Genomic DNA, 144,179 nt, shown 5'->3' on the forward strand with positions numbered 1-144,179 from the left:
ATGGAAGTAATAAGAAAATTCAAAGGAAATCTCATATTACAACTACGTGACGTAATGTCCCCTAAGCTCAGAATCTCACGGAACTTTGAGGTGTCCATTGTGGACAGAACCCACTGGGAATCCTTTTGATGACCCTGACTTAGTTGTCAGGTTCACGGATAGATGGAAATTCGATGACAGAGGAACGGGGGTGGCATCTATGGGCGGGCTTCAAGAAATCAATACCAATGGGATGCTACACCACCATTTTTCAGGCAAAAATCCATGCAATAGAAGTTTGTGGTAGAGAATGTCTACGGAGAGGCTCATCCTCGAAAAGCATCTCCATTATGTCGGGCAGCCAGGCGGTCCTGCGCGCCTCGCAATCCTACACAATTACATCGAATCTAGTGGATGACTGCATTGAAATCCTTTATGGTCTGGGAGCCAAAAACAAGGTTTTGCAAGGATGGGTTCTCGAACATTGGGGACATGAAAGTAATGAACATGCAGATTATCTAGCCAAGCAAGGTGCTACAGCAGCATTCTAGGTCCAGACCCCTTCTGTGAACTCACAAAAGCACACACTATTGAAACCATAAGTAACTGGGAAACAAAACAATTCAGGTGTCACTTGATTTACTGCCCAGGGCAAAGACGGGCCAAACTGTTTATATTCCCGGCAACGAAAATATCAGCCAAACTCATTCATCTGCTGGGTATTATACGGGACACTGTAATCTACGATATCACCTAAGTAAATTAAACCTATCCGATACACAAATTTATCGTTTCTGTGAGCTGTAGTATGAAACGCCGGTTCACATTCTCTGCGAATGGGTCGTTCTGGCAAAGCAGGAACTCAGGTGGTATGACTTTTAATCCTCTTGTGATATCGAGCCTGAAGAGGTAATTAGATACATTAAAAGCCTCCGGATACAAAACTGCGCTGAAAGGTCATGCACAGTAGATCAAGAGCTTAGTCTTTCGTCGACGAGAATGCTTCATTTCTCAATTTCCCTCACAGCCAAAACTACCACTTGTTAAGTAGAGTGTTTCTCCGTTAAATTTCTGAAGGTAATGATTACCAGAAAGAAGTGTTTGAAAGTGATAATGATGAGCTTAAGTCGAAGGCGAAGGTGAAAGAAACGAAATTCGCACTTTGAAAACCGGCAGTACATAGAAATCTGTAATGCGCAAGAAAGCAAAATTTGGAAAAACTACAACCTGTTGAGCAAATCCGGGTACTCTTTCTTTCTCCCACAAATCACATTTTGTTGTATGTATGTATTTATGTATGCAAGTTAAGGTAACAGCTGAGTAATATTTGTAAACAAATTATTTGAACTGGCGAAGTAAGCCGACAGCTGTTCACTGATAAGGCGCACACCAACAAACAGCAATGTAAATATTTACGAAAACAAACACTTATGACTTCACATGTTTGTATGTAAAAGCCAATGTAAATATAAACAAACAAAGCGGTCAGAGCCAAAGCGCATGTCCTGATACAAGCAGCTGCTCTCGAAGGGTGAAATGTACGCGAACTCCCGTACTACGAATATACATACGGTGATAACCGCTAAAACAAGTCTGAGGTAGTATCGATAGTCTGAGCACAGTCAGTAGCTTATTGAGTGAAATATTTCACCTACGATATCTAGTGCATTGAGACGTGAACTTGGACGTCCGTTGGGCAAATCCCTGTTAAACCAACTAACGTGAACCCAAATAATGCGTCTAAGTACTTGGGGTCAATGCTAGCATATAAGGAGCTATTCAGCCTATAAGAGCAGATATTTTTTTGAATTTGGAGCCTCAACTTTTATATCCAGAAAAGGCACATGCATTAAAGAAAAATTACTGCTCCACTTCCCACTTTACTTCTGGTCCCAGGCCATGTAGATTGAAATCTTCAAAGGCAAGTCGAAGTCGAAGACTATAGGAGTGCTTGTCTTCGCATGTATATAGACAACAATAATTCTGTTCGAAAGGCACTTTGATTCGTACGGGGTCGGGTCTGCTGTTTACTGTGTCGATCCAGAAATAAGTTGATCCTACAGGCTGTGGCTGGTGTCTTTCAGGCGGACATTGTTGGAGGGTGTAGCACTCGATGAACCGACAGTGACGTCCCAATCCGTTTTGGGAGAAATAGAAAGGAGACAGAAGCTACATATGACTCATCAAGCAGGAAAGGCGTGGAGAGAAGTGCAGGGCTGCAAAATTTCTGTGATTATGCGCAAATCCTCAACGTTAGACTCACAAAGTTGCTCATATATCTAAAGGGACAAGATTGAGGCTCAAGATGGGCATGGTTCCCAATTGACTCCAATTAACGATTAATTGATACCACAAACACGTTAGTAAACCAATGAAAGGGTGTTGTAAGAATACTAATGACAATTTTCACGTGCCTCAGGCAAAAACCCGTCCCCCTATGTCCATCCCGTGAAGTTTATGAATTTGAGAAGCTCTCCCGCTCTAACATCCTTGAGTTCCGGGAGGCTTTCGAAAAAGGGCTTTCCAAGAAACTTTATTCTGCTTCGACAGTGTGCTGGGCATTCGCACAGCAGATGCTCAACCGTTTCCTCCACCTCCGGACGCTTGCAGCTGCGACAGGAGGTATTGTGTTCCAGTCCCATCCCTGCCGCATGTACCCCAATTGTCCAATGCCCCGTGAGGACCGCAACTACTCTGGATATATCCCTTCTGTTCATCTTAAGGAGAGCTCCCGATCGCTTTTCGTTATATAGTAGCCACATGCTCTTGGAAAATCTACAGGTCCGCAGCCGATTCCACCTATTGTTGGCCTCCCCCAACCAGTGCTGGGAGATGCGACCCTTGATGAGAGCCAGGGGTGCAAGGACCTCCTTCGCTCCTGAGAAATCAAGAGCTGTTCCACGCCGTGCCAGCCTATCCGCGATCTCGTTACCCTGTATGTTTCGATGCCCCGGCACCCATATCAGGGTAACGATCTGCCGGCTCGCCTGAATCATGGCGCTCTCCCTACACTGCCCAACCAGGTCTGATGATATCGTCTCTGACCCGAGTGCCACAAGTGCCGCCTGGCTATCGGAGAAAATGGCTACCCTGTTACCGTTACCTTTGATTTCCATTAACGCTCTGCACGCCTCTCGGATAGCGAAAATCTCAGCTCGAAACACACTTGCCGAGTCGGTAAGCCGCATACATAAGGACGTGGGCGGGCCAGTCGCAAATACTCCCGCTCCCACTCCGCAAGCCATTTTGGATCCGTCCGTGAAAACCGAGATGTCGAATCTCTGAGTGATCCCCCCATCCTTCCAATCTTTCCTTGTGGGGAAGAGAATTGTGTAGTTTGTGTCGAAGACTTTCTTTAGACATATGTAGTCCGTTTTTGCCAAGATTCGGGAGTCGTTAATATTGAGCAGGATACGGCCGTGCCCGTATGTACACTCCCTCCAAAGGCCCAACTCCCGAAGCCTTAGGGCCCCTTTTGATGCCGTTTCCTTGAAAAATAGATCTAACGGTGGAACATTGCAAATCACGTTGAAAGCTTCCGAGGGACACGACCAATTGCCCACGTGATCGCTCCGCAGGCAGATCGTTAAACTTTCCCTAGCATGTTAGTTATGTATTTCACCTCTACCGCCTTCCACCAAACAAGTGCGCCTTATGTCAGAATTGGTCGAATAACTGCCTTATACATCCAGGCCATGAGGTCTGGCCTCAGACCCCACTTTTTACCTAGCATTCCTTTGCAGGCATACATATCCCCGTAGGCTCGTTTGACTCTGTGCTCTGTGTTAAGCCTCCAGTTCAGATTTGGTGTTAAAAACACTCCTAGATATTTGGCCCTATCAGAAAGACTTAACTCCTGGCCATCAAGAGTGGGAAGGTTAAAACTTGGGATTTTCGTCCTAGTGGGGAAGAGCACTAGTTCCGTCTTTGAGGGGTTAACGCTTAGTCCGGCGGTCTCCGCCCAACTGCTCAGCTTCCTCAGTTATCGGCATACTAGCTGAACGCTGCCTTCTGGTGTCACATCCTTGTAAGTTAGGCCTCGTGAGTAATAACAGATGTAGGAAGCGCGAGTTGCAGAAAGAAATGTTTCAGCACCGTCTGTGTTCGTGTGCTGCTCTCGTAAGGTTAAAGGTACAGAGGTACCAGATCTCGAGGCCGCAATTAAACTATTTCCTAGAAAACTTCTAGTATTTTCCAAAAGGACGGAGATATTCAAACAAACTCTGGTAATACTACCCAGCAAACACAGTTTCTAACGTTAGAGAAATATTGTAATTTTACATTAGAATTCTAATGTAGTTCTCTAATGCAATTCGAATCGAAAACTAGGTTAGAGAACTAGGTTAGAATTCGACAGTGAAACGATTCGAATACCACTAGAAATGCGATGTTATGATTATTGTCACAGTTATCGATTATTTGCACGACATGATCACTCATTCTTAGTGTTATACAAACAAAATAAAAATAGCGGAAATATTACAAGTTGCGAAATAAGTTTTTTTATTTACAATAATAAATACTAGTAAGGGAAAATGATTCAAAAAAGGTTAAAAAAGGAAAGCGAGCAGATTATTGAAGTGCTATTTGAATGGCATGAAGAAAACGCTTCCTCGTCCGTACCTCAATCTTTAGGTACGGGTTTAATTTATTATAATAGAAAAAGCCTTTGAAATATGTTCATTCTTAATACATAAGATTATAACCAAATAAACGTATTTGATATAATGAAACAATGAAAATTTTGCTGATTTTAAATAATTGAACTTAATTGCGCATCACTTCAAAATTCTCATTAGAAACTCATTAGAATTTGACGTTAGAATTCGATTAGAATTCTAACCCTTTTCTCGATATCGAGAACGAAGTCCCCTTTTTGTCGAGAATGCTATAATTCGCGACAGTTTCGCAAATCGTCCTCTAACCTTCTACCTTAGAGAAATACATTAGAATTCGATTCGTCTTCTAATCGTTTTCTAACCTAAATGTTTGTTGGGTATGGACATATACAGTCTATGTGAGGTCTTTACTGACCGGCCCTCTTATTCGAACCAGGGAAGTGCATTGCACTGAGTCTATATAGTGTACCTAAACATTCTGGACAATCTCAGTTGCATGAAAGATTGTGATACAGACTTACCAACTTAGTTTATACACATCTTGTGATGTTTTTTAAGGATAAGGCGGAACTGGAACGATTTAAATGGAATTCAATTCTTCACGTAATAAGCCCCCAAAGAGTGTTTTTCATGTATGTAGGTCTTTCCCTTTAAGGTGTCAGACAACCCGTTCCGAATGTCCTGAGGGGATTGGTTAAATAGCCCGGCCGAAAACGAATTGCAATGAACACCGGGCTGCCTTCGATGCTAAGTAGCCTTACGTTTTTTCGTAGCGTTAAACATTTTTATTTAGCTTTTCTTAGCTTTTGATTTTTGTCAATCTAGCCTTTTTAAAACGGTTTTGTTTAGCTTGATCCTGTGTAGCGGCCGGTCGGCCGGTGTTTACGAATTTTGTAATTAAAATTTAAGTTGCTGATAAGCTACAAGCTTGAAACTTGGAATAAAGTTCAGAACCGTATGACAATACAATAATAAGAAAAAAACGTCGATAGGTGGCGCATGGATCGAAATATTCACAAAATCGTATTTGTGGTCTGATTTGGTTCATATTTGAAACACATAATACATACATGAATAGAAAGCGGTCTATTAAAAATATCGCCGCTAGGTGGCGCAAGGATCGAGATATTAAAAATACTGGTATTTGTGGTCCGATTTGGCTTATGTTTGGGACAAATATTACATACAGTCCGGTAGAAGTGACACCAAAATCCTTTGGAGTTCGAGGAGGGACAAGCATACGTGGCGCCGAGTCAAGTAAAGTCCTTGAGGACTTAGCTTGTAAAAAAATTTCAGGAAAGAGTCCTTGTAATAATCAATCACTAAATGAACTAAATAGAAAGAGAAATAATAGGCAATTAAATAAAGACTAAAAACTTGAAAATAAAATTATTAAAAAAAATGTTAAGTTAAACGGTTTTATTCAAAAGAACACTTACTACTTAATGTATATATAATAACAATACTAAAAGCTAGAAAATCATTAGGTAGGTCCTAGGTACTAGTCATCACGCTCGTCATCAATTATTTTTAATTATTTTATTTCTGAAAAAGGTCTGGCAACACTGCACATCAAGGCTGGTTTGGTTTTTCAACGAAAAAGAGCTCAAAAATATGCTTCCCACCCTGAATAAGTCGAAGATATCATCCATATCTAATAACTACTGTATTAACGAACAAAATAGATTTCATGAACGTTTATTTTTACTGGTTCTATTACATTGCACATGGCTGTATGATATAAACTGCGCTGTGCAAAGGCATTTATTGATTTTACGAATATGCCAAAAATTCTTATCAGTGGCACGAAGAGCAGTGCGTGGCGGATAAGGATTAAGTTGGAAAAATTTATAAATATTTTAATAAATTGCGAGTGTGACTGAGGACTCAAAATAAAAATATTTATAAAAAAAATGTGTCGTAGCAATTTTTATAAACATAAACATTTGCGTATCCTCATTAAATAAAATAAAAAAATCTCCATATATTTTCCTAAAAGAAAACCGAATATAAAATTGTCCACCCTCCACCGCGCAGGCTGTTTGTTACCCTAGCTCTATACATTGAGCACTTTCACAGGACAGATAGATAGATAGATGACTACGTTGAATGGGTACATACACGCGAAAATTTTCACTTGCCAACATTTGAGGTGGACATTTTGATAGCTGCAGTGCGTGTGTACGAATATCTTTTGAAAAATTGCAAATTTATTAAAAAAATTAACAAATTTCGAGGTGAGTTTTAGATAAGCGCTATATAAAAGCTTTGATCTTCAAAGTGTTGTACTTATTTTTCAAATTTTTCTAAGAGTAATCTGAAATTTTCACAAGAGGCTACGCAGCATCCGCAAGGTTTGGGGCGTAGCTCACATAAAGTGTTATGTAATTTTGTGAAAATTTTTGCTTAAATTAGTAAAAACATCTAAGAATGAATAGAAAATTATTAAAATAAATTGCTATACAACGACAATACATGCTAGTAAATTTATTTAATAGCAATTTAATTAAATTTTTATTTTTTCTTATTTTACAGAATGCCAACTGCTTTGGGAGCGGCTTTGGCGATGGGAAGGATTTGCCTGATATAATGTCTGATACCTTCAAAAATCAACTTGTAAACATGGGTACTCGCGCGGCTGCTTGTAAGTTGAAATATTAATATATGTATTTATTTTTGTAACTTTTTGACCGTAACCGTAACCATAGCCGTAACCGCAACTATTGATATAACGAAAAACATGAATGTAAACGTAGACAACTAAAATCCTAATAGTCGCCGCAACCGTAATGTTATCCGTTAGGTGACCACAGCCATGGCACCCGATGGTGAACACTATGTTATCTAGACTACAGTATACCGGCTGCCAGAGCATTGCATAAGCTGTTGACATAGCCCTGACGGCTACTGGCAAACAACTTTCCCTGCTTACAGAACTCTTGCACAATGCACTAAATCTAACAAGACTTAGTTTACGGAATCTGGACTCAGCATCAGCAGTAAAAAAACTGAGATGGTGCTTTTCACTCGCAGACGCAATATATCAGATTTTACCCTCCCCCATCGCTAATTGAGAGGGCAACCAAACTCTCCACCGAGTTGAAATATCTCAGCGTTATTCTACACAAGAAGCTAGACTGGAGGCGAAATGCGACAGAACGCTCCAGAAAAGCCACTCTCGCGCTCTACGCCTGTTGGTCGGCTATTGCAAAAAGGTTTGGTTTTCAGCCTCACATTGTACATTGGATCAACTCGACATTCGTGCGACCCATACTCTTCTACGCAGTCACCGAAGAAGAGCAAAGCAGCAAAGGTGCAGCGGATGAGGGCCATACTTACTTGCGGTGCTCTCCCGTCCACTCCCACCAAAGCTCTTGAGATCATACTATTTCTTCTCCCTACTGATCTTTATGGGAAATAATCTGCCACCTGTAACGCGGCTAGGCTCAACGGAATCGAACCTTGTAGGGACTGCGGTTTTGGGCGTACCCAGATCCTGCAGCAAATCCGCCATATATTCTTAAAAGCTAGACCACACAATACCGTCCCCTTGCTGAGACAACAAATTTTTCACAAGGATCGCAGAGAGGAGCGAGTGGGCAAATTGCATGGAACCGGGAAGCTAAAAAATATGTGTCTTCACGGACAGCTCTAAGCTGAATAGCACATTTGGCAGTGGAATATTTTTAAGGAAACTGAATATAAATAAGAGTGTATGCTTACCAGTGAGCTGCAGTTATTCATGTTTTAAGGTTATTAGTGGACTAACCAAAAAATTAGTATTAGTGCGTACACAAACAAAGAATATCAAGCACTTATATCCACTAAAACACATTTACATAGTCATGCTTCGTAAAATGAACAACCGCTCATAAGCCGACGCAGTTCAGTACTCAATTGTCTTATTGAGCAAGAAAGACAACTGTGTTATACGAAAACACTAATTTGAATCAGTATGACTAACAGTACAATAAAATGAATATAGTCATATCAGTCTTCTGACGCTAGCAACACAACGATGTACACGAAACTAAACTGAATACAGCGCTAAAGAAAAACCGATAATAAATGAAGTATTCAGTGTATTACACACGAAACCAACATGCTACTGAGTTAAAGTGACTATGATTTCAGTTTATACTCAGCCTGCAAAAATCGCGAGTACTCCATGCATGCATGTATGGAGTACTTGAACCAAGCGAGTGCTCCAAAATTGATGATTTCAGTTTATACTCACCCTGCAAAAATCGCGAGTACTCCATGCATGCATGTATGGAGTACTCGCTATGAACCAAGCGAGTGCTTCAAAATTAACCACAATTCATACAAACAATATGGTCCAATTAACATTGATATGTCCTAGGACTGGACCATGTCCAATAAACACCGTGTATTGATTACAATCGTTAAAAACGAGCAATGATCGGCTTACAATATGTTCGTTTAGAAACATGAATTGGTCCATTGCTGCATTACAGTGTAGTATAATGCTAAGTACTCCAGTGGACCACATGATCCAACGCTTTTTGCAGGGCAACAATGTCATATATGTATGGGGCATATGTGTTGCGGGGCACTCGTATGTATTTTCTATTTTATGTGCTAGTCACTCATAGTATTTGTCTGTACTTGACTAAGTACACATTTAGACACAATTTTTTGGCTCATGACTAAGTCCCTGCAAAAATTGTTAGATTACGTGTTCCATTTTTTCATGTTGGAGTACTCTAACACTACTCTTTTGCAATGTGTTTGCAGACCACCATCAGCCGATCATTGCTCATGTTTTAACGACCGTGATCACGACACGATGGCGATCGAACAGAGTTTCCAAAAGTAAAATATTGCATACAAATAACTGATAATAAAATTTACTATGGTAACTCTGGTAAAATGAAATCGCGGAACTAGTTTTATGTATACATACAATAGTATAGAGAAATATTCCATTTGAAAACCAAATTGTTTTAATTCCAATTTTACACGGTTGCTATTAAACATATATACGACACTTAATTCAAAAATATAATACATACTATAACATAATATTTACTTATATCTACCAAATAAAATACAAATACATACTACCTACACCCGAAGACAGACATACATATAGTTAAAAAACCAACCACCAAAATTGCAGATATTTAAAGCTCGCGTAGGAGTACTTTGGCATATGATCCTCTGTGGGTGCTCCATGGAGTACTACAGTGAAAGTACTTTGGAAAGTACTCTCACATATGTACTCTATGGAATACTCACAAACAAAGCGAGAGTGGGATCACCTACTCCTCTCCTAGGACATCGCAATGTTAATTGGAGCACATTTTTTGTATGAATACAGATTAGTTTTGGAACACTCCTATACTCCTAAAGGAGTATTCCTTACACTATTTATGGAGTACTCGCGTTTTTTGAAGGGGTGCACTAATTTTATTAGTACTCAAAGCAGACCTCTGATGCTTACCAGACCACTGCAGTGTTTTTCAAGCTGAGCTTATAGCTATCTGGGAAGCTGCTCTCTATCTAATTAACCTGCCGTTGAATAACTGTGTTTCCTTTTTTTTCCGACAGCCAAGGTGCCATAAAATCCCTGCAATGTAGTGATACAGGGTCAGTAGTGACATTAAAGAACCCAGGCCACAGTTGGGTCTGGGAATGAGCCAGCAAGGGAAGGCACCAGCTCGCAAACAATCACAACTGTTGGCTAGATGGATCCTCCTCTGAATACATGCAAGCACTGGCTGCGATCTCGGTTCGCAGAACAAGCTAACGTGATATAGGCCATGAAACCAACACGTAGGCTGTTCAGGAAAATCGATGTCTCCAACGGCATCTGCAAGGTAGATGAGTTATCACTGAAAAGCTTTTCATGACAGAAATGCACTCGGAGCGCTTGCCAAATCACTGCCGAGGTGCAACCTTTTTTCTAATTGAAAAACTTGTTTCTAAAACTTTGATGTTGGTTTGCCCAGGGCGTGAATCCCGGATCTTCGGTGCGATAGGCGCAGCACGCTACCACCACAGCACGGCGGCCGCCTTTAACTTCGCCGTCTTATAACTTAACCGCAGTTATCCCTGAATATATTTGCACAAACTATTGACTAACGAAGGGGTGTTGACGAGTAAAGTATATTACACTGTGGATGATATTATTGGCATTAAGACAGCATATCTTAAATTTCCCAATAAACAGCGATTGATTATCCTCATTCTTGTTAATTTACTATCATTTTAAAATTTGCAATTCTTTCTATATCTTACAGTTCAAGCAAAATTGCGTTGCCTTCATGATTCACATGTACGCCTGCTACAAAATACCCAACCCGCGCCCTCTGGCGTAGATATTGCTAACAATATCAAATACTTTTCTCAAACCCTACTAAGTAAGTTAATAAGGGAAGAAATCTGGAAATTTTTGTTTATATTCATCCTATTTTTCAGCTGTCCTTAAAGATGTACGCACCTCACCACACGAACTTATACGCGATCCTACCGAGGATCCTACACGCATGTCAGCCTATCCAAATCTCGAATATGGTAATCTCTATAATGCCCTAACAATGCTTATAGATGTTGCGCCATGTATACAATATGGTCAAATCGGTAAGTGAGGAGATACAATCTAATCTTAATATTTTTAGATTGATTTGCGACTTATGTATGATTTCTTTCATTACAGTGTTTGGAAAGGCTCTACTGCAGTGTCTATGCTGCATACTACCTTTTCTTGATAAAGACTTAATTGATAATTTACCCTATCTAGTTAGCTCTACTATGTCTGTATTACCACCAGCTCTACATCAAGACATCGTCAATGCACTCTGCTATTATATTTTACCATTTACTATAAGTAAGTATGTGAGTTTTAGATACTAACAACAGACGTCAGAGATGCGGCCTTTATTAAAAATGTCCCCTTCCCATTTAGAGTCAGTCTCCCTCACTCCCTCTCTCTATCTCTATACTCCATCAAAAACGAACGAATCAAAGAAGTTGAGCACATTCAGTTCTAAGCAACAGCTTTCTGCTCGTTCAAATACACTACTCAGACGTCAGCCTGGCCAGCAATCTATGCAAAAACTTTAGACCCCCTGGGGGTAAAGTGCATATAAAGTGCAAAACCGCCAATTTTTTGAAATGTTTGTATGGTGAACCCCCAGGGGGTTCCAGGGGGTGTGCCACTGGCATCGGTTGGTCGGTCCTCCAAAGTTAGTGGGTGTCGGCATACATTTGGACTCGATTGGAGCACTCTAAATGGGTCAAAGTGGGATTTTTCAAAATATACCCCTATCTTGGGGGGGGGGGGGGGGGGGACATCAGAATTCGTTTTAGAGTTATGGTTTCTTCGGCAAAGTTTCTTATTTTGATCCCTAGAATATGATTTTCACAGAGTAATGGGCGATTTTTTTGCCTCCCCACAAATCGACCCGCCCTAATCTAGACGTTTCACAAACATGTCATCTAGAACAATTGTATATCATTCTTGGTTATTTAGCTATATACATGTATATCTGTAGTTTATGTTTTTCTTCTAGCCATATACGTTTGCATGTGTGAGTAACAACTTCTGCTCTTAGTTGCCGGTATGTATGTGAAATAATCTGTCTGCTTCAAGCTGCTGGTTATGTGTATGTAATATTCTTTGTTACCTTTTACATAAGTATGGTTGCTTGCTTTAATGTGTACATGTACGTAAGTGTGGCTGCTTGCTGTTTTTGTTGCTGTGATTATTTATTAACAGCATAGTGATGCTAACATTTGCCACAATACCAATATCTACAACACAAGTACGCATTGGATGTTTGGTTATTTGAAGAGGCCGGTCTTTACTTCATCCAATGAACGCTGATGCGTCGTTTCGATATGGATTATGCAATGATATAAAAAGAAAGACAAATAATATAAAGCCTGTATGGAAACTCAGTTCGACTATATCTTTCCGTTGAGTTTTTATATTTGAAAAGCTCCTCAAGTTTAATAACGTTCAATTCCAATAGGCTCTCCAAAGATGGGTTTAAAAGCAGTTGCACAGTAAGTTTCTGTAAAAACCAAAAAACTCGCAGCCTTGCCATTTGCTCTCGTTTTATCTTATTCAGTTACTCCCGCTTTCTCCTTAATATTCTGCTAACTACTCTATATACTATTCCTTACCGGCACTTGCGACACCTATTGGTTAGAATTAATCATATAGCGAAGCCACCCATGCAAGAACCAGCTAAAAATTGTATGGCAAATACGAACTAAACTTGCTTTTTAAAAGTTTGCTAGATGTCTATCTTGTAAAAAAAATAAGTAAAGACGGGACTTTTTTCGGCTATGCCAAATACCTCACACCTTTCATGAATAGAGCTGAACAATAATCTGAGCATTGCATAGCTATCCTATACTAACGGGAAGAGGATGCAATACAGCTGTTCGAGTTTATCGAATTCTTAATGTTTTGTTTATTTGTAGGAACACCACTAATTATAAGAACATAAGCTTTGGATTCCGCTTCTAGATTTGGATTTTGCTACACCATTTGCTGAAATAATCCGTAACTACTGATATATATTTGTTCCTGTGTTTGTTAGTGGGCAATCGAACAGTAGTTCGCCTGAGTTGTATTATTAAATCTACTCATGAATCAGGGACTCAGGTACTTTTGCTTGAAGGCAGATGTCGGTGTTGGGTTTCCACTTTGTGATCGAATGACGTCGACTAACCAAATATAATCTCTGTTTCATTTTCTGCAACGTGTGCAAATATCAGTTTACTCACAAATTGGCCACTCTCACCCTTCCCCCCATATTCGGATGCCAGTTGTAAAGTTGAAAACTGTTCCACTGTTCCTAACATAACGGATCTTGTGCTGACATCTGCACTAAAGTTAGTCGATCGTATCATTTGAACCTCTTCATCACATATGTCAGATCCCATCTTCTTGCTGGAACTTCCTTAATTGCTCCAAGTACCATTCATCCGATGATTTTTCATTAGCAGAATGGCAACAATCCATTTCAGTCCATCGACCTCCTGTAACAAAACACCTCTTATAGCATGCTCACGCGGTTGTCAACCGCTCCTTTAAGGTTTAGATAGCCACTTTATGATCGTTCTTATATTCAGATGCTTTTTTCTCATAATATCATGAAGACAATCGGTCACGCTTTCAAAATTGGGTTCAAATCGGCAGTAATATGTGCACAGCCTACGTGAACTTCATCAATTAAACAAACGAACTTAAGTCCTAGTCCAGCACCAACTTATCTTAGAACACTTCCTCCAAGTTCCCGAGTTGTTCCTTGAATTCCCGTCTTAATATGATCATGCCATCTAGGACAAAGATTCAATACCTAATCAATAAGTCTTTAAATTGCCAAAGATAAAATGCAAAGCTGAAGGCTTCTTCTTCGTGTAATTCCCCTTACCAGATCTTACTTTTCCGATCCAGTTTCGGAAAGCTTTTCATAATATATGCGAGTCTGGAATGTAAGTTAAAAGGGCGTGCATGGTACATTTCCATTCTTCCACTCAAAGACATTTTTGTCAATTGTGAGTACCCACAGTGAGTGCCGGGTCCCGAGCCACTTGCTTTCTCTGATGAACTCAACGTGCTAAAGATTCACCTTCTTCACCTCTACCAGAATGTCGAAAACCGTGCGCCCAGAAATCTTCTTTTCTGAACATCGACAGACAAAGTTATGAATGGACTCTTCTTCTTCCTTACCCTGACGTTATCAGCAGAGGGGGCTTGTTGCTATGCGCCACCTGAAGAGCATCGGTGCAGATTTGTTTAGCTTGAGCAGGAAAATAGTTCCTTTCCTCTCCAAAAATGGTTATAGCCTCGAGACCTTGGTTAGTTCACAGCAATACCGTTGACCTAATCTCATATTTCTCGATTTTCCTCAAGAGATAACCCAGATGTGGTCGTACGGAGCTGTCCGCCTCGCATATGTCCATTTCAGCAAAGGGAAACATTGATATGTCTCATGGACGCCAGCGAGGCTCGCCACCTCTGACACGAAATCCGACGCTAGCACGTTGAATTCAAATGCCTTTAACATTGGTATGTTTACGGACATACTGTCCTGGAGCAGTCTGACTAATCTCTCTGTGGCATAGAATTACGCCTGAAAGCCACTGCATGAAAGGAAGTCGTTGCGATTGATTTATCTGCAGATGCTTCGAGTACATTCCAGCTCCAACTTCCTTTTACATTTTCAAGCCATCTGTGTAGATTGTAATGCCCTTATCACTGACTAGACCTTCCTCGCATTCTTCCCTTGGGGGCTGTGCAGCTGGAAGGAAACAACCGCCGTGACATGGTCGGTTGCCGATGTTAGGTCAGTTATGATTCCGTTTAATCTTCCTCTTACCACGTCATATTGAATTCCACATGTTGGATTCTCTTACTCGTACCAATATATCAACATTCAAGTTGATATTTTAAAAAAATCGTTTATTTTTGGTTTGAAATATAAAAATTTATTTTTGTTTATTTTTGAGTTTAGATATTTTCCAACTAATTAGAATTTTCTTTTTTTGAAGTAATTCAAAATTTTAAGTTAACACGAAAACTCAATTAAAATTATTTTAAAAATTAAAGTAAAGAATATAAAGTAGTTAATACCTTTCGCGGCCAGTCCCTGAACGAATACTTGTAGAAGCATCAAGTTAAATTACATTAAACCCTTCCCGAAGTGCGCTGCTCATTGCGACTGACATTCAAAGGCATGCTAACCTTTGCACCTTCCCAACCCGATGTTGATTGCTTTTTTTGTCCAGCGCCTTCCACCAAACAAGAGCTTCCTTTGTGTGCATCAGTCGAATGCCTGTGTTGTACATGCTGTGGATGATATGCGGTGACAGTTTCCAGTTCCTCCCGAAAGCTCTAATGCAGGTTTAGTATGCTGCCAGAGCTTTCTTTGATCTAAACTCAACGTTCCTTTTCCAGTTAAATTTGAAGTCGAGAATCAATACCTTCTCAAAACCTTTGTGGCACACAGGTCAACCAATCGGGCGCCAATAATAGCTTATAAGTAATTGAAAAGTCGTATATGAACATTTTTTAATTCCCAGCCCGTCGCAGCCCAGATGAGCAAGAATGTCAGGCATGTCAGGCAGTATCTTCGGTCATTATGATGGTTCTACAATATTCTCATAATCCCGGTAAGTACTTTGATGCTTGTTCTTTTTTATATATGAATATTTTTCTCTTTCTGATTCTAATATTCTAATCCCTTCTCATTACAGCACATCACTGTCAACTATTAGAATGTCTCATGACACTTAAACACAATGTTGTCAAGGATATACTCTGCGTCATCGCTTATGGCACTTCTATGTCACGCTCCTCTTCGGCCAAACTACTATTTTACTATTGGCCTGCTTTCGATCCCAATCTGTTTGATCGTAAAGTATTGCTATCAAAACTGACAAGTAAGTCCAAATGCACAAAAATGTTCTCTTTTTTATATACATACATTCTCTTTTTCGCATTTCAGACGACTTGGTGCCCTTTGTATGTCAATGCGAACAATGCCCGAACGCTGGCAATGCAGAAGCGGCCAAAGTTTGCTTTGACCACAGCATCAGCATCAGCTATGCACCCGACAGTCCACCACCACTCTATCTATGCATCGAATGTGCAAATGAAATTCATCGTAAACATGCTAACCTTGCATTCGGCGACATTCTTCATCCCATGCAACAAGTTTCCATGGTATGTGAGAATAAAAACTGTCGCTCTTCGGATAAGGCGGCGTTCTCGATTTGTTTTTCTACCGAGTGTGCCAGCTATAATGGAAATCATCCCATACGTTATTGCGCTCAGTGTCATAGCAATCGTCATAACTCGCGTCGCGGTGGTGATCATGTGGTACATCGCAGTCTACAAATTATTTGGCAAATGGATCCTGAGATACAGATGCATATGGTAGAGTCGGTGATTAGTTTGCTACGTGAGGCAAAACCTTTGAACTTTGAGCCTGGCAAGGATGGCGCAGATTCGAAAAAGAATGGTGACAATGGCACACCAGATACTATATCGCTGGAACAGCGTCAAATGTTGGGACGCTACGGCATATGGTTGTTGGTGGGCCGTTGTACACCAACTCCTGAAATGCCAGTCGAAGTGTTGGGACGCATATTGAGCATGTTGTTTCATTGGTTTCATGTGACGGCGTGCTCATATGATGGTGAGTAAAATCCATAATACTTAGGTTAGACTTCTTTTAATTCGAGTTGTGCTTAGACTCTTGGCTTAGTTTTCTTTTATAAAGCTAGTCTCGGCATTCGGGGTTTTGAGAGATATGAAAATATGACCGAGTAAAAATAAGTTTAGTTATCCCCGCATGTCTTCCATTTATACTTACGCCCGTTCCTCCTTTCGTTCGACCATTACCTTTGCTGTTTATCTATCTGATCTTCTTTCTTAACGTTTGTCCGTCTGCCCATCCATCTATCTTATTCCCATAAAAACTGACATTATTGAATAAAATTAAATTAACTCTCTACCTTACAATAACCACCCCTCAACATAAGACTATCGTCACGCTCAACGGTTACCTCTTAAAGTTCGATATAAACTGATAGAAAAGCAGCGACCGCAGACCTGCAGTGCAGAAATACTTGGCTTAATAAATTAGTTTAGCTATGCACCACAGAAGTTTAAGATCAAAGGGATACACCTAGAGATTGCTTCGTTGTCGGCCTAGCAAGGTGAACCAGTGAAGGACGTATATCCTCCTCTTGCTTCAGGCAAGTACTGGCTTAGGTCTGATTGCCTCTAAGGTTGATGGGGAGGTGGGAGCAAATTTATTTTCATCTTTCAGTGGAAATGTTAGCATTGTACGAACCAGTCACTATTTTAGTGCCTGTGCCTAAAAATCGTCTCATGTTTCTGCAGCACGAAATTAATTCCTGAATTCCGCAAGCCTCTATATGAGTTGCCCTAGTCGATCAGTATCAGCTTTACCGAGATACGGGGATGTTGAAGGCAACTGTTGAGCTGCTGAGTCGGTTAAGAGTCGGCTAAGAGTCGAGTCGGCTTCTCACATTTTTCTAGAAAATGTTTCGGTATATACCAATGACCCCTTTTTAGCTTCCTGCCAGCACTGCCATTGCAAACAGAGGATATCTCTTCGGACTATGTCTGGCTTGCCTTCGTATGACACCGCACACACCTATACATACGCCTTTGACAATAAAGATGTCGGAGCCGACGTTCCTAGTAAGGGTTCTCACTGGGCACTGTGTGATAAGCACTCTGGCCGCTAGGATGAGCATAGGTTCAACGATTACTGTCGCTACTGCAGAAGTACTGTGGAGGTGGAAGCTGTGAAGAATCGGGTGGCCGATGTTCGGAACTTAATGAATGGCAGTTAGCTACGAACTTACTTCCGGTCTACCGTTTTTCAATGATCTTAAGGAGGTATCCAGACTCTAAAAGATGGCAATAACTAAATTCATTGGATTCGCAAAGTGATTCAATCCACGGTAGCTGGTACGACTGGGTGAAGGCCGTGTTAGGCTATCACAATGGGTCCATAGCCTAAATGTCGCCTGGAAGTAATTTTTTCGCCCAGTTTTTGAAAACCTTGGTCTACGGCAAATGACCTGATGGGAGTAGCAAACAAATAACTTTTGTAGTAGAAGGCACGAATGGGAGGCCGACACTTCCTTAACAGAAACCCTTTCTTTGGTCAACGCATGTATGGAATGTCTGAAAAGATTCCTCATCGACTGTTCAGCAGAGCGGCGAACGAAAATAGGAATCAATGGTACTACAATTGGCCAATTAATCTAAGTGTGCCTATCTTCTACGCTGTACGAACACTACCAAAATCTAACCTAGCGAGTGTGGTTATTTGTGGGCCTTTCGCTTAGTGAGGCAGTTCACCTTTCTCCATAGGGGGACGAAAATTCACCTCTTACTCCACGGAGTCCTCCTGGCAGGCGATACATTCCGGCAATATATTGACAACAAAAATCCTTAGCACGCTACTGGTACAGAAGAGCTAACGAAGCCCAGAGACCGGTCCTTCAAAAGATGAATGGCATCATATCTCACTAAAGAGGCTCTTAGTATTAGGTGTTCTTTACATAATTTTTCATTGGGTCTATGAAAATTTTGTAAACTGGGAGTTGCAATTCACTTTCGAAATGTGGCTACCTTTGATTCCCTACTACGTCCTGATCCCACCGGAGCACAGACTTTTTTATTTAGTTTCTAACTGACAAACTTCACTTGCAGTCGCCAGTCAAATAGAGAGCACCATCGAAAAGCTTAAAGTTGAGCATGTCTGCAATTGGCTAAAAGAGATTTGTCGCATACATTACAAGGTAAGTCTCAACTACTCAGTCATATTCCTGTACACATTCACCATTTCCGCTTTCTACAGGTCTTCACCTCCTGTCTGCTGCCACATCCACCAGAGTATGCGCGTGTTGGCGGACACTGGGAAACATTAGCTTCACGTACCAGTCACCTTAAAGAAGGCTTACAACGTCTCATCTGTTTAGTGCCCTACGAAGTTATTACTTCCGAAATTTGGGATTATGTTATGCCACATTGGATGGAGGCAATTACCAACGATGTAAGTGAAAAAGAATTGAATGAGCTGAAAATTGTACTCAGCAAAATACTCGATCCCGAAATGTCACCGCTCGGTTTCGATGCTAAAACGATGTATAACTTTGTGGCCATACGCTTCGAAAAAACTACAGCTGAGGTGCAACAGCAAGCTTTACATTGGTTGCAAATACTCACCAAATTGGGTATTCTCATACCACTCGTACAATTATTTGCTATGTTCGGCGATGGTGTACGCATCATGAAATATGGCGTGCAACATGAATTGATGCGCGAGAAGGAAGGACAAGCGAAGAGTCCAAGAACACCCTGTAAGGAACCAAAGAGCGAAATGGGGAATCAACTAAGGCGTAGCTCTATTTGTAAGTTGGTCGATATTTTTCAGTCCCCGTTCTAGTAGTAAAGTAACATTCAGTATAAAATTTTATATTTTCATTATTTTTCAGCCCCTGTTGTAGAGGACGACTCCGGCAACACATCTGCCATTTCGGATGATGAAGCTCCCACGAATCGTCATACAGAATTCTCTACAGATGCTGAACATAATCTTACTTGTTGTATTCTCATGTTGGATATATTGTTAAAGCAAATGGAGTTGCAAGATGTCGAACAGCATATGGGTATACATACCAGCGTCTGTGAGAATGTGTCGCGTTTGATTAAGTGCATGGTGACCGCGGCACGTGTGGGTTTGAGTAGTCATGTGTGTTCATTGAAGGTAACTACGGAGGTAGATTTTTTTCAATTATAATTTATTAATATTACTAATTTTGCGTCCCTCTTTATAGGTGGCTGAGTGTGCTTATTGTGAAGCCTCGATTATGTGGCATCAACTCGCTACTAAGTTGGTACAATTCATGGCACCGCTTAACCCAATACGGCCACCAGATGTAAGTAGGAGTAAATATATTAATAGATGATATCCACCAAAAATATTGGAATTAACAAATCTTCGGCTCCTTGAAGATAGAATATGGAGTAATGGAAGCGGTCACCGATCAGTAGAACGAAACACAGCTCTTAGATTTATTTGGGAGAAGAGAACTTGTGAACTCGAAGAATATTTGATATCTTGAAAGGGCTTGCTACCTTTTTAAGTGCAAATCAGTGTCTATCGTCTTCCTTTTTAATGTGCGTGCCTCGAGAGATTCTTTACATCAACTAAGCCACATCCCGTTATCTCACCTTATCGTTTCCTGGACTTTTTTACCCTGCAATAGGGTTTTCCAGAATTACTTCATTGGAACTATTTCCATGAGACTCTGTTGTTGTTGTTGTAGTGATAAAGACACTCCCCGAAGGCCTTGGGGAGTGTTATCGATATTGGTGGTCCTTTGCCGGATGCAGATCCGGTACTTCCCGGTAACGAGCACTATTAAGGTACTAGCCCGACTATCTCGGGAACGATTAGATCCTTAGATCCATAAGGGACTTGGGGTCGCCAGAGCTTCGGCTGTTAAAGAAACAGGATTCGCCACGAGTATGTGAGGTTGTCATTGGGCTGGAGAAGCTATATATTGCTCTGGCAACCCCCTGAAAAGGTTGCGCTACACTACCCCTTGAATCAATTTGTTAGTCGTTTGTGTTTAGTCGCCTCTTACGACAGGCATACCTACCGCGGGTAAATTCAAGGCCGCTGGGGCATGAGACTCTCTCAGCAGTGGGCATTCCTTTTCCCTGTAAAATGTCGCTACCCTTCCATTTCAGAAAACACTGCTTCTTACTCCACAATGATGGATCTGTCCTTCCCCTGGACCTCATTCAAGAGCATTTATTAGTTACTATTAAGGAATCCTCCAACTCTTCTACAATAAGAACCTCCTTAGGTTAACCAAGTTTCCAAGTTTAAATTTCTTAAAGCTCAGAACGTTGCCTTAGAGTTTACAAAGCCATTGACTTCATTTAGTGTCCTAAATGATATGTATAGTCTGATATATTCACGATTGAAAAATGATAGCCAATCAAGAAGTCTCCAATAATACCTTGACAAATCATGCTCAGCACTCAGTGTCATATCATGAGCATTACATGATGTGAGCTCAACTTAATTTGAAGTATATAACCAAAAAAGAACTCGCTTATATCGACTGTATCGCCACCTCCCCAAGCGCTCTGATGAGCATACTTGGGTGAATGCTGATCCGTCCCTTGAACTTTTCCTATTGGGCCCCCAACATATAAGCCATGTAGCAGGATGCCAGGATAATGGCATATGTGAGTATTGGTATTACCTTTTCATAAGCACCGCTTCGGAGGCATCGTCTTCACGAGTTGCAAGGACGACGCCATTTTACATGTCAGTTTACTTGAAGGTTCCGCAGCATCATTGGACTTTTTGTCTGGCTCTCGACCTCCCCCTCTGCCTTCACTTGCTTCTAGGCGCAGATAAATAGTTCTCGTCTTCCCAAGCTCTTTGCTACTCCCGCTGCTTTTTTAGTTATTTGGAGAAAGTAGTGCTGGCCTCCTTTGTAAGCCGATGTACGCAAAGTGCCTTGCAAAAAGAGCAGCCTTTGCCTTAGTGTAGTGGAGGACTGCCATGATCAATTAGCGCCCGTCAGGGAGTGCTTTGCCACGTCATTCATCCTCTCGTGGACAGTCGGATTCACATCTTTACCTCTCTTTGGCCTCTCCATAAAAAGCGATGTGTTTATGTAAGCACCCTTTGGTTGTTATTATACACTGCACTTGCTCTCTCTATTATTTACATATAACAACTCTTTGTGCATTACCACCCTTGTATGCCTCCTTAGTGTTGGTCAAGTGGATACGTTTTTGTCTTCGAACTGCCTTCGACCTCCTGCAATCTTCTCACGAACGCATGCCAAGGGTGCGCTTTCCTGTCGGCTGTGTCGACTCCGAGCTTTTTCTCCGTCTCTCCGTAGCTGCTTCTCCACACCACTATTATTTCACCCCTTTTTTGCTTTGCAGCTTTTGAGGTACATAGTGTCTCGTAGGGAGCCCCTCTTTCGCATCCGTACAGGTTTAGGTGTTTTAGTCTTATCGGGGGATAGCTGGCGTCACTGTCGTGAACTTGATACTTTTCCCCATCCCGTCTTTTAAAAGCAAATTTAGTGCCCTTAGTCGTCACTGCCTCTACTTCCGGTATTGTGAGAGAGCTTTCTTTCACTCTCTGTCTTGTTCATTTTTCAATTCAATTTCTTTGTTCGCGCTCAAAGACCGCTCCCTCACCATGCTCACTCACTTCACCCTTCCTTTCCGTCTCCATTTTCTGTCGCGCCTCAGTCTGATCGTCTTTAAGAGTTTTAGAGTTTATCATCTGTGTGGTACGACCGCATGTTCCTCAGAACGGGCTCAACGGCTAGACCGTTAAATATTGGGAACCTAACCGTTCGCTATAAAAACGCCCCTCTTTGTGGTTTCGCTCCGTTATTTCGCGGGACGGTACAGTATTAGGAAGACTCCATTCAAACACATCCGAATATTCCGTCTCAATGCAAACCATCATTGGCAGTTCTTGGTCAGAGACGTCTTCTGAAGCGGTGCGACGAAGACGCAACAACCTTACCGCTTACTCACATAGTCGGGCGTCATGGAGCTCCTCTTGCGCTTACCCCATCAACATGCTGCCTACCGTAGTGAGGGACTCTTACCAATAAATTTCGCCACTTTCTCCAACCGCCAGGTACCAATCGAAGATATCATTGAAGAAGAAAAATCTTCACGTAAAAGCCCACCAGAAAGCGACAAAGAAAAATCACGCGATCGTGATGTATCACTCTCGATGGCGCCATTGCCCATACCATTGGGTCCACTAGGCGGATTTGCAGGTAATCGAATTCAAATAATTTCTTATATTTATAGAATATATTTATGTATAGACAAATGGACTTCTTACACACATATTCACCCCCTTACCTTCCCAATTTAACAAACAGTGGAAATTTCTTTGACTCTAAAAAGTAAATCTGCTGAAGTAGATGTTGTCCGTATTTACAGTCGTATTATAAAAAATTTCAAACCCAAGTAAATTCAAATAGCCCACTGTAATTTTGAAGACCATAAAATAATATACAAGTACCTTCATAAATATCGATGTGCCTACTTTTGGAAAAAAATTAAGACTTACACCACTAAAAGTAGTATTGTACCTAACTGTTTACGTAATATTTGTACGAAATTAGATAACTTTTACCCTAAAAACTACTCACCGCTGATGATTTGTGTGGGTAACATTATAAACAAACTAACTAAACTAAAGTGTTCTAAAAATAAGTACTAAAGAAAACTAAATAAAATTTTAATTAAAATCTTATCACCTTTTTAAACTCAAACAAAAATTTTAAACTTCACATTTAAAGTTATCACGCAAATTTAAAAAAAGAGTTTTTTATGCCATTTTTTTTTTTATATTTCACTAAGGCCCGGTTTTCCCAATAGTTGGTTAAGCTTAGCTTAAACTTTTATCAAATTTAAACTTCAGTTAAACTACAAAGCAGTTTTTCAGCCACAGTTTATGGCCGTCATTGTTGTTTGTGCTGCAACAGTTGTTTTTTGTTATCTAGATAATTTGTAGATGCAGCAACAGCTGGGTTTTTTTAACCCAACAAAAATCGGGAAAATATTCCCAAAGCCTACGTGAATATACATATATGTAGTTATCAAGTTGTTGTCCAACATCATTCCCAAATCACTATCCAACCTTTGTTGTAAAATTTATAGTTCTCGATTTAATCTTTGATTTTGAAAAATTTATAATTCTCAAAGGAATATCCATCTTATTTTTCCAGTTGATAACCTTTCGCACAATACGCTTGTCCAGTTTTCAGTATCTCCCTTCTTGTGAACTGGGCAAAGAACACTTAAGCCATCATCCGGTAAGCTTTCTGGCTCCGTATCACGCTCAATACTTACGAGAACGCTCCGAATAATTGAGAGACTTCACAAGCAAAATTTCTGAAATTTTTGTACATATGAACTTTGATAGACAGATGTCGCCTTCGAGGAATATACATATATGTAGCTCTTAAGTTGATATCAGAAATCGTTCTCTAATTATTCTCAACCTGATAGTTCTCAAGTTAATAACGAACATCATTTCCCAATCACTATCCACCCTTTCAAAAATTTTGTAAAATGTATAGTTCTCGATCTACAAGATCATTTTCCAACCTCGAAGAGATTTTGAGAAATTTATAGTTCTCAAATGAATGTCATAACAATTCTTCAGTGGGTAACCTTTCGCACAATACGCTTGACAGGACCTTATAAGCAAGAGTAAGAAGGCTGATTCTGCGATAGTTGGAGCAGTTTTCAGTATCTCCCTTCTTGTGAACTGGGCAAAGAATACTTAAGCCATCATCCGTTGAGCTTTCTGGATCCGTATCATGCTCAATACTTAGGAGAACGCTCCGAATAATGGAGAGACTTCAGAAGTAGGGTTCCTGAAAATTTTCTAAATATGAGCTTTGATAGGCAGATGTCGCTATTTTTTTTTCATTTCACATAAGACTAATGGCCAGGCAGCGACATACATATATTTTTGAAAAAGTCGGTTTATTAAAGGTAGCGTGTTTCAACTAAATACAAGAAATTAAACAAATTGACACAAACCGCAGACTTCGGGTGTATCTGACACCCTGCCAGATACTATAACATGCAAGAAAATTACTTCCTACAAACATTCATGAAATAACAGCTCAATACATTTTAGTAATTTTACGACACATATATGTGACAATAGTTTTTTTGAAACATCCCACGTCACATATATGTGACGCTGAGTGGCGAACGTGTTAACTTCAGTTAAAGTTGACTGAAAAACTGCATAATGATTTTAAGCTTAGTTTAACTGACAAACTGAGTTGAATTTGTACTGAAAAACGGGGTCCAAATACAATTCTATAACAATACAACTAACAATTCGCTAAAATTCGTAATTTTAAATCTCAAGCAAATTTTTTAAATAATTTTTAAAACATCATTAATCAAAATAATTAAAATAAAGTAATATGTGCAAATTATAATAATTTTATTATACAGAAACTTTATCCTCACAGAAGTTTTTAAAATTTTTAATCTTTTTCCTCACTTTATTATTCAGTATCTTGTAAATCTGTCTCACTCCATATCTCTATCTTTCTATCTCTCTCTTTATCAAAACACTGTACTTTTACACTCTGTATTCTCAACTCGTAATATCTAAATACATACTACGTTAACTCAACACTGCGTATAATTTTGATACCTCTAAAACTACCTTTTATACTACTACTTCTACTACTATTTACTACTACTACTACTACTACTATTTACTATTATTATTAACTACTATTTATTACTTTTACAATAATCACAACATTTTGCAACAATTTAAACAATATTAACTACTTCTTTAACATACACTTTTGCTTAACTAAATCCGAAAGACATCTTAAAGCTAGATCAGTTCTTTTCAGACGATGGGAAAATTATAATTATGGCAGGTGAAGCATCCCAGCATTCAACACACATTCACGTGTTTCTATACTATGCGTTCTTTTATTACTCTATACTCTATGAAACATACTATATACTACTTCATTACAAAAAATATTCTGTTTGATTTTAGCAATACAACAAATTTAAAAAAAAAACAACAAAAATATATTATTTTTTTTGAAAAACATTTTTGAATTTTTGAAATAATGCTGTTATTTCAACAAAAGACTTTTAATAGTTACATGTTACAAGTTAACAACCCACTACACTATGTTTCTGAATCATTTGAGAATTAAAGTTAGAATGCTATAAACAATTTTTCGCAACACTGTCTTTTATCCTACAACCAGCACATTCCAGCGCATTTCTTTTCCATAGCAACACTTTAGGCCTATTCGCATAGCACTTTCCAATTTAGGGTCCGTATTACGTGTTCCGATCCGTGATCGAAACTCATTTTTTAAATCACAATAGCTCTGAAATGGTGGACCGGATTAATGGCATATTTGAACTAGTGACAAATAGTACTCGTTAGATCCATAACAAATTATAATTTTTATAAAGGTTTTCAGTCACTGATCGTAACACGTAATACGGGACCAGATTTCGAGTTTGGCAAATAAACACGTCATATTTTAAAAGTAGTTCAACTTTTTGTTTCACTTTACGTTCCATACACAGCTGTCACATCTGTCAAAATCGATGTCTGATTTTGCAGTTCTATGTATTACTACTTAAAGTCCCGTCACATAAGCAGTATTTTCAATAGATGCTTTATCTCAATCTTAAGCATGATGAGTAGATTTCACGTATTTTTATGGAGAACGGCAAACCGAGCGATACTCGCGCCATCTGACATGAAAAAGTAGCCAACTTCCAATTTTTGTTGCAAGCAAAGCATAAGAAGAAGAATTCGACATTTGCTTTAGCTAAGGATGCTTTCAAACGAAATTATTTTTCACGCCCGTTCGTACTTTTCTTACATTTTTCACAATTAAAAACTGCACTATAACAAATGAATAGGATATAAAATATGTTAGCAAGTATATTTTCTTGTATAGTGATGATGTTTATGACAGTTCTTCGCAAAAATTTGTATGTGAATGTTCAAGGCGAAATAAACTTCAACTGCTAAGTCTGAAGTACCTTTGTATTTACAAACGCAACATCTTGCTTGATTGTGGCGATATTACTGGCATACATAACATTGCGTTGAACGTCTCTATATAGAAAAGTCCATTGTGGCTCGGCCTTTATTTTAAGCGCCTTACGTCCATTTGCACAGAATCGCTTGGCCTTGTATGAACTCATTTAATGAGGATTTACATCAAATGTTTAGAAAAAGGCTTCGACTGTACAAATAAGGGTGCCTTATATAAAAAAAAATATGCTTCGTTTTACCTCCCACAAACTTTGTGGGACAAGACTGTACGTAAAACATACATTAAACTTAAAGCCCTAGAAAAGTTGACGTATCCATATCCATATAAACAGTTGATCCAACCAACCTTATGGAAATCAATGTAATTGTTCAATCGTGCTATACCATAACGCCCTAGCCATACCATAGCCAACCAATTGGTTTTTGGTTTTTCGCCATATCCATAACCTAAAAATATTTGAGTTGGTGACTTTATTAACGTTTTGTATATTTTATTTATTGTTTTGGATGCGTTTGGACTAAGAGACTTATTGCTTTTGGAATATGTGTGTAATTTTTTGCGTTTTCTTAATTTTTATGAAAATTTTACGATTTTTCGCAAGATGTTGCATTTGTAAACATAAAGGAACTTCAGAGTTAGCATTTGAAACATATTTCGCCTTGCCCATTCACATACTAAATTTCGCGAAGCACTGTTATAAACATTCTCATGATACATGAATAATACTTGCTACCATATTTTGTCTCCTATTCTCTTGTTAAAATGTAGTTTTTAATTGTGAAAATCGTTGGAAAAAACCAAAGAATGGGAAAAATAATTTAACTTGCAAAGTGTGAAACTATTCATAACCAAAGCAAATGTCGAATTGTTCTTCTTATGTTTTCCATGTAGCAAAACTTTAAGATTGCCATGTTTTGTATTTTAGATGGCGCTAGTATCGCTCGATCTGCGGCTCTCCGTAAAAATACGTGTTGATAAGATTGCGTTGAACGCATTTACATATGTATATGAAAATTTGCATTAGGACGTTGCTATTATCGTTAAATGCACTTAGAAAAAAGGAGGGTTAAATTAGATTTTCAGACATACAAGAGACTTGATTGATCATAAGTGAAAAAAAATACACCGTACATACATTTTCTCTTCGTAGTCGTGGCTTTTTACTAAACACAGTGCAAAATTTTATATAAATTATGCATAAGAATATCTAAACGCTTATTCCTTTTTATTTGTAAACTAAACATAACTTATCACACATAATCATATTAAAATTCCGCCTCGAAGGAGACATTATAGATTTATCAGATGCTGCTGTTGTTTTTATTTTGTTTTGTTTTGAGATTTTCCACGACGATCGGGGATCGAGGACCAAAGAGTTGGTTAGCTGGTAGTCAGAACAGTAAATTGTTTCTCTTGTACCAATAGACAAAGTCATATCCAAAGAAGCCTTTGAAATAATGTAGTATATCAGCTTAGATACTCGAACTGCTTAGTTGTTGGATGCAAAGTAAAACTAATATCCTATTCGACCAGCATCTGAAGTACAGTCTATGTAAAATAACTGCAACAGGGCAAACCTCTCTATACATCGGTACTCTGTACTTACTCAAGACAAGTATCCACTACTCACGGTCACAAAGTTATCAAATGTTTGATGAAAAAGCCAGACAGTGCCGTAGAGCAAGACGAATCTAAACCAGGTGGTGGCAAAGCGAATTCAATCTATTCGCCGTGCAGAAGAATGTCAAATGAAGAGAAAATTTTCATTGATTTCGATTAACTGACATACGAGCCGGACCCGTGCGCATCTTGCGCAACCAATATAAAAGTATCTTATCAAATATCAACAGAAATCAGCTGTTCTGGCAATCAATTAAACTTACAGCTTGCGGTGGTATGGTAGCCACTGCCGGTAATGCAGTGCAAATATTCACAATAGTGCCATAGTGCAAATAGATTTCTTTGTGTGCTCACAATCGTTTCTTTTTAACAAATTATTTTAATATAGCCAAACAAAAGCGCTACGACCAAAATTACCCAAAGCTCGCTAATATCCCGAATCTCCATCTTTACAACCAAAACTTTATTTAAAATTTGGGTTTCAAATAAGAGCGAAAAAGGGACCCGTATATAAAAACAGCAATTAGAAATAATATATATGATTGGTGTACAAGGCGTTGTATGGAAAAGAGTGAAGAAGAATCAATCAGCTGTTGGGATAACAACACCTGGTACTGAATTCGCCTTGGCCGTAGAGATAGCTATTTTCAAACCCGCTTTAGCAAAAAATCGAAACAAAGCGGTATTCAACCAAATTTTGAAATAGGTAATTTTTGCTTTAAAATTTTATGCTTGCTTCGAGCATATTGTCTGCACTTTCCTGTCATTTAACGTATGTCATATGTATTTGAAAGCAGAATTACCATCACGCTCTTGTTAAGCAATCGTTTAAGGTTTAAACTTTAAAGCCTTTCAAGTAGAATCGCAAAATATGCTGGCTTCCTGGGGATGATCAATATACGAGTAGGTTTCACGGACTGCCAAAATTACATTCGCCAAATCTAGTTCCACTTGACTTCTATTTTGGGGATCATCCTTAATGCACTAGGAGACCTACAGTGTTATGCAGTTGCCCCTTACTCTCTTGCTCCTGGCAGGTATGGAATCTTACCTTGTAATCTTACCTTGGAGAGAATGTGTGTGTGCAAAAGGTGGTTGCACGGAACGATTTGCCCGAATTGCGGAAACGGGAAATTACTTCAAAAACGGGAAATTCCAATAGAATTAGTAGTTTATATATGGGGCTGCACCACTAAACCCCGACTTTCAGAGCTCCGAAAATTTTCAGAAATCCAGACAAGCCACACTCCAGACAGCCTAAAATACAGACATAAAAAAATCCCAACAAGGCAATATCCAAACAAAATCCCGAAAACTCTGTAGAGAAGGGTGAATAATGAAAGATATTTGGTTTGGGATTTTGTGTCCGGACTATGTTTGGCTGGGATTTTGTGGTATGTTCAAAATTCGGTCGTATTTATGTATTGTATTTTGAGATTATTTTATATACCCTTTTTAATGTTATAAGTGAAAGCTGAATAGGAAAATAAATGTTGCGCAATAGTAGCTTAAACGGATAACTTCGTCAATATATTCCTAAACCTTAACATGGCAAACATAACATAAATTACCACAAAATGCATGTTTTTATTTTATATTTTTTTTGCGTTACGAAATATTTCGTATTTTTTCAATGCAAGTACTCTGCAGACTTATGCAAATAAAAACAAGTAAGGAAGGCTAAGTTCGGGTGTAACCGAACATTACATACTCAGTTGAGAGCTATGGAGACAAAATAAGGGAAAATCACCATGTAGGAAAATGAACCTAAAGTAACCCTGGAATGTGTTTGTATGGCATGTGTATCAAATGGAAGGTATTAAAGGGTATTTAAAGAGGGAGTGGGTCATAGTTCTATAGGTGGACGCCATTTAGGGATATCTCCATAAAGGTGGACCAGGGGTGACTCTAGAATTTGTTTGCACGAAATGGGTATCAAATGAAAGGTGTTGATGCCAAACATCTTAAAAGGGAGTGGGCCTTAGTTCTATAGGTGGAGGCCTTTTCGAGATATCTCCATAAAGATGGACCAGGGGTGAATCTAGAATTTTTTGCACGATATGGGTGTCAAATGAAAGGTGTTAATGAGTATTTTAAAAGGGAGTGGGCCTTAGTTCTATAGGTGGACGCCTTTTCAAGATATCGCCATAAAGGTGGACCAGGGGTGACTCTAGAATTTGTTTGTACGATATGGGTATCAAATGAAATGTGTTAATGAGTATTTAAAAGGGAGTGGGCCTTAGTTCTATAGGTGGACGCCTTTTCAAGATATCGCCATAAAGGTGGACCAGGGGTGACTCTAGAATTTTTTTGTACGATATGGGTATCAAATGAAAGGTGCTAATGAGTATTTTAAAAGGGAGTGGACCTTAGTTCTATAGGTGGACGCCTTTTCAAGATATCGCCATAAAGATGGATCAGGGGTGACTCTAGAATTTGTTTGTACGATATTGGTATCAAATGAAAGGTGTTAATGAGTATTTTAAAAGGGAGTTGGCCTTAGTTCTATAGGTGGACGCCTTTTCAAGATATCGCCATAAAGGTGGAGCAGAGGTGATTCTAGAATTTGTTTGTACGATATGGGTATAGTGTTAACTACTTTGTACTCTTTACTTTAATTTTTAAAATAATTTTAATTGAGTTTTCGTGTTAACTTAAAATTTTGAATAACTTCAAAAGAAGAAAATTCTAATTAGTTTGAAAATATTTAAACTCAAAAATAAACAAAAATAAATTTGATATTACAAACAAAAATAAAAGTTTTTTAAAATATCAACTTGAATGTTGATATATTGGCGATCCTACCAACGATCCTGCGCAAATATTTTATTTCATTAATGACTGTAATGATTACGAAAATTTCCATTCGCTAATTTTTAATTAAAATGCATTTATTATCTAAATCTATATCTGTCCGTGCTTGTATATATAATACCTCGTGCTTGTGATAAATGATTTTTGAACAAAAAATTTCGCAATTTTAAAGTAACTACTCCGTCATATTTACAACGATTTAAATAGTTGTGCGAAACAGACTCAGACTAAACGAACAGCCATCAGTTTGTTTACTTAAAATCCAATTTGGAAATACATTCGCCATCAACAAAAAATTATGAATTTAGTGATTATAATACGAAGCTATAATTAACTTTAAAAATATTTCGTTTTGAAAGTGCTTAAAACATTTACTATTGTGAAAATAAGTGAAAGTCCATAGACATTCGTAGATGGACTGTGTGGAAACACCCGAAAACGGAAATCAAATTTTAGCAGATTTGATGAACAAAATAGTTTAACCAATTGTTAAAACTTTTAAAGAAACAATAAAAAAATTGAAAAGTTAAATCATAGTACCATAATTGTAAATCGCACATCGATTAAAAAAAAAAATGAAACTTAAATATACTTCAATTAATAAACAATATTTTGTGCAAATTGCATATAACAGTCGCTGTAAATTCTATATACGAAACAAAAACAAAAAATAAGTGCGGACAATCAAATAAAACATAAAGTACTTATAGCAGAAATTTACTAGTAGACATGCTATAAATTTTATGCAACATAAATAAAAATAAAATTTTTCTACGAATCGTTAATTAATAAAGAACTCTAAAAAACAATATACTACGCTTAAAACAATAGTTAAGTTCACTACAACAAGAGCTATTACAACAATTTTACGCAAAATACACACAAGAACGGATTTAAAGTATAAGACATAAAGAAAACAACAAAGCCATTGCATAAACAGCAACAACAATGAATTTAATTGTTATCACGCCCAAAAAACGCCATTTATTCCCTCAAAATCTCTACAATCATCAATCAAATACTTATTAATTTGAATATTTTTTTACTAATTTAATTTTATGTAAGTATAATTTTTATTTTAATATCATATTACAAATTTTCCAATTATAATTTAAATTAAAATTTTAAACCTTTTAAACTTTTAAATTTATTTTAAGATTATTTTTATATTTTAACAATTTTAATATAGTTATTTAAATTTACTTATTTTTTATATAAAATTAAATATTTTATTTAAATTGTTAACTCCCTTTCCAAAAAAAAAATCTTAAATATTTTCTTATTTTCTAATTTTTCATTTAAATTTCTTTTCATATGGTTCTACGTTCACCAATACGAACTCGTAAATTTACAAATTCAGAAAATCAAAATATCAACCATACAAATAACATCATGACTCACAATACAACTCAAAATTCTAACATTAATACAACACAAAACATCATCTCTAATATAACACAAGATACTTCAAGACAAGATAACTTTACAAATTTTTCTTCTACTAAATCTATTAAATTACCACAATTTTGGCAAGATTCTCCTGATGCCTGGTTTTTACTTGTTGAAGGACAATTTGAAATTAACAATATCAATGATGATAATTTAAAATTTCAAAATATTCTAATTACTCTTCAACGAGATACTATATCTAAAATTTTAGATGTTATTAACCCTCCTCCTCTTTTTAATAAATATGATACAATCAAAAAAATTCTATGTGAAAGATTTTCTCTTAGCGAAGAAAAACGATTAGAACAATTATTTTCAAAAACTGAACTTGGTGATCGTTCACCATCTGAATTATTCAGATTTATGAAATCACTTATAGGTTCTGCCTCCATAGTTAGCCAAGAATTACTCTTTAAATTGTGGATTCGTAAATTACCACAAGAAATACAAATTCATTTGACTTCCAATAATAATCAAACCAGAGATGAAATTATTATTTTAGCTGACAAACTTTTTGATTTAATCAATAAACCTCATTCTTCCAAATCTCCTGTAGTCTCAAGTATAAATAATAATATTTTAGAACAATGCGTTAAAAATTTAACTGAATTAACTACGGCTATTTATCAAAATTTAAATAAAATTTCGAATGATATTAATCAATTACAAATCCGTTCAAGATCTAAAGATAGAAATAGATCTAAATCTCGAAATTTTTCAGGATCAAGAAATTTTTCAAACAATCGTAATTTTAATTCACAAACAACTATTTGTTGGTATCACAAAAAATTTAAGAATAACGCTCTCAAATGTATACCCCCATGCAATTTTAATCAAAATCATAATTCAAATTACGAACAAAATTTAAACTGAAACGATCCATTATGACGGTGACGGATAATGGAACTATTATTAAACCTACTCGTCGCCTATTCATATTTGATAAATTCAATAAACTTAATTTTCTTATCGATACCGGCGCAGTTGTATCAGTTATTCCTTTTTCTAAATTTAAAATTTATAAAAGAAATTCGGATCTTACTTTGACTGCAGCAAACGGTTTTTCAATTGAAACTTTCGGTACAAAACTACTTAAAATTGATTTAGGTTTAAGAAGAGATTTTGAATTTCCATTCATTATTGCGAATATTGATACACCAATTTTAGGAGCAAACTTTTTAGAAAAATTCGGAATTATTGTCAATATTAAAAATAAAGAAATAATGGATTCTACTACAAAAATTAAAGCTACTGGATCTTCTGGATTTTCTGATATTTTCTCACTCAAAATTCCTAATGTCGAAAATAAGTTTTCAAAATTACTTAATGAATTTCCATCTATTACCTGTGAACCAGATTATACTAAAAAAGTTAAACACCATACGGTTCACAGGATAGAAACAAAAGGTATTTTACCATTTTCGAAACCCAGACGTCTTGATCCAATCAAACTTAAAATTGCTAAAGCTGAATTTGAATTTTTAGTTAAAACGGGTATATGCAGACCCTCAAATTCTCCTATTGCATCTCCACTTCATCTCGTTCCTAAAAAAGAACCAAATGATTGGAGACCTTGCGGAGACTATCGAAGACTTAATTTTATTACTACACCAGATCGGTATCCTTTACCACATATTCACGATTTAACAATTGATTTAAAAAACAAACAATTTTTTTCCAAAATTGATCTTGTGCGTGCTTACCACCAAATTCCAATGGCAGAAGAAGACATTCATAAAACTGCAATAACTACCCCTTTTGGAATGTTTGAATTCGTAAGAATGCCTTTCGGTTTACGAAACAGTGCTCAAACTTTCCTACGCTTTATTAATGAAGTATTTTCTGATTTCGATTTTGTATTTACATACATTGATGACATTCTTATTGCCAGTGATAATGAAGATCAACATATAAATCATTTAAAATCAGTTTTCAAAAGACTTGAAGAATATAATTTAAATATCAAACCTTCAAAATGTACTCTCGGTGTAAATAAATTAAATTTTTTAAGTTACGAAATTTCAGGCGAAGGTATTAAACCATCTTTAGATAGAATTGAAATCATAACAAATTTTGAAAAACCAATTTCTATAAATAAATTACAAAAATTTTTAGGTATGATAAATTACTATCACAGATATATTAAAATGTTAGCAACAGAACTTAGTCCTCTGCATGAAATGTTAACACATGCAATTAAAAACAAACTCAAACAATTAAATTGGACAAATAAAACCACAACAGCTTTCGAAAATGTTAAAAAACTTTTTGCTAAAAATACTTTACTTACACATTTCGACAAAAATGGTACTTTATCATTAGCAGTAGATGCATCAAATGTTGCTATTGGAGCAGTTCTTCAACAAACTAGCAATAACATACTAGAACCCTTAGCTTATTTTTCAAGAAAACTAACTACAACAGAAACTAAATATTCAACATTTGATCGTGAACTTTTGGCAATTTATAATTCAATTAAACATTTTAAACATTTTCTTGAAGGTAGAACTTTTACAATTTATACTGATCATAAACCTTTAATTCATGTTCTAAATTCTAAAGTAGATAGATCTCCTCGTCAACTACGTCATCTTGAATATATTGCTCAATTTACAAATGATATTCAATATATACGTGGAAAAGACAACATAGTTGCCGACACACTTTCCCGTATTCCAGAAATAAATGCAATTTCAACTCAAGATATAAATTTAGAAACTTTATATAAAGTACAGCAAACTGATACATTTTTACAAAAAACCATTTCTGATCCAAATTCTAAAAATAATTTAAAAGAAATTCATATTCCAATTATTAATTTAAACATATGGTGTGATGTTTCTGTACAACCTTTTCGACCTTATGTTCCAAATTCTATGAGAAGAATTATATTTGACAAAATTCACTCATTATCTCATCCAAGTATAAGAACAACTAGAAAATTAATTCAAAATAAATATTATTGGCCTAACATGCGCAAAGAGATTAACGATTGGACTTCATCTTGCATCAATTGTCAAAAATCCAAAATTTTAAGACATACTAAATCTCCTATCCAAAAAATTCAAATACCATCAGGCCGTTTTGAACATATTCATATGGATATTGTTGGACCTCTTCCAATTTCAAATGGAAATTATTATGTTTTAACAATTATTGACAGATTTTCACGTTGGCCTGAAGCTTATCCACTTAAAGATATTTCAACAAATACTATAGTAAAAACTTTTATTCAAAATTATATACCACGATTTGGTATACCATTAAATATTACAGTAGATCAAGGTTCACAATTCACCTCAAAATTTTTTACAGAATTAACTAAACTTTTAGGTTCTCATAAAATTCATACATCTCCTTACCATCCCCAAGCAAATGGCATGATAGAGAGATTTCATCGAACTTTAAAAGCAGCAATTATAGCATCAAACGACTCGGTTCATTGGTCTGACATTTTACCATTCATTCTACTTGGTTTACGAACTTCTATTAAAGAAGATTTAAAATGTTCATCTGCTGAACTTGTTTATGGCCAAACACTTAGAATACCTGGTGAATTAATTATTTCAAATAGTAATAAAGAACATGATTTTTCTAATGACGCTCTTCATAAAATAAGAGAATATTTTTCACTTGTTCGTTCTAAAGTTTTTCATCATAACAAAGAAAATGTTTTCGTTCCTAAACAATTAGAAAATTGTGAGTATGTTTTTGTTAAAGTTCTTCGTAAATCTAATTTAGAATCACCTTATGAAGGACCTTTTAAAGTTATATCTAAGAAACATAAAACATTTACAATTCAATACAATAATACTATTAAAAATATTTCAATTGATTTACTTAAACCAGCAAACATACTTATTAACACTAATTTAAATACAAATACATTAAACAACAAAAAACAAAAAAAGGTTACATTTAATATTAATTAATAATTTGTTTGTTTCAAATTTTCTTGGAGGGGGAGTAAATATAGTGTTAACTACTTTGTACTCTTTACTTTAATTTTTAAAATAATTTTAATTGAGTTTTCGTGTTAACTTAAAATTTTGAATAACTTCAAAAGAAGAAAATTCTAATTAGTTTGAAAATATTTAAACTCAAAAATAAACAAAAATAAATTTGATATTACAAACAAAAATAAAAGTTTTTTAAAATATCAACTTGAATGTTGATATAATGGGTATCAAACGAAAGGTGCTAATGAGTATTTTAAAAGGTGGTGGGCCTTAGTTCTATAGGTGAACGCCTTTTCAAGATATCGCCATAAAGGTGGACCAGGGGTGATTCTAGAATTTGTTTGTACGATATGGGTATCAAATGAAAGGTGCTAATGATTATTTTAAAAGGGAGTGGGCCTTAGTTCTATAGGTGGACGCCTTTTCAAGATATCGCCATAAAGGTGGACCAGGGGTGAATCTAGAATTTGTTTGTACGATATGGGTATCAAATGAAAGGTGTTAATGAGTATTTTAAAAGGGAGTGGGCCTTAGTTCCATAGGTGAACGCCTTTTCAAGATATCGCCATAAAGGTGGACCAGGGGTGATTCTAGAATTTGTTTGTACTATATGGGTATCAAATGAAAGGTGCTAATGAGTATTTTAAAAGAGAGTAGGCCTTAGTTCTATAGGTGGACGCCTTTTCAAGATATCGCCATAAAGGTGGACCAGGGGTGATTCTAGAATTTGTTTGTACGATATGGGTATCAAATGAAAGGTGTTAATGAGTATTTTAAAAGGGAGTGGGCTTAGTTCTATAGGTGGACGCCTTTTCAAGATATCGCCATAAAGGTGGACCAGGGGTGATTCTAGAATTTGTTTGTACGATATGGGTATCAAATGAAAGGTGTTAATGAGTATTTTAAAAGGGAGTGGGCCTTAGTTCTATAGGTGGACGCCTTTTCAAGATATCGCCATAAAGGTGGACCAGGGGTGATTCTAGAATTTGTTTGTACGATATGGGTATCAAATGAAAGATGTTAATGCGTATTTTAAAAGAGAGTGGGCCTTAGTTCTATAGGTGAACGCCTTTTCAAGATATCGCCATAAAGGTGGACCAGGGGTGATTCTAGAATTTGTTTGTACGATATGGGTATCAAATGAAAGGTGTTAATGAGTATTTTAAAAGGGAGTGGGCCTTAGTTCTATAGGTGGACGCCTTTTCAAGACATCGCCATAAAGGTGGACCAGGGGTGACTCTAGAATTTGTTTGTACGATATGGGTATCAAATGAAAGGTGTTAGTGAGTATTTTAAAAGGGAGTGGGCCTTAGTTCTATAGGTGAACGCCTTTTCAAGATATCGCCATAAAGGTGGACCAGGGGTGATTCTAGAATTTGTTTGTACGATATGGGTATGAAATGAAAGGTGCTAATGAGTATTTTAAAAGGGAGTGGGCCTTAGTTCTATAGGGGGACGCCTTTTCAAGATATCGCCATATAGGTGGCCCAGGGGTGATTCTAGAATTTGTTTGTACGATATGGGTATCAAATGAAAGGTGTTAATGAGTATTTTAAAAGGGAGTGGGCCTTAGTTCTATAGGTGGACGCCTTTTCAAGATATCGCCATAAAGGTTGACCAGGGGTGATTCTAGAATTTGTTTGTACGATATGGGTATCAAATGAAAGGTGTTAATGAGTATTTTAAAAGGGAGTGGGCCTTAGTTCTATAGGTGGACGCCTTTTCAAGATATCGCCATAAAGGTGGACCAGGGGTGACTCTAGAATTTGTTTGTACGATATGGGTATCAAATGAAAGGTGTTAATGAGTATTTTAAAAGGGAGTGGGCCTTAGTTCTATAGGTGAACGCCTTTTCAAGATATCGCCATAAAGGTGGACCAGGGGTGATTCTAGAATTTGTTTATACGATATGGGTATCAAATGAAAGGTGTTAATGAGTATTTTAAAAGGGAGTGGGCCTTAGTTCTATAGGTGGACACCTTTTCAAGATATCGCCAAAAGGTGGACCAGGGCTGACTCTAGAATTTGTTTGTACGATATGGGTATCAAATGAAAGATGTTAATGCGTATTTTAAAAGAGAGTGGGCCTTAGTTCTATAGGTGAACGCCTTTTCAAGATATCGCCATAAAGGTGGACCAGGGGTGATTCTAGAATTTGCTTGTACGATATGGGTATCAAATGAAAGGTGCTAATGAGTATTTTAAAAGGGAGTGGGCCTTAGTTCTATAGGGGGACGCCTTTTCAAGATATCGCCATATAGGTGGCCCAGGGGTGATTCTAGAATTTGTTTGTACGATATGGGTATCAAATGAAAGGTGTTAATGAGTATTTTAAAAGGGAGTGGGCCTTAGTTCTATAGGTGGACGCCTTTTCAAGATATCGCCATAAAGGTGGACCAGGGGTGACTCTAGAATTTGTTTGTACGATATGGGTATCAAATGAAAGGTGTTAATGAGTATTTTAAAAGGGAGTGGGCCTTAGTTCTATAGGTGAACGCCTTTTCAAGATATCGCCATAAAGGTGGACCAGGGGTGATTATAGAATTTATTTGTACGATATGGGTATCAAATGAAAGGTGTTAATGAGTATTTTAAAAGGGAGTGGGCCTTAGTTCTATAGGTGGACACCTTTTCAAGATATCGCCATAGAGGTGGACCAGGGCTGACTCTAGAATTTGTTTGTACGATATGGGTATCAAATGAAAGATGTTAATGCGTATTTTAAAAGAGAGTGGGCCTTAGTTCTATAGGTGAACGCCTTTTCAAGATATCGCCATAAAGGTGGACCAGGGGTGATTCTAGAATTTTTTTGTAAGATTTGGGTATCAAATGAAAGGTGCTAATGAGTATTTTAAAAGGGAGTTCTATAGGTGGACGCCTTTTCAAGATATCGCCATAAAGGTGGACCAGGGGTGATTCTAGAATTTGTTTATACGATATGGGTATCAAATGAAAGATGTTAATGAGTATTTTAAAAGGGAGTGGGCCTTAGTTCTATAGGTGGACGCCTTTTCAAGATATCGCCATAAAGGTGGACCAGGGGTGACTCTAGAATTTGTTTGTACGATATGGGTATCAAATGAAAGGTGTTAATGAGTATTTTAAAAGGGAGTGGGCCATAGTTCTATAGGTGGACGCCTTTTCAAGATATCGCCATAAAGGTGGACCAGGGGTGACTCTAGAATTTGTTTGTACGATATGAGTATCAAATGAAAGGTATTAAATAGTATTTTAAGAGGAAGTGGGCCATAGTTCTATAGATGGACGCCATTATGGTAGGTGTCACACCCATTTTACCAAGTTTTTTTCTACAGTTATATTTTTCGTCAATAGACCAATACAATTACCATGTTTCACCCCTTTTTTCGTATTTGGTATATAATTATGGCATTTTTTTCATTTTTCGTATTTTTCGATATCGAAAAAGTGCGCGTGGTCATAGTCAGATTTCGGCCATTTTTTACACCAATACAAAGTGAGTTCAGATAAGTACGTGAACTGAGTTTAGTAAAGATATATCGATTTTTGCTCAAGTTATCGTGTTAACGGCCGAGCGGAAGGACAGACGGCCGGCTGTGTATAAAAACTGGGCGTGACTTGAACCGATTTCGCCCTTTTTCACAGAAAACAGTTACCGTCGTAGAGTCTAAGCCTCTACCAAATTTCACAAGGATTGGTAAATTTTTGTTCGACTTATGGCATTAAAAGTATCCTAGACAAATTAAATGAAAAAGGGCGGAGTCACGCCCATTTTGAAATTTTCTTTTACTTTTGTATTTTGTTGCACCATATCATTACTGGAGTTGAATGTTGGCATAATTTACTTATATACTGTAAAGATATTAACTTTTCTTTTAAAATTTGAATTAAAAAAAAAAAATGTTTTATAGTGGGCGTGGTCGTTCTCCGATTTTTCTAATTTTTATTAAGCAGACATATAGTAATAAGAGTAACGTTTCTGCCAAATTTCATCATGATATCTTCAACGACTGCCAAATTACCGCTTGCAAAACTTCTAAATTACCTTCGTTTAAAAGTGGGCGGTGCCACGCCCGTTGTCAAAAATTTTACTAGTTTTCTATTCTGCGTCATAAGTTCAACTCACCTACCAAGTTTCATCGCCTAATCCATATTTGGTAATGAATTATCGCACTTTTTCGATTTTTCGAAATTTTCGATATCGAAAAAGTGGGCGTGGTTATTGTCCGATATCGTTCACGCGATCTGAGATGTGTGCCCAGGAACTTACATACCAAATTTCATCAAGATACCTCAAAATTTACTCAAGTTATCGTGTTAACGGACAGACGGACGGACATGGCTCAATCGAATTTTTTTTCGATACTGATAATTTTGATATATGGAAGTCTAAATCTATCTCGATTCCTTTATACCTGTACAACCAACCGTTATCCAATCAAAGTTAATATACTCTGTGAGCTCTGCTCAACTGAGTATAAAAACCAATTTGCATATGACACACTTAGATTTAAGGCGAGATAACTCAAACCCTACCTAGCTCCGTACCGACCGGTCTATATAATCGAATCCATAATAGTTCTACAATTTTCCGAGAAAAGGCTTTGGTAAAAGCTTATGGGAGTGCTAGAAGTTTTCCGAAAGTTTTGTTTTTGGAGTTGATCGCCGTTTAGATCTAGGTGTGGGCTTATCACACAAATTCACTCACAATTTTTTATCACGTTTTTAAATTTCTAAATTACTATTGATACTGCTTACTGATTTTTTAAATTTTTAAAAATAGTTGCATGAGTTATAGTTATTCGCATCATATATATTTTTTTTACTTAAGCATAGATTACTCCCCCGCCTGCCATTTGTTGCTACCTACCACCAAATGTAAAATATGTTCTGCCTTTAGAAATCCCTGTGTATTCGAGTTAAAAATTTCAATACAAAAAAAAAAAAAAAAAAAAAAAAAAAAAATTGCAATTTTTACAAACATATTTGACTAATATTCCATTCGTTATTTCTCATTTATGCACATTTCCACATGGGTTTCAAAGGACCGGTGCCCGTAGCAGTACCACAACCGGAACCACACTCTATTGGCGGAGTGCTCGTACATATGCCACACGTTTGTTCCGTATGTATACCCACCTAAAACCAAACATAACCTAAAAACGAAAAATCAAAAGGGGTATAAGTATGTTAAAACTAACTACACATAATGCAATATACAATATAGTAGGCCCTCGTTAAAAAAAGATTTCATACTACACGTTATTTTAATTTAAAATGTAAATAAAAGTTTTCAATTGCAGAGACTGTGGTTGTAAGCTTTAAACTAGCACACCGGCTTCCACCTTGTTTGGAAAAGTTGTGTTGTCCATCAGTGATGCAGCTAATTGTTCAACTGTGATCGATTGCGTCATGTGTAAAAAAAACTGTAACTAAGGCCCGGTTTTTCAGTAGTTGGTTAAGCTAAGCTTCAACTAAGTTCGCTTAAACTCAAGTAAAATTTAAACTCCAGTTAAACTACTGAGCAGTTTTTCAGTCACAGTTTAAGGTCGCCTTTGGGGTATGCTTTTATGTACGGTTACATTGGTTTTTTTTTATTATCTAGATAATTTGTAGATACGGCAACAGCTGGATTTTGTGTACCCGACAAACATGGAAAAAATATTTCTCCAGCGAAATATATATCTAGTTCCGGAGGTGATATCCAACATAATTATTTGATTATTCTTAAACCAGATAGTTCTCGAGTTGATATCCAACTTCATTCTCCAATCACTATCCAACCTTTGAGAAATTTTGTAAAATTTATAGTTCTCGAGTTGATTATCATTATCAAATTATTATCAAACCTTTGAGAGATTTGAAATGTTAAGTTCTCAAATGAATATCCAACATATTTCTCCACTTGATATCCTATCCAATCGATTTGAGGTGGAGTTGAAACAAAATCTCCAAGGTGTACCAGCAAAACCAGCAGCTGTTTATTGTGAGAAATAAACACCTGGTTGATAGAAGTAATGAAGCGGAATTGAGGGGATTTGTGGAATAACGGTATAACTCAAGAATCAACCTTTTGAGAAAAGTGAAAAAAACTTAACAACGCAGGTAAAAATAAATTTTTAATAATCCTACTTGGTAGGATTTTAGATAATATGATTCTTTGATAAGAAAAAGTAACCAATTTTATATATACATAGTTTTATTAGAAAATAGATGATTTCTTTTTTTTTTTAGTTATACCGTTATTCCATAGATTGAATATCAAATATTTTGATTGAGATACTTTATTAAACAAAATAGTAGATACATTAATAACCATTGTCAAATACATTAAATTCTATTATTTAGATATGCTTATAACTATTTGTTATTTCCGTTTGTTAATTTTAGCAATTTTTTTTTACTACTTTTATCATTTTTAAACTTTTTCTATTTTTAACAATGGAGTTCTCTGTCTGCTTAGTCGTTTTTAAACCAATTCAATTCTTTTATTTTTCAGTTCTTTCTGGTCTACGGCATTGAATATATTTTCATACCATTTCAATGCTTCACTTCTGCAAAATTTTATTAGAGAGTTATACCGTTTTTCCATAAATGAAGCTAATATCTTTGTTAAATATCACTATTATTTTCTAAGATTGATATGGTATGTATATGTAATCGTGCTCTCTTTATTTAGTTGATTTATGGAAAAACAGTGTAACTCGACTTATACCATTATTCCACACATCCCCTCAATTAATCAAACATAAATTATACATATTTTATTTTATTTTCTTAAATTTTTTTAAATTTTTATTTGCCGGCTTGAGGTCTGATGTTTTGGAAAATAAAACACAGATGTTTTAAATTTTTACCAATATATTTCGGTTATGCACGATAACCGTCCTCAGGGTGAACTATGAACAAACAGAACAAAAATTCATAGTTCACCCTGAGGACGGTTTTCGTGCATAACCGAAATATATTGGTAAAAAAAAAATTTTAAACATCTGTGTTTTATTTTCCAAAACAGACCTCAAGCTGGCAAATAAAAATTTATGAAATAGAAAGGTCGCCAAACTAATATTTATTTTATTTTCGTGAAAATACTATAGTATGGAATCTTACATTTGAGTCCAGTCAGAGAACTTCAAGTTGGGAATTAAATTTTTTCAACTTAAGTAATAGAAGTTTTTGCTTTATAAAAAATTCCCTATTTTGCTGAGTATGCTACAATTCTCGAGTTGAGCCACTGTTTCGATACAACTCTTGAGGTTTTAGAAGTATGCCTAATTATCAACATGAGCTCCAATGGTACTCAGGCCCAAATGCTTGTTGGGTATATTCGACGCCATTTCGAACGAACGCAAATAACTCACAGGTTTAACCCTGCCAGATGGGCCGCTTAAGCTCAGCTTAAATTTCAGTTAAATTAGACTGAAAAACTGCAGAATAAGTTTGAGCGTAGTTTAACTGACAAATTGAGTTGAACTTGTACTGAAAAACCGAGCCTAAGAGGTCAAAGTAACAAATCGTCCTTTTAGCGCCCATACGTAAATTCCACGACTCTATATTAGCTCTACTGTTACTGCATACACGCTAGAAGGTTTTTATTCCAAAACTTATAGACAAAACAGGTGTTGTACCAAAATCTCCGCTGATGCGTAGCAAAGTCATCTAAAGCTCCGCGGCATTTCCGACATAGCAATGAGTTTTCCAGTCAACATCGTAGGATCCTTCGGTCCGTGATCGATATCAAGAAATACATAGCTATCAGAGTCATGATTTTTCCTGATATCCAGCATCCCAGATTATGCTACAAAATGGTGGGCCGAGATGTACATCCAAAACTCTGAAGCTATTTCGGAGGCAGCTCTTGTCAGGAGCTTTAAGCTATCATTAAAGTACTCTTATTTCCTCTATTAAAGCTTTTGTCCATATGAGCGATATGTTGCGAAGCATCGGTTCCATGAAGATTGTATACTAACTAACAAGCCACATATATCATTACTACACTGAAAGAAAATAAGTTGGTAAAATCAACCGAAAATGGGTCAATTCAACCCAAAATTTCTACCCATTTTTCAATTTTGCCAACCTAAAAACTGTTAAAATAACAGATTTTAGTCAACATTAGAATAACAGTGGAAACTCTTGATACGACAGAGATTTCTTCGGCACCATGGTCATAAGAACAAAAAAGTGAGCGACGTGTCTTACACTCACGTAAAATTCGCTAACGTATTTGTCGCGATGGTTGGACAGGTGCCCAACCAGCGGTTGGTGTAAGCAATTGTAGTCGAGCCTTAGATTACGGATCGGTGAACTGGTGGACGTCGGTGAGCAGGATTGTTGAATCGGTGAATCGATTCCCAAGCAACCGGTGGTTGGTGGGGTCGATACTTGCCGAATCGCATATGACGAATCGGTTGATCGATTCCCAAGCAACGATGCCCGGCGAGTCGCAGCTGACGAATCGGTGAATTTCTGTGGATAGGATTGGTAAATGGTGAATCGACGATGCGCAGATGACAAATCGGTGGATTCGTGGATGCCGGTAGATCGATTTCCGAACAACTTAAGTGGAGTGAAATCGATATCCGGAAAGTTCCAGGTGACGAACTTGTGGATAGATTTCCAGGCAATCGATGATTTGTGAAATCGATGATAACCAGGTAATTAATATGGTGGGCTGGCCCCGTAGGTCCGATGGCGATAGACGCACCTTTGCCTGGGAGAAGAAAGAGGTACGAACTAGGTTATTTCACATCCCATCTCCGGACATACCAAAAAGTAGTGGGCGACCGAGGTCACGATACAGACAGCCATTATCTTAGGTCGCGCCTTCCATGATCTATGAAATGCAAAATGTTTACACTTAAACCTAAGTTGTTATAGCCGTTTGAGAAGTTTGCGCAAACGCGGTTAGGCAACTGTCGAGCGAGTGAAATGCACGCATGTGATTAGTATGTAGTGGTAACTAACTATATGAAAGTGGTGCTACTAAATACATGTGATGCTACTGAAAGTGGCAGACAGACGTCTTACTTGCTCAAGCCAATGCAATTCTTTAAAGCAGTGATGTCAGTTATTTCAGACGTCTGCTTACAGCAGATCCTCTTGGTGGATCAAAGTGAATGTCGCCAATCATCTTGCTCGGTTAAAAATGGCTTTCTTTTCTGGATTTACCCATTTGCTTCAAAGCTTAAGTTGATGGAGTCTGTGGTCAACAAAGATGTTTCTTTCAATAAAAAATGTCAAAAAGTCCAAAACATCCCATTGTCTCTTTTATCGAGGGTCTACAGTACATATAATACACATGGCTATTTAATCCAATTTCTTATAAAAAAAATTTTTTTTTCAACATATCCAGTTATTTTATGATTTTTTTACATTTGCAGCTAATTTTAAGTGCTTAAAAATTCCAATAAAAATAAAAAAACTTTAAGTACAATCAACGAACAAAATCCAATATGCTATATGAGGCGCTTCATACCATACCGCACTAGTTACATTCGAACAGTTCTTAAAACTTTAAGGCATTCTGCTCAGGACAAATCAAAATTTTTAATAATTTCACAAAGTATCGTGTACATATTGAAAAGTAAAATAGGATTACATCAAAACCAGAGACGTCTTTTAAAGGTTCGAACTCATTCGACATTTTCAACGCTTTGTCGCTGGCGTCGCTTTCAAATAACGCACATTAAAAAAATTTGCTTGCCATAATGAACGCAAGCCGTGATTAAAAATGAGAAAGAACAAGTTTTTTACAACAACAAATACATAGTAAACAACTTTCAAAATTGCATTGAATGGAGATGAAAATTACAGGATATTTTATGAATTTAATGTTTTTGAATTCCTTTTGCGTTACTTTGGCGTTGGATTGAAGAGATAGCAAAAAAGATGGTAGCTGTTGACGCAACCTAAACGTCGAAACGATACAAAATTCGAATGTGTTTGGGCCTTAAAAGCGTTGTTACGTTTTGATATGGAACTCCTCATATATAGTATGCAAGTGATTGCCTACAGTATTTACTTGTTACATGGAATATTAAGTTTGACAGTTGTTGTTTGTAAGTTCATAAAGTTTTCATCAAAAGTTACAAAGTTGAGTTACAGCATTTTTTAACAGTTATAAGTAGTATTTGGAAGTTATTATAACATATATTATAAAACTTAAAATCAACATTATTTGATAATTGATTTGGGGTTATTCTGCGCTTAAATTGATCCATTTGTTGACACTGGAGTATAATCTGAGTCAATTTCTCTCTGTCTCGAACAGGTTTGAATCCGGAGGTTACTATTTCGTTTATGGCTGTATTGGCTCTGGGGAAGCCACTTTGATAGTTCAGATTCTTTACTTCAGTTTATCTATGCGATAACAACAAAATCTCTGATAAAATCGTATTTAATTACTTACAGCACTTTTCCTTACTTCGTGTTAAGCTAAGATCCCATAAGTGGCTGATAAACTCTATTCCCCGTGTTAAACCATTTTCAGTGTATGGAAACACGGTCAAAATACTGAGACAATATGTGATAATTCATCTGGGGTGCGGGATGGTGATATTAAATCGCTCCCGTGATGTTCGGTCTAGTACTCGTATCTTAACAGTACTTGTTACCGGAACATGCCGGATCTATATCTGGCAAAGTACCATTAACATCGATAACATTCCCCAAAACCTTAAGGGATACTACTTGACATGCTGAAATCTTTCTTCAGCATTTCGCTTCCCCTGTTCAATAATGACGCAAATGTCAATTTAAAAGTTTCGAGATAACGCGCACAAAAGCTTTAAAGAGTACTAATCTTTGCTGTGTATAAATTTTATAATTGTATTACAAATAGTTTCTGCGCTAGACCACTTGCGTCGTTATTGCATTCGGACATTTTTTTAGTTGATGCAAATATTGAAACTTGCTTCACCAAAACTTAATATTTTACAATTGCGTCATTATTGAACCGGGGAAGCGATTTGTTGAGCGTTATTTTGCATGGAATTTTTTATTTCTTGCGATGTGCATACCGCGCTCATAGGTCTTTCCGGTCCGATTTGCGGTCATTGAAGTTTTCGATCCAGAATAACCCGTTACAATTTGTCAACACATATTCATACACAATGCGTTTTGATTTGATGTTTATTATAAAGTAAACTTAAAAATCCAATGGAATATCAACCTTTCTGAGCCGCCAATTCGAAAACGACTTATTTTAGAATGTGTTTGAAAATAACCCAGTACCGGAATTTTTTCACAAGCACCCTATCTCAGAACTCGCTTGAGGAACGCTCTATCTTCGATGTTTTTTCATATACATATGTACTGTATGAAAATGTATTGAATTTATGTGGAGAAAGAACGTTTTCCAAACAAATGTTGAGGTCGGATGTTCTACAGTCGAACTCTGTAATAGGGCGTTATTCAATAAAATTCTGAGAAAATGTGTTGGAAAAGAGATTCCGTACTTAAAATTATTTCTAAAAGAGGGTGTTCTCCTACAGTTCGCTGAGATAGGCCGTTTTTGAAAAGACAGCCGAGATACGGCAATATTCCACTCAACAGTCGATATATAGTAAAAATCATTCATACTTACTACATATATTTTTATATATTTCTATTTTAAATTTTTTTTTATTTCGTATACTTTTTTATAGAATAACGATAATGGGCATTCAGTTGATAATATTGAATTGAAAAAAATTCACGCCACAGACGAGGTACTTTGTGCATCTGAAAATTCGATTTGAAAAGACAAAATCGTTATATTGTTTAAAAATATTTTTGTTGGCAAAATATTTTTTTATTATTTTTTTATTATTTATTTATAAATATATTTTATTGCTTTATGTAAATTTTATGCTTCTTTGTCACAAAGTTACAAGTTTGCTTTTTTTAATTTAAAACTTTTATTGCTGTTGTAAAGTGATTAAAGGTCGTGACTAACTGAACTCATAAATGAATAGTTAACACCTAAGAAAGCTTATCTATTTATTATATGTTAAATGTGTGCATACCCAAAAAAAACCTACTACATCCATTCATAAACTAATGAACAAAATTTTTTTTTGAAGTTATACTTCTTTAGGCGCGTTATGAAAAAATGATGAGAGTGAAACTCAAAAAAAATGTGACGCAAAAGTCACAGTTAAAAGTGCAGTTCGTGTGTATGTTCGCTATGAATTGTTCGAGCTAACTTGCTTTGTGTGGATTGTATATGGATGTATGTATGTATGTGTTCGAAAAAAGACGGCATTCGCTATCGTTATTTACCTTTGGCAGTGTCACGGCGGAACCAGGAAAAGGTGACCGCCGGAAATCAGGTGATTGGTCATTTTTTAATATAATTTGACCCCTCAACTTCCGATGCAGTACATTTTTGACTTTAGTACATCGATTTACAAAAACAAAGTATACGGAATTTGTATGTATATCACCATGCTGCCACCTTGTATGGTTCCGCCATGGGTAGTGCACTTATGGGTATTATTCGTTAACAATTTTAAACGTTTCGTTAAAATTCTTAAACAAGTGTTCTATTCAGCAACCCGGAGAGTGTTATTGTGAAGTTTTTTTCTGGGAAGTGGACCAGGGACCGATCTATTCGAACAAATTCAATTCGCGGTTCAATTTGCCTAAAATTTGGTATTTGGCAACGGGCTACGCCTAGATTAGTATTTACGATACTTTTGGGCGTCATTTTGGGATGATTTTGAGGACTCTCCAGGGGTCATTTGGGAGTGATTTTTAGACTCGTCGGGATATTTCCGGGATCCGTCGCGTTCCTCCTGAAGTAATTTCGGGATGATTTTGGCGACTCTCACAGGATCATCCCGAAATTATTATTTTTTTTAAATTTATTTAACGTTTTGGCAGCGCACTACCCTCAAGTGGCCCAATGACACCAGGCTAATCCTGTTCATTATTTCTTTTTTTATTTATGGGCAGTCTATTGTCAAGCGTCGAGATCTAAAATGCTCAGCTACAGAAGAAATATCATCAGCTGAGGGTAAAGCCTAAGTTAATAGAATATAGAAACAAAAATATGCAGCATTGACGATTGAAAGAGATAAGAACAGTCTTTTTTTTTTTTTGATCATTTGGGGATCATTTGAGGATCACCAACGTAATTTGGGGTTAGTTGGGAGCTCTATCGTAATCCTCCCTTGATCATTTGGGGTTCACTTAGGCGTCGTTATGAGGTCATTTCAGGGGCTCTCCCGGGGTCCTACCGGGTAAATTCTGTAGTAATTTCGGGAGGATTTTGGATACTTCGTCGCGATTCCCCTTCCTGGGGATCCCTGCTGAAAAAATCGTTATATTTTATGTTATTACTATGTATGCCATATTTAGTTCCTCTCGCAATCTGCTCTTTTCTGCATATTACTTTTAGAAAATTATGAACATAGATGTTTCACATCTGCCAGGCGTCCCGTGACGGCTCTCATTTGTAATGATGTCAAAGAAGTATAACTTCAAAGTGGCCCAATGACACCAGGCTAATCCTGTTCATTATTTCTTTTTTTTATTTATGGGCAGTCTATTGTCAAGCGTCGAGATCTAAAATGCTCAGCTACAGAAGAAATATCATCAGCTGAGGGTAGAGCCTAAATTAATAGAATATAGAAACAAAAATATGCAGCATTGACGATTGAAAGAGATAAGAACAGTCTTTTTTTTTTGATCATTTACGTCATTTGGGGTTAGTTGGGAGCTCTATCGTAATCCTCCCTTGTTCATTTGAGGTTCACTTAGGCGTCGTTATGAGGTCATTTCAGGGACTCTCCCGGAGTCCTACCGGGTAAATTCTGTAGTACTTTCGGGAGGATTTTGGATACTTCGTCGCGATCCCCCTTCTTGGGGATCCCTGCTGAAAAAATCGTTATATTTTATGTTATTACTATGTATGCCATATTTAGTTCCTCTCGCAATCTGCTCTTTTCTGCATATTACTTTTAGAAAATTATGAACATAGATGTTTCACATCTGCCAGGCGTCCCGTGACGGCTCTCATTTTTAATGATGTCAAAGAAGTATATCTTCCCACGCGCGTTCATAAGTACACACACACACTTTTTTTCTTCAACGATTAGTTTATCCAGATTGCATATACATAAACACAAAATTAGGTAATGAAATATAATCTTTTTCTGTCATATTTATAGTTTATCTTCACAACTAAAGGTCTACTAACTATTTGTATACTTCAGCTAAAAGTCCTTGAAGCCTTTTTAAGTTGCAATCAAAATGAGTACACGTGAAATTAGTTTCTTTTCTTTTTTTATATATATATGTATGAATAGACATTTTTTTTTTTTTTAATAAATAAATAAAAAAAAAAAATAAATGTAAGGCGCGATAACCTCCGAAGAGATCTAAGGCCAAGCTTCTCTTCCAATTTGCGTCGTGCTCCTCTTGATTTTCCCTACAAATCGGCCGGACGGGACCTACATGTTTTATGTCGACTTCGAACGGCATCTGCAAGGCAGATGAGTTTTCACTGAGAAATTTTCATGGCAGAAATACACCCGGAGCGCGTGCCAAACACTGCCGAGGGGCGACCCCGCTTAGAAAAATTTTCTTCTAATTGAAAAACGTTATTTCTAAAATTTTGATGTTGATTTGCCCGGGGTGTGAACCCAGGGCATACGGCGTGGTAGGCGGAGCATGCTACCATCACACCACGGCGGCCGGTATTTTTTGGTAATAAATTAACATGTGTACCCATAGATTATCGTAACAATTTCGAGGAATTAGAATTTAAAAAATATTACAAGGTATCTGCATTAAATATTGGCCTTTATGCTGTGAGTTCTGCCTTCTCAAAATTCGATAAAGACGAAAAAAAGTCAGTCTTGCGGTAAAGGAATACAAGACGAAGTGCTTTCTGTCATCAAAGAAAGAGTCGACGCATTCGCGCTTTGGTAGACACGTCACTATTAAACGATATAAATTCGAGACTGTGAAACAATGTCAGTTAAGAAATCAAAAGAAGAAGTGGTTATTCTGGTGGGAGTGGTTGTAGTTCGATTTCGTTCATTTTAAATAGCGATCTGAGCGCCCAGGAGCCCACACACCAAATTTCATCAAGATACCTCAAAATTTACTCAAGTTGTCGTGTATACGGACGGACGGACAGACGGACATGGCTAAATGAATTTCTTTTTCGCCCAGATCATTTTGATATATAGAAGTTTATATCTATCTCGATTAGTTAATATACTCTGTGAGGTCTGCTCAGCTGAGTATAAAATTCAGGTGATCGGTTATATTTGCAATTTTGACGTCTATGTAGAAATTATCACACTTGTCTTATCCACAATAATGCAAGGTGGTACTGATAATGATATATTAAATGTAAATATAATATAATGTGCTTTCTACGAATTTTGCTTATTTGTTGCCACTAACTGGGATCCTCATAATTTTTACTGTAACGTTATTTAAGCAAATTTGTTCGAGAATTGATTATTGTGTTTGATTACAGATCTTCTGATGAAATGTGGGAATGCTCAGTAAGCATTTTATTTTAAACGGTTAGAATATTCGTTTTAAGCAGACGAAGAATTGGTTGAAGAACCTCTGTTTATGGGTTCTTGTAGGATAGCGTTATAGGCATTGCCGATAAGGACATCAACAATCCTAACCATTTTAGCTTGAAAGCTATATTTTATAACTAAAAATCATATGCGGTTTATAAATATTTGCAATTTTCAGTTACAAGCGTCACAAATTTCCAGCTAAAATAAATTGATTATTCGTGTCTTCTTCAATTTAAAATGCAAATGCAATGCCCTAAATACCAAATGAATGCCAAAAAAATACCCAAAAACAACCAAACAGGCTAAATAAATGCATAAGCAAAACACAATGGGCCGTAATCATAGTCGCTGACTGTATGGCTCGAAGAGAGTGATGCTGACGGAGAGTATCGAAGGAGGTATAAGGATGTGCTGTATGAACTTTAAGCAGATATGAAGATAGTGCAGCGAATAAAAACCCATGGACATGTTTCTGAATTTCACTTCTTCATCAGCTAGCTTCTCGGGAGCTGAGTATTGAACTCGAAATCTCCAACATTCATACTTCCTAGTAACCATCGCCGTTTGTAAACTTTGCAATTTTCTCTAATATCAATAACAAAAGCAATTGTATAAAGCAATATGAACATGTCTCGCTAATTAAATACAGATAATAATATTGATATAATAGTGAACAGCGGAAGTACTGCTAATAAAAGCACTACTATAGAAATCTAATGTTACTAAGCTCTTGAGCGTACCACACAATTAGGATTAAAAAGCATATAAAATTAGTATTTACTTAAATGCTTAGTGAAGGAATAGCAACAAAAAAGGCAATACTTAGGGGCCAATTGCAAAGCGAGCAGCGGGTCATTCATATGGCTGAGTGGTTAAAGGCATCTCTGCCTTTACACTAATATAAAGTATGAATTGTGGAGATCTCGAACCGAAGATTCGATACGGTTTAAGTTTAAATTAAAGACGTTAGAGACAATGAATTTTATGAGAGCGATCACCTCAACGCATTCTGTGACATGTGGCACTCACGATGGTCAAACAATCAAATATACACTAAAAATTTAACACGAAGAATAGCGACTACTTCACCAGAGTTATGGGTAGCTGAAACAACTCGAACTGTACAAAGTTAATTTGCCACTACCGGCTGAGTCTACAGCCACCTTATTCACGACATGGGTAGTGGACAGTGTTGTAAAAGAATGCAATCTATGCGAATGAAATTCAGTTGAAGTCGAAGTCAGTGACTTCAAATTTCGAATGCAATCAATGACTAGCTTTTTTACTAGAAAAATGAAGTCTGGAGTTTTTTGGAGTCGTGACTAGTGAGGCATTTAGAGAAATCAGGTACTGAATTCACTTTTTTCAGTAAATTCCCGAAACTATTTGCAACAAAATGTATACAAATTGCATATAATCTTCAAAATAAACCTATTTATTTCAAAATCTCCTGAATTATTGCAAATAAAAGGAAACTTATAAGAAATTATTTATTTTTAGAAGCAATAGCTCTTCGAAGCTGCCATTTGTTATACGTCCTCGACGTGGCTTACTAAGTATTAGGGAAAACAAAAATAGTCTCTCCACGGCGGCTGAAGAAGGTAGAGGTGCATTATATTGTAACGAATTTGCTGCAAATCCTCTTATTTGCAATCCTCTGCTAAGTTCGAATCACTAAACTGTTGAATAAATAACTCCAATATTGAATAATGGAAAAATGGCCTTTATTAAAGTACTTCACAATAACACTTTTACTTTGCTACTCGCTGGCTTAATAACCAAACTGATTGATAACTCAAATGAAACTCTACAATTGGCCGCCAGATCGCGTGCTTAATCAAACTGATTGATAGCTCAACTCAAACTGAATTACATTTTACTCGCTTGTGCTGCTTTTATAGTTTACGCTGCATACATCTAGGCTCTTCTATTTCCAGAACTTACCAACTATTTCGAGTGTTTATAGTTCTCGTATAGTTTCTTCTTGTTTACAATTTTCTACTTTTCAGCGTCTCTCAGATGTATGTGAGTTTGTAGTTTACAGTCTCTCGCACACACATAGGCGTATAAGTAAATGCATCTGTGTGTGACATCTCTCGGCTGCCTTATATATGTGTATACATGATTTGATTATTGACGTAAACATCGCTTACCATCGCCTTAGTGATGGTATAGCTTAGTGATGCTAATATCCGTGACAATATTTAATGCACGCTCTTTTAGTGGTAGAATAGCGGTGCAAGATGGGGACTTATCGACCATATAAGCTATAAATTAATAATAATAAAAATAAATAAAAATATTAACCAAAAATTTTAGTTATAATTACATACAACAGAACCGACAGTGCCAATAAAAGAAAAGTAAAGAAATTCTGTTTTCCTCATGTTTGTCTTCTCGTTCCGTTTCGTTGAAATCGAATTCGTTGAGCACAATGCTTTTTTTACCCCAGCTCGTTGATCTTGGTATGATGTTCGTTTGTAAATGATGGATTAAGTGATCGAATTCATTTGAGTTTAACTTCAGAACATTGCGCTGAGGCAACAATATCATCAATAACTTCTTAAAAATTAATAAGAAATATAGTTAAAAAAAAAACAAAAAAATACGCTTTTAAATATTTAGTTTCAGTAGTTTTAATCCACTTATATATTTGATGTTGATAGCACCCTAGTAGAGGTCCGTGTCTCCGCTATTAAGCACAACTCGTTTTGTAGCGAGTTATTTAACCACTGCCGCCAATTGCCGCTAGATGGGTCTAACTCCCCTTTGCGCGTCTAGACTAGAGAGTTACAAACAAACACACATACAAGTGAAGCTAATATAAGCTTGTTAAAAATATTTATCAAATCTCTTCATTAAAGCTTCTTCCAAAGGACGCACTGCTTTGTGGAGATAAATCCTGGCATGGGTTCCTCTCATTTTGCGGAATTTCGTTCTAATTGTTGCAAGTATAGGTAGAAGGCTTTCGATCATATACCTTATGCCTCGATAATGTCTCATCTTAAATGAATCCAATTGTCTTTCAAAATATTTCCCATTCAATGATTGCAATATACGAATTACAAAATGTAAGAAAAGAATACGAAGTCTAAGTCTGATTGGTGACTTAATTTTTTAAAACTCAGTTATAAGTTAGGTGGAATTGAACTAGCCGGTTCACGAGCACCTCACGTAGATTGAATGAGTCCGTGGTGTTACCAGAAGTTTATTTAACGACCAAACTGAAAAACTCTATAAAAACCTGGACCTATGTTTTAAAATAACGTGGGCAGTCGTTTCCTTCTCCAACCCGGACTTCCTAACTCTACTCTCACTAATCGAGCCTAATTTAAAGGCATGTGACGCCAGAAGGGAATGTCCAGTGAGAATACCCCTCATGAGTATACAGTCCTCTATTTTTAATGATAGAAGAAACTTTGTTAATCTAAGGTAGTAAAACCTACACATAATCTGCGACACTTTACAGCGCTGCGCTTGGTCCAACGCCTTTCCCGCTTTACCGATTATGTGCCACTCTCTCCTTCATCCGCTAGTTAATGCGCTTTTTCATTCCCATATGCCCTGGGACTCAATATAGATGTATGCTTTTCCCCGTCCCGATTCTTTCCAGGGATTGCTTACACTCTAACACACTTTCAGATGCTGTGCTATGGGAGATTATTGCCTTTATTGCTGCTTTAGCAAAGCTGACTAGGTTTTTGACTCCATTATTCTTTTTTTTTTTTTTGTAGGAAATATTGTGTTCTGTAACTGCTTTAATGTCGAAAGCTTGACTAATTATTTCATTAACTCTCTGTGTGAAATAGATACAACACCACTGGCAGTATAATTTATATTTTTCCAACAAAGTCAGCTTATTAGCGCTGATTTTACTGCATCTTTACGTTTTAAGGCTAAATTAAATTATAAAAATATATAGGCTGGTAAACTACATTTTAATACCCAGTTGTACTTGTACACAGGGTACTATATGTCAAAATCACCAGTATCGAAAAAAAAAAATGGATTTAACCATGTCCGTCCGTTCGTCTGTCCGCCCGTTAACACGATAACTTGAGCAAATATTGAGATATCTTCACCAAATACGGGCTTATCTGGACCCAAAGCGACATCGGACCATAACCACGCCCACTTTTTTGATATTGAAAATTTCGAATTAGCTAGATTTGCTTCAAAAGCGAATGTCGCTAAGCTAATTAAATTTGGATTGGTTTTATGCTGCAAAATATAAATAACAAACAATTTTGGAACTGGAAGTTAAACAAGCCGTAAAGCAAAAGCCGCCCAAGGTATTACTCTGGCGAATATTAGCATCACAATTATGGCATGTTCGTGAAAAGTCTAGACCTTAGGAGAAATATGCGAACGAGGCAACAGAGAGTATAAAAACAGCGCAGGCTGAGGAATAACTAATCGATTTAATTTAAACACGCTATTAGTGAAGTATAATCGTGATTGTGAAGTGCTACTCCCAAAGTAGTCTAAATAAAGACAATTTTGCAATACTGAATATTGGAGTTATTTATTCGACAGCTCAGGAATTCGAACGTTATAATTACCAGGAACTCCCCAGAATTCGCTACGATACATTGCCATTTGGCAGATACACTATAATTGCTAAATTGTATAGACTGAGTGAAGATAATCAAAATCGTTTAAAGGCCACGCCTACTTCTCCTAAAGGTCTAACCTTAACAAAGTTTGCAATAACTCTATGGTATTTAACTACATTTGACCGATATTCTACCTCAGTAGAAGTTTTTTTGTTACTCTTTCGAAAATATTTTTAATGCCATAACTGGAACAAAATGGAAAATGAGTTCAGAATAGAACCCTATGTGTATTATTGTACAGCCTTACAACACTATTAAAAACACAAAGTAAACGCATTTGAAATGTAATGTTCGATTTCACCCGAACTTAGACCTTCTTACTTATTTAAATTATGATCAGTGAAGTTTAAAAAAAAAATTTCCATTTTTTATACAATTCTTTTTATGTATGTGTTATATTTCTATTTTAATACTTTCATGTATTCTTTTAAATTCAAATTTATTTATTTTTTTCTGTTTCCTCTTTTTCTGAAAATAAATTTATTTCACTATCTCAAAGTACTTTGTATGTGTGTGAATTACTAAAACAAAATCTAATTGTAAAAAGCATTTAAAAAAGCATTTAAATTTTAAATATGCAAAAAAAAATAATAATACTTGTAAATAAATTTGTATAACATATATTTTTTTTAGTTTTTTTTATTTAATAAATGTGAGCATGTCAAATGGAGAAATGTATTGTACAGCACCGTCACTGAAATTCAACTATTGCACAAAATATATTTCAATATTAATGTAAATATTACATATATTTTCAGGATACATAAATATGTACATATTTCACATTATAATTCATTTTTTTTTTTTAATTGAACTGTGTTCAAGTTTTACTGTAAAAGATATCTCATCTACATTTAAGTACCATTTCTTGTTAAAGAGACTGTAGCATACTACATTGAAAACGCCTCAAAGAAAAAACATGACAGTTTTCATAACTTTCTCTATGTAAATATGTAAATACTCTTGTAAATGTACATAAGTAGTATTTTCACTGATCAGCACAGAAACTTAAAATAAAATACATTTTAACTTTCTACCTCATAATAAAACATTTAGATTATGACTGCAACAGTGGAAACAGTATCTGAACAATTGGACTTAGCATCGATACTGCCAGCGGATCGAGCTATAGCCCGCTCGATAACACTTTCCGATGCGGATGTTGGTAAGTTCGAAACATTCACATTCTTGTAGATAAATTTAAATCAAGGTAGCAAATTACTTGCCAGTGGATCGTACTTCACACATACACAATCGGCGCTTTATAAATGTGCAAACCATACTTGAACAGCAAGAGTAGAAGATCAGCACATTATAAAGTAACGAATTTTGAGGAGTTCCTGATAATTATGCACCGTCTGCTAACGTTGGAATCGCTGAACTGTCGAATAAATAACTCCAAAATTTAGTATTGCAAAATGGTCTTTATTTAGACTACTTTGGGACTAGTATTTCAAAATTATACTTCACTAATAACGTGTTTAAATCAAACTGATTAACAGATTCCTCAGCTTGCACTGCTTTTATACTCTCGGTTACCTCGTTCGCCATTCCTCCTTAGGTTGTATCTCATGCTTGGTTATTTAGCTATATACATGTATATCTGTAATTTATGCCTGTCTTCTAGCCATGTACGTGTGTATGTGTGAGTAACAACTTCTGCTCTTAGCTGCCGGCTACATATATGCATGTGAAGTAATCTCTCTGCTTCAAGCTGCTGGTTATGTGAATGGAATATTGTTCGTTGTCTTGTAAATAAGAGTGGCTGCTTGCTTTAATGTGTACATGTACATAAGTGGGGCTGCTTGATGTTTATGTTATTGGGATTATTTGCTAACATCATAGTGATGTTAATATTCGCCTCAATATGTATATAGTTTCTTGTTTCCCTCCGCAATGTATACATGCAAGAGGATACTAGGATGAACATGTAGGCTACCCCGCCACTTTCCCATTGTGAATTACGGCAATTTTCAAGCCCATACTTTACTATGACGTATTTATTTGGGGGAAAGCCCCACAAAAAAATTATTAGCATAACGGGAGCTTAAGGTGCAGTCGCGTCAATATATTTATTGATAGCCAGGCGGTCATTGAGGCAATAATCTCACACAGTATTTCATTGAAAAGTATCCAGGAATGTAAACAAGCATTTGAGAGACTTCCTTCAGGCCGGAGTATAAAACTATATTAGGTTACCGGTCATAAAAAGAAGTTTACGAAAAGGCAAATGAGTTGGCAAAGGAGGGAGCACCCCTCGATGAATCGACAGTAGATGTCCCAATCCGCTTTAGGAAGTCAAAAGGGGACAGAAGTTGCATATGATCATTCCAGCAGGAAAAGCGATCAGCTGCAAAATTTTTAGATCATGTGCAAATCATACGTATCATACTTACAAAGTTGCTGATATATCTAAAGATAGAAGACTTAAGGCTTATGATGAGCATACTAACTGGACTGTCTTCTGGCGTCACATGCTTATAAATTGGGCCTTGTTAGTAACAGCAGTCGTAGAAAGTGCGAGAAGAAACAATTAAGGTAGGCCCTAGAAAAATTTTAGTATTTGCCAAGAGGGCGGAGTTATTCTATAACATAAATCCTAGTACCCATATTGGGTTTTACGTTTGGTCGTCAAACAAATTCTGGTGGCAGTCTTTGTAAGATCCTTATTGACCGGCACATCTGCAATTTTTGAATACGTAACCAATACATTCTCATATAGAGCACTCTCTTTCTGTACGGCAATGATTTACATAGTCGTATAGTACATAAACACAAACAAATTTTATGTAAGAGATGTAGAACAGAGATGGGCCTCGTTCCTGCAGTGTAATATTTGACGCCAATTTGGAGCACCAAATGACCTGCGTAGTCTTCTTCTACTTACCTATTCCAACTCAGTGGAGGGTTCCCACTTCCCTGCTTTCACATTCGGGTACCAATAGGAAGGGGTGAGCTGATCGTTTAAGTTTAAAGATGAGAACTTCTTTCTATACATGCCATTTGCGTAAGAGGTACGACCATAACCTTTCTGAAGAACTTTTCATCGAAATAATCCAAGGGCCTGACTTTCTGTTATAGACACCATACATTATTTCGAGTAGTGTATAAGGGCAGTAAGATGAAGGACTTACTCACTCGCTCACTAAAGGTCGCCTCGTAATAAAAAAGCCAGTTATTCCTTCTTTGCGATTGTTTGGTGAGGTTGAACTAGCTGGTCCGGGAGGACCTCACATAGGCTGAACGAGTCCATAGTGTTACCTGCAGTTTGCTCAGCGACTAAGTACTGAGAAACCCTATCAGAAGCCAGGACCTATGTTATAAAATAACTCCGTTCTCTTGGTAAATACTAGAAGCGTTCTAAAACGTACGCTATTTGCAGCTTCAGATCTGATAGATGTGTCACTCATAATAGCTGGAGTGTTAGCCTGAAGAGCATAGGGCATGAGCACAAAATGTGATCGATCGTTTCCTCGTCCAAATCGAACTTCCTTCAGCTGCTGTCAATCACTAGGCCTAATGTAAAGCATGTGACGCCAGAAATCAGTGTCCAGTCAGAACACCCATCATGAGCCCACAGTCTCCTCTCCTCAAGGTTGTAAGGCCTGCACTTTGTAGCCCCGCATTTGTGTCCACGTCTTTTTTGCTTGGTTGATAATGTGCAACCCACGCCTCTTTTGAATCTCCCCAATCTGATTGGCACCTCTACGGTGCAAGCATTGAGGGATGCGCACTGCTTAGCTTGCTCATCCATCATTTTCCTTTTCCATTTATTCCGAAATGCGTAGGGACCTAATACATATATAAGCTTTTTTTGCGATAACTGATGTCAGTTGGGACCAAATAGCAGATCAATCCTTCCTCCACCTGCTTCTACCGACTCAGCGGAAAGTTCCCGCTTCATTTGCTGCTAAACACAGGTATCGATAGGAATGCTTTCTATACCGAAGCTACGGTCATCATTAAATTCCCTTCGTTTCGCGCTTTTATTCTAGAAATATTTTCTTTCGAACACCGCTTGGGTCACTCAGTACCACGTATTATACTCGTTCACAACACCTACCTTTTCTGCCTCTTTATTCACGGAGCGGTTTTGAAGGCCAATGACATAAGCATACCTAGTATTCGCGGTTTAGATCTGCTGCTGGCAGCATCTTCCCCAGAATAAAAATCGCACGATAGGGTGCCGTCTTGTACAAAGTCTCATTTTCTTCCAAATTGTCCGGGGTGCTTCCCAATCCTGATTGTCTTATTCTTCCTCATGTAGTTTTGGGAAGTATTAGCGATGATGATGATCCTTTACCGGATAGTGATCCAATACGTTCCGGAAATTGACACCATTGAGGTACTAGTCCGACCATCGTGGGATCATTTTGATATGACTACGTAGAACCTTGTAGGTGTGTGGATTTTAATAGACTCCTACGACAGATTTGCTTACCCCGGGAATAGTCTAAGCCCTTAGCCCGTTCGACAGCATAAGTTAGGCAAAGAACTGAAATTCATAGATCCACTTGCACTATCAAAAGTTGCTTGAAAGTCGATTATTTTATCATGAGTCTTCTCCAGTATTTGTAGTATAGTAAAAATCTGGGTTTTAGAAAATTTACCTGCTCTAAAGTCGCCAATCTTATTCCAATATGCCGACATGCGCTCGTTCGACCATATTTTGCTTAACAGATGATCCTCTCTACAAATACTTCGCTTCCTTTTTTGAATAGCTCGCTAAGTAGACTATAGTTGCCCAATTTTTATTGTTTTTGAGTCAGGACATTGCCATTCTCACCTTGTCATAGGCGGGTACTGGAGCGTTCAATCCGATGTCAAGGATTGGAGCAATTTATTTTCTACGTCGGTTCCCAGTTCGGAATTATCCTTCCTTCCAGTATTTTCCTGGGATCAGAAACTTTTCTTCACCCGCCGTTTTCCCTGATCGATTTTTTCGGGATATTTCTCATTAACCAAAAGCTGACCGTTCACACCGTTCGACCTCCCGCCTCCAGATCATTTTCGAGTCACTATAACATTGACATACACTGTGCTTTGCTGCGTTGACCCAGTGGAAAGTGTCCCTTTCTTCCTAGGCGGATTGACGCTGCTCAATGTACCATTTGTCTTTCTTGGCTCACTGAAAACCTATGAAGTCCGCAGCGTCGGGACTTTTTCAATTAGAAAGTGTGCACTGACTGCTTTTACATCTTCGCCTTAGAGCCGAGCGGAGAATCTTTGATTTAAAAAGAGCTAATAATACTACTTATGTTTCCAAAATAATCGCATTACTTTACTAACAATTACAGGTAGCGCCAATGTCAGTGTAACCAAAACTTCAGTAATTGGAGACAATGGTGGCGGAAATGGCAGCACTGGTGGTGGTGCATGTGACAATGGTAGCGTATCCGACGACGAGGAGGATGAAGAAGATGGCGAAGATTTTTGGCATACATCGGTTGGAAAATTTAAATTTACATTGGAACAATTACCACAAACTCTACAATATATTCATCAACTTTTGACGGTGAGAGAAAAATATATGAACTTTCTCTTTGATGATCTAACTGTTAGGTTCTAGCAAATAGCCGAGGAGTTCCAATTATTTCACAGTTACTGAAGACCTTAGACAACTGAGTCTGAAAATTCAGAACCATAAGCGCTGTTTGGCTGTCGGTAAATATGCTTACCTCTCGCCCTGTCATTGAGTTTTGGAACAGTATAATAACATATGACATGACTAACGTGCTTTGTGAGTCGATGCGGCAATGTTAAAAATTATGAAGTCTTTAAGGTTCCCGTCATGGAACTTACAAACAACAAATTACGTTATATGCGTAATGCACTTCACTACCACGAACAAGTGTGATCTACCAGCTCTCTCTTTACATAGACCATAACCGTATCTTTCCGTGAAAGGTCGCACCAACTCCCTTTAAGAGTTTCTACCCAACATCTTTTTCGTGAGAAATCCATCGGTAATACTCGTTACCTTGCTGTTGTTGTTGTTGTAGCGATAAGGACAATCCCCAAGCGCTTTGGGGAGAGTTATCGATGTTGATGGTCCTTTGCCGGATGCAGATCCGGTACGTTCCGGTAACAAGCACCATAAAGGTGCTAGTCCGACCATCTCGGGAACGATTTGGTATGACCACAAGAAACCTTCTAGGCCATACTGCCCTCCCACCCCCTAGATCCATCAGGAGTTCGGGGTCGCCAGAGCCTCGGCTGTTAATGAAACAGACTTCGCCACGGATAGGTGAGGTTGACAATTGGGTTGGAGAAGCTATATATTGCGCTGGCAACCCCTTAAGAGGGTTACGCCACATAACCCCTTAATTCAATTTGGTATTTTAGTCGACTGTCCAAAAGAACTCCAAACGTGCTATCCTTCATGTCGTCCGGAGCTTTATTCATCACGGCGTTCTTGTAATTTGCAAATGAAAAATGTTTGTGGATCCCAACTGAGAAGCCTAACACTGCGGCTGCGATCGCTTACATGACGACGATATGTCTGGTAGCGGCGTGGAATGGTGGTTTAACCGTCCGATCCACGCACCCAATCCACTGTAGTAATACATTATGCATTCGGAGCAGACATCTGGACAATTCTCTGGATATTCAATTAAACCTAAGCAGAGTTATTTTCTCATTGCTCTAGCGAGGATGAACTGACCATCCGTGAGGACCTAGACTGAATGAATCCATAGTGTTCTTGTTCTGGCCAAATCTGTACAACATGAGTGTAAAGTGGCCAGCAATATCTCGACACTTGACAAAAGACTAAGCACTTTTTAAATCACCTACGGCGAGAATATTCATAAGTATACGGGTTCATCCCAGGGCATTGTTGAATTGGTAGTTGGGTGCTGGCTCGAGGTCAGTAAGAATAAAATGTTTTCAACTTACTCTCAATATTATTTGAGTGTTCTACCAAGGACGTCTCCAGGGTTAACTTCATTGACACTTCTGATTGCTTTGAAGTGGCGTTTGGTCGATTGCACCGATGCTCCGACGATGGTGTATATCAGAACCTGTGAAGGTGAGAGTGAAAAGCAGTCGATGTATTACTTTTTATGTTAATATCCAGGTCTGCAGACAATATGACCTGGGCGCACAGTTTTTGATAGTCTGGCTGAGGTAAGGATTGAGTGGCGCTTTCGTCCCTACATAAACGAGAAGAATTGACTGGTTTAACGAATGTACCCACACTCGGCACTCACTGCTGATAAATAAACATTTCTGCGAGTAGAAGTGTAGGAGACTCCCACGCAAGCCATCTCAAAAAGCTGACGACGAGCCTCCACATGTTGAATGGGCCTATTTGTGTTTTCTTTTAGAGTTATGATATCCATCCATTCATCTTAACCTAAAGGCACATAATTTTCTTTATATTCTTTTAGTACTTATCGTATGCTTTGCAGCCCCTAGGTCTTAGTCTTACCTAGGAATGAATCTAATAAGAAGAATAATTACACTTTTTTTCAATTCTAGGAAATTCCTACTATCAAGAAACCCGAAATCTTATATTACGTCCTCCAATGTCTTAATGTGATGGCACTACATGGCGATGCTCTAGCTAAGGCAGCACGCGAGCACCGCGGCTTTTTTATATGGTGTCAGGAAAACTTGCTGATTAAGAAGTGAGTATGCAATATCTTCGCCAGGTACTTTTCCACTAGCTTCCTCTAAACTGTACCTTTATCTCTTCCAGCCTCTGGGAGCTTTCTAACGCCGAGCATTCGCACATCTGCCAGACTGGTGTCCCACTGCTCTTACATTGCATAACGCTACCATTGGGCTCGGATGTGTTTTGGCGCGTGGTACAGGAAGCGTTTCACGACACCGATTGGCGTGTACGATTCACAGCAGTCGAGCGAGTTACCGTAATTACACGTTTCATGGACTCAACACCATTACGCACCGAAGTCGGATTACAGACGGCGCTCGCTACGGCATTTTGTCATCTAATCGCCAGCATGGACGACATCAATGTGTATGTGGCGCAGCGGGCGACGCTCTATATTGGCACCATACATGATACAGCAATTCGGTCGCTCCTCTTCTGCTTGGAATCACAATTTGATTTATTCATCGTTGATCGTCCTGTTGTCTTACAATCTGTCTATCAGCTACATAATTCCCTCTCGGATCGTCGAATTCTTACATGGGAATTCTTTTTGAATCGCTTCGACACGCTGTTTGTAGAGGCGCAAATTAATTTGGAAAAATGTGGTGATATTTCGTATTTGCGTGATTTGAGAAACTCTGAGAACGGCAGTGAAGCTCTATCAACGAAAATTTTAAAAGCGCGTGAGGCATTAAGTCAGTCGGATACTAGCGGCAGCACGGCTAAAACTTTAAGTGCTTCATTTGGCACAAAATGGCCGTACAAGCGTACAATGTCTGCGCCTGCAAGTATGATACCAAGACAGGACTCCAAATTTGGTAAGTTTATCAGAAAGTTGCCTGATTGATACTTATGTACAATAGCGAATATTAAAGGCATTCTTTGCAGTTCCCGAAAAGGAAAAGATCTACAGTCGTCAAATATCAGCACCAATACTTAAACGGAAGACATCACGTTTCGGTTTGGGTCAGTTTCTAGGCTCTAGCGGCAATCATGCCAATGTTACTAGTCATAGTTATGCAACCACTAGTAATCCATCCTCACAACATATACGCGCCATGCACACACACTCACATCCATATGCTTTCCCAACACACTCAACAAAACATCATTCAACTGCTTTAGCTACTTCTGCTCAATCCTGTCCTATACACAATCCGGCCACCGTTCACACTTCTAAACCATCCCACAGCCATTTCTTCTTCTCTTCCAATACACCATCCACATCCACTAACACTTTTGCTGCTCATTTTTCACATTTCACAAGTAGTAGTTCAAGTGCACTCCCACCACCAACATCACAACCACATTCAGTAGTTAATACAACAAACCCAACGCTAGCATCCTCCGCATCTCATAGTCAAAGTCATCAGTATTTAGTGCATTGTGTAGCACCTACACCAAGTAGTCAAACACTTACAGCTCATGGTCCAATGCCTACGCTGCGTGAAGCTGAGCCGCCGCGACCGCATACAAGCAAACAAATATTGTCAGCACAAAAATCGTCATTACCGCCACACCAACCGCATCACACTCCATCCTCTTCCTATCATTCACACTTCCAGAAACATCCTTCTGCACCCAATCTATTGCCACCTTCGTCTGCTGCAACGGTACCAAGTCCTAGTCCTACAGCTTCTGCTCATCCGCTGCTGCATTGCACGTGTGATATTGGTGGTGGTACTGATGGCGTTACGGGTGCAGGTGGTGGTGGTGGTGTTGGTGGTAGTGGCAGCGGTAATGCACCTACATCGGCATATCAAGGTAGGTTGTAGTGCATGGCCCACACATCCGATACGTCCCTTAAAGATTATGTGTTCAGTGATTTGACTGTATTTTCATATCTAATTGGTTCTTATTTTTAAGTCGTACAGATTTTCTTTATTTCTTTTGGGGTTTTATTTAGCAAAGATTCAATTCCTTACGGTGTTTGCTTTTTAAGTGTTCAGTGTTGTTTTTATATTAGTAAGCTTCTAGCGATTTTGAAAGCTTCTTAGTAGTAGTTCCCATTGAAGTTTCTTCTTCACCTATAGGTTTTATATAGAGTCCACTTGTAGCTGCCTACTGAGCATCTTCTCACGTGGTCTATTTCCGGTCGAGCTGCTCTTTCGATTGGCGAACATAAAACTAGATTCCTGCGTTTTAAAGAGCTCAGGTGTTCGTCTACTAACAGACCTATTCGAAACGCCCCATACCTGAAAATGCTCAGTAATCTCATCCTCCTCATAACAAGAAGGTCAGGTTGGGCCAGAGAGATACGGGTGTTAGAGGCTTAAATTACATATTGCTATTGAAATATGTCATTTGGGGACACGTTACAAGCAGTACATACTTTGGGTATGTCAGGGTTGGATCTGGATAAGTAAGAGTTTAACCTATTACAGTATCCAGATGGAAGTTTAGCTAGGTTACCCGCGTCTCCCTGGGGAGGTCGCTTTTCTCAACTGCGAGCTCCGGGTATTTGTCTATAAAAACAGGGTACACCGGGCAATCCCTGTTCCACGGCAGCCGGTCTATGTACAAGAACAACTAGGGACTTTTCTCGACCAAGGGATATAATTTCAGTGCAACCCCATTTAATTTGTTGCGTCTCTCCCAGAAATTGTCATCCTCATAGCAGATCTTTGCATCGGTACTGCTCCATACACTTTTGCTACGGGATTGTGTTGAAGCAAACCCCGGTTCAGAGAAATAGTTTTGCTGCGTTTGTCATGTATTTATGTGAAGTGGCCTGTCATCAATTCCACAAGTTGTCTTCACTTCCCTCTGATCAATGAGAGCAGACAACTAGCCAGACCTTCTGAGATTCATGGCATCAAGGGCTTTTCCCTTAAATGCATCCCAGCATCCAATTGCATTGCCGAAGGAGGAAGTGCTAAAACTTGGTACAGAGGAATGTCTTATTAGAGTTCACATTGTTCAAGTGGTCAGCCGCCTCATTACCGGCGGGCATCAGCCTTTTGTAGTCCTATCCTTATGTGTGACACAAATTTTATGTTTTTTAGATAGTCGTTTCTCAATTCTCTACGCAGACAATATTTTTTGTATATTAGAGAATAGAATCAAATAAAAATTTTATTAAATTCAATTATGATTTCAGTGTGGACAAGTTTTATAATTGCATGATTAAATAAATGTATGTACATTAATTTCCCCTCTGCCCTTAAAAGCCAAGTCGATGTAAACTTCTATGCTGGTATGTATTTATTTAAGCTTAACAGTATTCCTTTCAGAAACAATAATTAATATTTTAACAATCATTGTTATAACGATCGTTGATTGTCGGCCTAAGTCAGAGATGGACATATTTTTGATTTCAGACTTATACATAGAAACGAATGTGGTAACAAAACTAGAAATAAAACAGGAACTAAAACTAGATAAAGTGTAACTAGAACTGGAACTGAAACTATGAACAAAACAGAATTCAAAATTAGAAACGAAACGGAAACCAAAACTTGAAACCAAACTCAAACTGAAACTAGATTTGAAAGTGGAGCCAAACGGTAAAACAAAACTAGAAATGTAACTGGAACCGAAACTAGAAACCAAAATTAGAAACGAATCAGGAACCAAAGCTTGAAACGAAACCGAAGCAAAAACTGTAAGCGCAACTGAAAACAAAACTTAAAACGAAACTGGAACAAAACTGATAGCAAAACTTGAAAACGTGTCTGAAACCAAAAATTGAAACGAAACTGTAACGAAAACCAAAAATAGATTCGAAACTGGAGCCAAAACTGTAAACGAAACTGAAAGCCTAACTATAAGCAAAACTAAAAACTAAGCTGGAAACGAAACTGAACTGAGAAACGAATCGGGAACCGAAAGTATAAAGGAAGCTAGAAAGCAAACCGGAACAGAAACTAGATACGAAACTGGAGCCGATACCAGAAAAGAAACTAGAAACGAAACTATAACTTAAACTGGTACAGAAACTTAAAAGGAAATTGTGACCTACTGAAACGTAACTAGAAACGAAACAAACTGCAACCGAAATTAGAAACAAAGTTGAAACCATCGCAGGAATTTGAGCCGAAACTAGAAATGAAGTAGGACCAACACCAAACCGGAAGCACACCACAGACTAAAGTACAAAAAGAAAAGGAAAGGAAATTTCTTTATTTATTGAACAGTCCGCCACGAAGCTAGAACTACGACCAGAAAAAAACAGGAACCTTGATGGAATCGAAACTGCCCCTTATAATGGATATAAATAGCAACTCGAAATAAATTTTGATATATTAAACGGCCACCACTGTCTACTTCAATCTTCTAGAACCGATACTGAAACCAAAACTTCAACCAAGACCAAGACCGAATCTCTAGAAGGGGTGGAGCCGAAACCAGAGTTAAAATAGGAATCAGAAACTAAAACTAAGTTTTGATATGTTAGACGCCCATAATAGCAATTTTAAACTAAGTTCAACTCAATCTGATCGTTGGTGGAACTAAAAGTATTTTTAAGCGCATAACATAAGTAGCTTCTTTGGCAGATAAGGTTCTAACGAACCTATGGGCCTTACGACAGGAGAGGTGGCATGAGGTGTTATAACAGAGACTGTCAATATTGAAAGCACTACATCAAACACTCGGGGGTATCTTTTTCGCTACTACACCAACAACTCATAATTTAGTTTATGATCGATATTGACAATCAGTCAACCTGTACCTACTGCGACCAAAACCTAAACTAGAACCAATATCAAAACCATAACTTTTGCTATGACCTGAACCGGAACCGGAACCATGGCAAGGTTCAAGCGAAATTAAATTTTAATAGGCAAATATCAACTTTTACGTCTACCATCGACATTGTTGTGATATGAGTGAATATGTATTTATTTGCATATATATTTTAGTGCTTAACTAGACTCTAGTTACTATAGCATAAATATGTAGATGTTAGCTGGATTACAAAAAAGTGTTGTAAATATGTATATTAAAATAAAAAGGGCTAATAAGGTTTGAAACTTTAATTCAAATTATGACATTTCAACGATCTCACACAGACGGACATATACATTCGCTAGGCGGAATCAATGATGACAACCTTATCGGATTATTAAGCCGTATAACCGAACTAGAGGAGTCCGATCGTGAAACAATACATCTACTTGTTTTTCTGCTAATGCAGTTCATGTCGCGCACCGATCAAGCTTACCCATCCGAAGACAAACCAATCTCCAAGACACAAAATATAGTACTGAAGCATTTATTCTTGCTTTTGGGACATAATCAAATCGATAAAACCTTTCATACACCACCAGACAATTTACGGTAATTCTAATACTAATTTAATAAAGCATTACATTTTCTATTGACCATCCTCATTTTCTTTCTCTATTCATAATATCAGCGCCTCCGCTGTCTTCAATGCATTTTTAGCCAATTTACCGCAAGTATTGGACCAAAATCATTTAATCGGTGGTCTCATTCTACCTTCGGTTTTACAAATAATCTTATACGCTCCAAATCCGAGCAATACCGGCGCAGATTGTTATCAGAATTTAGTCTTCAACTATTCACTTTGGTATTTGGAACAATATCCACGTCGTAATTGGATGCTTACAATTCTTGTGGTACTCTACAAATATTCCTACACTCAACCTCCACACAGCGCCTACGTCATTTCTGCCATACGCATGGTTATGAATAGTCTCCGTAACCATTTCCATCAATGTCGTCGCATACCGACCACTACTATATTGGATATACAGGGTACATCACGTTCACGTGATGCAAGTCAACCTTCATTGGGTACAGATCCCGATGATAAAGATCCAAGTCCACCGGCCAGTCCAATGTTTCCATCGGAGGGTACGAGCGCCGCCTCCAAGAGCAAAGGACAAAATGTCGCCTTTACACCTAAACTACAACACGCTTTCCGTAAATACAACGACTCTAGTTTGGAGGCAGATGAAACCGAATCAGAATTGGTTGCAATTCCAGAAAGTGATTTATCTGATAGCACTTTACATGGCAGTAGTGCACCGGTAAGTGGGTTAAGATATGTATGAATCTATGAAAATGTTACATAACGAAAATTTGTTTTGAACAGGGTTCATTTGACGACACCGTGCATTTTGAAGAAACACCTTTGACTAAGGGAGATTTGCAGCGGGTACGTGCAACACGTGCCCTTGAATATGAGGATGTAAGTGCAGACTTTTTTTATTCAATTTAAATTTATGATACTGTAAGTGACTTCAAAATATCCCCGATAGCCATTGACATCACGGATACTGTGCAGGGAGCGCTTTGTTATATCATATATGTATGTATAACTATAACCGCCTTACTGCCTGAGTAAATAGTATACTTCGTAATAGTTTAGCCCGAGGTTAGCATCCCGTACACTGCATCCTTGCTAGCAGCTTCATCCCCCTAAAGACGCTAGAGTTGGGACAGTCTTACTCCCCGGCTATACCGAGGTCGGCAGATTCACCTTTACAAAAAATGATCTGATCGCCTCTGTACTAGCACCTGCTGGTGCTAGCCCCGCTGCCATGGGAACCATATGATTACCTTTCAAACCTTCAGGCAATCTCATGTAAAGCATAGCTTACTCCTAGGTACCACGCATCTGGAACGCCCATAACTTAGCCTTATTTTTTATGACTGGCATGCTATGACACTAATTTGACGGATATTTTTATGCTGGAACCTACTACTAGAGATGACCACCTTTCGGCCCCCAATTGGTTAGGAGGCTTAGAATATACCCGCAGCAGGTATGCCTGTCGTCAGAGGCGACTAAAATACCAAATTGTTTCAAGGGGTTGTGTAGCGTAACCTTTTGAAGGGCTTGCCAGCGTAACATATAGCTTCTCCAACTCAATTGTCAGCCTTACCTACCCGTGGTGAATCCTGTTTCTTTAACAGCCGAGGCTCTGGCGACCCCAATTTTCCCATGGATCTACCGCTCTAGAAGGTTTCATGTGGTCATGCCAAAGGAGTATCCGTATCGCTACAACAAAAACAAGAACTACTACCTTCCGCCTGTGCTAATTTCAACACGGAGTGCGTATCTCACTTCTTACCAAGGAAGGCACAGAAGCTGGGATAGAGGGTGTTCAAGGGGTTGCGTAGCGCAGTATATATCTTATCCAACCCAATTTTCAACCTCACCTTCGAGCGGCGAATCCCGTTTCAGTAACAGACGAGGCTCTGGCGACCCCAAGCTCCTCAAGGAACTTTGGGGTGGGGAGGGAGGGATGGCCTGACGGTATAATGTGGCCATATAAATCGTTCCCGATATGGTCGGGCTAACACCTTAGCGGTGATGTGTTACCGGAGCGTACCGGATCTGTATCCGGCAAAGGACCATCACATCGATAACACTCCCCAAAACCTTCGGGGAGTAACCTTTTCGCTACAACAACAAAAACAGCTGTGATAGAGCAAGGTCAAAACATTGTTAGCACAGGGCCCTGATTAGTTGAGGAGTCACAATAGTGAAATGCATTAAGAAGCTTCTGTGCAAGAGAGCTATCTGAGCGAATTACGATGGGGTCGAAATCGAGAAAAGTGTGTACAGAGGTAAACTAAAAGGAGGTGGTTCACCTCCTCCACTCAAGTTAGTGGTAGTACAAAAGGTGGATCTGGAAGCTTTAAGATTCCCGCTTTCAGACTTTCCTCGATTTGGGAGAGTATGGCTCATAGTTTTTGATAACGCTAAATATTTAGAGTTTGGATTGAACAGTAGGCTATCCTGTGGACTCAGTGCAGCAGTGGTCTGTCGAAAAGAACCAATTATCTTCAATATTGTGCCATGTGGTGAAACGCGTTGGACACGGTGTCCTTACACTGAATTTTCGGGTGCAGTTACATCCGATGGATATTGCGAGTGTCGCGGCAGTTAAAGAGTCTTCGCTTTATTTGTCTTTCGGGCATTGCAGCATTGTGACGAGCACTCAAAGCTTTGACCGAACAGATTATTTTGTGCCAACAACTATCCCATGTGTAAGCTTCATTCCCTAAAGAGAGGAATAAGAGCAGAGTCTCATCTGGGGCAGTGGACTACTTAACTTGTTGGCATATGGGTCGAAGTTGAATGGGAAGAAGCTTTCCGATCATTGTAGCGCCTTCCAAGCGCAAATTGCTTCGATTAAGGATGTGCGGTTAAACAATTTAACCTCGCAGCTATCTAGAAAGAAAGTAAAAGCCTATATGAGTTCTATATCCCCATAAAGCACTAAAACAATGATGAAAATTTACTGACTTATTTTCGCTTCTTTCCAGAAACATACCAAGACATGCCACAAATCAATGATTACAACAAAAACCGGTGACACATACACAACAAAAATTAGAGCTTCAGGCATACAAGAAGCTGTAAGTACCACCGTTGTCACTACACATGCGCGTCATAGTCTGCAAGAAGGCGTACGCATGATAGTTACCCCGCTTGTTAGTAGCGATAGTGCTGCTGAGACCGCGATTATAAGTCCGCCCGTTGATGTACATCGCGCAATTACTGTGCGTAACAAATCACTAGAGAATACAGCCGCCTCTACTTCGAAAATGTTTGCCACCATTGCCACAAACCATCTCAAAGCTTTAGGTGCTCTCCATGATTTACAAACCAAATACATTGATAGCAACTCAAAATCTCTGACATCCAGTAATGACAATCGCTCGACTAATAGTAGCACTGAAAGTTCCGACAAACGTCTAACACAACAGCAACCACAGCCAAGTACTTCGCAACAAACACAGCAGTTTCAGCAACTACAACAACAGCAACCACAGAGACATACTCAGGCTGTTACCTCAACTGTGAAAAAACCCATTGGTCGACACAAGACCATAGTCGAATGCAGCGCTGGCACTTCATCTTCCTCCACTTGTACCGATGACTCTCGTCTCAGCGCTAATCATAACCGAAATCCTGGCGGAAAATCACTCAAGCATTCGGACAAAACATTTGGTTCGCCTGAGTCCCCACTTTCGAAAATGAGTGTAATGCCAAATCCAGTGGATGAAGTGGATAATAGTAAACTACCGACACCAAAAAATATAGCCACACTCGAAATTCCTACCCCCGAACGTTTACTTCCAATTGGCACACACGAGTCTGTCGGTGGTTTAGTTGATCGCTTACGCGAGGGTCTAAACCTACCAGACATAAGTCATTTGAAACAAGACAGTCTCGATGTATCGGAGAGTACCAAAGATGATGTAACTCCCAGTAGCCGTACCACATCACCACGTCGTCTTATTAAACAGGTGGCGCTTGAATCGCCACCAAATGCACCTGGCGCTGCTCAACAAGATCTACATTCATCCATATTGAAGAACGTTACGCATGAGGTGAGAACCAAAACTAGCGCAACTATGCAAGCAGGCACAAGTGGTATGCATATTACTACGAGCAAGTCGGAAGCTACAAAACGTCCACGTCAAAAATTAGCACCGTTCAATGTTGATGCTAGCGCCACACCAGACATACGTTCACGCTTTGCGGGTGCTTGGCCACCACCACCATACCAACCGCCAGAAGAAGTGGGCGAAGATGCGGAAGAGAGCAATGAGAATGGTAATGGGTATAGCGGTGCAGCGTGTCAGCCGAACCGTACAGTGAGTCACTCTAAAGTTTCGTATTTTTTTTTCTTATAACTTTTTCCTTTCTTCTTTAGAGCACTCGTCGCGTAGGAGATTATACTGTTTGTGATCGTTGCAGTGACTGTGGCGCTCTCATTGAGGAATATACGGATGAGGACATTGGGATATTGATTATCATTCTTGGTACTTTCATACACCGAGAACCATCGATGGCAGCACCTTTCCTGCCCGAGATACTTACGCTTACATCGAGGTTAGTAAAAATATATTTGTGCTTCTCTAAAGAGTCGCATTCATTCAGAGACACAGTGTTTCCATAAAGCACCGCTTACAGTAAGCTAGCTCTTGCAGAAGTGCTGTCGGACGCGAAGGAATGCGCGAGAGCTTTCTGCCGACAATGTGTATTGCATTACCCGGTTGACAAATTCAGGTGGCAGCCTAACAGACGCGCACATAAACATAAACACAGTGCGTCTCCCGTTACCACACCGCCAAAGCGGTTGAAGAAGCCATCAGACTTGCTAAATGATCTTAAGCAGTACGCCCGGTAGGTTTTGCCATGCCCACCTATGCAATGAGGGATTTAGTTAGCTGGCGCCAGTCTTAATCCTGTCTCCGTCCACCTTCGTCATCACTGATAAATTGGGAATTGCGAGGGAGGTACTTCTAATAAGAAGGCTCATATCGTCCGCTATCTCTCCTCTCGGCAGTAGCCAAAGAAATTGATGACGTCCTGCTACCTTATTTCACCGCAAACCTACAACTAGCCAACCATCAGCATAGCCGCGGAAAACTTCATAGCACTCATCAACATACAAATAAATGTCGGCACGTTACTGCAAGACTTGGAAGTGTTTATCCTTCCAGCTATTCCTAAAATCTGTACGGCAAATTATCTGTAAGGTCGGCAGAATGAATCCAGTTCAGGAACATAATATCAACACCATGAAGAATTAAACAAGCTGGTGTCCTTTGGTGCCCTTTGATTCGAAATTACATGTCGAAACTCTCTTCCCCACCCAAAGGGGTTACGGTTCTCTCCTACGCCGATGACTGCAGATATTGGCAACAGGTCCTGGCCATCCCAATGATAAGCTAAGTTGTAAAATTACCAACTATCCCCCTTGTTTTTTCAGTTTTTTCGCCTGCGTAACTTAGCTTTATTTTTTATAATTTTTTTTATTTAACTTAGCTTTATCAGCGACCAAGTCCTCGACGACCTTATTTATGATGTGGACTGGGCAAATGTCTGCTACAATGGTCACTCAAGCCGATGGCATTACATTATTAGCCGCCCGGCATACAAAACTATTGTGGTGTGACGTTCCATAATGAACCGCTTTTTGGAGAGCATGGAGCCGCAATTTTACCTAAAATTCAAAGACGTAACAAAAATTCCCAAGTCAGTTCGTGGAAGGGGACCTACAAGTAGACGAATTTTCGCTGATAAACTTTTTATGGCGAAAAAACACTCGGAGTGTTCGCAAAACTACTACGGAGGGGCGACACCGCATAGAAAAACTTTTTTCTAATTTTTTTGTTTTGCTTTGCTCGGTTATTGAAACCAGGACCTTCGATGTGGTAGGCGGAGCACGTTACCACCACACCACGGCGCTTCCCAAGGCAGTCGGTTCTATGTACCGGAGCGACTCGGGATTTTTCCCGACCAAGGACTGTCATTTCAGTGTAACCCCATTTAATTTGTTGCGTCCCTCCCACAAATTGTCATCCTCCCACCAGCTCCTTGCAGCGGGACTGCTCCATATTCTCTTGCTCCGGGAAGGTATCGAATCCAATCCGGGTCCGTCTCCTGACCCCGGTCCTGAGAAATGGCTTTGCTGCATCTGCCGGAACAGAATCTTTTCGTGTAAGGGGTGGTTGCATCGGACAGGTTGTTCTGGGCTTGATCCCAAAACCCGACGTCCACGTAACTTTTATAAATCTTTTGTGGCTCCTTGCTGTTCACATCCAAGGACGTCCCGTAGGCTACGCCTTAGCGCCTCCCCACTACCTTCCAGCAGCCGGGCTGCTCAGCAAGCCACAACTAGTACCCGCTGCTGCTCGCGCCCCGCGGCGCCAACAACTCAAACAGCTGCTACCACTCATAACTACTATCTCCGTAGTAGAGTCGGTAGCAATGCTGAGCATCAGTCCCTGCCACCGTCTTCTCCCCCTCTTTTCCGGCAGCAATCGTGTAGATCAGGGAAACAGACTCTTAGTCCCTAACCCCGTTTGCCAGCACAGAATATATATGTTTCCGACATCCGCCCAATGCAGCTCATGCCTTGGGCGGTGCCACTTTCTTAGATGTTCTGGTCTCCGCGACGGCAACCCCCCGACGGGTTTCATTGCGCCATGTTGCCAGGTCCCAAACCACAATCTACCGGGTTCCCCAATGCTTGCCCAAGGACGCCCAGTCCCAGGGCCACAACAGCAGTTGCGTCCTGGCCTTCCTCAACCCAGGCGTGGTCACCCGTCACTTACTCCCAGAGTGGCGACGTCTCCTCCTATGCACTTCAGAATTCTGCAGTTAAGCTGTAATGGACTAGCTGGGAAGATCACGGAGATAGTCGATTTCATGAGGCGGCACAACATCCGCATTGCTGCGATTCAAGAGACTAAACTCACAGCAAGATCTGCACTGCAAACCTGTTCTGGGTATAATGTCCACAGAAAACATCGCATGAGCGGAAATGGAGGCGGCCTCGCGTTTATCATACACCACTCTGTGCAATATCATATATTTGATCCTGGCATCGACCGCAGGGACAACGTCTTAGAACGTCAAGGCCTATCTGTCCGGTCAGGCGATGGAAACCTAGAAATCATCAACATCTACATCCCTCCTACCACCTGTTGCCCCAGTGGATACCGCCCTAATATTTGCGCCTTACTCACTGGCAGCAATCGCATTATCTTAGGCGACTATAATGGCCATCACGAGCTATGACATTCAAACTTGCGGGCGGACAGTAGGGGTGAGATGTTGGCGGATCAAATAGAAGAAACGACGTTCTGCACAATAAACGGAGACGCCCCCACACGTATGGTAGGAAGCTGTCACAGTTCGCCGGATATCTCCATCGTGAGCGCAGAACTCGTAAACTGCGTCAATTGGCAGCCGATGGTAACATTGGCATCCGACCACCTGCCTATACTTATTTCGTTCCAGCGTACCGCCGACTTCATCGTTACAGAAAAACGCACTTTCATAAACTTAAAAAAAAGGAAAGTGGGACGAATACAAATCTTTTACAGACAACCTCTTTGCTGCCCTCCCTATCCCGACTGATGCCCGCCAAGGGGAGCGTGCTTTCCGCAAGGTCATTGAATCCGCACGTTTCATTCCCGTCGGGAGAATTCCCGAAATTCGGCCCCACTTCCCGGCGGAGGCCGCAAATTTAGCGAGAGAACGTGACCTTATAAGACAGCTCGGCCCAGGCGACCCCCAAATAAGGGATATAAACCAACGCATCAGATTGCTTGTGGATGAACACAAGCGGGCGAAATGGGAGGAGCACCTAAGAGGTTGTAACCTCTCTGCCGGTGTGGGTAAACTTTGGTCCACCGCAAAGTCTCTATCGAATCCGTCTAAGCACAATGACAAAGTGTCCATCGCCTTTGGCGATAAAGTGCTGTCGGATTCGAAAAAATGCGCGATCGCTTTCTGCCGTCAATATGTAATGCATTCTACGGTCGACAACGATAGACGGAGGGCCAACAGACACGCACATAAACATAAATTCAGCACGTCACCAATTGCCATTACCGCCAGAGAGGTTGAAGATGCACGCTAAACTATCCAAAGCAGTGGGCCCAGACGGCATAGCCATGTCGATGCTTAAAAGCCTAGGGAAAGAGGGTTTCAAATACTTAGCACATGTCTTCAACCTGTCTCTTTCCACCTTTGTCATACCCGAAAAATGGAAAATGGCCAAGGTGGTCCCGCTACTAAAGCCTGGGAAACCAGCTAACATAGGAGAGTCGTATCGTCCGATATCTCTCGTATCGCCAGTAGCAAAGACGCTTGAAGCCATTTTGCTCCCCTACTTCCAAGCAAATTTTCAGCTAGCCTGTCATCAGCATGGCTTCAGAAAACTCCATAGCACCACCACCGCGCTAAATGTCATCAGCACCCAGATAAATTGCGGTTTAAATCAAAACCCCCACCATAGAACAGTACTCGTAGCGCTAGACCTATCAAAAGCTTTTGATACGGTCAACCATGGCACGTTACTGCAAGACCTGGAAGGGTCTACCCTTCCCCCATGTCTTAAAAGGTGGACCGCAAATTATCTCGGTGGTCAGCAGGCATCGGTGCAATTTAGAAACGAAACATCAAAACCAAGAAGAATTAAACAAGGGGTGCCACAGGGTGGTGTCCTATCCCCACTTTTGTTTAATTTCTACATATCTAAGCTACCTTCACCACCAGAAGGAGTCACTACCGTTTCATACGCCGATGACTGCACAATAATGGCCACAGGCCCAGGCCCACAGATCGATGAGCTCTGCAACAGAATAAACGGCTACCTCCCTGATCTCTCCAGTTTTTTTCGCCTCGCGAAACTTGGCATTATCACCGACTAAATCTTCCGCGACCTTATTTACAACATGGACGTCCCAAATGTCGATTATTTTGACCATCCACGTCGATGGCACTACGCTACCGACTGTCCTACACCCCAAAATCTTGGATGTGACGTTTGATCAGGATGTACATATTGGTAAGCACGCAGCCGCAATTGTTCCGAAAATCCAGAGCCGTAATAAAATCCTCAAATCCCTCGCTGGCAGTACTTGGGGAAAAGATAAAAAAACGCTCATGACTACGAACAAAGCAATTAGCCAGCCGATTACGTGCTACGCGTCACCCATATGGTCGCCAAGCCAAAAAATTACCCACTGGAAAAAGCTACAGGCCTGCCAAAATACTGCGCTCAGAATCGCGACGGGCTGTATTCTTATGTCCCCAGAACACCATCTACATAATGAGGCGAGAATACTCCCCATCAGTGAGAGAAATGAGATGCTAACCAAACAGTTGTTGTTGAATACCCAGAAACCTGGGCATCCAAACAGACATCTGATTGATGAGCCAACACCGCCTAGGGGCTTAAGGAGTCATCTCCGTAAGCATTTTAAGGAAATACGGCACCTGAGAACTCAGCCGTATGAAGCAAAAAAACACAAGCAGGTCCTTGGTGAACTCCACCAACAGGCGTCGGACCTTTATGTCAGGAATTGCCCGGTGAATCCAGTACTCAAAGAAAAGTACCCAAAACTTGTGGAAGAGGAACGCATACTCCCCAGGGTCCACCCCTGTTGAAACAGCAAATTTCCTTGGACTCCCGTTAGAGGATATTGATGACAATTTGTGATCGGTCGCGGCTGTTAGGTGGGGCGAAGCACTGCTACAACAACAACAACACCACGGGATGTCTTATGTCTTCATTGTGAGGCTGGAAATACTTAAACTGTTAATACTTAGAAACGCACCGGACTTGAAGAAGTTCCGCCTCTCAAGGACAGACTCAGAAATCTAACAGACATCTTTTCAATCGCAATATTGAAATTTCAAGTATTCTTAGAATTCCGTTAGATGTTGTCGATGGCAATTTATGAGTGATCGCAACTATTGGATGGGATGAAGAATTGTTGATCCAGCAGGTTAGGGGCTGAGAATATACCCGCGGTAGGTATGCCTGTCGTAAGAGGCGACTAAAATACCGGATTCAAGGGGTTTGTGTAGCGCAGTCCCTTCAGGTTGCCAGCGCAATACATAGCTTCTCCAAACCCAATTGTCAACCTCACCTATCCGTGGCGAATCCTGTTCCATTAACAGCCGAGGCTCTGGCGACCCCGAACTCCTCATGGATCTAGGCGGTGGGAGGGCGTAATGGCCTAGAAGGTCGCATGTGGTCATAACAAATCGTTCCCGAGAGGGTCGGGCTTGGTACCGGAACGTACCGGACCTGCATCCGGCAAAGGTCCATCAATTCGATAACACTCCCCAAGGTCTTCGGGGAGTGTCCTTATCGCTCCAACAACAACAACAACAACATGAAGAATTGCTACAAGATGAAGATCCGGCAATTCAATTTTTTCATCATAGTAGAACTTGAACTTCTCAGTTAAGGTACTCCAATAGTCTCCCATGAAAAGCTGTTTCAAAGGCAGAAACTAGATGGGGATGGGGAATAAGATGTTTGAGACATTTTAACTAGATGACTAGAGTAAATGTAACAAATAAATATTTTCTAATTTTGCAGAATCTGTTTGACTTCCACACACTCCTGGCAGGGTGAAAATGGGCCAGCACTCGTTTGCAGTGCTCAAGCAGTAGCACTACAATTCGTACGCTGTGTGCTACATCAATTGGCACCTAATGGCATTTTCTTGCAAGTCTTCCAAACGCAAATGAAAAGTAAGTAATTTGCTCTTTTAAACGGTTTTATCAGAGAGGATAAATAGAATAAGAGACGTCATTTCATACTTTTTGCGAAATTTATTTGTAATGTCCAATTTGAGGGGTAATTTTAAATTGCTTCTACACATTTTCTTGATGTATTTTTGATTGTTTTAAAGGATCGTACTTATTAAGCAATTCATCCTCTTTCCCAAAATCACAATATATATTAATATAAACTTCTTAAAAATATGTAGAAGGCAATTTTCTTGGCGGGTATTGCCAATCAGGTACATTACAAATAAAAATTGAAATGTCGTCCCTTATTCGATCTATCCTCGATTATCGAGTAAAGTCTTTGGAAGGATTATGTATTGAGGACTTAGATTGTAAAAAATTGTCAGGAAACAGTCCTTGTAATAATGAGTCACTAAATGAACTAAATAGAATAAGAAATAATAGGCAATTAAATAAAGACTAAAAACTTGAAAACAAAATAATTTAAAAAAAAAGGTCAAGTTAAACGGTTTTATTGAAAATAATACTTACATGAAATAATAATAATACTAAAAGGTAGGTCCTAGGTACTAGTCATCACACTCCTGATCAATCTAGGGCGTTGATCAGACAAATAAAAGCGTTGGGCGCGTGAAAAAACTTTTAAAAATGTGAGGCGTAGCATAACCTTATTAAGGTTCAGTTGGTCTTATATATGACTATCAATAGAAATTTGACGCGTACAACGCTTTTATTTAATTTTCTGATCAACGCCCTAGATTGATGAGGAGTGTGATGACTAGTACCTGGGACCTACCTAATTATTTTCTAGCTTTTAGTATTATTATTATTTCATGTAAGTATTGTTTTCAATAAAACGTTTAACTTAAAAATTTTTTTTAAATTATTTTATTTATCACTATGAGCTCTATTAATTTCCTACTTCTCCTCCAACCAAACAGTGAAAGTACGCCACCATTCATTTCGTAGCATTGCTCGCGCTTTGCAAGACTTTCAGGAGCTCAATGCAACCCATCCACTTTATATGGTTTGTGAATCTTTGCAATCGAAGAAATCTTTACCTATCGAGCAACTGCCGGTGATTTTTCGAAATATGGCTGAATATCTGCATTGTGTACCAACAGAGTTGACAACTGGTCCAGGCGTTTGGCAACAGGCTATGCAAGCTATGGAATCACTACTACGCCAAGTTATTGTACTACTACCAAATTTGGGTAATCCTGAACATTTGCTTGATTTAATCGTTGCCACTTTGAAGTTGAACATTGTGCCAAAGACCCTACTCGATCCCTATTCCAAAATTATTGGCTTTTGTGTGCAAAATACGAATTTGGAATATAATACTTTGTATGAACTTTGCACTCTGAATATGCGCTCGTTCGCAAAGGATCGCGACAAAATGTTACTCTGTCGTCAATTAATATTCGAATTTGTACAAGCTTTGAAATTCAAAACCAACATACCCGACAATAATTTATTGATGATCATTGGATTTGTGTTGCACGATGCCGGTGGCACGTTGCCGCCTGGTACTATTGCCGGGATGCCTGATAGCGCGCCACCGCTAAATACAAATGCGTCGGAATGTATGCGACAATATGTCAATGATGTGATTGACTTTCTGGCCGATTTTCATACGTTGAGTAAAATCAAGGTACGTCGATAAAGATACAACTTTTGCATATCCTTTAACGTTAAACAAAAACTTTTCTCGCCTTGTTAGAACTTTAAAAATGGTCATGTACAAAATGGACTCGGTGAAGATACATTGGGTGGCGTATTGAAAGGCGCAGTGGCGCAATATCTTGCATTGGAAATGTCACGCGGCAATTCACGTGACAATAAAAGTAGCTCACGTTATCTGCCATGGCTCAATAATGCGCCATCGTCACTGCAGCAGGGGTAAGCCATAGAGGAAATAATTATACCTTTCATGAACATGAAATGGTATATTAACTTTGGTCCGATGTTTGTAACGTTGAGAAATATAGCAGATAGACTCACCATTAAGTATACCGAATTGATCAGGGCGACGAACTGAGTTGATATAGCCATGTCCGTCCTTCCGTCCGTCCGTCTGTCCGTCTGTCTGTTTGAACGCAAACTAGTCCCACAAATTTTGAGATATATCAATGAAATTTGGCACAAGGATGTATTTTTGTATTATATTAGACATTTGTCGGATCCGGTAGGTTCGGACTACTATAACATATATCTCCCATATAACCGATCGTTCAGATAAGACGATTTTGGTCATTCCTGCCGCAATTTAGAAAGTATAAACGTGAAACTCGGTGATATATATTCTAATATAACATAGAAGATATCCTGAAAAAATCACTTTGATCGGAGCTATATATAGTTATATCCCATACAACCGATCGTTCAGATAGAAATATTTTTGGCCATTTCTCCCTTAGTTTCGAATATAAAAACGTGAACCTTGGTGATATATATTCTAATATATCATAGAAGATTTCCTGTAAAAAGCATTTCGATTGGAGCTATATATAATATATATACCATACAACCGATCGTTCAGATAAGGGGGTTTTTTGCCATTTTTTATTTTATATTTATCTTAAAAATCGTTTAGGTATGTACATCTGTTCACTATATATTCTATATATCCGATTATGTGGAGATTACGAATGGGATAAGATTATTGTTCAGCCCCATTCATGAAAGGCATGAAGTCTTCGGCAGAGCCGAAGACAGTCCCGTCCATACTTGTTTTTGTTAGACATACAGACATGCAATTTCTTCTCATTTCTCCCTACAGTCCCAAAGAGTTCACAGAGTGTGTTGGTCATATGCGTTTACTATCTTGGCTACTTCTCGGCTCCCTCACGCACTTGGCGCTAACACAACGTCGTAACGAACATCATGCCAGACATAATGCGCAAGCACAACAGACTGCACCCAATTTGCCACATTCCGCTATGCATTATCAGCATCAACATCATCATCATCAGCAGACAGGCAATGCCACCCCACCACCCATTGCTATGCCCGTCTCACAGGAGTGCTCATGCCATATTGCCGATCATATTCAAGTGATTTTTGCTGGTTTTGCAGAGCAGTCTAAGACATCGGTTTTACATATGTCATCACTCTTTCACGCTTTTACTCTTTGCCAGCTATGGACTGTGTATTTGGAACATTTTGCACGTACAACCAGCAATGCTGAAGGAAATACAATTGGTGTACTTTTTGAATTTTGGGCCAAAGTTACACCGTGTATACTACAATTAGTATCGCATGCGCCTCCAGCAAAGGAGAGCTCAGCTGGTGGTGTGGGAGGTACTACTGACTTTTCACAGAACCCCAATGCTAAGGTGAGTTCACCGTATATATTTTTGCAAGAAACATTTTATCGAGATTTCTATGGCATACAGATAGAAAAAGCTTAAGTTAGTACTCACAAGTTTTTCGGCTTCGGCTTACGCATAAAGAGATCAACTCATCGCACTCCTGCCCCTCCCAACTCAGTGCAAGGCTCTGGCGACCCCATGGATATAGGGGGTGGGAGGGCGGTATGGCCTAGAAGGTCACATGTGGTCATAACAAATCGTTCCCGAGATAGTCGGGCTTGGTACCTTTGGGGAGGGTCCTTATCGCTACAACAACAACAACATTGTCCCCGTGCTTTTATTTTTCTGCATTAAATATGCCTTCATTGCTTGGCAGAAGCGGGACTAACAAACGCTACATCCATCAGTAGGCATCCCTCTTACTTCCGCTGAGTGAACTTTGATGACTTTCGTTGGTACTGTTACTGCAGATTTGTTTAGTTTGAGCATAATTCTCGTTCCTTTGTTCGTTGCTGTTGTTGTTGTATTAACGATAAAGACACTCCCCGAAGCGGAGTGTTATCGATGTTGATGGACCTTTGCCGGATATAGATCCGTTACGTTCCGGTAACAAAGCACCATAAAGGTACTAGCCCGACCATCTCGGGAACGATTAATATGAGCATATTAAACCTTCTAGGCTATCCCGCCATGAGGAACTTTCGGTCGCCAGAGCCTCTTTCAAAGAAACAAGGTCGTCACGGGTAGGTGAAGTTAACAATTGGGTTAGAGAAGCTAATACAACAACAGAAGCAATAAATTGCGCTGGAATCCCCTTGCGCTATACAACTCCTTAAATCAGCTGGAGCTGTCCGTCTCGTTTGTATAAAGAAACAAAAAAAAATCCGCTTGCGCTATACAACTCCTTAAATCAGCTGGAGCTGTCCGCCTCGTTTGTATACTATCAGCATATTCATTCCATTCAGTATTGCAATTCCCGAGATTCCAGCAAAGGGAGACACTAAAATTACCTCTGGACGCCATGGAGGCTGGATGCCTCCGTACTGCAGGGGATTTTAACAAGCAGGATTATAATGTCTTTACGGCATTCTGATTAGCAACAAATATCATTACATCGGGCTGTTGTTGTTGTTGTAGCGATAAGAACACTCCCCGAAGGCCTTGGAGAGTGTTATCGATGTTGATGGACTTTCGCCAAATGCAGATCCGCTACGTTCCGGTAACAAGCACCATTAAGGCACCATCTCTGGAACAGTTTTGTATGACCAAATAAAACCTTCACGACCATAACGCCCTCCAACCCTATATCCGTGAGGAACTTGAGGTCGCCAGAGCCTCGGCTGTTAAAGTAACAGGATTCACCACGGGTAGGTGAGGTTGACAATTGGGTTACATCGGTTTCTTCTGTTGTTGTGGTTGTAGCGATAAAGACACTCCCCGGAGGTTTTGGAGAATGTTGTCGATGTTGATGGTCCTTTGCCGGATATAGATTCGGTAGGCTCCGGTAGCAAGCACCATTAAAGTACTCTCTCGGGAGCGATTTAGTATGACCAAATTGAACCTTCTAGGCCATCCAGGAGGCGGAGGAGCTCCTAGTTCCATGGAACTTGGGGTTACCAGAGCCTCGGCTGCTAAGGAAACAGGATTTGGGTAGTGTAGTGTAAGCAGCCAACAATTCAATTTAATCCAAAATATTTAAATCAGTCTAATATTCTAACCTGCTACAAAAATAGTCTAAATGTTCATCAACACATAAAAATGCATTTGAAAATTAATGCTGACACAGACATTAATAAACAGACGTGTACAACACACAACAAAACGAATTTGAATCCCAGCAATTTGCATTCCTGCAACTTGCAAGGTTAGCATTTCCCATAAATTTGCAGCTCATATATGTAGGTACATATTGTAACGAATTTGCTGCAAATCCTCTTATTTGCAATCCTCTGCTAAGTTCGAATCACTAAACTGTTGAATAAATAACTCCAATATTGAATGATGGAAAACTGGCCTTTATTAAAGTACTTCACAATAACACTTATACTTTGCTATTCGCTGGCTTAATAACCAAACTGATTACTAACTCAAATGAAACTCTACTATTGGCCGCCAGATCGCGTGCTTAAGCAAACTGATTGATAGCTCAACTCAAACTGAATTACTTCTTACTCGCCTGCCCCGCTTTTATAGTTTACGCTGCATACTTCTAGCCTCTTCGATTTCCAGAACTTACTAGTTTGTTTCGGCTACAAAATCGCCAGCCACAACTACGTGCACAAATTATTGCTCTCTCTTGTGACAACTCAGATAAGATATATGCATGTGTTTGTGCATTGCCGCTCCGCTGTTCGTTTACGTACATATGTGTAGACGCAATTATTTATTCGTTTATGTAGATACATAATGATTGAATTATTGATGTGAATGTTTGTAGTTTGCAGTCTCTCGCGCATACATAGGCGTATAAGTAAATGCATCTGTGTGTGACTTATTTCGGCTGCGTTATATATGTGTATACATGATTTGATTATTGACGTAAATACTGCTTATCGTGGCCTTAGCATCGCCTTAGTGATGGGATAACTTAGTGATGCTAATATCCGTGACACTGCCCTCCACCTAAATCTGATCGTCCCGGTCAGACAAATCTCTCGATCTAAACGTTGCCAGCCTTTCCAAATGGACCACTTTCATTTTGGTTCGTGGTTTATCGATGGTTTGTATGCGGTACACTACATCGTTGATCCGTTTTACAACTTTGTATGGGCCTTCCCAATTACACTGCAATTTTGAGGACAAACCTTTTTTACGTTGTGGGTTGTATAACAGCACCAAATCTCCTTCCTGAAAACCTTCTGAATTAATTGCTTTATCATATCTGGCTTTCATCTTGTCACTCATAATCTTTGTTCGTTGCCTTATCAGATCATGTATTTCTCTTAGCTCTTCTTCCAAATTACTAGTGGATTTCCTGACATTTCTCTCCGCATTGGCATCTATCCCAAACTTCAAATCAGCTGGCAGTCTTAGGTCATTGCCAAAAATTACTTTTGCAGGGGTTTGGCCCGTTGTCTCATGCACTGCTGATCGGTAAGCCATCAAGAATAATGGTATGCGGGTATCCCATTCTTTATGGTACTTGTCTACTACTTTCCTTAAGTGCTCCTCCAATGTTCTATTGAATCGTTCTACCATACCATCGGATTGAGGATGCAATGCAGTTGTCCGTGTTTTTCGAATACCGAATGACTTACACATTTCCTGGAACACAGCTAATTCGAAATTCCTGCCTTGGTCAGAATGTAACTCCATTGGTACACCATACCTTGCAACCCATTCGTTTTTAACCACTTCTGCTACTGTTTCTGCTTCTTGGTTTGGGATTGGGTATACCTCTGGCCATTTACTGAAATAATCCATAACCACCAGTACGTATTTGTTTCCGCGGTTGCTAGTAGGAAATGGACCTGCGACATCCATGGCGATCCTTTCAAATGGCGCACCTGAGTTATATTGCTTCATCTGGCCATGACTTCGTGTTCTGGGCCCTTTCGCTCTGCTGCAAACATCGCAGTTCGCAATCCACTCAGTGACCGACTGACGGCAACCAACCCAATAGAATATCTGTTTAATCTTCTCGAGCGTCTTCGTGATTCCAAGATGACCTCCGCTTGGACCATTATGCAGCTCGCTGAGCACGTCAGGAATCCTCTTTCTGGGAACAACTATCAGTTTATTCTTTATTTACCATCCTCACTCTCCCATACTCGATGAAGGCAACCGGATATCAATTCTAAACTGTTCCACTGTGCCCAATATGACTTCGCAATGGGACTCTCTACTGACATCTCTTCCCTGTTTGGTCTTTCATTTCGTTCGAGCCCTTGCATAACACGTGACAGATCTGCATCTTCTAGCTGCCACTTTCTTAGCTGTTCCTTGTCCCATTCATCTGTACATGTTATATTCATTAGCCGGACATCTATAATGTCTTCTTTAACCTCGGCTTTTGAACAGTGCTTGCATTCCAAACTACATGCATTTCCATGGGTACTACCTTTTCGATGCTCAATGGAAAAGTCGTAGCTTTGTAGTCGCTCGATCCACCGTGCCAATTGTCCTTCCGGATTACGGAACTGCAGAAGCCATTTCAACGCTGCGTGATCTGTCCTGACACGGAATCGCTGGCCGTAGAGGTATTTGTGAAAATGTTTAATGCACTCTACCAATGCCAACAGCTCTCTCCGCAAAACACAGTAGTTCCTCTCTGGTTTTCCAATAGAACGGCTGTAATATGCAACAACCTTCTCCTGTCCATCGACCAGTTGTGATAAAACGCCTCCTATAGCATATCCACTCGCATCTGTATCTAGAATAAATGTGCTCCTGGAATCGGATATGCTAACATTGGGGCAGTGCATAAACGCTCCTTCAATGTTCGGAAAGCCACTTCTTGCTCCTTCTTCCATTCAAAAGTTTTGTTTTTTCTTGTAAACTCATGGAGGCTATGGGCTACGCTGGAAAAATTTGGTACAAATCGGCGGCAATATGTGCACAGCCCAAGAAAACTTCTCAATTCATGTAGGTTCTGTGGTCTTGGCCAATCCTTTACTGCCTCTATCTTTTCACTCGCTGTACAGACACCTTCTGTAGTTACTTTGTGGCCCAAATAATTTACTTCCTTTTTAAACAGCGTACACTTTTTGGGACTTAAATTCAGACCAGCGCCAGCTATTCTCTGGAAAACTTCCTCCAAGTTCTTAAGATGTTCATCAAAACTCTTGCCCAATACGATGATGTCGTCCAGGTACACCAGGCATGTTTTCCAATGTAGTCCTTTCAGTACCTGATCCATGAGTCCCTCAAAAGTAGCTGGTGCATTACAAAGTCCAAAAGGCATCACTGTAAATTGCCAAAGACCATCACCGACACTGAAAGCTGTTTTCTCTTTATCTTCCTCCTTCACCTCAACTTGCCAATAGCCGCTTTTCAAGTCCAGTGTGGAAAACCATTTCGTACCAGATAGCGAGTCCAGAATGTCGTCAATTCTTGGCAATGGGTAGCTATCCTTTTTCGTAACGTCATTTAACTTCCGGTAGTCCACGCAAAACCTCATTTTTCCATCCTTCTTCTTTACAAGTACTACCGGTGAGCTCCATGGACTAGCTGATGGTTCGATGACGCCGCTGTCGCTCATTTCTTGTATAATTTGACTCACCATTTCCCGCTTCGCCAGTGGAACACTACGTGGAGCTTGACGTATCGGCCTCGCGTCTCCAGTGTCAATTTGATGTTTCACAACATTGGTGCGGCCTGGTTTGGAACCATCCTGGTCAAATATGTTCGCGTACTTTAGGAGCAGTTGTTTTGCCTTACTCTGATAGGCGTCCTCTAGCCCCTGCGTCCATGCCGTGATGTCATTTGAAAGATCAGTATTACTAGGTGAGACGTCTTCCTGGAGCTGTTCACAGTTAATAACTACTTCAGCCTCTTGGCATCTTCCCAAAATAGCTCCTTTAGTCAGTTTGAGTGGTGACTTGAACTCATTGAGTACTCTTACCGGAATACGTCCATCTTGTTTTGTCATCGCCAGGCTTTTTCCTACAAGTATGTTCAGTGCTGATTTGTTTGCTGCTTCGACAACCCACAATATGTTTGTCCCACAATCTCCATCAACCTTTGCCCAGATGAATGCTTCGGATTTTGGTGGTATTCGCTGACTCTCTTCCACCAGCACTCGTTTACTGCTGTAGCCTCTCTCGAAGCCGAAATTAAGTGGTACATCCATGTTCTTATATCGCATCGTCTTGCTTTGCATGTCAATCTTGATGCCCTGGTCGATTAAGAAGTCCACTCCAATTATGATTTCATCAACAATCTCTGCCACTATAAAATTGTGTACTACCGTGACGTTCCCAATTGCGACTTCACATGATACTTCTCCTAGAACCGTGCTGTCTTCTCCAGTGGCTGTACGCAATCTTGCTCCATGCAATGGTCTTATCTTCTTGTTGACTAAACCCGCTCGAATGATGGAATGAGATGCACCCGTATCTACAGTCAGTAAACGTTCCTTTCCATCCACATGTCCTCCGACAGTAAGATTGTTTGACCTTCTTCCAATTTGTGAGATAGAGATTATGGGGAATTCAATTGAGGAAGCCAGCTGTCGCACCTTGCGGCTGACTCGCTTTAGTTTAACGATTGAGTGGACTTGGAGATTTGCTCATCTCCTTCAGCTCTGCGTTTACGGCCACCCACATTGTTGAAGCTATTGGAACCGGTGCTGCAATGTCGTTCAATATGACCTGGGTTGCCGCACTTGAAACATTTAATCACTCCAGCATTTTTCTGTTGTGATCCCTTCAATGCTTCCAAAATTGCGTCTACCCAGTCTGGCTTTTCCACTTCCACGCGATGAGCTTTGTACGCTGGCTTACTCAAAAGTGAGGCTGTTTTCTGAGTCAGTGCATGCGATACCGTTTCAGCAAACGTTAGTTTTGGATTCGCATATGTAGCCCGCTTCGTTTCCACATCTCGTATGCCATTTATGAAGCTCTGGATTTTTACCCTTTCAGTGTATTCCACGGGTGCGTCCGCATTTGCAAGATGAGCCAATCTTTCAATATCTGAAGCAAACTCCTGCAATGTCTCATTTGCTTTTTGGTAGCGGTTTTGCAACTCAATTTGGAATATCTGTTTCCTATGCTCGCTTCCATAACGTCGTTCTACAGCAGCCATCAATGTTTCATAACTGTTCCGTTCGTACTCTGGAATCGTCTGTAAGATTTCCGCTGCAGGCCCTTTCAATGCCACGAACAGTGCAGCAACTTTATCTTCCGCATTCCAGTTGTTCACTGCTGCGGTCTTCTCAAACTGTAGCTTAAAGACCTGGAAAGGAACAGAACCGTCAAAGGATGGTGTTTTTACCTTTGGATTACTCGCTGAAACTGCTGGACGATTTAATTGTAACTGCTCCATACGACCCTTCAAATCATCGACTTCTGCCTGAAATTGAGCGATTTTTGCTTCCAGTTTTGATGTTACCCTTGCTTCCTGTGCTTCTAAATGTGAAGACATTTGTGCCACCTGCAATGATAAGCACTCCTCTTGTTCTTCCATCTTTGATGTTATACGGGTTTCCTGCGATTCCAATTGTGAAGAAATTTGTGTCGACATTTCTGAAATACGTGTTTCTTGTGCTTCAATCTTCGATGTTATTCGTGTCTCTTGGGATTCCATCTGTGATGACATATATGTTTTCTGTTCTTCTAGTTGAGATGCCAGTTGAGATGTTATATCTGTCTTTTGCGATTCCAGTTGAGAAGCCACTGTCGATGTTTGAGCAGATATTGCAGCCAAAATCATGTTCAAGTCTGTGCTGGTAACCGTCTGCGATGTTTCGTTTCTCTCTTCAATTTTTGTTGTCTCCTCGCCATCAAGGTGAAAGACATACTCTTCCACATCAATTCCTTCTGCTTCCATTGCCTCTCGTAGCCGTGCCTGAAGTTCGAGTTTAACGCCGCTTGTATTCAATCGACGGCTCTCCAACTCCTTCTTCAGTTGCTGGATCTTTAATTCACTGAACTTTGCCATATCCTTGTTGTCTTCTGGAATTTATTCAACAATTCCTCTTCTGACACCAATTGTAACGAATCACTAAACTGTTGAATAAATAACTCCAATATTGAATGATGGAAAAATGGCCTTTATTAAAGTACTTCACAATAACACTTATACTTTGCTACTCGCTGGCTTAATAACCAAACTGATTACTAACTCAAATGAAACTCTACTATTGGCCGCCAGATCGCGTGCTTAAGCAAACTGATTGATAGCTCAACTCAAACTGAATTACTTCTTACTCGCCTGCCCCGCTTTTATAGTTTACGCTGCATACTTCTAGGCTCTTCGATTTCCAGAACTTACTAGTTTGTTTCGGCTACAAAATCGCCAGCCACAACTACGTGCACAAATTATTGCTCTCTCTTGTGACAACTCAGATAAGATATATGCATGTGTTTGTGCATTGCCGCTCCGCTGTTCGTTTACGTACATATGTGTAGACGCAATTATTTATTCGTTTATGTAGATACATAATGATTGAATTATTGATGTGAATGTTTGTAGTTTGCAGTCTCTCGCGCATACATAGGCGTATAAGTAAATGCATCTGTGTGTGACTTATTTCGGCTGCCTTATATATGTGTATACATGATTTGATTATTGACGTAAATACTGCTTATCGTGGCCTTAGCATCGCCTTAGTGATGGGATAACTTAGTGATGCTAATATCCGTGACAATATTTTGTGCCAAGTAGTATGTAGGTATGTAAGAATGTATGTTTAAGGTAGTTATGTATGTAAGTATGTAAGCTTAAATGTAAATAGATATGTAAGAATATGTTTAGAATAATCTAATATAAATAGGCTGAATTATTTGAATAAAGACAATTCGACATTCATAATTCAAGCAGTGAAGTCTTATTTGTTTTAATTGCGTTAGGGATCTTTCTACATGGCGATCCTACCTATGATGCTACTGGCTGATTTTTCAGCCTAATGTCATAGCCGGCAGGATTTTTCTGGCTGATTACAGCCTAAGCCTTGTAAAAAGAAGAGAAAAAAAGAGAAGGTGTTAAAGTCGGGCACCAATAATAAAAATTGAGGCAATTACTTCAACGGAAAATACACGAAGATTGGCATATTGTGGCAATTACGTCAACGGAAAATACACGAAGATTAGCATATTGTGGCAATTACTTTAACGGAAAATACACGAAGATTAGCATATTGTGCCAATTACTTCAACGGAAAATACATTAAAATTGGAACGATATTAGCATAGCCCCAGGGCAAGAATGACACTGACCTCGTGAAGCGTACCACATTTTCAATGGTGATAAACAAGAGGAGCATGATAATTATAAGTATAATAAATACACTAGCTTAAGTATGAAGTCATTTCTTTAACCATTATTAAAAAAAAAAAAAAAATATTCGGGCAACCTACCGGCTGCCTATTGACAAGCAAAAATTATATTTTTGCTGTAAAAAAAAAAAAAAATTTTTTTTACTGCTTATTGAATTATGTTCCCAGAAGAGGTCATACAAAATCAGAGTTAGTTTGACCAAATTTTGTATAAACTAGCTAGACAAAATTTAAATCTCCTAGAAGATGAAAAGAAAACGCCCGAGAAAATAAACCAGGGCGGAATACGCCAGGATACTAGACTTAGTAAGAAAAATGTAATTTTCAATTGGACAGACGACTGCGAGAAATCTTTTAATTACCTAAAAAATGCACTAGTTAGTCCAAATATCCTACAATACCCCAATTTTGATGAAGAGTTCTTTATTACAACCGACACAAGTGGTTATGCTTGCGGTGCTGTGCTAAGCCAAGAATATGAGGGAAAACAATTACCCATTGCCTATGCCTCAAGATCATTTACAAAAGGCGAAATAAACAAAGCCACGATCGAAAAAAAATTAGCGGCCATACATTGGGCAATTGTATATTTCAGACCATATGTCTATGGCAGAAAATTCACAGTGAAAACGGATCATCGACCTTTAACGTATTTATTCTCAATGGAGAACCCTTCATCTAAATTAACTAGAATCAGGCTAGATTTGGAAGAGTATGACTTTGGGGTGGAGTACATAGCAGGAAAAGAAAATTACGTGGCAGATGCTCTGTCACGAATAGATATCAATGAGTTGAAAGAAATGTCAGTACAGGCATGTAAAATAATGAAAGCAACGACAAGATCGCAAACTAAAAAGAATTCTAGTTATAACAGTCATTAAAATGAAGAGAAGAAAAGTCACAAAGAGAACCCTATAATATACGAAGCGCTTAATAAATGTGAAGTAAAAAGACTAGTCCAGCTCGTTTTCGATCCGCCGAAATTATATTTCAAAAAAGGAAAGAAAATTTGTAGTGAAATAAATCAAATTGTTGAGGCGAAGATTGACTTAGGCCAATTCTTTACCAGGCTTATGGAAAAAGCCGGCAATTTGGGAATTAAGAAAATACAGTTGTCCTTAGGAGACAAATTGTTTAAAGATAATTATGCCCGGGTAGACACATTTAAAGAAATAGGTACCAAAGTTCTCAAAAATTTAACTATTGCATTAACTCCGGAGGTTGTGCATGTGACGGAAAACGATAAAATTAAAAAGATTCTTCAAAAATATCACGATGATCCTGTTAATGGTGGCCACCCAGGAATCAATCGTACAACTAATAAAATAAGACAAAAATATTACTGGAAAAATATGAAAAATTATATCAGAAGATACATAAAGAAATGCGTTAATTGCAATAAAAATAAAATTTATAAAAATTTAAAAGAACCAATGATTTTAACTGAAACACCACCAAAGGCGTTCGAAACAGTACAAATAGATACAATTGGACCTTTACCAAGATCATTAAATGGAAACGAATACGCTGTCACTCTAATATGTGATTTAACTAAATACTTAGTAGCAATTCCTATACAAAGCAAGCATGCAAAAACAGTAGCCAGAGCCATATTCGAGAATTTCATATTAATTTATGGAAGTATGAAAACAATAATAACGGATATGGGATCTGAATATAAAAATAGCCTGTTTGAAGAACTATGTAAACTTCTCAATATTGAGCACAAAACATCTACACCGTATCACCACCAAACTTTAGGCACGGTTGAACGTAGTCATAGAACTTTCAATGAATATGTGTGTGTGGGATGAATATCTCAAATATTTTGCATACTGTTACAATACTGCCCCATCTACAGTCCATAATTATTGTCCATTCGAATTGATCTTTGGCAAAAAACCCCAGACTTACGAATTTCTACAAGAAAATACGGTACGCCCATTGTACAATTATGAGGCTTACGATAAAGAAATTAAATATAGGTTACAAATAGCACAGGATAGAGCCTTTAAATTAGTAAAAGAGGCTAAAGAAAAACAAAAGATTAGTTATGATAAGAATATTCACTATAACGAAATAAAAATAGGAGATGTAGTGTTAGTAAAAAATGAATCCGGACATAAGTTAGATAATAGATATAAAGAGCCCTTTAAGTAGTAAACATCGATGAAAACAATAATTTTACATTAATCCCTTATAAGGTAGAAGAAATCGATGAAGAAGAAAACACTAATAATAAAAATTATGACACCTTAATCACATCTAGAATAGGAAATGAGGATAAGCAAAAATTTAGTAGTAACATAGAGAATAGGCAAATAAAAATACACAAAAATAGACTTAAATTAGTAGAATAAGAAGATGTTCAACCTACAAGCATTAAAATACAAAAGTAGAATTAATTTACAAAAATAGAATACTCATGCATTCCCCAAATGCATAAGCATTCTAAAAAAAAAGGAGATGTAGTGTAAGCAGCCAACAATTCAATTTAATCCAAAATATTTAAATCAGTCTAATATTCTAACCTGCTACAAAAATAGTCTAAATGTTCATCAACACATAAAAATGCATTTGAGAATTAATGCTGACACAGCCTAGCTGATTAAACAGACGTGTACAACACACAACCAAACGAATTTAAATCCCAACAATTTGCATTCCTGCAACTGGCAAGGTTAGCATTTCCCATAAATTTGCAGCTCATATATGTAGGTACATATTTTGTGCCGAGTAGTATGTAGGTATGTAAGTATGTATGTTTAAGGTAGTTATGTATGTAAGTATGTAAGCTTAAATGTAAATAGATATGTAAGAATATGTTTAGAATAATCTAATATAAATAGGCTGAATTATTTGAATAAAGACAATTCGACATTCATAATTCAAGCAGTGAAGTCTTCTTTGTTTTAATTGCGTTAGGGACCTTCCTACAGTAGGTGAGGTTGACAATTGGGTTGGAGAAACTAGAAATTGCGCTGGCTACCCCTTGAAAGGATTGAGTTACACAACCCCTTGAATTATTTAGGTATTTTAATCGCCTCTTACGACAGACATGGAGGCTCTCATAGTTTACATCGGTATCTGACAGTGTGCTGTCGTAAAAGAGGCAAAGACACTATCGAACCAGTAACTTAAGGTGGCAACATTAATCACACCACACATCTTTTTGCACTAAGCCACCGTCTACCAAATAATGCAAAAATACTATCGGCTAATAATCATAAAATGGTTTTCGTATGTTTCATCGAGTTGTTTAAGGTCCTCACAGCAGGGAGTATGCTGAGGTCTCTTAGCTGATTACGAGTCTGGCTAGTTCCGGTACTTGCTTCCCTTCGTCATAGGAAAGCGGATTTGTGTTTGAAACTTAAGGCGAACTTTGGTATGAAGTTTTGCCGGAATGGGGCTTTAGTTTCAGGGAATTATTACAAAATAAATGGTTGAGGAAAGATGTGTTGGCCTAGATGATTCTGCGCCGTCGCTGCCTTAGCGATAGTACAAACTCTGTAATAAAAAACTGTCTAGAGGGCCTATTACTAGTAAAGTGGAGATTATGAGTTTGGGCGGAATGGCGATGAGCGTGAAAAAATTTGGAGAGCAAATAAGCAAAGTTAGTTGTAACAAAGCTTTACATAAATAATCTTCTTTCAGTTATCCGAAATGGTGAATCTACATTTCCTTAGCCTACTTGAAGCACTTAAGGAAACTAACTCCACTATATTAGGTAAGCTTTTGCCACTCTGGTGTCCAGTCTTGTCCTCGCAAACACAGGTAAGAATTTCATATTTCAAACGTACATTGCATAGTACATGAACCTCAATATCGTTCCTTCTACAGCTATCCGATACACTACATGTACGCCTACAAAACGTACGTGATTATGCGCCCGATTATGAGGAGCAACAGAAACATCCATCGGATACTCTACTAAAATGGTTACAACGTTTACAATTCAAAATGGGTCAAATTGAATTACAAGCCTCCACAGCAACACAATTTTATTCAATTTGAAATATAAACTACTGTCTTGTTTTATATTAGAAATTCTACAAAATGTGTGTACTTTATTGAGAAACGAAAGCTTAGATTATATATAACATATTTGTATTCAATTTTTGACCTTTTAACAATTGAAATATGATGTATTTAAGTGTTACCGAAATTATATTGATTATTAAATATATACATACATAGTTGCGCGATTTAAATGTTTCACTAATAAACTATCAATAAATTATTGTTGAAATAAAATGTTTTATTTATAAACAAAAAAAAACAATCATTTATAGATAGTATACGTAACACCACCAACAACTTTTTCTTCATCTAATGGGTCATGCACTTCTTCATCTTCATTCAGTTCCCGTTCGCCTTCAATATGCACTGCCGGCGTGCGATAAACAGTGAAAGAAGCGTTTGTTTTCAATTCATCATCGGTGGGCAGTTTCATATTGCGTTGCTCCAAACGTGCGTTGCGCGCTGCTAAACGTTCTTCTGCCTGCTTTTCTTGTAAGTTCTAAATTGTTTCAATATAGAACAGTCATGTGTTAGTTAATTTAATTTGCAATCTGCAACCATACTCACCTTCATTTTTGTCAAATAATTCGTCTGTAGTTCAACTGAATCGAGCAATTTTAACATTTTTGCTCCACTGTGCTTTATAAGTGGTGGTGTTGCAGCAGTTACTTCCCAATGCTTGCCTTTTTTACGTATCCGTTCTTTGGCGGGATCGTGTACGTCAGTCATTGTGGTTTGATAAGGTTTATATTTTTCACGTTGCGGTTCTACATTTAACTCTGTTTTTGTCACCAGGTAACGCACATGCTGATCAATATCCGTTTGCGCCGGTGTACTACAACGACTATCACCACTTTTAGAATTTGTTTTAGACGAGGAGGATTTTTGCAAAATATGTTGAATTTTCGTTTGTATATTTGGCAACTTTTCGCTGACATCAATTTCAACCACTTGTACATCTACCACATTACTAGCTGCGTTATCCTTTTCAACTATCACTCCATTTGTTAATTTTGCATTATACACCTCGCCTTCAGTCGCATTTTTAAAAGATTCAATTTCAGCTAAATCCTCTTCTGTTATTAATTTGGGTTCTAGTGGTAACACCTTGGTACGTCGCTCATGCATTGTACGCTGTGCTATTACTTGTAAAGGATTTAACTCTGCTTCGTCATCACTATCTAGCACATCTTCTGTAGGATCATCTGTTTCGCAGTCTTTCAAGCGCCCATTCCATTCTAAACTATTAAGCACATCTTTTCCTTTTGAGGCTATATTTAACATGGAGAACATATTTGCCGCTTCATCGATGTTTGTGCGTCGTTTCAGCTCTAAAATAACTTTATCGTAGAAATCTACTATGCGTTTTCCTTTATCTGGAAGTCGTTTTAAGTTGGCTCTAACGGAATCAGTCAAGTTATCGAAAGTCTAATATTAATTTTATATTGTTGATTACTTACTTATTGGCCAGAAGCTTACTTTGACGTTCCTTCAGGTCCAACAACTCCAATCGCGAAAGTTTGGCTAAATCTTTAACTGCATTATCTTGCTTTATGGTTGGCGCAACGGCTGGTATTCTGTTCAAGGATGGCCGAGGGAGTGTAGCCATAGTCAATTTATTGTTTTACATATTAATTAAATAATGGAAGGACACTCACAAATTGCATGAATTGGCGAAGCAATTTATTTTTTGTTTATAACAACAACAAATTCATAATCAAATCAGCTGTGAAAGCAAGTGCTGCCAGATAATCGATGTACCGATTGACCCATGGCGGAACGATACAAGGTGGCCGCATCGAACAGCTGATTATAACCTTTTTTTATTTGATTTGATACATCAACTTCCAGCACAGTACGATTTTGACATTTGGGCAGCGATTTAGTTTAGCACCCCCCGAGTTCGGGGTTAAACTTGGTATCAAATGAAATAGGGAGTTCTCCCGATCACAAATATATATAACTTGAAGTGCGCAGACTTATAGTTTACGAGTTATTTGATGTTAAAGTTTGCAAATTTAGCAAATTTCTATAGCACTCTCACTTACAATTTACACATCTTTCAAAACCTTTATGCTCATAAATATCTATATAAATTGGCAACGATACACTTAAATTTCATTTTAGTATATTTCACATATAATTCTTGCATTGTTTTTACTTAATTTAAATGTTTTTATTAAATAAATCGCGCTTTTGTAGCAACATTCACATTTATGTATGTATATATTAGGGGGACTCATGAAAGCATAGAAACTTATAAGGTGTAAAATTATATCCATATACACACGCTGTTATATGAACGCACCTAGTAATACTCTTGATAAACCTGATTGTTTATCAGCTGTATTATTGCCGAACAAAAATTTTTTGATTGTTATACAAATTAAAAAATGCCAAGATTAAGTGAAAAATTAAACTAAAACGCATTTACTTGCTGATATTGGAGATTTCTGATGAAAATGCCTGCTGTAATGTCTGCAAGGTTGCTTTCCTTTGAGTTTACCGCGTTTACACAATGAAATGTGCGCGTAAATTTATACAAATTGTGTAAATGATTTTTCATACAAAATTTGACAGCTCGTTTACGCACTAGATAAATTTATACGTTTACACACTTTATAAGGCATTTATACGGTTACATGAGTACCCCTATTTTATCGATGACATTACAAAGCTGTGCTGCCACATCAACAAAGAAAAAACAAATATAAATATTAACGTGCCACCTTTCAGTTAATAAAGAAAAAGGAAAATATATATTTTTACTACTATGCGGAAGGACATCACCGTGGCGGTAGCCACGGTTATACCACACACCCGGACTTGGGATGGCGTAGCCCAGGGTTATTTTAAATAAGCGCAGCCGAAGGCCGCCTACTGCTAAAAAATAACCCTGGGTCGGTCCAACACTGGTTAGGATTAGTGATGGACGATATGGCTATTTTGAGCTATCAGTGAAAATAGGTATGGCTATTTTTGAATCACGGCTATTTTTTTTAGCTATAGCGATCGCTTTATTTTAACAAGCGATTCTATACAAAAGATATGATGGGCGATACAACGATTTTGAGCTATCAGTGAATATAGATATAGCTATTTTTTACAGCTATGGCGATCGCTTTCATTTATCTTTGATAAGCGAATCGGCAATTGTTTGTATACTTGGATATAAAAAATGAATGTTTAAGTTTGTTCACCGGAGTAGATTGAATGTTATACATTTATTTAATTTAGTATACAGAATATATGAACCAAAATTGGAATAAAAAGACAAAAATATGTACCTTTTATTGTAAACTGATGTAATGTGAAATTCTAATTTTCTGAGATGTTATGATGTTTTTATTATTAGGCTTACGATAATATGTTCAGTATCGTATTACACTCAACGAGATGAAACTAGCTGAAATAGATGTCTATGCATCTATGTTTTATAAATTTTGCTAATTGAAAATCCTTTGATTTTTAAATGTAAGATGAATCAACCCGAAATAAATCTGTATATGTAACACTATAAAAACATGATTTATTTACTATATTATACTATACCGATGTATTCAGAAATACTCCGTATGAATTTATTCTGATTATTGTATTTGGCTGCATAATATTTCTATAGTAAAGTGAATCAATTTTTAATGAAAAATACAGAGCAAAATATAGCAAATTCTTCAAACTATTATAAAAATATTCTTTAGCAGAAAATTAGCCACCCACTTCAGTGCCCTAGAAATTAGCCGGGAATTCAATCATATACAAACCATATGACAAAGCTTCAATTGCATTCTCCCAAAAAACTTAAATTTTGAGTTAATCTGTTTACAATAAGACGAGTGATATATGTTTGTATAGCTCTTTTATTTTTCCATCAAAATCACAAATTTTATAAAACTGTTAACGGCTACAGCCTAGAAGTATTAACTTATGAATAACACATCCATTAGTTTTATGTCCGAATCAGTTTTAGCAATCGTAAAATATGCTATTGTTTTTTTGATTAGGCCAACGTCCCATCATATTTCTATACCCTCCTGTGTTTGCGATTCTTTTAATTTTTTATCGTATTCTGTTTCCAGGCGCACTAGTGGATCAAAAACTTTCTCGTATTGATAACCATATTCATAACTCAATAGCACTTGTGATGGTTCAGTATCTATACCTGGCTTCTCTAAATCCTGAAATGTTGCATCAATATTTTCCTTCCATAATTCCTCTAATTTGTTTATTTGTGCTGCTGATATTTGTCGTGCACGCCACTGCTCTTGCTCGGTAGGCACCTTAACCAACCACGGCAAAAACGAACGATCAGTTTTAAGTGGCTTCCATTGTTCTTGATGCCAATTCATATACATTACGTACGCCACACGAGTAACATTTTAGTACTGTTTCTCCAAGTGGACCTTCAGAATGTAGGGTGACTTCCCTATGTTTAGCCCTCACCGAAAGATTAACAATTTGGGATCCAGATTTGCATAAACTTTTTTACTCAGTCCGAAAGTAAAGCACACAGATGAGTAGTGATGAACGATATTTCACTATCGATGATTGCATCCCCGCTATCACTATTACGGCTGTTTTCCATTATGTCAAAACTACTGACATCAAATATTGACATCATGTGACAGCTGGTCATTTGGTGTCAAAAGCGTTTTCATTACATCTCCTTAACTGACACAAAGTATGAGTGTCAAACGCCTTCGTCAAAACTACGCGTCAATTGATTGACCTTCCGTTTTCATTTCTGAAGTCAAACCTTACGTGTCAGTTGATTGACATTCCATTTTCATGTTTGATGTAAAAGCCTAAACGTCATATTTTGGCAGATGATCAGCCTTATATAAATATAAAGAATATTAGAAAGTAAAATAATATAAACAAATAAAATGCGTAAAAATATAAAAATTAGTATAGCTACTGCCGCTCTTTGTTTGGTAACATCGCTACGTGCTTGGAAAAAAAAGGTATAACCAAAGAAACCCGAAACAGTGGTTGATTCGCACCTGTCTGCGGAATAGAGAGACATGTGGGTTTTATTCTACGTTGCGCACTAAGCTGGTCAAGCGGGATCCAAAGTGGCTAAGCAATTTTTTGCGATTGTCTGTGGAAGATTTTGATTTTCTTGTGGAGCGCCTCACTCCATATATTTGCAAGAAAAAAAACAGTTTTTCGAAAACCTATATCGGTTGGCGAAAGAATTGCTGTTACTTTGCGTTATTTAGCAACTGGCGACAGCTTTTCTAGTCTGATGAGTGTTTTCCTTCTGGGGAAAACCACCATTTGTAAGATAATATACTGTTTTAGGAGAAAAATTTTTAAAGGTGGGGAGCGTAACATGTGTATTCCTGCAAAAAGCGTTAAAAAATATGTTTTATCTTCCGAAAAGGTTCCGAGCACCCATGACGAATGGACGAAGATTGCCGACCGTTTTAACGAGCGATAACATTTTCCTAATTGCTGCGGGGCATTAGATGGAAAGCATATTGCTATTCAAGCTCCATCAAACTGCGGTTCGGAGTATTTCAATTACAAAAAGTATAACAGCGAAGCGTAATGGAATGTAGCGAGGTTTTTCTGATATTAATATGGAAGGGTTTTTTGTTTACATATTTATTTTGGAAAAGCCACATGCTCTTTGGAAGAGGGAGCTATGTATGTATTTATGTACGAATTAATAAAATTAACATATATGTTTAAACAATTTTGCATGCACAGATTTCCTGTGGATGAAATAAAAATACCTGAACAATTTTCTGTACTTAAATTGTAATTTTCTGAACTTGAAATATAATTTTCTGAACAAGAATTGGAAATTTGTGTACTTGAATTGTAAATTTCTGAACTTAAATTGGAAATTCTGGACTTGAATTGTAATTTTCTGAATATGAATTGGAAATTTCTGAACTTGAATTGTAAATTTCTTAATTTAAATTGTAATTTCTGAACTTGAATTGTAATTTTCTGAATATGAATTGGAAATTTCTGAACTTGAATTGTAAATTTCTGAATTTAAATTGTAATTTCCTGAACCTGAATTGTAATTTTCTGAATATGAATTGGAAATTCTGAACTTAAATTGGAAATTCTGAATTTGAATTGTAATTTTCTGAACTTGAATTTTAGTTTTCTGTATATGAATTGGAAATTTCTGAACTTGAATTGTCAATTTCTGAATTTAAATTGGAAATTCTAAATCTGAAATGGAATTTTCTGAACATGAATTGTAATTTTCTGAACTTGAATTGTAATTTTCTGAATATGAGTTGGAAATTTCTGAACTTGTATTGTAATTTTCTGAATATGAATTGTAAATTTCTGAACTTAAACTGGAAAAAGTGTAGTGGTACTTCAAATGAAAATTTGTGCACTGTGTCCAGGTATGGTTATAACACTAAGTACTGAGCTTTACAGTTTGTTAAATTACGTATAAAAAGAAAATAAAAGAAATTAATTACTTCATTAGCAAGAGAAATAAATTTGAATTCATTTATAATGGTGGAACCATTTGGATACACTTTTTTCTTTAATATAACTTAAGTCCGCTTACAGGTATTTCTTTTTTTTGCAATTTTCACCAATTTTGCCTACAGTAAAATTACTCAACTACTTTTCTATAAAAGCCGTCGAATTTTCGTAAAAAGTAAAGTTTTTTTTTAAGAATTTTTAAAACTGTTTTTAGTATGCTGCAGCTAGCAGAACATTGGTCAAATGAGCGGACGGAAAAATTAATTAATGAAGTGGAGTCGAGGGAAGGGACCTGGAACTTCTTGTCAAAAGAATATAAGGACAGGAATGCCAGGGAAGCCCTTTGGCAAGAAATTGCAGTTATTATGTAGCTGCCTAGATCAGTGGTATCCACAATATTAATATTAATAAAAATTAAAATTACTGTCGTAAATACAAATTGTTACCTTTATTCACAAAGGCCATAACCTACATTTTTTCCGAAAAAGCAAAAAAATAATTGATGTTTGCTTCTCCTGTAAAACTTGAAATATGTTGGTTAGGGCCTTTGTGAATCAAGGGGACGATATACATATGCGTTTTCTTTAATACAAGGTGTCAGACGCGGTATGTTAATTGGAGTCCTTTATAAATTAAATAAATTTCCGTTGAATGGATCCTTAATCCATCAGATATTCTGCTGGATAGACCTGTAGAAGAATATAAATTAATAAGATCATCCATATGCAATGTAAGTATTCACCTCTGTAAAGCCTTTCTGAAATGTGAGTACAACCTCATAAATATTTGATTTAAATTCGTGTGCATGTTGGGGGTTTGAGGCTTCTCACAGGCGTCCATTTGAGGCAACAAATTGTCCGACATCATCCCAAGCATCACTTTTTGTAGCAGCAGTTACAGTTTCTAAGCACCGCTCAACAACTTTGGCGTAACCATCCTCATGACAATTGTCATATCTTCGTCGCTTTGTGCCTGATGTGGATGGTGTCGGAGAGGACTCTTCTGGAGAATGTTCGGAAGCAGATGCAGATCCAAGTGATGGGATTTGGCTTTTCTAAATTGAAATCATACATATTTTGGATGAGTCAGTATTATTAAATGAGGAGTGATTAAACAAAAGGCCGTATTGCCATTTTCCACTCAATGCGGGATTTTAATGAAATAGGCCCGGAAAACAAAATTACACATGTTGTCTTCAATGGAAACTGCTAAAAGACGCTACTTCCTATATAAAAGATCTGTCAAAAACTAAATTTCATAACAAAGGGCATATTTCTTTGAGTTTCAACCAAGAGGAAAAAGAAACTCCATCTGCGGTATACGCTTACTGACACGTTAGCCGGAAATGTTTTGACAGATAACCGAACGATTTGTCAATTCAACTGTCGCTAAGCGTTTACCGGAGATGAAAACGGCTTAGTATTAGAATTTCATGTGAAAGAAAATCGCCAATCGCTATAATCGCTATTGGCGATATTCTGCCAGAGGTGATTGTCATTCAAAAGAATCGAATGAAGGAAAATCGCCAATCACTGATATATTTGGATTGCAATAGCTATAGCTATTAGCTTCGCAGAAAATGTTTTTATTTAACCCTAGTAAAAGAAATTGCATCGGCTGTACTAAAAATTTTGACATTTTCCACATTGCTTTTTCCACCTGCTGAAGTGCAGGGATTTGCAAATAAGTGATATAAATTCAAGCACCCTTCTTTTTGCATTCACAGAGGAAAAGGTAGGCATTAACGTTTCGTTTACATGCTTTAATAACAATTTCTTATATTTTATGACAGGGCATCAAACATGACGGAACAGGAATTACTCATCCAATTTCAAACGCTCGGTATGGGCGAACAGAAGGCCAAAGAAACCTTAAAGAACGCAAATGTTACCAAAAATTTGCAAATGGCACTGGCTGAAGTTAAGAATTTGCCTCTGGGAGAAGGAGTTGGTATGCTGCTCTATCATATGGCTAGTAAAATAAAGCCACAACTGGCTAGTGATCTGCCATTACTCACGCGCTATATTGTAGAGCGTAAATTAGATACAACTTTACGCGTGGATGCGGCTCTCGAATATTTGATGAAAAATATACAAAAGAAAGGCGTAGCTATCAATATACAGGAGTTTGAAGAGGCATGTGGTGTTGGTGTTGTTGTTACACCCGAAGAAATCGAGCGTGTTGTACAAGAACAAGTAAAATTGTTTAAAGATGTGTTGCTGGAACAACGTTATCACTTCAATGCGTTTAAAATTATGCAAGAGGTACGTGGACAACTGAAGTGGGCAGATGCGAAATCAGTGAAGGCTGCAATAGATGTGGAAATTTTTGATTTGTTAGGCCCAAAAACGGACGAAGATCTAAAACCACCATCCAAAACAGAGAAAAAGAAAGATAAACCAACCACAAATGGCAACAACGTAAATGTCTCTCAACTTACCAATGCTAGCGCAGAGAGCACTGATGGCGCAAACACTATTGCCGAACTCATGCAGAAAAAAGTGCATTTCCATGCGCCCGGTGAGAATTATAAAACTGATGGTTATGTGATAACGGAACATACAGAACGTCTACTGAAGGAACATTTAAAACAGACTGGCGGTCGTGTACAAACGCGCTTTCCACCCGAACCAAATGGTATTCTACATATCGGACATGCTAAAGCAATCAATATAAATTTTGGCTATGCTGCCTCAAAAGATGGTGTTTGCTATCTGCGCTATGATGATACAAACCCTGAAAAGGAAGAAGAAAAATTCTTTGTGGGCATTCTTGACATGGTGGAGTGGTTAGGCTACAAGCCATACAAGATAACACATTCGTCAGACAACTTTCAACAATTGTATGAGTGGGCGTTAGTATTGATACGTAAAGGTTTGGCCTATGTTTGTCATCAGGGTGCAGACGAAATGAAGGGATTCAATCCAAAACCAAGCCCCTGGCGCGAACGTCCAATTGAAGAGTCATTGCAACTCTTTGAAGATATGAAAAATGGCAAAATAGATGAAGGTGCTGCTACGTTACGTTTGAAGCTCACTTTGGAGGAGGGCAAGGTGGACCCCGTTGCCTATCGCATAAAGTTTATACCCCATCACCGCACCGGAAATGATTGGTGAGTAGATATATAGCAGCAAAAAAAATCAAACTGACATAATCCGGCTATAGGTGCATCTATCCAACATATGATTATACTCACTGCCTTTGCGATTCTATTGAAAATATCACACATTCGCTTTGTACCAAGGAGTTTCAGTCACGGCGTTCCTCTTATTATTGGCTTTGTAACGCACTTGACATCTATTGTCCCGTACAATGGGAGTATGGACGTCTTAACATGAATTATGCACTGGTATCTAAGCGTAAAATTGCAAAACTAATCACCTCGGGGATTGTCAGTGATTGGGATGATCCTCGTTTGTTCACATTAACAGCTCTACGTCGTCGAGGTTTTCCTGCGGAAGCGATTAATAATTTTTGCGCACAAATGGGCGTCACGGGCGCACAGATTTCAGTGGATCCCGGTATGTTAGAAGCCGCTGTACGTGATGTACTTAATATAAGCGCGCCCCGTAGGCTTGTAGTATTGGAACCTTTAAAAATCACACTCACTAATTTCCCACATGACAAGCCGATTGAATTGGAGGTACCTAATTTTCCACAAAATCCTGAATTGGGTAGTCATCGTATTATATTGGATAGAATTATATATATTGAACAAGGAGATTTCAAATTAGAACCTGAAAAAGGTTATCGGCGTCTTGCTATAAACCAAACTGTTGGTTTGCGCCACGCCGGTTTGGTTATATCTGTGAACGAGGTTATACGAAATCCACAAACTGGAGGCGTATTAGAACTTATTTGCGAATGTGCATCTGCAGAAAAAGCCGAAAAACCAAAGGCATTTATACAATGGGTCTCACAGCCTGTAAAATTCGAAGTAAGACTCTACGATCTATTGTTCAGGCACAAGAACCCTGAAGATACCAACGAAGTACCAGGTGGTTTTTTGTCTGATATCAATCCGAATTCTTTAACCATATTAGAAGCCTATGCTGATCGTGCACTATCTAACGTGAAAGTATATGACAAATTTCAATTTGAACGAATTGGATTTTTCTCAGTGGATCCCGATTCATCTAAAGATTATGTCGTATTCAATCGCACAGTGGGCTTGAAGGAAGATGCTGGCAAGAAATAAAGAAAGAGCTTACAGTTAATTATTCTAATTTAAATGTTTGATAAACAATTTTTCTCGCTAATTTTGTGTTTATTTTAGTGTTTAACATTAGTTCTCTTAATACAAAAGCAATCAAAATTCCCTGTTTTTAATACTACAAAGAACAAATGCATAATTTTTATTTCTTGCCTTCCACCATTATAATATGGTAACCAAACTTCGTTTTGATAGGCGGGTCTGTGTACACAGGGTTATTTACATTTGATACTGGCAAAGCGAAGGCGGCATCTTGAAACGGTCCCACCATAGCACCACGAATTTGCCAACCTAAATCACCACCCTGCCTCGCCTTATCTTCACTGTACGCCGCCGCAACTTCAGGGAATTTCTGTCCAGCTTTCAACTTTTCTAAGGCTTCTAGAATTTTACCTTGCTTTTCGCAAAGTATATGTCGCACTTTAACCGCATTTCCACCCTTTTTCTCCTTGCCTGTCCGAATAATCAAATTAATTTTAAGTCATTAATGAAGAGTGTCTACTTTTACCTTTATCTTCAGCTGCTGAGCTACTGCCTTTTTTGCTACCCGAGGCTTTATTATCTTTACTGCCACCTTTTGCTTCCTTTTTCGGTGGCATTTTGTTAGTTGTTTATTTCCTGGTTGATCTTGCCTTTCCTAGACGGAACTTATGGGCTTTAAGGTTAAGTTTGGCGCTGGTTATTTGTTTTGTTGTAGACATTTATCTTCCGCCATGGTTTTGGTTGTACAGCAGCTCATTGTGAATGATGACAAAGTGTGATCTCTTCTGCATAAACGTCAAAATTCCAAAGTGATTGGATCACCTGATTCGTATTTGACTATCGCTGTCTCATTCTGTATCTCTTTCTATCACCCGCTGAAGATAGGCGCCGCCATATTGAACAGCCTGTCAAAACGCTGAAAAGTAGCCATATTGAACAGTCTGTCAGGCAGTTGACAGATAAGAGATCACACTTTGTCATCATTCACAATGCAGCAGCTGTTCATAACATAGTACAGGTTTACAAGTATGATATGTACGAGAAGGAATCAATTCCTTTCTCTTTCTAACACATTGCAGTTTGACACTTCGGTCAGTGTCAAACTATTGTGGAACATGCGTTTGACACTGAAAGAAGTGTCAAAATTACCATGGTTGCTATCGTGGAAAGCGACGCAGGGAAACAAAAAAGGAGCGGAATATCATGGAAGGCTAACATGGCAACACTGGTACTATGGTTCATAAAGCGGCAATTACCCAACAACGTGTGTCGTACGAAACACGTTTGACCGAACCCTCGAGCCCGTAGGAATCAATGTGTGCGTCTGTGTACATGTACATAACATATTTGTGTGTGTATTGTTTACAGATAAGCACTGTTGCAATTAACCATTTTGCATGCATGCTTATGGAAACATCAACTTTTTCCAATTTAATTTTTGATGTTGTAAAAGGCTGGAATTAATATTAAATAAATATAAATAGATTACATATTTATAATCTGCACTTTTGCATAATTATTTCGAATTATTTTCACAATTTTTCAAACTTTAATTAGGTGTTTTTGCATAAAACTGCAAACGGTCAAAAATTAGCGCACACAAGTTTACTAGGCAACTCTGTCTAGTGAGAGAGCGATCAGCTGGCACGTTCTTACGGAAAAAATCAAAATTGTTTTGATTTCTACGTTCCGGGCTACGTACGTACGGGCGTTGCACGTCTAGGGATGCAAATTTTGAGGAGCAACATCGATACATCGATGTTTCGATGTATCGACAAAATAAACATCGGTGATAAAAAAACATCGGAAGAAAATTATTCAATTCCATCTGAGACCAAACATTTACTTATATACATACATATAAGATATTTGTTAAGCAATTCATTCAAATAAGACAACATGTCAATATATCAGGCATGTTTAACCAACGAAACGATATCATTTCGTTACGATAATCAACGTTAATAAACGAAACGAAGTCATTTCGTTTCGTTTATTAACGTTAAGATCGTCAAATTAACGAAATGATTTCGTTTCGTTTTCTGCCATATCAAAACGAAATCAAATCGTTTATGTTGATTATTAATTTGAAACTATGCTATAGCGTTACCAGCACAATTCAAACATAAAGTATCACGTTTTTGTTAACGTTTTTAACGTTAACGAAAGCTTCTCGTTTCGGTTAAAAACGAGATACAATTTATATTGATAATTTCTTTATCGATAATATTTCGAAGTGTTTCAACGGAAACGGTGGAAATTTATGATAAACGATTAGCTTAAAGCTGGAGTCATTGGTGCCGTATGTCGTATCGCTGTATCCGTATCCCTAACGTAATCAGCTGTGTATCGTTACGACGGTAAACCAAAACCCAATTGGTTGGCTACGATACGGTTACGACCTTAGCGGCACCAATAATCGATTGCATTGATTCTCATAAGGTTGGTCGAATCAGCTGTTATAAGGTTACCGATACGGTTACCGATAAAGCACCAATGTCTCCAGCTTAACGCAAAGGTGCATACCTGCTTCAAACCCATTTGTAAATACTACGAAAGCTTTCGTACAATGTACGAAATATTTCATAGGGAGAAATCTACGAATGTATTTTGTAAAATACACGAAATATTTCGTAATATGTACGAAAGAAATGTCTTACGAAAGCCCTTGAAAATTAGCCTTGAAAGCCAATGAAAATTATCCTGTATAAAGTACTCATCAGCAGCTTTCATTTTATATCTGCATTGTATAAACACATTCTAGAGGTACCCGGGTCCACGTTTTGTCTTATATCTTAATACCCTAGTCACAAATAGTTATAAAAATTACCCTGTACTAAAGAACGCATCAACAGCTTCCATTTGACATCCATATTGTACAAACACTTCCTGGAGTTACCCGGGTCCATGTTTTGGTCTATATCTCGAGACCCTAGTCACACATCGGCATTAAAAATACTCTGTACTAAAGCATTCATCAAAAGCTTCCATTTGATATCCATATTGTACAAACACATCCTGGAGTTACCCGGGTCCATGTTTTGCTCTATATCTCGAGACCCTAGTCACGCATCGGCATGAAATGTACCCTGTACTAAAGCATTCATCAACAGCTTCCATTTGATACCCATATTGTACAAACACTTCCTGGAGTTACCCGGGTCCATGTTTTGGCCTATATGTCAAGACCCTAGTCACCCGGTATCAAAGTACTCATTATACAAACCTTCCCCGTGGAAAAGTACATATACGTACCAATTTTCATAATAATGGGTCCAGTAGTTTTTGAGTTAATCGATGGCATACATACAAACATTCATTTTTATATATATAGATGTGAGAAATTTTTCGTACATTGTACGAAAGCGGAATTATAGATTTCGTTAGACTTCAAACCCATTTGTAAATACTACGAAAGCCCTTTCGTAATATTTGCGAAAGGTTCGTAAAATCTTTCTTCATTGTTTAAACTCTTTCGTGATATGTACGAAATTTTCTATATCTCGAGACCCTAGTCACACATCGGCATGAAAAATAATCTGTACTAAAGCATTCACCAAAAGCTTCCATTTGATATCCATATTGTACAAACACATCCTGGAGTTACCCGGGTCCATGTTTTGCTCTATATCTCGAGACCCTAGTCACGCATCGGCATGAAAAGTACCCTGTACTAAAGCATTCATCAACAGCTTCCATTTGATATCCATATTGTACAAACACTTTCTGGAGTTACCCGGGTCCATGTTTTGGCCTATATCTCGTGACCCTAGTCACCCGGTATCAAAGTACTCATTATACAAACCTTCCACGTGGAAAAATACATACATATATATACGGAATTTTCATAATAATCGGTCCCGTAGCAAAGAGGATAAATATAATAAGATACGTCACTCGTTACTTTGCGTAATGTTTTTGGTTAGGGTAAGCGCAGGTTTTTTTTTGGGCGAGATGTGCACAAATGTCTTCTACACATTTCGTGTGGTATTTGTGTTTATTTTTCCGACTGTATTTAATTAATTAATTAATTCTCTTTCCAAAATCACATTTGCATAAGGTGCCTACACGGCATGGATAAATGCGAGACAATTAAAAATGTCCCTCACCGAAAACATTAGACATCAATTTTCTTGATTTCCAGCGAGTTACTCGCCACTCGTAGCAGACTGGTGACTCTTATTTATTTATCCTCTTTGCCCGTAGTTTTTGAGTTAATCGATGACATATGTACATACAAACATTAATTTTTATATATGTATATCGATGATATTACTTTGGTATAACCAGTTTTTCCCACAATTTTTCCAAGCATTTTAATTTTGATTCGGGAAGAGGCAACGGCTTCGAATAAATCGGTTTGCCTTCAACTAAACAACTACTTTTTTCGGATATTAAGCTATTAAAAATTCTTCTTCGGAACATACGAATATGTGCTGTTCTTATTTATTAATTTTTTTTTTTTTTTTTCAAAAATTGTTTAGCCATATCAACGAATTTGTCATACAATGTGCCACATTCAATTTTCTGGCTCAACTTTGTGTGATTGAATTATACATTCGTGAAAATGGCATTGCAAGTTATTGGGGTTTCCATCTGTGTACGTAGGAAGCCCTAGATTTAAGTAGAACCTAGAGAATCTAAAGGGTAATCCAAAGAGGCCTCTAACACAATATCGGAAAAATTGCACATTCATGCTTCTGGCTAGCGGGCGACGATATATATTGTAACGAATTTACTTGCAAATCCTCTTATTTGCCCTTCTGCTAAGTTCGAATCACTAAACTGTTGAATAAATAACTCCAATATTGAATAATGGATAAATGGCCTTTATTAAAGTACTTCACAATAACACTTATACTTTGCAACTAGCTGGCGTAATAACCAAACTGATTGATAGCTCAAATGAAACTCTACTATTGCCCACCAGATTGCGTGCTTAATCAATAACTGCGTGATAGCTCAACTCAAACTGAATTCCAGCGCCTCTACATTTGCTGCCTTTTATACTCTCTGATTTCAACGTTGCATCTTCTAGGCGCTTCCATTTCCAGAATCTTCTAGTCCATCAGCTCTCAAACTTCTCAGCTGTAACTAGTATTGCACGATTTTATAGCTTCTCTCATTGCATACTTTCAGGAGTATCTCAGATATATGCATGCGTTTGTGCATTGACTCTCCACTGTTCGTATACGTACATGGTAAATATGTGTAGACGCAATTATTGTTTCGTTTATGTAGATATATAATGATTGAATTATTGATGTGAATTCACGTCACTGCTTAGCTTCGGCATAGAGATAGCAGCACCCCTTAGTTTTGCTAATATTCGTAACACTGCCCTCCATCTAAGTCTAATCGTCCCGATCAGACAAATCTCTCGATCTAAACGCTGCTAGCCTCTCCAAATGAACCACTTTCATTTTGGTTCGTGGTTTGGTAATGGTTTGTATGCGGTACACTACATCGTTGATCCGTTTTACAACTTTGTATGGGCCTTCCCAGTTACACTGCAATTTCGGGTACAAACCTTTTTTTCGTTGTGGGTTGTATAGCAGCACCAAATCTCCTTCCTGAAACCCTTCCGAATTAATTGCTTTATCGTACCTCGCTTTCATCTTGTCACTCATAATCTTTGCTCGTTGCCTTACTAGATCGTGTATCTCTCTCAGCTCTTCTTCCAAGACACCAGTGGATTTCTTTACATTCCTCTCCGTATCGGCATCTATCCCATACTTCAAATCAGCTGGCAGTCGAAGGTCATTGCCAAAAATTACCTTTGCGGGAGTTTGGCCCCTTGTGTCATGTACTGCCGATCGGTAGGCCATCAAGAATAATGATATGTATGTATCCCAGTCCTTATGGTACTTGTCTACTACTTTCCTTAAATGCTTCTCCAATGTTCTATTGAAGCGTTCCACCATACCATCGGACTGAGGATGCAATGCAGTTGTCCGTGTTTTTCGAATGCCCAACTTCTTGCACATTTCTTGGAACATAGCTGATTCAAAATTCCTACCTTGGTCAGAATGTAACTCCATTGGTTCACCATACCTTGCAACCCATTCGTTTTTAACCACTTCTGCTACTGTTTCTGCTTCTTGGTTTGGTATTGGGTATACCTCTGGCCATTTACTGAAATAATCCATAACCACCAGTACGTATTTGTTTCCGCGGTTGCTAGTAGGAAATGGACCTGCGACATCCATGGCGTTCCTTCCAAATGGTGCAGCTGAAATATACTGCTTCATCTGGCCATGACTTCGGGTTTTAGGCCCTTTCGCTCTGTTGCAGTTGGCAATCCACTCGGTGACCGACTGACGGAAATCAACCCAATAGAATCTCTGCTTAATTTTCTCGAGTGTCTTCGTGATTCCAAGATGACCTCCACTTGGACCGTTGTGCAGCTCGCTGAGCACGTCAGGAATCCTCTTTCTGGGAACAACTATCAGTTTCTTCTTGCATTGACCATCCTCACTCTCCCATACTAGATGCAAGCAACCGTTTATCAATTCTAAACTGTTCCACTGTGCCCAATATGACTTCGCAATGGGACTCTCTGCTGACATCTCCTCTCTGCTTGGTCTTTCGTTTCGTTCGAGCCCTTGCATAACATGTGACAGATCTGTATCTTCTAGCTTACACTTTCTTAGTTGTTCCTTGTCCCATTCATCCGTACACGTTATAGTCATTAGCCGGACATCTATAATGTCTTCTTTAGCCTCGGCCTTTGAACAGTGCTTGCATTCCAAACTACATCGTCTTCGTGACATTGCATCGGCATTTCCATGGGTACTACCTTTTCGATGCTCAATGGAAAAGTCATAGCTTTGTAGTCGCTCGATCCACCGAGCCAATTGTCCTTACGGATTACGGAACTGCAGAAGCCATTTCAACGCTGCGTGATCTGTCCTGACACGGAATCGCTGGCCGTAGAGGTATTTGTGAAAATGTTTAATGCACTCTACCAATGCCAACATCTCTCTCCGCGTAACACAGTAGTTCCTCTCTGGTTTTCCAATCGAACGGCTGTAATATACAACTACCTTCTCCTGTCCATCGACCAGTTGTGATAAAACGCCTCCTATAGCATATCCACTTGCATCTGTATCTAGAATAAATGTTGCTCCTGGAATCGGATATGCTAACATTGGGGCAGTGCACAAACGCTCCTTCAATGTTTGGAAATCCACTTCTTGCTCCTTCTTCCATTCAAAAGCTTTGTTTTTTCTTGTAAGCTCATGGAGGCTATGGGCTACGCTGGAAAAATTTGGTACAAATCGGGGGTAATATGTGCACAGCCCAAGGAAGCTTCTCAATTCATGTAGGTTCTGTGGTCTTGGCCAATCCTTTACAGCCTATATTTTTTCGTTCACAGTGCAGGTGCCCTCTGTCGTTACCTTGTGACCCAAATAATTGACTTCCTTTTTAAACAGCGCACACTTTTTGGGACTTAACTTCAGACCAGCGCCAGCTATTCTCTGGAAAACTTCCTCCAAGTTCTTAAGATGTTCATCAAAATTCTTGCTCAATACGATGATGTCGTCCAGGTACACCAAGCATGTTTTCCAATGTAGTCCTTTCAATACCTGGACCATGAGTCTCTCAAAAGTAGCTGGTGCATTACAAAGTCCAAAAGGCATCAGCAGAAAATAATTTTAAACTTTAGAAAAAAATCCAATTATTTGAAGAGTACATCCATTTACGTGACGCAATCGTTAATGATGGCAACGTCACTGCAAACGAATTGGGAGGAATGGTCATATTACCGTCTACATTCACGGGGAGTCCACGGCACATAAATGAATACGCACAAGATGCGATGACATACGTTGGCGCATATGGTTGTCCAGATTTGTTCGTCACCTTTACATGCAATCCAACATGGGGTGAAATTAAACAACTTCAATTAGTTGGGCAATCATCTTCGGACCGCCATGACATTACCGCACGCGTATTTAAACAAAAATTTAAATGTTTGATGGATTTTATTATTAAGCATAATGTTTTTGGAGAGACACGGAGCCGGATGTATTCCATTGAATGGCAGAAAAGAGGATTGCCACATGCACATATTTTGGTTTGGTTGATCAACAAAATTATGCCAGATCAAATTGATCAAATCATCTCAGCAGAAATACCAGATAAACACATTGATCCAGGCTTATTTGACGTCGTCACCAAAACTATGATCCATGGCCCATGTGGCGCATTTAACAACAATTCATCATGCATGTCTGATGGGAAATCTACGAAACGATACCCAAGAAAATTGGTTTCTGATACCATCACTGGCAATGACGGACGATCAGTTGAGGAAGGTGGCAGATCTGTCGTTGTGAAAGTACGAAACATTGATACTGAAGTAGATAATCGGTGGATTGTGCCATATTCACCATTGCTTTCAAAGACCTTCAAAGCACACATTAATGTTGAGTATTGCAATTCAGTGAAGTCGATCAAATACATTTGCAAAAATGTCAACAAAGGAAGCGACATGGCAGTCTTCGGAGTAAGGATAGTAGCTGCACCGCTCGTTGAAATCAACCAATACCAACTTGGACGCTATATAAGCGGCAATGAAGCAGTATGGCGCATCTTATCATTTCCAATCCATGAACGGTGCATCTCGAGAATGGACAGCGCGTGTACTTTACAGCAGATAATGTATGTACAAGAGCATTGGTTCCACCGGCAACAACTTTAATTGCGTTTTACTCATTGTGTCAGGATGATCTTTTTGCTAAGACTTTGCTTTATTCTGAGGTACCGAAATTCTACACGTGGAATGCATCGGCTAAAGAATTTCAACGTCGCAAACAAGGTAAATCAGTTTAAGGACATCCCAATTTATATTCCAGTGATGCTTTGGATCGTCTGTAAACTGTTCATCCGAACAATACAGAATGTTTCTATCTAAGATTGCTGTTGATCAATATACGTGGACCAATATCATTCCAAGATTTAAGAACAGTCAACGGTCAGCTTTGCGTCACTTATAGCCAAGCTTCCCAGGAACTAAATCTTCTTGAGAATGATGCACATTAGGACACTCCACTAGCTGATGCTCGCATACTGCTCGACCACAGCAAATACGCACGCTATTTGCCATAATATTGACAACCTGCTTCCCATCTAATCCAAAAGATCTTTGGGAAAAATACAGGGACAACATGAGTGATGATATTCTACATCGTTTGCACGCTGCGAATCTAAATCCGGACATTTAATTCACACAAAACGTGTATAATGACGCATTGATTTTGATTGAAGACATATGTTTGACAATCGCTAACAAGGCACTGGTGCAACTGGAAATGCCTGCTTCAAACCAACCTGCAAACACCCTTTTCGATCCTGATTTGCAACGAGAAACTCACTATGATTCTGACGAACTGGGGACGTTCGTTAGGACAAACCTTCCGAAGTTGATTCCAGATCAACGCATTGCATATGACAGAATTTTGCGTGCAATCACAAAACAAAGCAGTGGACTGTTTTTCATAGATGCGCCCGGTGGTACAGGCAAAACATTTCCTCTTTCACTAATTTTTGCAACCATACGATCACAAAATAATATTGCACTGGCTATTGCATCATCTGGGATTGCGGCAACTCCTTTGGATGGTGGCCGAACAGCGCATTCAGCATTGAAACTGCCGTTGAATTTGCAAAACACTGGGGCACCAACATGCAACATCAGCAAAAATTCTGGAATGGGAAAAGTACTCCAAACGTGTCAAATTATCATATGGGATGAATGAACAATGTCTCACAAGAAAGCATTAGAAGCGCTTGATCGTACACTGCGAGATTTGAGAGGAAACAGGCGGATCTGTGGTGGCGCACTCATTTTATTTCCTGGTGATTTTCGACGAACACTGCCCATTATACCACATTCAGCACCCGCTGATGAACTTAATGCATGTCTTAAATCAACACTTCTATGGCGTCATTTACAGAAATTGACTTTGAAAACTAACATGCGTGTACAACTACAACGGGATGCATCGGCTGGATATTTGGCAAAACAATTAATGGATATTGGAAATGGGCGAATGGAAATTGATGCATCTACACAATGTATCACCCTGCCAGCAAATTTCTGGTTTTCCCAAACATTGCACAAAACTATAAGAACCATCAGTGGCTCAGTACGCGTGCTATATTAGCAGCCAAAACCATCGATGTCAATACCATCAACTTCACCATTCAGCATGGAATACCCAGTGAAACGACAACATATAAGTCCATCGATACTGTGGTGAATCAAAACGAGGTTGTCAACTTTCCAACTGAATTCTTGAATTCGCTTGATTTGCCAGGCATGCCACCGCACGTTCTTACATTGAAAATTGGTGTACCCATCATTCTTCTTCGAAACATAAATCCACCACGACTTTGAAACGGCACCAGACTCTCAGTCAAGAAAATTATGAACAATGTTATTGAGACAACAATTTTGACTGGAAAATTCAAAGGTGAAGACGTACTGTTGCCACGTATCCCAATGATCCCCACAGATATGCCATTCGAATTCAAACGTGTACAGTTCACGGTGCGACTCGCTTTCGCAATGACTATGAACAAAGCACAAGGACAATCCTTGCAAGTGTGTGGATTAAATTTTGGAGAATCCATGCTTCACACATGGACAGCTCTATGTGGCTTGCTCACGTGTCGGAAAACCTTCTGATTTATTCGCCGACGCACCAGATGGAAAACCAAAAAATATTGTATCGAATTGAAACTAACCTTTATAATTTTTTAGAAATAAGCAAAATCAATAAAATGGTTTATAATGAATTAAAATACAATTTTTCTTTAAAATTATTTTTCTTAAATTTATTTTAGTTGTTAGCGTATCAACGCGCGCCGGGTACAGCTAGTTCTTTTTATAAAAATCTTGAGGGCAACGCTTTTCCCGAACCCAACATTTCAGAAGATTCTGATTCTGATGAGAATAAGAACTAGTTCTATGTTTGCAATAATATCTTAAATAAAAACACATTAGTGTATATGAAATTGTATTGAATGTGTAACTTTTTTCATTTACATACATACTTTCGATAAATATAAAAAAATAAATGTAAGGCGCGATAACCTCCGAAGAGATCTAAGGCCGAGCTTCTCTTCCAATTTGCGTCGTGCTCCTCTTGATTTTCCCTACAAATTGGCCGGACCTACATGTTTTATGCCGACTCCGAACGGCATCTGCAAGGCAGACGAGTTTTCACTGAGAGCTTTTCATGGCAGAAATACACCCGGAGCGCTTGCCAAACACTGCCGAGGGGCGACCCCGCTTAGAAAAATTTTCTTCTAATTGAAAAACCTTATTTCTAAAATTTTGAAGTTGCTTTGCCCGGGATGTGAACCCAGGGCATACGGTGCGGTAGGCGGAGCACGCTACCATCACACCACGGTGGCCGCCATATACTTTCGATAAGTCGCGGATGTTTTCCCAAGTATTGTGATGCTCCGAATCCCAATCCGCCAATGGAATTGGTTTCGCAGGTCTTGGATTGGCCCTATCGTTATTTAAAATCAATCTGTAGTGATTGTTTTACGTCTTTTGAGGTTACGGCCATACCATGACCAGTTGGCCAATTCTTATAGCTTATTCGGATTCAGCACATCAAAATGAATAGAAAGCATGAGCAGATTAACCTGATCCGACTACTTTCAATTTTTTTGTATAGATGTGTTAACAAAAAATATATCAGTTTTTTAAATTTTTGTTGTGCCAGAAAAATGAATATGCTAAATCTCGGAGAATAGAAGGGATGCGAGCAGAACAATTATCTCAGTTAAAAGAGCATAGAGTGGGTATAATATATAAGTACATTTTTACACTAGAAACTAATTCTTCTAATTTTGAGAGAGCAATAAACTTTGAAACTCGATTTCCCAACATTCTCATTTTGGCACATTCATGCTTCTGGCAAGCGGGCGACGATATAAAAAGAAAGGCTAAAATGTGTGTTAGTTGGTCGCCGGTGTTTGAATAGATGCGTCGGTCGATTTTGTTCAAACTTTCACCTAAGTTGCACATACCTCATGCGGTGGTTATTACATAGGTTTGGTTGCGATCGACGCACAGGGTCTCGAAATATAGGCCAAAACGTGGACCCGAGTAGTCCTATATGTGTTTATAGAATATGGATAACAAATGAAAGCTGTTGATGAGTGCTGTAGTAGAGGGTAATTTTCATACCTATTGGTAACTAGGGTCTCGAGATATAGGCCAAAACGTGGACTCGGGTACCCCTAGAATGTGTTTATAGAATATGGATAACAAATGAAAGCTGTTGATGAGTGCTTTAGCAGAGGGTAATTTTCATACCCGTGGGTGACTAGGGTCTCGAGATATAGGCCAAAAAGTGGACCCGGGTACCCCTAGAATGTATTTATAGAATATGGATAACAAATGAAAGCTGTTGATGAGTGCTTTGGTAGAGGGTAATTTTCATACCCCTGGGTGACTAGGGTCTCGAGATATAGGCCAAAACGTGGACCCGGGTACCCCTAGAATGCGTTTATAGAATATGGATATCAAATGAAAGGTGTTGATGAGTGCTTTAGTAGAGGGTAATTTTCATACCTATTGGTAACTAGGGTCTCGAGGTATAGGCCAAAACGTGGATCAGGGTACACTATGGTAATTTCGATACCTATTGGTAACTAGGAGCTCGAGATATAGGCCAAAACGTGGATCAGGGTGACACTAGGATGTGTTTTTACATTATGGGTATCAAATTGAAGCTGTTGATGAGTGCTTTAGTAGAGGGTAATTTTCATACCTATTGGTAACTAGGGTTTCGAGATGTAGGCCAAAACGTGGATCAGGGTACCCTATGGTAGTTTCCATACCTATTGGTGGGTAGGGTCTCGAGATATAGGCCAAAACGTGGACCCGGATACCCCTAGAATCTGTATGTAATATGGCTATGAAATGAAAGCTGTTGCTGAGAGCTTTAAAGTAATTTTCATTGTGACATTCGATTTAGTTGCATCAACCTGGCAAAACTTATAAATATGCATGCGAAGCCGAAATGAAGACATGAATTAATAATTAATACCCACATACCTAATTACATACGTCCTATTCGATTTGCCTGAAATTTGGTATATAAATTTGCCTATATTAATACTTACCATCCTTTTTTCCGGGAAGTAGACCAGATACGGACTGAGACTGGGATCAGGCCTAGGACTGGGCCTGAGACTCGGAGTGGGACTGGGACTGGGACTCTGAATGGGACTGGAACAAAATACATACCACCCTCTGGGACTTCACAATAAGGGATGAAGAAGAATGAGAAAAGGAGAAGGAGACTGAGAAAGAGATAAACTAAGACGAAGATAGAGATAGATGATTTGGAAAAACTGAAGAGGGGGGAGGGGGGGGGGGGGGTGCGAGGGCAGAGTTAGACGGAAAAAGCTTATTAAAATGTATGCAAATAGACCAAATTTAGGGCAGAACAACGTCGGCCGGGTCTGCTAGTAATTTTATAAATTGAAAATATATAAATTCAAAGTAGATACATAAAAATGAACCCCATAGTCCTTTGCCGGATACAGATCCGCTACATTCCGGTAACAAGCACATCCACATGAAACCTTCTAGGCCATCGCGCGCTCCCACCCCCTACATCCATTAGGAAATTGGGGGCGCCAGAGCCTTGGCTGCTAAAGAAACAGGCCTCGCCACGTGTAGGTGAGGTTAACAATTGGGTTGGAGAAGCTGTATATTGCGCTGGCAACCCCTTGAATCAATTTGGTATTTTAATCGCCTCTTACGGAAGGCATACCTGCCACCTGGAGTATCTCTATATATGTCATGTTCTGCATTTCCCGTTTGCATGACATAAAATAGCAAATTAAGTATTTAGGCTCTTATTCGCTTGACTATGTTCATTTCTACGTAAAGCTCGAACAGATTATCATAAAACTGCCTGCACGGTGCTGGCATTACGGGGAGGGTAGTGAATGATACCTAACTCATTAGGAAATGTACGATACGACAATTATAAACCGTGAGTTTTGTTATTCTAGAGAGGACTTTACTTTTCGATTGCCTACTCAGTTCAAAGCTGCATTTGTTGTCAATCGAATTCTCCATTGGATTTCGCGGATAGTCTTCAAAAAGATGTATATACTGTCGACACTGACATGTAACTGCGCAAACTCCCTTTGCTACATAGAGCTGTGTGCTTATACTTCCTGCCACAAAGTAGTCCGATGCGTCGATATTTGGATCTCGTAGTAGCCAGGACACTATGCTATGATATGCTTGTCGTCGATTATGATCCATTTGGTATCGTGTCCTTCGATCAGGAGACTGCCATGTAGCTGAATGTAACTTTTAATGCTGGAACCTGGTACTGTAGATGATCATAATTCGAGGCTTGGCGAAGTCAATCAACATCAACCAGTAGAGAGAAAATATATCGTGAAGCTGAATTTTCCAACTGTATGGCAAAATCTGCCTTCCTTTCGCATCCAGCACTGAAGTTGACACGCAATGATTTAACGTAATGGCCTCGGCAGTTATTGTATACCTCTAATTTTTTATCAAAAAACGAGTCCTCAAGAGACTTACTACTACGTGACGATTTCCCGTCGTCCTTTTTTCCCTGTCTCTGGATTCTGTATCCCTTGAATAGGACTTTCCTAGGTATCGCCGTTTTACTAAGCATTCCGCACATAAATTTTTCCATGATACCCTTTTCGACCTGTTGACTTCACTCTTTCCTGTTGCACATTTGAGATACTAAATTCCTCCCCAAACACTCTATGCAAGGCGAGTCTTTCCTCGTGGAAACGGGGCAGTGGAACATGACATGTTCAGCGTTTTCTAACTCCGTGGTACACATTGGGCAAAGAGCATCTTCCTCTATCCTAGGCCTCCATAAATACTCTTTGAAACCGCCATGTCCACTCAGTATCTGCGTGAGATGGTAGTTCAGTTCGCAGTACTTCCGCTCATTCCATTGAGCTACGTTCCAAACTAGGGGGAAGGTCCAACGCCCTTTACTCGAGGCCTCCCACCGTTCTTGCTCTTTTCTTGGCTTCTTCAGATGTTCGCTCGAAATTAGTGTTATACAGATCAGCCATTTCGCTTGCCAGTAAGTCCACTGGGATTTTCCGGGTTAGAACTAGGATCGCGTCGTCGGACACCGTCCGATAAGCACTTGCTATTCTTAAAGCTGCGAGTCGGTACGCTGCTAATATATCTTTTTGATGGGTCCGTTTAGATCCATACCACGCTGGAGCTGCGTATAGTATTATTGAGCTGGTTACTGTAGACAATAACTGACGTGTAGCTTCGCTTGGACCACCAATGTTAGGCATTATTCGCATAAGTGCTCCATTAACTTTGGTAACTTTCTCTCCCACCGCTCTAAAGTGCTCTTTGTAAGTTGACTTAGAGTCAACGTGCACTCCTAAGTATTTTAGAGAATACTTTGAAGTAATTTGATGATCCCCGACAGTTAAGACTAACTCGTTCGCCGACCGTTTCGAGCTTACTAATACCACTTCCGTCTTTTGGCTAGCCAACTCCAGTCACCCATTCTTTTATTCTTCCTACGGCGTTATTACATTCTTGAAGCAGGTCCAGTTTCTTGGCCACTACTACCAATGCAATGTCATCAGCAAATCCCACAATTTGCGTGTTTCCTTCTAGATCAATCTTTAGCACCCGTCAAACATTACATCCTAAAGCGTTGGACCGAGAACAGATCCCTGTCGGAAGCCCCCAGTGATTTTGTACTCTTTTGTCCCGTGTCAAAAAGAAGTACTCTGTCTTTAAGATAGCTACCTATTATTCTACATAAGTAAGCTGGTGTGCTGAAGCTTCGCAGCGCTGCCATTATCTGCATCCAGTTCGCAGTGTTAAAAGCATTCTTGTTGTTCAACGTAATCAGTGGATAGAACTTCCTCTTATTTTGGCTTCCAGAGATAGCTTCACTAGCTATATTAACGACTGTTTGTATTGCATCTACGGTGGATCTTGATTTGCGAAATCCATATTGATTATTCGATAAGCCACCTGTGCTTTCTAGAGTCAGGTGTAGGCGCTCGCTAATTATACGCTCGAAAATCTTTCCTAGGAAATCTAGCATACAAAGTGGCCTATATGAGGATGGTTGCTCCGGCTGTTTACCACGTTTCAGCAATAGGACAAGTCTTTGTCGTTTCCACGGGCGAGGGAACACGCCTTCTTGCATACAGGCATTAAAAAGATCAGTAAATAATGTAGCCCTAGTTGTGATCGCGGCTTTAAGGCCAATGTTCGGTACTCCATCGGGTCCTGGGGATTTGTTATCAGCAACCCTTTTTGCAGCGCCCAGCACCTCTTGCTCTGTAATTTGCAGAATTTCCGTACTTTCGAGATCCTCGCTTGGATAAGTCCAGCGATCTTGCGCCGGGAAAAGTGTTTCAACTATAGTGTTCATTAGTATCGTGCACGTAGGTTGCTGTGATATCGGTCCTTTAACTTTGGCCATCACAGTTCTGTAGGCTGATCCCCAAGGATCTAGGTCGACATTACCCAGCAGTTTCCTAAAGCACAACTTCATGCTCTTTTTTATAACATTTTTAAATGCCTGTGATGTGTAACTCCGCATATCGTGGAGATGAGCGCATATCCTCTGCGCTATTCTTCGTGCTTTGTAACATTTTCTAGGCTCTTCCGCAATTTCGTCATTCCACCAATATACCGGAGTGCACGGGCTTTTCCGCGACTTATGGGCATGGCAGTATCACATGCCATACATAGCGACTTAGTGATTTGAACCGACTGGTCTTCCGCATGCGATCCTCGTACTATGGCATCCTTCCAGATAATATCAAATATTTGTGGATCGAAAAGGTGCTGTTTCCATTTCCTACTTTGTCGATGTTTTGCTGCTACCGTTCGTGGAGTTTCGAGCAGCTCTACGCTAATAGCTTTATGGTCGCTGTGTGTGTAGACGTTGCTTATGGACCATTTTGCTGCTAGCGAAGGTGAGATCTATAATGGCTCGTCTGGTATCTGTATCGAAGGTACATATCCCTGGTTCATTTAGGAGTTCTAGCCTCAAAGAAGTAAGGCTTTCCAGAAGAACTCTTCCTCTTTCGTTGTTCCGTCTACTTCCCCACACATATGACCATGCATTGAAGCGGGTGTTTACCTCTTGCTTCCATGATGATCCCGTATATCATGCCTTCGAACTCGGCGATGGTCATGCTCGGAGGGGCATAGCAACTGAAGACGTATATACCGTTGATTTTTGCCCACTTGAATTCTGCTACCGTTTGCGTCATATTTTCCTATGGAAGAAATTTCCCTGGTGCCCAAATTGAGGCTTTCCCTGCCGAATCTGAGTGCCAACCCTGCTCCTGGCGATTTCTGTATTGCTCAGAAAATACCACTATGTCATATCCTCCCTCATAGACTGTTTGGGATAATAGCTCTTGGGCTGCCTCGCAATGGCTTAAATTGAGCTGCAATACCCTCATGAGACAGTCATTTTGCTGCCCTCTCGTTGTGGGCATATAAAACTGCCTGTCGAATGTTGTCCCCCACATTGTGCGCATTTCGATGTGTTTTCGCAATTTGTAGCCTTATGACCTTCCTGATCGCATTTCCTGCATAGTCTAGACCTATCTACGGTCTCCTTACAGTTCTGAGCTATATGCCCATAGCCCCAGCACCTATAACAGCGTTTTTCTTGCTTGACCTCTCTAATTCTAAAAATCATCCGCTGTAAGGCTTATAAGTGCCGACTTCGTGCCACTGTACCCGGTGCGTATGCTTTTTATGGCAGTCACACCTCGAATTTTGATGTTGCATTACTGGTGGAGGGCGTCGCAAATCTCCTCGGCCGTAATAATCTCATTAAGATCTCTGTACTGTAATGTGACCATTCGGGACTTTGTTATAACTTTAGTCAAGTCCTTTAGTACATTTCTGCTTGGTAGGCGCTTGTTTTCCCATCTTGCGATTTGTTCAGCTCTAGTAACAGCTCTCCTTTCTCCGTTCTTCTAGTCGTTTTGACGTCACCTCCCAGGGATTTTAATTCGTCACAACTTCTCACTTAACGCAATATGTCAGCGTACGTCGCATCTCCCGCCTTGGAAATGATGATTGCGTCCGGCCTAGCCTTAAGTGTCTTTTTCTGGCTCGTTTTTTAGCTAACTGCCACTCTCTCATCTTTTGGGCTGCAGTGTCCTCTTTCCGCTCCGTTTTCTCTTGCGTTTCTTGCCGTCGCTTGTGACTACCACGAACCCTGGTATGACGTCTTTTGGTGTAGTAGTGGGGTTGACCAAGTTGTTCTCCTTGGCCGAGTATGAATTGTTCCTCGGTCGCTTTCCTGGTGGTGATGGACTTCTATCTTTGCCACTTTCGCTTGCACTCAATTTATGTCTAGGGCCGACTCGATGTACAGCACTTTTATTACGGAGGCCAAGCGCTTGATTTCCGCGTGTATATTATTACGCCCTTTTGACGAACTGCATCAAGTCCTCAATCACCTTGCCTAGCTTGTTCATCTTTTTTTCTCCAGGGGGGTTTTACTGATTTAACGCAGCTGGTGCCTCCTTAATTAGCTCACTTAATGTTGGTGTGCCTGTTTGAGTGTAGAAACCGGCGTCGACGCTCCTTGATTGCTTTCGGCCTTCGCTCCTTTGGGTTTCGTTACCACTTGCGACGTATTGTTAAAGCCACCCAGCCGATGGGCCACGCCCTTCTGGAGATCGAGGTAGCTTCCTTCCCACAAATGGATTGAACCCCATTTTTTTCTCCTGTGTTTGGTTTTTTATTTTATTATTGTTGCTGTTCATCATCTATTTAATTTGGTCCCCACTTGAGGCCGCTATATTGGTCCGAGTGTGCAGTTACCTATAGAGATCCCGTGGTTGTCAGAGCGTTCAGAGCCAGACCAGTATTAATCGGGAGGATCTCAACCGAACCTGCACCACCAACTTAATGATGACGGACTTTGAACCTACCACAAGGCCTGCCAAGGTTTTAACGGGACGGAGACGAATGGGACATTAACTGGAAAGTTATTTCGACGGTGCCAAGCCGTGAACTGAGATTTCCGAATGTCACAGTCGCCAGCCCTTAACGAACATATCCAAATCGTTGGTTCCAGTATATCTTAATTAAGACCTTACTGGGCTCAGTCTTAATGTGACAATCACGTTAAATTTTCAAATAATTTACCTCCTTACCTTCCTGAGTGTGTAACCCACGTCGTATAGTTGCCTCCCTATCTTGGGTAGGTATTCCCTCAAAGCAACCCCAAACTAGGATAGGGATGCTTAATTCAGGGCGGCATCTACTCGCCCTGTCACTGGAGGTTCTCAGGGTGCTTTAGGCCTTTTAAGCCAAACCCTCCTCACCAGCCGCTCTTGGTGTAGGGCTGCTTATTTGATATTCGCAGCCAACCTAATTAATAGGCCGTTCACCCTTGGCCTGAGCTCGGCCGTGCCTTCACGTTTATAGATTCTTCTACAGGTCTCTATATTCGTCTTAGCACTTATCGCTTCTCGCAACTTTTGCCAGCTTAAAAATCTTCCCTTACCTGCCCTATAAGAAGACTTTGATTAAGTTATGAGATTCTGAGTATGAATTGTGTGTGACAAAATAAAGTTTGAAAAATAAAGCAAAGAATGATAAATTAGAGGAATGAGGGATCTAAGAAAAAAGAAAGAGAGTGGTAGAGGGTGTAAAAAAAGAAGAGGGAGAGATAAGGAAATTACAAAGCGTAAGAATGAGAAAAATTGGGAGATACATTTTGAAGAAGATCAATAAAATCGTATATACTGATTGCTTGACTTTTAGTAACGGGAAGTAATGCGTTAAAATACACCTTCTTAGTTAGACTAGTATCTGTCCAACCCGAGCAACGCCGGGTACCCTGCTAGTGCTAAATGAAACCGAAGTTACTCCTTTTTGTGTAGTTTTTAAAAGTAATACCTGATAAGATAACTCCGATTTTTTTCGTAAGCTCCTCCTAATTGTTTAATGGAAAAAGTCCACGCGGAAATATAATAGTTAATTATCCTGCTTTTAAAAATTAAATTTAGCTTTTTGTTTGAGTAAGAATTCCCGCAAATGTCGTACTTGGAGGAAGAGCAAAGAGATAAATTCCCTGAGGAAAATTTATTCAGAGCTGAACTGACTCAATTTCAGCTCACGATGATGATAATATCAAAATACTTGAAACCATACCTGGAACTGGGAAATCTTGCTATCTCCATATGTGTTTTTCTTCATGAAAATATTATCAGCAAAAATTTTAATTGACAATAACACTGGTCGACGGCCAAAATTTACCAGAGACCCCGTTATGAAATTCGTATGTAAAACCACCCCCTGATTTCGAAAATCGAGTTCATTTTTGATTCTATGGTACCGTTTTTGAGATATTTGCAATTTACCGTTATTCGAAAAAACCAAAAAGATGGCTCCCTTTAATTACGTATATCTCACGAACGGGTCAAGAATCGGAAAGAGGATAAAATTTGCTATAAATACATCATACATTGTTTTTTGCTCAACCATATAGTTTTCGAGATATTAGCTCATCATTTCAGATTTTTGTTTTTTTTTTATGAAAAAATATGAAAAAATTACTTTTTGCGAGGGCAGCATTCCAAAACCACAACCTTTTTTCCAAATATTTTTTATTTACGTAAAGATCTGTTTAATTAGAAAAAAGATAAGCTATCATCGAAGAAAATCGATCCAAAACTACGTAAGTTATAAGCGATCAAATAAAAATACCCAGGTTGCGCAATTTCAACGTATACCTCAAAACGTATGTACCAAGAAGAGTGAAATATCTAGCTATGCTCTGATTCTATTTAGTTAAAAGTTCAATTTATGAATGAAATTACCCATATTTTTAACTTTTTTTTTTTTAATTTATTTATGTTTGTACTATATTCTAACAATCTTTATCTTAATTTTATTTTACTATGTAGTCGAAATAATTATGTGTTCGACTTTGACGCTTATTCAGTTTAGGATCGGTTTCTCCAGCAGTAATCACCCATCATTGCAACGTCCCAGAATCCTTGATATCGATTTTCAATTAATTTCATTTGCTGATGAAACCTTTCGCCATGTTCGTCACTTTCGTCGCCAAGATTTGCCGGAAAAAAGCTCAAATGTGAGTGCAGAAAGTGAATTTTTGACGACATATTTACGCCTGGAAAGAAAATATTAGTTAGGTAAACAAGTTATAGAATTTTGGGAAATTAATTTTAATAAGCCTTTAATATTTACCCATTTTCGCATAATTATTAAGTCGTTCACTATCTGCTCGTAGTTAGGGCTTTTGTGTCTACCGAGAAAAGAAGCAACGACGTTTTCAAAGGATTCCCACGCTGCTGCCTCAACTGATGAGAGTAGTCCTTTGAATTGATTATTGTTGATCAACTTTTTTATTTGTGGTCCGGCAAAAATACCTTCCTTTATCTTGGCTTAAGAAATATCTGGAAAAATTGTTTTCAAATAGTCGAATGCTTCGCCTTCTTTGTCCAAAGCCTTAACAAAGTTTTTAATGAGACCGAGCTTGATGTGTAAGGGTGGAAGTATGATTTTCTCCTTCGTGACAAGAGGGGTGTATTTGATGTTATCCACACCAACGGTAAACTCGACTCTTTCCGGCCAATCCTTTCTGACTTAGTGGTCCTTACGAGCTCGGCTATCCCACTTGCAGAGGAAGCAGCAGTGCTTGGTGTAGCCACTTTGTAGACCGTATAGCATTGCAACGACTTTGAGATCATAACACATTTTCCAATCATGCTCTTCATATTTGATAAATTTGAGTAGTTTTTGCATTTCCTCGTAGGTTTACTTTGTATTTACTGCATGTGCTAGCGGGATAGAAGGCTTTTTGTTACCAATATGCAATAATACAGCCTTTAATCTCAGTTTATTGCTGTCTATGAACAATCGCCACTCTTTTGAATCATATGTTTGACCAAACTCTTTGAATAAACCAGGAATGTCGTTGCAGTAGCATATACTGTCTTTCTTGGTATAGTGTTTGGAAAATGGTTCGTGACGATTTCTACAATATATCACCTTAACATCGGATGATACAAATTTAAATTGTTGCATACGAGAAGTGTGGATCTCGGCCTTTTCCTTGGATAGTTCCAAATCTCTTATCCAATCATTAAGTTGTGCTTGTGATAGAACGTTTCTCTCCTTTCCCATGCGAAATTCAGTACAACTTGATTCCCCGCACTCAGATGTTACTGTTGACAATGGAACTGGATCCGCAACTGCCGTTGAATGTAGTACTGGTAATGTCACTGTAGGTACGCTGGCATAGATTACTCTTCTTGATCTTCCAACGCCAAGTACTTTTGTTTGACAAATATAACACTCTATTGAATGGCAAGTAGGTTCTCTCCATATCATTGGTGTATCAAATTTTATTTTTTGTCCGGATTCCGACTGAATCAATTCTGCTCGACACGATGTACACAAAGTGTTCGGTGTCCATGGTTTTTCAGCATTTTTAGGCTCAATGCCAAAATACTTGGAGTATAAAGTTTTGATATGATCTGAGAACACTCGTCGTCGCCTTATGATAGTATATTGGCCACACATGAAACAGAACATATCTGGATCGTTATTACACTCAAATTCTCGCGTCCTTTTACCCATTTTATTTTTTTTTTACTAAATCACGGTTTTGAAATTTGACTTATGAACTGAACTATCTCCGGCGAGCCTTGCAGATGTTATGAAGTTTCAAGGCGCATTAACTCATATTTATACTCGGAACAAGAATAAAATTTAAAAAATCAAATCTTACCTACACAGAAAGGTTCCTTTTTATACGAAGCCGGGAAAAGAAAATACTACCTGCTTTAGATGTAGGCTTTAAAAATTGTCTGTGTCTTATAATTTTGAAAATCTACCTGCATACTTACCCATAAGTGACGGAAATAAATGTTTATAACTACATGCCTACAGCAGCTTTCGAACCCAACCACTCTACCTACTATAAAACAATTAGAGTATTAAAAGTACTATTTGATTTATTTAAAGAAAAAGTATTATCATTGTTATGGTGTTATTCGTTTATCCGGATAATATCCCATTTGCACTTTATACCTTTAATATTTGTATGTATACATACTGTAACGAATTTGCTTGCAAATCCTCTTATTTGCAATCCTCTGCTAAGTTCGAATCACTAAACTGTTGAATAAATAACTCCAATTTGTAATAATGCAAAATGGCCTTTATTAAAGTACTTCACAATAACAAACTGTGCAACGAATAGCTTGCTTAATAACCACACTGATTGATAGCTCAACGAAACTCTTCTATTCAAAATAACACTGCTATTGCTCGCTAGATATCGTCTTAATCAAAGTGCTTGACAACTCAAATCAAACTGAATTACTTCTTACTCGCCTGCACCGCTTTTATAGTTTACGCTGCATACTTCTAGGCTCTTCGATTTCCAGAAGTTACTAGTTGTTTCGGCTACAAAATTGCCAGCCACAACTACGTGCACAAATTATTGCCCTCTCTTGTGACCACTGAGATAAGATATATGCATGTGTTTGTGCTTTGCCGCTCCGCTGCTCGTATACGTACATATGTGTAGACGCAATTATTTATTCGTTTATGTAGATACATAAAGATTGAATTATTGATGTGAATGTTTGTAGTTTACAGTCTCTCGCGCGCACATAGGCATATAAGTAAATGCATCTGTGTGTGACATCTCTCTGGGCTGCCTTATATATGTGTATACTTGATTTAATTATTAACGTAAATACTGCTTGGCATGGCCTTAGCATCGCCTTAGTGATGGGATAATTTAGTGATGCTAATATCCGTGACAATACATTGAAGTTGCGCAACCTGGGTATTTTTATTTGATCGCTTATAACTTACGTAGTTTTGCATCGATTTTCTTTGATGATAGCTTATTTTTTTCTAATTAAACAGAGCTTTACGTAAATAAAAAATATTTGGAAAAAAAGTTGTGGTTTTGGAATGCTGCCCTCGCAAAAAGTAATTTTTTTCATATTTTTTCATAAAAAAAAAACAAAAATCTGAAATGATGAGCTAATATCTCCAAAACTATATGGTATGTATAATGCATTTATAGCAAATTTTATCGTCTTTCCGATTCTGTATAGAATCAAAAATGAACTCAATTTTCGAAATCAGGGGGTGATTTTACATACGAATTTCATAACGGCGTTTCTGGTAAAGCAAAAAAGTTGAAATTCGTGGTCCAGTGTAAGCGCCCCCACCTTTAAAATTTAAATTTAAAACCACTTAATACCTTTGTGTATACATATTGTGGCGAATGTTAGCATCACTAAGCTGTTAGTAAATAAAGGCACAACAACAATAAAGCAAGCTGCCGCTCTTATGTACATGAATATATAAATTTAATCAATTTCCAGACGTACATAAAAGGTGACGGAGAATAACTCACGCACACACATGTTGTCATCAGCCGAATAATATATGCTTTGTCTAAAAAGGCTCAAGATTCATACAATCCATACCGTGATATTATACTTAGATCACATTACTTAAGGTTGGCTCAAGATATGTAGGAACGCTACCACTGCTTTCCACTTTAGAATTATCTGTAGTATATATCAAAATAGTGACTCAGTTTTGCAATCAGTGACGTCCTCTCCGCATACGCTGTGGTGCGCAATTGCATAAGCGCCTTTGGAAAGCCGCCCTTTATACCTCTCCTAGTTTACCAGCTTTTTGAATTGCTTCCCTGGGTCTTCCACGTTATGAGCCAGGTAGCAGAATAAAGGAAGGTTCCGCTCTATTGCTACTCCCGGTAGGTCTTTAGTGCTCAAGTTCGATAGCATACACGAACATAGGTGGTTCCTTATCATGACTGGAGCTCTAGCCCTGACACGACAAATCCGCACGTGCTGAAACTAGAAACTTTCCTCAAAAAGATAACCATGGCCATATTAGCACCATATCTAACGAATCCACCAGCTTGGCGCCACTTTACTGTCTTTTCTGTAAAATTGCGTCATTCAGTTGTTTGGCTCCCTTTAGGATCAGCGAGTAAGCTGAAGTCTGGTCGCTACCAGCCATGGAAACTTCCCCAACTTCGACTCATGTTTGCCTATTATGAATGCGCTCACCAAGTGCCGGGTGGCAGTACCTACATTTGCCCAGCCAGATTATTTCTAGTAATCCTCAATGAAGCACCTGCTTTCCCTGAAGAACTTGAGTAGGAATGAAACATCCACCGTCCCAACCTCTGTTAGGCTGTCAAAAACACATACGCCTAGAAATCTGAGCTTGTTTTTTTGCTGTTCTGGATATCGGCAGAGAAAACGATGCATCGCCTGTTCTTCCTCCTGACAGCTTCTATAGAGGGAGCTGATGTTTTGCATTGATGTAATAGAGAAATGGCTTGGTAAGTTCTTTCACTGCAGATTTGTTCAGCTTGAGCCCATAACAAATTTATTCCCTTCAATATTTATGTGTTCAGGGACCCAGTAAAAGAAGGCACTGAGATGCCTTATAGATGCCAGCGAGGACTGACACCTCCGTACGTAATTCGGCTTTATCACGTTGGATTCTTATACCCTTAAAGCGGCCTGGAAGAGTACTATATTAGTGAAATCTCGCTGCATTTTTAAGTATAGACCTCCTCCTGGAAGATCCTGCATGAGCCAAGAAGTGGGTAGGACAGATTTATCTAAAGATGCTTTGAATACAGTCCAGTTGCACTTCCGTTTTCCATTTCCCAGCATTTTGTGAAGATTGCAATGCCCCTACCACCATCCATGCTTTCCTCCCATTTCTCCGTTATCTTATGTTCGGCACCATCGAGAGGTGATATGGTCGGTTTCGGACGTAGGGCCAGTTATTTAATCGTCCTCCTGCCATATCATCTAATATCGTCGCGAATTCTCTTAGTCGTAGAGCCCCTTTCATGGCCAATCCCTTCACGAACACTTCTTGAGGCATAAATTGCAAACTTATGTTTAACCCTTCCTGAGGTGCACTGTTCCCTGTGCCTGCTATTCCCAAGCATTCCAATAGGATTGGGCGAGATTAATAGAAGGCGAGATCTGCAAATGATCGACCAAGCCCACTACAGCTGCAGTAAATTTTTGTGTGAAAGTGCCCAATTAAAATTGCAATCCCTTTATTGATAAAAGATACAAAAGATTTATAATAAAACTAGCGTTCCCTCGCCCGCTTCGCTAGGCGATAAATTCAATGAATTGCTGAAAGAGAACAAAATTAATACGAAACAAAGCAAATTCTTTGATACAATTTCATTCGAACTATATTGTAACACTTTTTGGTAGACAACGTTTTTGGCTTTCCATCTTTCGCGTAAATGAATAATGACGATGATTTGCCTACTCGTGAGCAAGCTACATACAATTGTCTATGAGAAAAAATTAGGTATTCTAAATTAATACCGCACATTTGTAGAGACTGTCCTTGTGCCTTATTAATTGTCATAGCGAAGTTAAGGCGAATAGGGAACTGTGGAATTCTGGGTATCAAAACGACTTCTCGTTTGTACTTCCCTTTCAAAATTGTTGCTTCAATAACGTTACCCATTAGCTTCTTCACAGCGAGTCTGGAATCGTTGCAAAGTCGTGACACATTAATGTTGCGCAGCATAATAATCGGTGCTCCAATTTTTAATCATAAATTATGAGGTGGTAGGCCTGACAAATCGAGTGAGTTTAAGAATTCAGTTGGATAATTTACGACATCATCTTGATCTGTAATAGTGTCCATTGACTTATATGCAACTATGTCACCAGGTATTTGATCCAGAATAGCTGCATTCATATCATTGATGTCCTTATTTTTCCCAGCTAAAATGGCTCTTTCGCTGAGCCAATCATAGTTTTAGTAATGTTGAACTATGTTTGGAAATACACTCTGTATCAATGCCTCTTTAGACTGTGCAAAAGTGCAGAGAATTGTTAGGCAATGTAATCATTCCTGTTGGATCGACAGACATTTGGCCATTTCCGATTTTCAGTAATTACTGTGAAAATTCAGCTGCCGACGGATCGCTTTGTAGTTGAACCCGTACGTTTGTAGTAAGTGTAAGCGTGTTTGCATGTCTCCATAAATACAATGATTATAAACATGCATTGATTTCATCTGCAACCGTGGATTTTGGGATCACAGGTAATGTTTGCCTGAAATCTCCAGCCAATAAAATCATGGTACCTCCAAAGACTGTTTGGCTTCCTCGTAGAGCTTTCAAAGTTCTATCAAGTGCTTCCAATTATTTCTTGTGTGCCATAGTACACTTGTCCCATACGATGAGCTTACATAATTTAAGAACTTTTGCCATTCCAGATATTACCATTCGCCATTCGAAATATTACATGTTGGTGTTTCATTTACCTGCATATTCAAAGGCAACTTTAATGCAGAATGTGCTGTGCGACCGCCTTCCAGTAATGTAGCCGCAATTCCGGAAGAAGCGAGTGCCAATGCAACGTTATTATCTGATCGAATTGTTGCTAATATCAATGAAATCAAAAAGGTCTTGCCTGTTCCCCCAGGAGAATCGAAGAAAAATAATCCACCAGTTCCATGGCTAACATTATGCATGACTGTATCATAAACATGTTGCTGTTGGTCATTCAAGTTCGTTAAATTTGATGTTACAAATGTGTCTAGTTCATTACAATCATAATGGTATTCACGCTCCAGTTCTCGATTGAACATATCATGCATTGGACGATTTGCTGCTGGCATGCCCAATTGTACTAACGATTTGTTTAACATCGACAAACAAATGTCGTCAATCCTTATCAAGGCTTCATTGTAAATTTCCAATGTGAATTCCAACTCATAATTTGCAGTATTTCGACGCATTTGTTCGTATAATGTTCGTATTTGATGTGGACTGACTATTACAGCTGAAACGGCAAGCGTATCTTCCCAATGCATTTAGGTATAGACCTCCGCCTGGAAGACCCTGCATGAGTCAAGAAGTGAGTACAACAGATTTGTCTGCAGATGCTTTGAATACAGTCCAGCTCCAGTTCTATTTTCCATTTCCGAGCATTTTGTGAAGATTGCAATGCCTCTACCACCATCCATGCTTTCCTCCCATTCCTCCCTTATCTTATGTTCGGCACCATCGAGAGATGATATGGTCGGCTTCGGATGTAGGGTTAGTTATTTAGTCGTCCTCCTGCCATGTCGTCTAATATCGTCGCGAATTCTCTTAGTCGTAGATCCCCTTTCGCGGCCAATCCCTGCACGAACACTTCTTGAGGCATATATTGCAAAATTATGTGTAGCCCTTCCTGAGGTGCACTGTTCACTGTGCCTGCTATTCCTAAGCGTTCCAATAGGATTGGGTGAGATTAATAGAATGCGAGATCTGCAAATGATCGACCAAGCCCACTATAGCTGCAGTAAATTTTTGTGTAAAGTGCCCAATTAAAATTTCAATCCCTTTATTGATAAAAGATACAAAAGATTTACAAAACTTTTTAAAATGACATTTCCATATAAATTTCCTATTATATGAGCTGTGTAAACCTAAGTATTACAATTTTACTCTATCAAAATAACAAATTCAAGGTTTTTATGCATATTCTACAGAAATGAAATGCGCGCTAATTTGGGCAAATATTTTGCTATACTTTTTCATAGAAAATTTTCTTGTAGTTGTTTTTTATATACATATTTGCACAGGTGAATTGTGGCATTGAATTAAGTACGGCCAAAGAGGATAAATACAATAAGAGCCGTCACTCGTTATTTTGTGGCGAGTATCTCGCTGGAAATTGAAAAAATTGATGCCGAATGTTTTCTGAGAGGGACATTTTTAATTGTCTCGCATTTATCCATGCCGTGTAGGCCCCGTGTGCAACTGTGATTTTTGGAAAGAGAATTAAATAAATTAATTAAATACAGTCGAAAAATAAACACAAATACCCCACGAAAATGTATAGAAGACATTTATAAACATCTCGACCAAAAAAAAGTAGCGACTACCTCTCAGTATACATCGAGTAAATGCCAAAAAAATAACGAGTGACGGCTCTTATTGTATTTATCCTCTTTGGTACGGCTATGTGGGTTGATATGATTGGTAAGATTGTTGGTTTTTGTTTTGAATAAATAAAAACAGAAAAGCACGAAGGGTACACGTAATTAGTTTTATCTCTTTCTAAATTGCTAATAGATATGTTCTATTTTATACCGCCACAGAACCAGAGATGGAAGCAGTGCACTAGGTTTTGAGCAGCAATACTGCTCGATGTGAAGCGAGCTGACATAATCAAGATCCTGGGTTAAGAGTTAATGAGACGTTAATTTGTTGTGGACTTGAACGTCTGTTCATCTTTCACATATTCGTAAAATTTAATGATTTCTATAGCATTTCCACACAGAGGGTTAATGAAATAATTAGTTAAGTTTTCAACATTAAAGCTCTTATGGAACCCAATGTTCCGTACAAAATATTCTTAATTGTCTCATTATTGCTCTTAAAGATCTAGACGGCTTAGTGTTTCGGATTTTATTTTTAATGTTAGAAATGACAAAATAAAGTTGTTTAAATCCATAAATTACACAAAAAATAATAAAACCCAAAAAAATTCAAAATTTTATTTTTGCTGCATTTGAAACAAAAGATGCATTTTGTTTTGATTGAATTTAATCCTTAAGAGGAAACAGCTGCTATTTATTTCAAATATTTTCTTGTAAAAAGCATAATATTTGTTTGGGGCTGCTTACGAATGTTCGTCAATGAAGCCAGTGGCCCTGTACGAAAAGGAAAAACTAATTATTTTATTAAATAAAATTCCACTATTTTCTGTTGGAATAAAGAATTGGGGTTCCAACCCCGGTCTAAATATATTTCTTATTATTTGTTAAACATTATACATAACTGTAAGTATATTGGCCAATTTAAATGACATTCGGGGTCTAGACTATTCTAATATGCAGAGTTCACTTGGACACAAGTGTTTCATAACTTTGATTGGATGACGGTAGTACGTAATGTGGTAAAGAAGTCAAGATAGATATAGGCTTCTTTATATTAAAACGTATGTATAAGTTTTATATTGACACCTTATTTACAGTAATTAAGGGAAAATCTTTGCTTGTATTCAAGTATTTAGTTATTTTTTCAACATTTATCCTTAATATTGATACCAAGATTGAAGGTATATTGATGCAATGCGATTCTGCTCTTCCTGCTGTTCTTCATTCTATCCCATTCGACTGCCTTCCACTCTATTCGCAACATAACCTTAATTTAAGCTGCCAAACTATATAGTAAACAAAGTTCAATTGCCTTTCGGATCAAGTGTCAATCGAATCAATTGCCTTTCGAGTTATGAGTATGATCATCTATAACGCCAGGCAGTGAGATGCGATCTCGTTCTTTGTTTACAAACCGTTGCGCTCAGACACGCTGAGTTATTGTTGTGTAGATAAGGTAGGCAAGATTTTTGCGAGTGCCTTAAAACGAAAGAACTTCTTGACAAAGAACTCGGTTGAATGTCTCTTAATTCACGAAGAACAAACCTGATCTGTTGATTTTACTAGTTTCATTTCTTTCAGTGTATAAATTTTGTTAAGATTAACTCATTTTGCTCAGATCTAGATATAATACTAAGAACAATACTTTCATCAAGTTGCAAAATGATATCAACGGCTAATCGATGCTGATAATTTTGATATTGCTATGTCTATATCTCGATTCCTTTATGTAATTGGCTACAACTACTAACAAATCAGAGTTATAATACCTTATGTATAAGTACACACTACTTACAAGAATTATCTAGACCCCGACCCGAATATCATTTATCTAGGCCAATATCCTTAAGAGTTATAATGTTTAAGAAATAATTAAGAATGTATTTTGACCGGGGTAAGAACCTACACTCTTTTGCAAAAACATCCAAATATTCACATTTAAAAATAAAAAGATTATGGGTAGTGGGTAATAAGGTTGGTTTATTTGTAGCTATACATACATATATTAATTTTCTCTATTCCTATATAGCATTTTCAGGTCAAATGAAACTTTTTGCATTTCAAATGAATCTTTTTTCATTTCAAATGAACCTTTTTTCATTTTAAATGAAACTTTTTTCATTTCAAATGAAACCATACTACTAAGGTAATTGTTAATATATTTATGTCGTACTTTATAACAGTGGAGAGATCTTTTTTAACTATGCTGAAAAACATAACCGTAAAAAGTGATATTTTCTACTCTATGGCGCAGTTGCATTGCACTTCACTCGTTTGGGCCTTTGAAAACATATATATTTGTTTTTATTCCATTATTTTTCATTGTATATTGTATTTAAATGTAATACTTAGAATATATATATTAGAATGGGTCGATGTATTAACCGATATCGCGCCATCGATTTCCCGATAAGATTTGGAGTCAGCAAAAAAAGTTTCACTACGCATACCCAAAAAAATAATTTTCGAGCCTGCGAAATCTCAATTTTATACTCAGTTGAGCAGAGCTCACAGAGTATATTTACTTTGATTGGATAACGGTTGGTTGTACAGGTATAAAGGAATCTAGATAGATATAGACTTCCATATATCAAAATCATCAGTATCGAAAAAAAATTTGATTGAGCCATGTCCGTCCGTCGGTCCGTCCGTCCGTCTGCCCGTTAACACGATAACTTGAGTAAATTTTGAGGTATCTTGATTAAATTTGGTATGTAGATTCTTGGGCACTCATCTCAGATCGCTATTTAAAATGAACGATATCGGACTATAACCACGCCCACTTTTTCGATATCGAAAATTTCGAAAAACCGAAAAAATGCGATAATTCATTGCCAAAGGCGGATAAAGCGATGAAAATTGGTAGATGGGTTGATGTTATGACGCAGAATAGAAAATTAGTAAGATTTTGGACAATAGGCGTGGCACCGCCCACTTTTACAAGAAGGTAATTTAAAAGGTTTGCAAGCTGTAATTTGGCAGTCGCTGAATATATCATGATGAAATTTGGCAGGAACGTTACTACTATTACTATATATGTGCTAAATAAAAATTAGCAAAATCGGATGAAGAACACGCCCACTTTTTAAAAAAAATTTTTTAAAAGTCAAATTTTAACAAAAAATTTAATATCTTTACTGTATATAAGTAAATTAAGTCAAAATTCAACTCCAGTAATGATATGATGCAACAAAATACGAAAATAAAAGAAAATTTCAAAATGGGCGTTGTTCCGCCCATTTTCATTTAGTTTGTCTAGAATACTTTTAATGCCATAAGTCGAACAAAAATTTACCAATCCTTCTTAAATTTAGTAAGGGCATAGATTCTATGACGGTAACTGTTCTCTGTGAAAATGGGCGAAATCGGTGGAAACCACGCCCAGTTTTTATACACAGTCCACCGTCTGTCCTACCGTTTGGCCGTTAACACGATAACTTGAGCAAAACCCGATATATCTTTACTAAACTTAGTCCACGTACTTATCTGAACTCACTTTATCTTGGTATAAAAAATGGCCGAAATCCGACTATAACCACGCCCACTTTATCGATATCGAAAATTACGAAAAATGAAAAAAATGCCATAATTCTATACCAAATACGAAAAAGGGATGAAACATGGTAATTGGATTGGTTTATTGACGCAAAATATAACTTTAGAAAAAACTTTGTAAAATGGGTGTGACACCTACCATATTAAGTAGAAGAAAATGAAAAAGTTCTACAAGGCGAAATCAACACCCCTTGGAATCTTGGCAGGAATACTGTTCGTGGTATTGAATATATAAATAAATTAGCAGTACCCGACAGATGATTTTCTGGATCACCCTGGTCCACATTTTGGTCGATATCGCGAAAACGCCTTCACATATACATCTAAGGGCCACTCGCTTTTAAAACCCTCATTAATACCTTTAATTTGATATCCATATCGGTCAAACACATTCTAGAGTCACCCCTGGCCCACCCTAATGGCGATATCTCGAAAAGGCGTCCACCTATAGACCTAATGCCCACTCCCTCTTAAAATGCTCAGTAACACCTTTCGTTTGATACCCATATCGTACAAACATTCTAGAGTCACCCCTGGCCCACCCTAATGGCGGTATCTCGAAAAGGCGTCCACCTATAGACCTAATGCCCACTGCCTCTTAAAATGCTCAGTAACACCTTTCGTTTGATACCCATATCGTACAAACATTCTAGAGTCACCCCTGGCCCACCCTAATGGCGATATCTCGAAAAGGCGTCCACCTATAGACCTAATGCCCACTCCCTCTTAAAATGCTCAGTAACACGTTGCGTTTGATACCCATATCGTACAAACATTCTAGAGTCACCCCTGGCCCACCCTAATGGCGATATCTCGAAAAGGCGTCCACCTATAGACCTAATGCCCACTCCCTCTTAAAATGCTCAGTAACACCTTTCGTTTGATACCCATATCGTACAAACATTCTAGAGTCACCCCTGGCCCACCCTAATGGCGATATCTCGAAAAGGCGTCCACCTATAAACCTAATGCCCACTCCCTCTTAAAATGCTCAGTAACACCTTTCGTTTGATACCCATATCGTACAAACATTCTAGAGTCACCCCTGGCCCACCCTAATGGCGATATTTCGAAAAGGCGTCCACTTATAGACCTAATGCCCACTCCCTCTTAAAATGCTCAGTAGCACCTTTCGTTTGATACCCATATCGTACAAACATTCTAGAGTCACCCTTGGTCCACCTTTATGGCGATATCTCGAAAAGGCGTCCACCTATAGAACTAAGGATTACTCCCTTTTAAAATACTCATTACCACCTTTCATTTGATACCCATATCGTACAAACAAATTCTAGAGTTACCCCTGGCCCACCCTAATGGCGATATCTCGAAAAGGCGTTCACCTATAGAACTAAGGATTACTCCCTTTTAAAATACTCATTTACCACCTTTCATTTGATACCCATATCGTACAAACACATTCTAGAGTCACCCCTGGCCCACCCTAATGGCAATATTTCGAAAAGGCGTCCACCTATAGACCTAATGCCCACTCCCTCTTAAAATGCTCAGTAACATCTTTCATTTGATTCCCATATCGTACAAACACATTCTAGAGTCACCCCTGGTCCACCTTTATGGCGATATCTCGAAAAGGTGTCCACCGATAGACCTAAGGCCCACTCCCTCTTAAAATGCTCAGTAACACCTTTAATTTGATACCCATATCGTACAAACAAATTCTAGAGTCAGCCCTGGTCCACCTTTATGGCGATATCCCTAAATGGCGTCCATCCATAGAACTATGGCCTACTCTCTCTTAAAATACTCTTTAATACCTTCCATTTGATATACATGTCATACAACCACATTCCAGGGTTACCCTAGGTTCATTTTTCTACATGGTGATTTTCCTTATTTTGTCTCTATAGCTCTCAACTGAGTATGTAATGTTCGGTTACACCCGAACTTAGCCTTCCTTACTTGTTTTTTTACTTTTTTTGACTTTGATTTTTAAGGGTTTTTTCATGACCTACCAAAAAAATTTTCGGAAATTAAGTTTCCTTTAAACTATTCTGATCTATTTCGTTGTAGTGCGAATAAAACAAAGTTTATTCCACATTACGGCCCAACGTTTCGCCAAATTTCCTTGGCTTCATCAGGGGCGTAATATTTTTAGATGTGGCGGTTGACAAAATTACAAATGAAAAATAAATAAAATTTACAAAAATTACACCATTAATTATATAGAAAATCGGTACCATCGATTTGTGGTACACTTTGTCACATTAAACACTATGAACACTATAAAATTTTCATTTGATTGTATAATTTTCATGTATACCAACGTTTTTAGCGGACGTTTTTGGGTCGGACAGGGTATACATATGAAAATTTTTTTAGTAGGTCATGAAAAAACCTTAAAAATCAAAGTCAAAAAAAGTAAAAAACAAATGAAATTTCGCAGGTTCGAAAATTATTTTTTTGGGTATGCGTTGTGAAACTTTTTTTGCTGACCCCAAATCCTATCGAAAAATCGATGGCGCACATTTAAATACAATATACAATGAAAAATAATGGAATAAAAACAAATATATATGTTTTCAAAGGCACAAACGAGTGAAGTGCAATGCAACTGCGCCATAGAGTAGAAAAGATCACTTTTTACGGTTGCGTTTTTCAGCATAGTTAAAAAAGATCTCTCCAAAGTTATAAAGTACGATATAAATATATTGACAATTACTTTAGTAGTATGGTTTCATTTGACTTGAAAAAATTTCATTTGAAATGAAAAGTTTCATTTAAAATGAAAAAAGTTTCATTTGACCTGAAAATGCTATAGAAGCCGCCTAATACCAATTTCACACAGAAAACAATGAAATTTTATTTAATTAATTCTTCCTTTTCACACAGAGCCAATACGCTTGTTTCAAGAAAATATTTAAAATAAATAGCAGTCGTTTCCTCTTTAAGATTAAAGTCAATCAAAACAAAATGCGTGCGCAACTGGTTATTCATAGATGTTTCAAATGCAGCAAAAATAAAATTTTAATTTTTTTTTTTTTGGTGTTTTATTATTTTTTGTGAATTAATGAAATTGAATAATTTTTTTTTGTCATTTGTAATATTAAAAATAAAATCCGAAATACTAAGCAAACCTGTCTAGATTTTTGACTCCATTAGGCGAGTGCCTAAGAGCAATAATGAGACAATTAAGAATTTGTATTTTGTATGGAACATTGGGTTCAATAAGAGCTTTAATGTAGAAAACTTAGGTGATTATTTCATTAACCCTTTGTGTGAAAATGCTATATAAATCACTAAATTTTACGAATATATGAAAGATGAACAGACGTTCAAGTCCACAACAAATTAACGTCTCATTAACTCTTAACCCAGGATCTTGATTATGTCAGCTCGCTTCACATCGAGCAGTATTGCTGCTCAAAACCTAGTGCACTGCTTCCATCTCTGGTTCTGTGGCGGTATAAAATAGAACATATCTATTAGCAATTTAGAAAGAGATAAAACTAATTACGTGTACCCTTCGTGCTTTTCTGTTTTTATTTATTCAAAACAAAAACCAACAATCTTACCAATCATATCAACCCACATAGCCGTACTTAATTCAATGCCACAATTCACCTGTGCAAATATGTATATAAAAAAACAACTACAAGGAAATTTTCAATGAAAAAGTATAGCAAAATATTTGCCCAAATTAGCGCGTATTTCATTTCTGTAGAATATGCATAAAAACCTTGAATTTGTTATTTTGATAGAGTAAAATTGTATTACTTAAGTTTATAGAGCTCACGTAAAAGGAAATTTATATGGAAGTGTCATTTTAAAAAGCTTTATAAATCTTTTGAATCGTTTATCAATAAAGGGATTGAAATTTTAATTGGGTACTTTTGGGCTTGGTCGATCATTTGCAGATGTCGCCTCCTATTAAATGGGAGATAAAATGGGAGAAATGGGAGGAAAGCGTGGATGGTGGTAGGGGCATTGCAATCTTCACAAAATGCTCGGAAATGGAAAATGGAACTGGAGCTGGAATGTACTCAAAGCATCTGCAGATACATCTGTCGTACCCACTTCTTGACTCATATAGGGTCTTCCAGGAGGAGGTCTATTCCCAAAAATGCAGCCAGACTGCGATAAGATAGTACTGTCCCAGGCCGCTCTAAAGGCATAAGAAGCCAACGTGATAAGGCCAAATTACGTACGGAGGTGTCAGGCCTCGGTGGCATCTATAAGGCATATCAGTGCCACCTTATATTGGGTCCTTGGACACAACAATATTGAAGGGAATAAATTTGTTATGGGCTCAAGCTTACCAAGTCATTGCTCCATTACATCAATGCAAAAC

General features: G+C 38.5%; 4 protein-coding genes and 1 pseudogene across 13 annotated transcripts; 3 read left to right on the plus strand and 2 right to left on the minus strand.

Moving 5' to 3' along the window:
• Positions 1-6,507: 6,507 nt before the first annotated feature.
• unc79 (UNC-79 domain-containing protein) lies at positions 6,508-96,863 on the plus strand. Of its 10 annotated transcripts, none has more exons than XM_067758300.1 (32): positions 6,508-6,835; positions 7,134-7,242; positions 10,865-10,984; positions 11,043-11,204; positions 11,281-11,451; positions 15,663-15,752; positions 15,837-16,022; positions 16,088-16,780; positions 18,838-18,926; positions 18,986-19,538; positions 19,623-19,894; positions 19,965-20,066; positions 22,820-22,964; positions 25,563-25,619; positions 41,644-41,723; positions 48,247-48,309; positions 57,804-57,912; positions 62,045-62,262; positions 64,230-64,378; positions 64,450-65,183; positions 65,254-66,129; positions 69,378-69,645; positions 69,725-70,361; positions 70,427-70,522; positions 72,610-73,947; positions 74,007-74,185; positions 80,205-80,359; positions 81,301-82,013; positions 82,083-82,261; positions 83,142-83,697; positions 96,264-96,383; positions 96,450-96,863. In XM_067758300.1, exons 2-32 carry the CDS (start codon positions 7,188-7,190, stop codon positions 96,621-96,623), a joined length of 9,339 nt encoding a protein of 3,112 aa, XP_067614401.1. In that variant the 5' UTR covers positions 6,508-6,835; positions 7,134-7,187; the 3' UTR covers positions 96,624-96,863. The 10 variants fall into 10 exon arrangements, 9 of the variants coding, with proteins under 9 accessions (XP_067614401.1, XP_067614403.1, XP_067614407.1 ...); XM_067758302.1 differs by having other exon boundaries at positions 6,510-6,835; positions 19,623-19,906; positions 65,254-65,331; XM_067758306.1 differs by having other exon boundaries at positions 6,510-6,835; positions 19,623-19,906; positions 25,593-25,619; positions 65,254-65,331.
• Positions 92,479-92,572, plus strand: LOC137238985 (U6 spliceosomal RNA; annotated as a pseudogene).
• Polr2M (RNA polymerase II subunit M) lies at positions 96,640-98,396 on the minus strand. Its single transcript, XM_067758316.1, has 3 exons — positions 98,090-98,396; positions 97,197-98,028; positions 96,640-97,128 (listed from the first exon to the last, which is right to left on the minus strand). Exons 1-3 carry the CDS (start codon positions 98,236-98,238, stop codon positions 96,892-96,894), a joined length of 1,218 nt encoding a protein of 405 aa, XP_067614417.1. The 5' UTR covers positions 98,239-98,396; the 3' UTR covers positions 96,640-96,891.
• Positions 98,397-104,666: 6,270 nt separating this feature from the next.
• Positions 104,667-107,439, plus strand: GlnRS (Glutaminyl-tRNA synthetase). The gene is made up of 3 exons (XM_067758318.1): positions 104,667-104,828; positions 104,887-106,206; positions 106,260-107,439. The coding sequence occupies exons 2-3, from the start codon at positions 104,897-104,899 to the stop codon at positions 107,290-107,292; spliced, it is 2,343 nt and encodes a 780-aa protein (XP_067614419.1). The 5' UTR covers positions 104,667-104,828; positions 104,887-104,896; the 3' UTR covers positions 107,293-107,439.
• Positions 107,341-108,046, minus strand: LOC137235207 (peptidyl-prolyl cis-trans isomerase NIMA-interacting 4). The gene is made up of 2 exons (XM_067758320.1): positions 107,816-108,046; positions 107,341-107,760 (listed from the first exon to the last, which is right to left on the minus strand). The coding sequence occupies exons 1-2, from the start codon at positions 107,904-107,906 to the stop codon at positions 107,450-107,452; spliced, it is 402 nt and encodes a 133-aa protein (XP_067614421.1). The 5' UTR covers positions 107,907-108,046; the 3' UTR covers positions 107,341-107,449.
• Positions 108,047-144,179: the final 36,133 nt, after the last annotated feature.

Source organism: Eurosta solidaginis, chromosome 1 (assembly GCF_040869045.1).
Source record: "Eurosta solidaginis isolate ZX-2024a chromosome 1, ASM4086904v1, whole genome shotgun sequence".
NCBI lineage: Eukaryota > Metazoa > Arthropoda > Insecta > Diptera > Tephritidae > Eurosta > Eurosta solidaginis.

Excerpts from the sequence above, each read along its gene's own strand:
- unc79 (XM_067758300.1), top strand. The coding sequence starts at position 7,188 with ATGTCTGATACCTTCAAAAATCAACTTGTAAACATGGGTACTCGCGCG. Across the intron at positions 11,205-11,280 it reads TATACAATATGGTCAAATCG|TGTTTGGAAAGGCTCTACTG; the intron begins GTAAGTGAGGAG and ends CTTTCATTACAG. Across the intron at positions 73,948-74,006 it reads CGTGTCAGCCGAACCGTACA|AGCACTCGTCGCGTAGGAGA; the intron begins GTGAGTCACTCT and ends TTTCTTCTTTAG.
- Polr2M (XM_067758316.1), bottom strand. The coding sequence starts at position 98,238 with ATGGCTACACTCCCTCGGCCATCCTTGAACAGAATACCAGCCGTTGCG. Across the intron at positions 98,029-98,089 it reads AGTAAGCTTCTGGCCAATAA|AGCCAACTTAAAACGACTTC; the intron begins GTAAGTAATCAA and ends TGATTCCGTTAG. Across the intron at positions 97,129-97,196 it reads ATTATTTGACAAAAATGAAG|AACTTACAAGAAAAGCAGGC; the intron begins GTGAGTATGGTT and ends GAAACAATTTAG.
- LOC137235207 (XM_067758320.1), bottom strand. The coding sequence starts at position 107,906 with ATGCCACCGAAAAAGGAAGCAAAAGGTGGCAGTAAAGATAATAAAGCC. Across the intron at positions 107,761-107,815 it reads CTCAGCAGCTGAAGATAAAG|GCAAGGAGAAAAAGGGTGGA; the intron begins GTAAAAGTAGAC and ends TTATTCGGACAG.
- GlnRS (XM_067758318.1), top strand. The coding sequence starts at position 104,897 with ATGACGGAACAGGAATTACTCATCCAATTTCAAACGCTCGGTATGGGC. Across the intron at positions 106,207-106,259 it reads CACCGCACCGGAAATGATTG|GTGCATCTATCCAACATATG; the intron begins GTGAGTAGATAT and ends ATCCGGCTATAG.